This window comes from Microchirus variegatus (assembly GCF_963457635.1).
Source record: "Microchirus variegatus genome assembly, chromosome: 1".
Classification (NCBI taxonomy): Eukaryota; Metazoa; Chordata; class Actinopteri; order Pleuronectiformes; family Soleidae; genus Microchirus; species Microchirus variegatus.
This window is the reverse complement of record NC_139802.1, coordinates 22,771,587-22,879,181: the sequence shown is the minus strand read 5'-3', so window position 1 is coordinate 22,879,181 and position 107,595 is coordinate 22,771,587. Positions and strand designations below refer to the sequence as shown.

At 41.1% G+C, this 107,595-nt stretch overlaps 3 protein-coding genes across 3 annotated transcripts; all 3 read right to left on the bottom strand.

Annotated features, from left to right (window-relative positions):
• Positions 1–4,975: 4,975 nt before the first annotated feature.
• On the bottom strand, positions 4,976–11,365 carry nr1d2a (nuclear receptor subfamily 1, group D, member 2a). Its single transcript, XM_083894355.1, has 8 exons — positions 11,106–11,365; positions 8,769–9,005; positions 8,599–8,687; positions 8,357–8,501; positions 7,576–8,264; positions 7,294–7,479; positions 6,853–7,063; positions 4,976–6,754 (listed from the first exon to the last, which is right to left on the bottom strand). Exons 1-8 carry the CDS (start codon positions 11,134–11,136, stop codon positions 6,555–6,557), a joined length of 1,788 nt encoding a protein of 595 aa, XP_083750481.1. The 5' UTR covers positions 11,137–11,365; the 3' UTR covers positions 4,976–6,554.
• A 9,821-nt stretch (positions 11,366–21,186) lies between these two features.
• On the bottom strand, positions 21,187–41,438 carry LOC310926233 (ubiquitin-conjugating enzyme E2 E1-like). The gene is made up of 6 exons (XM_083888331.1): positions 41,327–41,438; positions 39,230–39,413; positions 38,608–38,658; positions 23,924–24,056; positions 22,177–22,324; positions 21,187–21,321 (listed from the first exon to the last, which is right to left on the bottom strand). The coding sequence occupies exons 2-6, from the start codon at positions 39,382–39,384 to the stop codon at positions 21,224–21,226; spliced, it is 585 nt and encodes a 194-aa protein (XP_083744457.1). The 5' UTR covers positions 39,385–39,413; positions 41,327–41,438; the 3' UTR covers positions 21,187–21,223.
• Positions 41,439–45,005: 3,567 nt separating this feature from the next.
• ube2e2 (ubiquitin-conjugating enzyme E2E 2) lies at positions 45,006–97,199 on the bottom strand. Its single transcript, XM_083888320.1, has 6 exons — positions 97,096–97,199; positions 90,144–90,327; positions 87,608–87,658; positions 58,207–58,339; positions 48,632–48,779; positions 45,006–46,556 (listed from the first exon to the last, which is right to left on the bottom strand). Exons 2-6 carry the CDS (start codon positions 90,317–90,319, stop codon positions 46,459–46,461), a joined length of 606 nt encoding a protein of 201 aa, XP_083744446.1. The 5' UTR covers positions 90,320–90,327; positions 97,096–97,199; the 3' UTR covers positions 45,006–46,458.
• Between the last annotated feature and the right edge of the window lie 10,396 nt (positions 97,200–107,595).

Sequence of the window (107,595 nt, the reverse complement as noted above, 5' to 3'; positions counted from 1 at the left end):
GGTGTGATTTGCCAAGGGGACAGTCCCGCTGTACTGGGGTTCCAGTCCAGGGCATGCGGGAACCATGTGGTGCACCACTTCCTTGTCTTATACTGGAGTTGACAGGGGCAGTGCTGGGTTTCGGTGGTTGTGGTGTACTGGTGGAGGTTTCCCGTTGGTATTTGGTGACCTTGCTGTCAGCGTCTTCGTCCCATTGATGTTTCCATTTTCCCATCAGATCTTCTTTGTCGTCTTGTAATGACGAAAGGAATCTCCATTTCTTTGTTCCATGTGGTTGGTAGTCTTTCCAGGTACTCACGGCGTTTCTGATTTTATCGAGTTTTTGGTCAAGTTTGGTACTTTGGTGCTCCTGCCGTGTTCGCGGTATTGTTTTGTTTTTACTGAGTGCCTCAGTCTTGTCAAAAATTGATTTAAACTCCGTAATGAAAGCGTCTATGTCAGGTTCTGCTTGCGTAAACCACAGTGTTTCTACTGTGGTGTGGTACTCTCGTATGGTGGTGTTTTTCTTTGCTAGGGCGTTGCCCTGTCGCCTCTTGAACTCATCCTCATCCATTGAGTCTTCCATCTCCTCTAGTGTTGCGGCATATTTAAGGCTTGTGCTAAGGAAGTTTTTGTAATCGATGAACAGTGTTTCTATACTTCTTTCGACCGGTTCACTCCCTGGTAAACTGGTCATGGCGATGAGAAGGTGCATGTTTGTTGTGAGGACGTTTCTCGCTCTGGACCACTCCTGTTCTTGGTCCTCCAATTCTAGTTCGTTGCCAGCCATCTTACTTTTCTCTTGGCTCTCGATCAGTTTAACTGAAAAGATCAAAGGCGGTTAGCAGTTGGGCCTCGGTAACAACGATAAACGATACAGCCGCCCTGCGACGTCGATTCTTTTGATGTCGTGGTAGCAGTGGCGTTGAGTCTCAGCAGTGTTGGCTAGTCTCCTTTGACGGCCAAGCGTTGGCTCTTTGGTGGTTTGTTCGGTAACTATTGGCTCCTTTACCAGTAGTTGACACAGCTCCACTTTACTTTGCTCAGTAACTATTGGCTCCTTTACCAGTAGTTGGCGCAGCTCCGCTTTACTTGCAGCTGCGGTACTTCTTTTGCCTTCAACGGCCCCGTTAGCTCGTCCTCGGCTGCTCCGTCGCGGTGGCTGCTTTAGCCCTTTGACGGCCCCGTTGGCTCTAAGCTTTTTGCCCGTTGTGGTGGCGTTTTTGGTGGTCCCGACGATGTTCTTCAACGACGGGCGTTCCCCGCTCGGCACCGTGTTCTTCGACAACGATCCCGACAACGGTTTACAACTGTCCAGATTTTTACCGGCTGCTTCTTACAGCTCAATAAACTACCCTCTGGAAAGGGCGACCAGAACAAGTATGGCGGACAACTCGAGTGTCTTTAAGAGGTTTTATTCTAAACACAACTCAATACACTACTTAATAGGTTGTAAACCGGCAAAGCATACAGGTTCTGATGATCAGTTACAGATGAAAACACACAAATAAGGGGTTGGTTATACATAAGAAGTGCCTTGGATGTTAAGGCTTTGATTGCGATTGCTTTGATGACGATCTCACTCTGATTCCGTACAGAATGCGCTGAATAACTGCTAGAAAGTTCTACAAGTATCTACCGCAACTACAGGAGCGCCAGAAGTGGACAAAGGTCGGAAGGAACTTCCTTCCGGGGACATTGTGCTAATAGTGGATGAATCTGCACCACGGAATTCCTGGATCATCGGAAAGGTCATCGAGGTGGTTGCAGACAGAAAAGGATTGGTGTGGCAGGTCCAGCACCCTCTGCAGACCTGTGACCAAGATCTGCCTTCTCCATGAGGCCGCATCGCCTTGAAGGCCGTTTTTTCTGACTCGTTTGACTCAGACTTGACATGAGTGATGATACACTTAGGACATGTGCTGGTAACCTCTGTCCTAGACATGACTTGACTTGACTTAAGAAGATTGGATCAAGATCTTCACCTGAATATAATGTACCAACAGTAAATGTAAAAAAAAAAAAATGGACGAATGTAATTGTCATGTGTTGTTGTTTTCTATACAGGTTATGTGTTTGTAATTATTACTGGGGTAAGTGTAATAATTATGGGGCCAGAATGTAGGCGTCAGGTAGTGGTATCGGTTGTGTGTCACATAGGGGGAGGAGCCAGCTGGGGTGTTAGTCAGCAGGGCAGTGAAATCAGCTGTTCTGTACCTGCATTGTGTGAGCTGAGAGGGTGAGAGGAGGAAGCTCCTACTTTGACGACCGCCTACACGTACCGCTTACACGCTGACAAGAACGTTTTAAATCCAGTATGTAAGAAACTCACTGCTGATTGACCTTTGCATAAATAAATAACCAAAAACTGCAATCATATGGAGTCCACAGTGTTTATTGCCAGAAGGAGCGCGTCCGGCAAGTAGCTTTCAAACTTCCTTCACTTAGCCTCTCGGCGACGCAATAGTTTATTGATAGTCGCCTAACACCTCCCATTACATTTGAATTTTTGTATTAGGTGGCTCTTACCGGGCTTTCTTCACTTTCCCGGTGCTACGTCACCAACCGTCCTCCTCCAGCCACACAGCTTTCATTTCCTGTACAATAAATGATAAAGAGGATTTCAGTAAATAAGCAGCAGCATTTGATGTTAGTACATCTACACGCAAATACACAGACCATATAAGATACACAGATAACACAGCTTTACAGCAGCAGTGGTTAACTTGTTAAACTCGAGCTTTAAAAGGGCTCGGGCACCGCGTTGCATTCTGGGACGTGGTGGCCATGTTGATGGCTTCGCGAATGTAAACAAACAGCAAGTGAACGAGGAGAAGAGTCATAGTTGGGAGAAAGAAAATAAAGAAAAAAGATGTGGAATTTACCAGGATACGTTAAATAGGGAAGCCAGCGACACAAAATGCCACACCACAGCTGTCAGTTATGGCTGTCAAATATCCTAACACTGTAACAGTCCCACAAGTACTATATATATTTATTTATAGTATTGAAAGAATTTATAAGATTGTGGGTAAGGATGTGTGGAGAGAGAGAGAAGCGGAGTGCAGACAGCGACAGAAACAGCTGTGTTAATTTGTTTTTGTTATTACCGACAATAAACAAACTATTTACGCAAACAACACTGATCTCCGTCCTTCCAGAACGAACTGTGAGTGGGAAGCACACATGCACTTCGGCTCATAACACTAGGGCTCATGTTTGTCAGAGCACAGCATACAGACACAATCTTATCAAGGAATGCCGTGTCTTCATCCTTGCATGGCAACAACATGTGGATCGGTACTTTATCTGACAAAATAGTGTACTTGTTGTGGACGATTTCAATCACCCTTTCCACATGAATTCGGAGGTGGGCAATTTTTCTTGTGCTCTCCACATCTCTTGCATTCAGCTGACAGCGTTCTTTTGTGAACACAGGGCTCTTTACCTCGGCACACATAAGTCCAACACTGTCCTGTATGTCAAAGCCGCGATCGGCCAACACCAAATCTCCAGGTAACAGTTTGTCCAGAATCCCACAGTTATCAATTACACACTGGCATCGACATCGGGATACTGTGGAAGGTTATGGTTGGTCGTCTTACAGCCGCGAACCAAGTGAGCTGACGACTCGGATACTTGGTCTCCGTGGTTGCGCCTCCAAGCAGGAAAGCGTTGAAAAGTTAATCCATTGCCGATCTTTCTCCCATTGCATTGTGTGTTGCACTGTTACACCCCATGACACAGCGACGGCTTACCATGGTTGAGATGGTAAATAACGCCAAATTAAGCAAACTAAGACACGCGACTGAGAAGAGTACGTCTACAGTGCGCAGTGGTCCAAGTAGTAGTAGTGAAGTACAGGAAGTAAAGGAAGCCTCCAACATGGCGGCCACGCCAAGTAATGACGCCACGTGCCTGAGCCCTAGGTGCTGCTAACACGTTTAACAGTCGAATCAGGGCTCTCAAGTTTGGAATTTAGTGTTTGAAGATAATCTAAAAAAAAGCACAAATTCCACTAAACAAAATGAATTAATTTATTTTTGCAGTGGAAACCTAAATCCACTGGTTTTGGAACGGTTGCATTGCGAGCTGATTCACATCCATTTTCGTCAATGTGTCAAAGGGCACTGGCTGCGAACATACAGAAATCAGCACGAGCGGGAGAGGAAGCAGGGTTTTTCAGAATAAAAGCTCCCTTGTTGACACCACATCGTATTTCACTTCACTACATCACAGAAAGAATCATTGGGCGATTAGCGTTTTCATCACTTCCAGCGTATTTTCATGCGAGAAGCACCATGAGAAACCGTCGTCATGTTGTCCAGTCGTGTGGAGGCGGCAGGAGACGCAAGCTATTTTCTGATTGGTTGACAGGTTTCTAATTCAAGAGCACTGCATGAATGAACGACCTTCGTGTCATCGAGTCATAGTTTACTAATGTATGTGCAGTGAGAAATGTTATGTGGTGTGCACAGTGCACCCGAGGCAAATCAACAGTGACGGTATTTTTTACAGTCTCATTGTTACGTAATCAGAACGTGACCAATCAGTGAGTGACTGAGAGGCAGCTCTGGATTCTGATTGGCTTGGTAAAAAAAACCTGAACTTGACTTGATTGGCTGTTTGTCAAGTTTATATATACACTATCCATTTAGTTGAGGAAGAATGTCCCACTGTCCAAATTTTTAACTGGTGATATACTTGTACCTACTATCACTGTACTGCTCTTTTACATTTATTTAAAAATCTGTCTATTTATATTGTTAAATTTTAATTTTTTTAATTTTAATGTAAAGCTCTCCTCGTGGAATTGTTGTTGTTGTTTTTTTAAAACGTCAGTCAGTGTCAAAGTATGCCTTCCTATTTTGTGTCAGGTTGATATAGGCCAATAGCTCCACCCTGTGGAGAAGCCTGGTTACTACTGCCCAGAGGAATTTGGAACATAAATAAAAACACAAACTAAAGAGTACTCTTCACTTGAATTTATTCATACTATATACCATTTTATAATCTATGTTCATCAGATATTTATATACATATATATATATATATATATATTTATGTAGATATTTACATGTTGCCAGTAGAAGAAACTCCAACAAAGCGAACAGACAAAAACAAGTGTCGAGTTCAGTGCTGTGCTGAAAGCAAACCACAAAACAAATCTCATTTTGAAAATGAAAAAGGCATCATAAAAACCATACATGACAGCAAAACACCTGGGGTGTCATTATATGTACAATAAAAAGCTTTACATGGTGCCGCCTCACACTCATCTTATTATTTGTGTTTCTGCTCCAGGACAGTGGACAAGCATGGACATGTCAAACAATTGGAACCAACACGATATGCTAAACGACAAAACTGACGCTGTCTCAGGCAAAGGGGGAGGAGCTTGCAAGTAAGACGCAAACCGCTCCGCGTTAAGTACAGCCATGCATTAGCAGTGATCATCACACATTCTTTGACTTTTTCTTTCCCGATAGCTTGCCTTTCTTGCTGCCTTGTTGTCAGTCAAAATGTTAACCACACCACGCTTTGGAATTAAACGCCAAATGCACACTACCGTTCAAAAGTTTGGGGTCACCTAGAAATGTCCTTATTTTTGAAGGAAAAGCACTTTTTTTCAATGAATATCACATTAAATGAATCAGAAATAAACTTTATACATTGTTAATGTGGTAAATTGTAGCTGCAAACGTCTGGTTTTTAATGGAATATGTACATAGGTGTATAGAGGCCCATATCCAGTGTTCTAATGGTACGTTGTGTTTGCTAATGGCGTTTGAAGTCTATTGGATGATGAGAAAACCCTTGTGCAATGATGTTAGCACAGTTTTATTTGGAATAAAAATCATTATTTCTAATCGTGTCAATGTCTTGACTATATTTTCTATTCATTTTGCAACTCTTTTGATGAATAAAAGTGTGACTTTAAATGAAAAACACACCAAAAAAATCATCCAGGTGACCCCAAACCTTTGAACGGTGATGCATAATCTCAAAATGATATTAACGAATTGCTCATTGTTAATTGGCCTAAAAAAGGTCCAGTGTGTGTCGAGTGTTGGCCGAGAGTGAATACACAACATGGTCATACGTTTGCGTTTGTGTATAATAGCTTTAGTTTCTACAGCAGCTCGGATGGAGGGGGGGGGGGGGGGACACAGCCATAGTGTGAGATTTGGAGTGGAAGCTTTCTACGCCACGGCAATGACATCCCTTGTGGTGCGCGAAGGCTACGTCGTTTCCCCGATGTGTTTGGGAAAGGGACGAGTGACGCGTTTACAATCTCGCCGCTAGCTACACACTGGATCTTTGAAAGCCAGTGAAGTCCTACTCTAGCCTTCTAGCACACGTACACTTGCGCGTGTTTAGTGTGTCTTCTATAAATACAGTAACGTCTTAAAAAAATAGAATAAAAAATGTACACATTCTGGAAATAAACACAGAACAAGGGTTGGTCAAGTCCAGAGGGCGAGGAGGTGGCGGTGCCGAGAGGCAGGTCCTGGTGGAGGATGTGGAGCTGTGTGAAGGAAGAGGGCGGGGTTTACCGCCCTCGAGGAAGCTTTTCAAGGGTGAACTTTGAAGGAGAGCAGTTCCTCTGAGTGCATATTGTTGAGCGAACGCAGCTCAGGAAGCTTGAGGAGCAGTTTGGTGAACGTGGTGGCCGCCTCGTCGCCGTGGTTCTGCATGACCAGGTCTCGCAGAGCCCGGATCAGATTATCCTGCAGGGCTTCCACTGAGTTCAGGTCCTGGATCCCGGAGCGATCTGTGGGGGGGGGGGGGGGGGGGGATGTTTTGCATAAATGCTATGGCTGTAGCTGTAGTAGTAATTCTTTACAACGTCAACCGTAAACCAGTTCTTACCGGCTGAGACGAGCACCACGGCGGTGAAGAGGCTCATTTCGTGGGCATCGAGCCGCATCGCTGCCAACTTCTCGCTGAACTCACACATGGAGTTGAGCAGCTCACCGGCGCCCAGCGAGCGCATCGTGTCCAGGCTGTAGCACTTGCCACTCAGGAAGGTCACCGTCCGCTCGACCACGTTGAACAGCGAGGCGAATCGGACCATGAGCACCTGAAAGTCAAGAGAAGGAGGATTTTAACGTTAAATGGCTTGAGGTTGCTACGTCGACGACGTTATTTGTGTCACTGGAAATAAGTCGCACACATAATGCCATGAAGGCTTCTTCATTAGCATATCATATTAGCTAGCTACGAACCTGACTGCACAGTAAAATAAAAAAAAGCCCCTGATGTTTTGTTTAACTTCAACGTGAGTAGTCAGTGTTCATCCCGCTCTCTCACCTCGAAGGTTCCGGCCTTCAGGAGGCTGACTTGGTCGTGCTCGGGGAGGTTGCGGAAGCCGGGGATTTTCTTGGCGAACTCGACCACCTCCCGCACAGCAGGGGTGAAGCTCATGGAGAACTCCTCCCAGATCTCCTGGCTTGGTTTGTGGGGGTCCACGTAAGGTGAGGTGTTCATTGGGCAGACCTGAACAAAAGAACGACAGAAGGTCAATGTGAGTTCAAACGCTTGTCTGGCATTTCAAACGGTGTGGGAGGACAAAAGGTACAAAAGATGACTCACCAAGTGTGTTCTGCTTGATCCATTATAAACATCGGAGGCAATCTGTGTGTTCGATCTGTGCTGTCTTTGGCTGTCTTCTGAGAGCTCACAGCTGGGGGCACTGTTGAGCCGCTGCTGAGGCAGCTGCTGGTTAACTCCCCTCTCGTCTCTGTAAGCAGCGTTGGTGACGTGTTGGCTGTTGCTGTACGAACTGTGCCGATAACCGCCGTTGCTGTTCCACAAGCTCCAGCTCCCTGGCTGCTCCTCCCCGCGGTTTCCACACCGCGTCTCCAAGGCGGCAGCGACGGCGGACGGCGAGACCTGGCCTTGCCTCTGGGACCGCTGCTGGCTGAACGCTAAGGTGTGCTGGTGCTGCTGCCTGGTCGTGACCACCGCCTCGTCCTCGCCACTGTCTGACGCGCAGGAGGAGGCGGAGCTTGAGGTGGTGTCCATGGACAGCACCGACTCAGAGTCCTGGGGGCACTGCGGCGAGGACGGGCTGGAGCACGACGGAGAAGCGGAAGCGGAGGACGAGGAAGGTGAGGCGCTGGCGTCGCTGGTCATGGCCTCCATGGGCAGCGACGGGCTCTGGTGGCCGTGCAGCATACTGTGCAGCTGGCTGTTGTTGCTCATCATGTTGTTCATGGCGTTCTGCATCTCCAGGAGCATCCTCTGCTTTTCCCTCTTTGGGATGCGGCCGAATCGGACAGCTGTTGGGGGGAAAATGGCATCCATTAGATGACACGCTGAAAAGTATGGTGGCCCTCAGTGAACACGAGAAAACACAAAACCGAGCGCTCACCATCTCTGGACATGCCAACAGCCAGACACTTCTTGAAGCGACACTGCTGACAGCGGTTCCTGTTGATCCTCATGATGGTGCAGTTCTCCATCTTAAGACACTTCTTGTACTGAATGTTCTGCTGGATGCTTCTCCTGAAGAAGCCCTGCGGAAAACCAAGAATTGGCAAAAATGAGTATAAAGATTCAACATGAAACTGACAAGCAGAGAGACGGAGCTTCACTCCAGGAACTTCTTCTCACCTTGCAGCCCTCACAGGCGTGGACGCCGTAGTGGAAGCCAGAGGCGACATCACCACACACCTTGCACAACAACACCATGCCGTTGATTTCTACAGAAACAGAGACCAGTGAGTCACGCGCATCACATTTGATTGTTCTTTCACTCCTCGATGAGATGATGTTGTGCTTACTGGTAATGCTGCTCTTCGCAGACGTGGAGGAGCGCCCGGCCTTGTCCAGGCCCTGGCCGCGCTGGAGCCCGCTCTTGGCCGGCGGAGCGATGTCCACCAACATGCCCACGGCGCGGCTGGGCAGCGAGGGGCGGGGCAGAGTTGGCGATGTGGACAGGAAGCCGCTGCTGGGGCTGGTGCTCATGAAGGAGTCAGGGCTGGGGGCGGAGCCGGAGGAAATGTAGGCAATCACGCCTCCTGTGGAGAGAGGGTGACATGGTCATTCATCAGTCTGGCACAAACATACTCCAACCCAGCGGACATAGGGTGAAAGGTCAATTTAATTGAGCAGGGTCTTTATGCTCATTAGTGCTGGGCATGTTAATGCGTTAACAGCGGTTATGGCGCGTTTCCTTGACGACTGACCGGAAAAAGACGCGCGTGACGTCACGTTTACATGACTCCCGATTGTTAAAATGAGTCTCTAAAGTAACGCTGAACTTTAAAAATAGAGGCACACATACGCAGTACACAGGTACGCTGGTTATTTGTAGCGCTGCTCTTTTCGTTTAATAAACAGACCGCTCCAGTTCCACTGTAGGCGTGCTAACGGAGCAAACTGGTAAACGGTGCATGGACTCCAGTGCACGTAAACATGATGTCACGTGCGTCTTTTTCTGGTCAGTCGTCATGAAAACGCGACATGCGTTATTGTGTGTTAATGTTGAAGCTGCTAACGTGCCCAGCACTAGTTAACAGTGGTTTCCAGTCAGTTTCAAATAATAATACGCATTAAACTCTGCTCAAGTTCATGTGAGACCGAGACAACTGCAGGACAGAGTAAACAAACTCAGTGAGAACAGTGAAGCGCTAAGTCGTAGAGCAAACGACTGACCATTTAAAAAAAACAAAAAAACATTTTAATTTTAAAAATAGTAAATAATTGTGAACTTTTAGTGAAAGCAGTTATTTGATTGAGAATTTACATCTGAAAGAAAAAATGTTTTTGGTGTGGGTTTTAAAAGGTCACATTGAGGCTTTTAAAAAACGTGTTTTATTTGTATTTTAATGCCAAAAAACCCGACTAAAATGAAGCATTTATTGTTGTTTTTTTCAGTGTGAACTCAAAAGACCAAGACGATTACCTAACCACAACCATGACTGTTCTCTTTCACGGCCCGCCCACACGTGGACCTGTCATTTATTTCTGTGAAAGCAGCAGCAGAAGAACACGGTTGAAAAAAAACAAAAGAAAGAACTAGGTCAGCCGAGGCTCTTTCCCTCCACTCTCACGTGGACCCTGCAGCTCAGCACACACGCCGCATTATGCAACGTGCTGCGTCACGGGCACGCGCAGCGGCCAATCAGCGACGAGAGTGGCGGCGCATGCGCACACTGGCGCCTGCACTTGAGCCAATCAGAGGCGTGTTCCAGCGCAGCGTGTACACACGGGCACATGGCTAGGTCACGCTGTCCATGTGAGCGCGAGCGCGGAAGTGGAACAGTGTTGTTGTGTCAATGCGCGAGCACATTCCAAAAAAAACACACAAAAAAACACACACCGTAACCGCCCTTTAACCACTGTCATTACAACACATACAAAAAACTTTACGTGTATGTTCAAAATAAACGCATCATCTATGATTACTGAGCACACACACACATTCACTGTATTTACTGTACTTTTTAAAACTCATTTCTATGTATTTAAGCTTTAATTGGACACTATTGTCTATTTTTTTTCCGCCTCTTCTTATTCAATAATTGGATTTTTTTGTTGTTGATTTTAGCAGAATGTTAAATATATCGACCTAAAAGAGATTAAATACACATTATTGATGCTAAACCCAGATTATATTCTATGTACAAAATTGATAAAGCCCAGTGAAGTTCATTCAAACTCTGATTTATTATTAATAATAATAATAATAATAATAATAATAATAATTTAAGTGTAAAACAAGTGATGTCTTTTATTTTATTTTATGTTTGTTAGCCATTTTGTTTGTGTACATGTATGTGACTGTTAGTGGGACATTTCACACATTCCCATTCAGAAAATGATCGACAAGACGAAAACACTCCAGTGCCTAAATCTACTCCACGACACATTTATATGTATGCGTGTGTGTGTATACACATATATTCTAATTGATAGTATTCTAATTATGCATCAAGTGTGTTTTACAGTCCTAACTGCACCACAGTTAAAGGTTTGAATGGCATTTATATTACACTTTAACACATTAGTTCAAAATAATGATAAATAAATAAATACAAACAACAACAGCTGCATTTTTAAACCGCTTTCATGCAGATAAATACGAGCCAAAGTCAAAGTCAAAGTGTTCTTCTTACCGGGCTTGGCTGTCCCGACGTCCTCAGGCATTCTTGACTGACACACGCAGCTCTGTTGTGGGTTTGGAAAAGAGTGGATTCACCGGTGTCACCACGTCACGGAGCGCGAGGACGGACGGTAGGTGAGGATTAAAGTGATGAAGGTGATAATGAAGAAGAAGAAGATGTGGAGATCATAGCAGAGAGACGTGTGCAAATAATCATCTGCAGGTCCACGGACTGTTGTGGCTTCTTCTGAGAGACACTGAGACACTGAGACACAGTGAGTGAGTCTTCCAGGAGTCAAACACAGGAAGGAAACTCCCCCCCTTTACTGTCTGTGTGTGCGCGTGTGCGTGACTCAAAGGAACTGAATGTTCTCAGTAGTTCAGGCCACGCCCCTCTGGCAGGCAGATCTGGCCACTTTAACCCAGTGACACACTTTCAGGACCACGAGGGGGAGGAGCCTAGCGTCCCCGTCGACGTAACCCGTGGAGCGGTCTCGCGGGCGGTCACGTTGCACTGCACAACGTGCGGCTGGGTAAAGCCTTGAAGGCGGCGCGAGGAACAGCAGCGGCACACAGCCGTGCAGCGTGCGACACGTTTCTTTCCATCTCTCTATTTATATGATTCTATATACCTATCTATCTATTTCTATCCATCTTTCTATATATACGATTCTATCCATCTATCTCTTTATATCTGGTCTACCCATCTTTCTATATATATATGATTCTATCTATCTATCTATCTATCTATCTATCTATCTATCTATCTATCTATCTATCTATCTATTTCTACCCATCTTTCTATATATATGATTCTATCTTCCTATCTAATTGTATCTCTATATCTCTTTTTGTTTTTATCTATCTATCCATTTCTATCTGTTTCTATCCATCTTTCTATATATATGATTCGATCTATCTATCTGATTCTATCTATTTCTATCCGTTTCTACCCATCTTTCCATATACATATGATTCTATCTATCTATCTATCTATCTATCTATCTATCTATCTATCTATCTATCTTTCTATATATATGATTCTATCCATCCATCTATCTATCTATCTATCTATCTATCTATCTATCTATCTATCTATCTATCTATCTATCTATCCATCCATCCATCCATCCATCCATCCATCCATCCATCCATCTATCTATCTATCTATCTATCTATCTATCTATCTATCTATCTATCTATCTGTTTCTTTCCATCTCTCTATTTATATGATTCTATATATCTATCTATTTCTATCCATCTTTCTATATATACGATTCTATCTATCTATCTCTTTCTATCTGGTCTACCCATCTTTCTATATACATATGATTCTATCTATCTATCTATCTATCTATCTATCTATCTATCTATCTATCTATCTACCTATCTATCTATCTATCTATCTATCTATCTATCTATCTATCTATCTATCTATCTATCTATCTATCTATCTATCTATATGATTCTATCCATCTATCTATCTATCTATCTATCTATCTATCTATCTATCTATCTATCTATCTATCTATCTATCTATCTATCTATCTATCCATCCATCTATCTATCTATCTATCTATCTATCTATCTATCTATCTATCTATCTATCTATCTATCTATCTATCTGTTTCTTTCCATCTCTCTATTTATATGATTCTATCTATCTATCTATTTCTATCCATCTTTCTATATATACGATTCTATCTATCTATCTCTTTCTATCTGGTCTACCCATCTTTCTATATACATATGATTCTATCTATCTATCTATCTATCTATCTATCTATCTATCTATCTATCTATCTATCTATCTATCTATCTATCTATCTATCTATCTGTTTCTACCCATCTTTCTATATATATGATTCTATCTACCTATCTAATTGTATCTATATATCTCTATTTGTTTTTATCTATCTATCCATTTCTATCTATCAGTTTCTATCCATCTTTCTATATATATGATTCGAACTATCTATCTGATTCTATCTGTTTCTATCTATTTCTATCCGTTTCTACCCATCTTTCTATATACATATGATTCTATCTATCTGATTCTATCTATCTATCTATCTATCTATCTATCTATCTATCTATCTATCTATCTATCTATCTATCTATCTATCTATCTATCTATCTATCTATCTATCTATCAGTTTCTATCTATCTATCTGTTTCTTTCCATCTTTCTATATATATGATTCTATCCATCTATCCATCTATCTATATATGATTCTATCTATCTATCTATCTATCTATCTATCTATCTATCTATCTATCTATCTATCTATCTATCTATCTATCTATCTATCTATCTGTTTCTTTCGTCTCTCTATTTATATGATTCTATCTATCTATCTATCTATCTATCTATCTATCTATTTCTATCCATCTTTCTATATATACGATTCTATCTATCTATCTATCTATCTATCTATCTATCTATCTATCTATCTATCTATCTATCTATCTATCTATCTATCTATCTCTTTCTATCTGGTCTACCATCTTTCTATATACATATGATTCTATCTATCTATCTATCTATCTATCTATCTATCTATCTATCTATCTATCTATCTATCTATCTATCTATCTATCTATCTGTTTCTACCCATCTTTCTATATATATGATTCTATCTACCTATCTAATTGTATCTATATATCTCTATTTGTTTTTATCTATCTATCCATTTTTATCTATCTGTTTCTATCCATCTTTCTATATATATGATTCGATCTATCTATCAATTTCTATCTATTTCTATCCGTTTCTACACATCTTTCCATATATATATGATTTTATCTATCTATCTGATTCTATCTATCTCTTTCTACCTATTCTATCTGTTTCTATCTATCTATCTATCTATCTATCTATCTATCTATCTATCTATCTATCTATCTATCTATCTATCTATCTATCTATCTATCTATCAGTTTCTACCCATCTTTCTATATGATTTTATCTATCTATCTACCTGTTTCTATCTTCCTTTCTGTCTATCTATTTCTATCTATCTATTTATGCTTCTATCTATCTGATTCTATCCATTTGTCTGTCTTCCTTTCTTCCCTCTGTCAGTCTGTCCGTCCATCTATCACTCCATACAGCCCTCTCACACAGTTGTATTGTTTTTCCACATGTGCGTACAAACCTGTTTCATATCCTAAAGTCTGCGTCAGTCTATCATCTCACACACATACAAACTTAAATTCTCATTTTCCTTCACAGTCGCAGCGATTTATCGCCCTCTTCTGTGTTTCCTTGTATTCTCTGAGCATCTAGTCGTACATGTGAACACGCACAGCTACATCATGTTTCCTCCAATGTTTGACGACAGTTGTGGTTGCCGTAAAACGAAAGAGGAAACCCCAACATGTACTTACTTTTATAAGAATAACTAGTAAAAACAAAGTGTAACATTATTTTTTATGTGAAAGTCCCAGAACCTCTTGGGCAGGAAGTAGCCTGTTTCTGCAGGAAGTAGCTGCACATACGTAGAACAAATTGGGTTTTCGGTCCGACATGGGTACTTTCACAAGCAAGTTCCCATGGTTACCGCAGTCTTTGGTATCTCGTTTGATCAAAACAAGAGTGCGCCACCAAATGGACAAGAAAATGTTGCGCTACAGGGAGCATGTGCAGACAAATCCCTCTGTTTGGGGATAAGTCACATTACATGGCCCCTAATGGACCACGTGGTTATACTGTCACATGATGGGCTGAACTCTGTTTGCTAAACAAAACGTAATTAAACTTGATTGATTTATGAGTTTAGGTGAGAGTTCCCATGGTTACATTCTTTGGTATCTCTTTAGACACAAGAGTGCACCACCAACTGGACTACAAAGTGTTGCGCTACAGGGATCATGTGCGGACGAATCCGTCCACTCCTTCAGTTTGAGTGGCCCAACACGGATTTGGGTGAATGACAAAAGTCGCGTTACGTGGACCCCAATGGACCACTTACGTATCACCCCGACCTTTTACTCTCACACGATGGGCTGAGCTAGCTATTTAAACAAATTCATTAAATCTATGAGTTCTGATGCAAGAGAAACATAATAAGGAACAAGGGACACCATTTTTTTATTGTTTGGCCAAACCTGCCCTGTTTCCCACACCTTGTGTGCTAATCTGAATAACATCTCTGACCTATTTTAAATAGAACTGGCAGCTCATACTGTTCATGACTAGAGAACATTCTGTACTTGTACTGATAATAATTACATGTAGTTCTGTGACATTCAATACGCTTACTGTATCAAACGGGCGGGGCTGGCGAGTTGCCCGAAATCACGTTCAGGTGGTTGAATTCGAGAGTACATTTCCGAGTTCACTGAACGTTACAGTGTTACAGAGAAATGCAGAGCGTTTACTTGTTTCTTTCTTTCCTGAAATAAAAATGACTGAAATGGCAAGAAACATTTTTTGTTTTTGTTTGTGATTAAATATGTGAGAAAAAGTTAATTAAATTAATTGATTAAACCTATGTTTGTCTTTTAATGTGGCCTCTGCTGCTCTTTGTTTATTAGCTCTTGTTGTAACAGTAAGCAGTGTTTTGTATCCCTGCATGATGACGGTGAAATAATTGCGATATTACACAATAAAAATATGCTTTAATATAGTTTTTGCTAGCTTCTTGAGCAGAAACAGGCAGACTTAGGTCCACATTTGACTCTGTCAAGGCTGCCCTTTATCATCGATCCTGTTCATATGGACAGGATTGGTCAACGCAGCAGGGTGGTGGAGGGTTTGGTCAGGTTTGGGAACCACAAGATTGGATGACGTGGTCAGACTGGCTTCACCGCACAGTGACCTGCATCTTGCACTAGGACGGTTTGCAGCGGTCGGGAAGAGGACACCTCTTCATCTGAGGCCATGGTGGATTTTCCACTTTAGGTCAGCGGGGGAGTCAGTTCCCCAAGTTGAGGTGTTTCAGGATCTCGGGGTGAGGGTAGAGTGGAGCGATCTGGGTCAAAAGGCAAAGCTTTCAGTTTACCGGTCAATCTACGTTTAAACCCTCACCCAAGGTCATGAACTATGGGTAATGACCAAAAGAATGAGATCACAATTCAAATGAGTTTTCACCACAGGTTTTCCGGTCTCTGGGGGTGGCCCGGCTTCTAGTCAGGTTGCCTCCTGGACGCCTCCCTATGCAGGTGTTTGGGGCATACCCGACCAGGATGAGGCCTAGGGGAAGACCTCGGACACACTGGAGAGATTATATGGCTTGACTGGCCTGGGGATTATATTTCAAACAATCTCATCCATAGAACATTAACCAAGAAGTTGGTCTAGAATAACACCATTCTCAGACATTACAAGGATCAGATATATTCAGTCCGTCAGGATTTGCGATAGATCTCTTGATCTCCATGGATTTAGTGCACAGTGAACTCTCACAGGTTAAATCCAGCACCCGTCCCTCATTCATTGTTGCTGTGTCTTCGGCTGCCAACATTCATAGAGGCCGAGTCATGTGACGTCCAGAGCTCTGTACTTTGGTGGTTCTTCTTGGCCTCATCCATGCGTCCAGAACACTCTGCTCCAGAGCTTTTGCGGCGGCTCCTCTCTTCACTTCCTGTTTCAATGTGGTCTTTGGATTTTTCTGCTCATGCCTGGTTCGCATGTTGTGGTACGGCCATCTATATTTCTGCTTTCAGTTTGCTTCACATTTAAGACCTGTGTTGTGTTCTCACAGTATTCCAGTCACAGGCTGCCACTGATCTATTTCTTTGTCCGTTTCTCAGTATTCTAGCATTTTACTTGGTCTTTTTCAGGACATTAAGTTGTTGTATTAGCTTAACCTGGTCTTTGTGCAGCAATGTTCTGTACTTCCTTTGCTTTCAAACGAGGCTCCAGTTCTCTCCCATTGACGTCACAGGTGAAACTAAAGGCGGACACAGAACAAGATGCAGACATTCGGTGCCACGTGCCCTGTCCTCAGGTGTTTATCGCATGTCAGCACCGGGACTCTGAACTCTGGTTTTATTCCTCTTATTATGTAAAGTGATTTTAACCAAAGAGCAGGGTTTCTTGTGATAAATCCGGAGTGTCCTTCAGCTGCACAAATATCTGCCTAATATGTACTAAAACTAGCATATTATACATTTAAATAATAATTTCTTTCATTACACATGACTCTAGCTATGTGCTCTATAGATAGTCCCTAAAATATCAGGCGTCCTGCACCTCCTAAATGTGTTAAAATGTGAACTGCTAAACTTTGAACTTGGCTAAATACTTGATCGCAGTCATTAGAGCCTGAGTTTGTTTTGATAACTTTCAACGTGAGCACATCACCGGGCTTCCCCATACCGAGCGCAAAGAACACTGTGTTCTTCCTCGTCATTAATTGCAATAAGTTTCCGCTGTTCTCTGTCTGCAAACTCGGACAGGACGAACGACATACCGTACCATCGGAGTGAAATGTGTGGTTCAAATTCACACACCTGCAAACCACAGGAATGCCTTTAATCCAGTTGGACGATTTGTTGATGCATGTGTACAACCAACACGAGGCTTACTTTTCAATACGGGTTAGGGTGTGACTGCTTTGTTTTCCTAAAACAGTAAGAAGATTGCTAAAGAAGGAAAGAAAGTCTGTGTCCCATGTGTTCAGCTAACATTTGTACGGAGTGAGAACATATTTATTTCCCAGACTCAGCTGGCGTGGCCACAGTTCAAGCCTGGCAGGAATGGTTTGCTCTTGGCAGAACACAAGATCATCACATCCACGGCAGCCAAGTGAAGTATTTTAAGAGCTGAACACTGAAGCGCACATTCAGAGAACTGTTCAAACAGTTTGTTATTAAAAACAAACTCCCTTCTGGGGATTAAACCCATGGATTATTATAATGGGAGTTCTGTTTTGCTTAAATGTATTTTGTTTTTCTTTTTTTTATTTTGTGACACATTATTTTTATGCTTGTTAAATGTCTTTATGTTGCCCCTCTAGGTGTGGTTTCTCTTTTAGTGTGTTGCTCAAGGGCTCTATAGCGCCCCCTAAGGTGAAAACAGAGGCAAAATTGAGTTCCACCGAATTTCCCCGAAACTTGGTGAGAAGATGTTATCGACCAAGATGAACAAAGAAGTTGACCGTAACCATGGCCTCAACTCAACAGGAAGTCTGCAATGTTGGCAATTTGCACCCTACATAATTGAGCGAACGATAGCCAATTTGTACTGGACACCTCAAAGATGAAAAGTTATTGACAGGTTTTCGCAGATTCAAAACAAAATAAAAATACGACAGGGACAATGTTGGAGGAAGCTACATTAAAGGGACACTGTGTAGTATTTATGGGTTTATATAACCCAAAATCCACTTTTTTATTTATACATATTATGTGCTCCTGCATTGTCTAGTCGCTGTATAATAGTTTTTGTTTAATTTTCGTAGTGTTTCAAAAAGTCATGTAAAATAACACGGTCACGGGCCGCTGTTGCATAGCCACTGTTAGCAGCGAGACGCCATGTTTCTACTGGAGCCTGTAAGGACAAACCGGAGAGAACAAATCAAGCGTCTCTTTACTTCGCGGAAGTCTCGTCTACACTCTCTCCGCTTCGTCTGCTACGGCCGCAGTAGCTTGCCCTCTCCCTCGCCGGCTTCTGACAGCTCTACCGCGGCCACGAAGAGCTGTCCCTCGTCCTCGTCCTCGTCCTCTCCCCCTCCCTCTTATTGTCTGAATAAATACTAGAACCTCATCTGCTGACACGGAGAAAGACGACAAGGATGACATTTGACCGGCTGAGGATACCGTAGTACTCAGGGAAGGGAGGGGGTGAGCAGAGGAGCAGTTCTTTGTTGTAAATTTCAGCCTCTCCTCTCGATGTCACTATAAACTACTTACTTCACCTTTAAAGCAGACCTAGACCGGAAGTTCCAATTAACGTAATGTTTTTTAGTGTGTATCTGCTTCATTACCTTGTTTATGAAGCCCTGAAGGTTCTAAACAAACAGTTCAGCCACTGCTGAGAACGCTGTGTTTATTGTAATCTCGGGCTCAGCGAGATCTCTGAAAATCCCGTAATAGTTACGTAAACAGCGGTTCTCCTGAACAGCCTATCGTCCTGCTCCGGGCACTAGTCCGGGCACATCCGGTTGCGTACATTGAACCGCAGAAGAAGAATAACGTCCGTTGTGGAGGTGTTTCACGAGCGACAGTGTCTAATGACTCTGGGTCTGACTCCGGGTCAAAGTCATAAAAGGGACTGCGGTGGGGAGTCGTGAAGAAGCTATTTTTAAACTTTGTTAAAACAATGCTTTGATAATGAGGAGCAGTGCATCCACCGTTCCAGAGGGGGGAAGCTACGCTTCTGAGAGCTGGTGTGCTGAATAGTACTGGCCAATCACAAGACTCTGTCTTGTTCACTCTGAAACATCGCAGCTGACGAACAGCGTCAGAGAAGAGGAATTCAATCGGCTCGTTTACAGCAACTAGGAGGTTTTTGACCATAAAAACAAGTTAATATATGTAAGTAGACCTCCATAACTAACAAGTATGTGCAACAGGACCACTCTATGTGACCTTTAAGTTATGCTGAGGGGGCGTTCCATGCACCGTTTACAGTTAACTCACATTCCGTCTTTTATTTTACCGTCAACGCGTATGAAATCGTATGAAGTTTGCCAAAGAGTTGTAGTTTTTGTTACGTTCTTCACCTTAGGCAAATTAACCTCTTTTTCGCGGTTCTGATTGATCATTACAGAGCGACATTAGATCGTTCTGATTAGAGAAGGGCGAATGTCCGCACAAATGCGTCATATGCATTTATGTCCTTTTAACTCGCTAATGAAGTGATTCACACGCATTTGGAGATCGGGATCTGATTCTACCGGTTTAGAGGTTTAAAACGAGCAGAAAATCACATTAATTGACCAAGGTAAGCCAGAGCTATGGTGCTGCGTAACTGAAGACGCTGCAGAGTCACAGAGTTGCTATTACGCACCGCACAGGAAGCATCGATTAACAGTGAGTTATCATACTTTGTGGTTCTTTTCAGACCAATAGTGACATATGAATAAAATTAAATGGGTTTTTTAACAATTTGGTACCTAAGAAATCTCAAATGGCACAGATGGTGCCAAACTGTGCCGAAAGAGAGAACGCCTAGACATCTCTTTAGTAAAACCTCTGTAATTTCACTCTGCTTCATATCAGCAGCATCAGACTTTGCACAGCTCATGTCCACATGTTACATGACCTCCATGTGTTTAAGCTCCTACTGCATATTTTAAAGGTGATATTTGCTTTAAAATGCAATATTTTTTAGGCGAGAGAAAAAAATCCTTCAGTTATTCTGTGTTCCATGTACATTTACTCTGACACAGTGGCATCTACAGTGAAACTTTCACCTCTGGTGGAATCTCACAAGTGTTATCTGTAGTTTTATACCAAGATAATTCACATAGAGCTTGTAATTGCAGAGGTTTACTCTATTTAGTTTGGACATGCCATTTTCAAGCAGGTACTCCAAAAAGAGGGTCATGGAAGAAGTGGTTAAGTGTCTCCATTAAAACCAAAATTAACGAATATTTGCATCCCATGTAATTATACTTTCATTCTGACATCCGGGTCTGAAATTATTACTGTTTATCATTATTTTGTTTGGTAAAGAAGTAATTTTCCTGGTAATCCAGCAGGTAGAGAGGAGCTGTAGAACAAATGAAGCCAAGTCAGAAAATACTGAAAAATAACAAACTCAGCAAATGTAAGGAAAATGATATGATGGGACATTTTTGGCACTTAAGGTGCTGAGAGGGAGTAAGGTTCACTACACAAAAATTAAGAGACATCATCCCAGGCTGTAAATCCAATAATCATCTCGTATATTTTGTGTTTTAATTTAATCCAGCAGAAACCAACACTGTAAAAACAACACTAAAGAAAGTGCAGACAAGAATTCCTCTCCATTGAGTAACTTTATTACCATATTTGCAGAGATAACTTAATCAGGAAGCAAAAAATATACCAGACAATAAAGTACTAAAAATCTGAGATAAAAATAAGCCCCACCCCCACCCTGACCAACACAGAACAACCCCCCTCCCACTGCCACGCCCCCTCCTCCTCCACCTCCCACCACCAACGTCACTGCCGCCGCAGCCGCCCGCTGTGGCTTTATGTGGCGTATCGCTTTGTCCACTGTTTGGCTGTTCGGTCATGTTCCGCTCTGTTAGTCGTGTACTGGGTGGCGATGCTTCCCACCAGGGGATCCGCTGCACAAAACAATAAATACATCAATAAAGAAATAATTTCAGTAAAACCGAGTTAAAGAAGAAGGAAAACCCTCACAGGCTCAAACACGAGTCACGTGTATTTACATTTTCCTTGTGTCTTAAGCACACGTGAAATTCTATATTATTCACAACTTTATTTAACAGCAGAGGGCTTCGAAATTGGAGATTAAATAAACAAGAAAAAACCAGAACATTTTGATCTCATAATCATATTTTGATCTCATAATTTCAACTTTTTTAAATCTCTTAATTATGTCTTTTTATGTCATAATTATGCCTTTTTATCTGATAATTTACTTTTAACTTCTCATTTCAACTTTATACCTCATAATTGACTTTTTTTTTAAATTCATAATTTCAAATTTATTTCATAATTACTTATTATTGACTGTTTATGTCATAATTTCGACTATCATAATTATGTCTTTTGACACCTTTTTCACCTTCAGAAACAGCTTCCATAGAAACATAGGGGAAAATCATCTTAATTTTTTTGCTCTCAGAGACACAGGACGAGGTGCTGGTCTATAGCGGCCTCGTGTGGTCAGTTTGCGTCACTGAAGCGAATCTGAACAAAAGCCTCTCAGTGAAAACATGGACAGCTGAAATTGTGGACACAGGACCGGGGAACTATAAAAACATGAGTCTTCTTTAGTCTAGGACTTCTTTCGAATATGTTTCACAGCCATTTCTTCTTCTTTACGCAACCATTAGTGTGTGGAAAATTGGTGAGTGTGTGAACAACTCACTCTCCCATACCAAAGACCAGAGAGAAATAAACTTGATTCTCCCGTGGAAATAAAGCAGTGGATGTGTGTGTGATGAGCATCTCACCTGGGTTACAGTCTGTGAGCAGGGAGCAGATGGACAGCAGGACCTTGGAGATGGTGAGGGCAGGGCTCCAGTTGTCCTTCAGGATGTCCAGACAGATCACGCCCTGACTGTTGATGTTGCAGTGATAGATCCTCGTACGGAACGTTACCTGCAAGGACACAGAGACGTTCCTTATGCTCGTCGTGGCCAAATTTCGGTACTTGAAATGTCTGCGAGAGTGTGCGAGAACGCGAGAGCTACACGTTGCAAGACTACGATAGCCAGCAGCAATAATGGTCGAAAGTTAGACGCAGACATCGCTCAATGTAATATATGCCACACGAAATGCATGGCGGGCCGGGAAGCAGTGCTACTTCTAGCACGGTTCGCGTTGGTAGCTGCTACCAACATTTCCGCATATTTTTTTGTTGCCACGTGGAGAGAGCCGTGACATCATGTCACGTTCTCGTCGAACGGGGTCAGCCTCTGACTTGCGACTCCTCAAAAAGTCTTTACTTGTCGTTAGCCTGCCGACTGTGCCTAACGTTAGCCACGTGGCAAACTTTCGGGCGGTTATTAAAATTATGAGACAAAAGGTGGGAATTACGAGATAAGAAGTCGAAATTATGAAATAAGAAGTCGAAATTATGTTACTAGCACTGCTAGTGTTGGTAGTTGATGCTAACAACATTTTCACAAAAGAAGAAGAAAAAGAGCGAGTTCTTGCTGTTGATCTGGTCCTAAATGTTCTAGATTTATTTATTTACTGTTCTTAAATCTTCTTAATAAAAAAACTGAGAAACATTTTAAAAGTACCCAAATAAGGTACCGTTTCGGTTCAGTTATAAACAGTACCTAACCCTCGTGCCCATATACTCGTCATTACCGTAGAACCTCAGGACTTCCACGGAAGGAGCGTCCAATCACAGACGTTTGTGACGTCGATTTCTCGGCACCGTAATTCCGAAAACATTTGAATAATAACGGAAAAGTGAACGACATCTTGGATAAAAAGGAAGCAGAAGAACAATTCTACAGCCATAAAATCCAAATAGACCCAGGCAGAACTGATTAAAGTCCCTTATAAAGTAATTCACTTTATTTAATAAGAAATATTTAATAATGTTTATAAAAACATGAATGCGTCTATGAAGTGGTTTACTGAGGCAGAAACAATGAATCTGGACCAGGAACTACAAATCATCTTCCTCTGTGGGAGGCCAGCACCCTCTGGTGGCTGAACAGAGGATCTGCAACCTGGACTGTAACCTATGATGAAAGAAATATAGCTCCACAGCTGCTGTTGCTTTACAACATAAAAGAAATGGGTGTCTTCTCGTTTAATTTTTTTTTTTGCTGTAGTTTCAGTGCAACAAGTGCTAGGTAATCTATCCATTGTGTAGAGCATCTTGACTTTTCACATTTTTCACAGACTGAAGTTTGTGTCACTGCTTCCGCTCCTGCACCAAACACCAATTTAACATCCTAGCTGACAGGAGTCTGTGACCCACTGCTGCCTCCATCTGTAACTTCACATGTGCTATTTCATCACATCTGTATTTGAAATCCTTTGTTCAGGTTAGTTTAAATGACCCTCACTGTCCAAAGAGGCAGCAGTAGACGAGCAGCTCTCCTGTGTTCCCCATGAGCGAGAATTGCTGATTTTCTCAATAAGTTTTGGTGTGGGATTGTACTTTTATTCAGTGGCTTCAAGTCTATCTTAACTCTCACTTAGACGAAGGATTTAAAAACACACAGTGGTCAGTACCTTGGGGGGTTTGAAGGGATAATCTGGGGTGAAGGCGATGTCCAGGAAGAAGACGCCTCCCTCGTACACGGAGCCCGGTGGTCCCAGGATGGTCGACCTCCACTCATAGATGTTGTCTCCTTTGGGGCCAGCACTGCAGACAGGGACACAGGGACACTGTGAAGCAACTCCAAAACACACAAACAACCTTTGTAATTTTTAACAAAGACAAACGTATGGAAGCCTATTTCTGCCAGAGAGAAAAAAAGGTATACAAATTTGAAATTCTGAGACAAAAGTCATAATTATCAGATAATTTGAAATTCTGAGATAGTCATAATTATCAGATAAAAAGTCGAAATTATGAGATAAGAAGGCTAAATTATGACAAAAAAGTCATAATTATGATATAGGTCATAATTCGGAGATAAAATGTTGTCATAAATATGAGACAAAAAGTTGAAATGATCAGATAAGTTGAAATTCTGAGATGAGTCATAATTATGAGATAAAGTCACAATTATGAGACAAAATTCTGAGATAAAAGTAGAAATTCTAGATAAAAAGTAGAAATTTTGAGATAAAAAGTCATAATTATGCGATAAAAAGACAATTATGGGATCATTTGAAATTATGAGATAAAAAGTCATAATTATGATATAAAAAGTTGAAATTATGAGGAAAAAGTCATAGTTATGAGACAAAAAGTCATAATTATGAGATAAAGTCATAATTCTGAGATTATTTAAAATTCTGAGATAAAAAAGTCGAAATTCTGACATAAAAAGACAATTATGAGATTAAAAGTCACAATTATGACATAAACTGAAATTATGAGGTAAAATGTCATAATTATGAGCTACAGAATATTATATATCTTCTACAGAAATACACACACAACATGAACAGAGCAGATATTAATGATGCAATGACATCACCAAATGTCTCTCGTTTTGTTTTGAATGATTTCCTTGTCACAGAGCAAAGAAAGCAGAACATATTCACATTTAAGAAGCTTTAAAAAGGCAGAAAAAAATCAAAGAAACAGGATTTAGGATTCATTTAGAGATGGAATAAAAAACAAGACACATATTTCATATTTTCCAACCATCTGTGTTTGTTGTCGTCTCTGTTGGTTAAACGGATTAGCATAGTAAATCACACGATCCCATCAATAACGCCAGGGAAAGACGACAACAAACGCAGAGGAAATCTAGTCAACAAACAGGAAAAGAGAGAATCTTTACACCAACCAACGCGTTTAATAATTAATGCAGTAGGAGTCAGTGCAGATGATACTTGCGTGCATTTAAAATTCAATCAATTTCTCCAACAATAAAATAAAAAATGTAAATAAATTGTGTCCACTTTTGTCCACGAAAGCTGAAAACTCAAAGTAGAGCTGCAATGATCGATTATTTTAATCTCGAGCTGAAACAATTCATCGATCAATTAACCGACTAATAACTTGAAAAGGCGAAAATAGGTTTATGTTAATTTTGCTGCATATTAAACTTCATAAGCCAGTATTTTAGAGGCTCCTTCTCCGTTGCGCATCATTCAGATGATGCTCCAGTTCAAAGCAAATCCCCAGTGTCTATGTGTCATGATGTGTAATCTGCATTGATCCCCCCCCCCCCAATATCTCATATGAGGAACATGTGGTCTAGAGCCCCTCGGGCCTCATGAGTACAAGATAGAACCGTATTGATCCTGATCTAAAGGGGGCAAATAGATGTTGATCACAGTGCACGAGTCTCAATCAATCCAGACTCAGTTTGGCTTTAATTTGACGTTTTGACAGGTGAAAACTTATGAACTGACGAATTAATGTTTGATATTTCAAGGAATTCATGTTACAAATGCTCTTTCTTTTTTTACATTCCTTGAAGAGATTGGCGAATAATCTGAACAAAGACAGAGATTGAGATTAAAGGCTTTAACGATGAAAAAAAAAAAAGACAAAAAGGGGAATTCTAGGGCTGTAATCAACCAAAGAAACTCTTGATGCTTTGCGAGTGCGGCTATTTTAATTTGAAAAGAGCCACACCCACAAAGCACCAGTACGGCTGCAGCTCTTAATTTGAAAAGACCCGCAGCCGCGGCTGCAGTTCAACAGTCTGACAGCGTTTTGCATTACTTTCATCTGCGCAATACTATAGCGCGTGATATCAGAAAATAATGTACTACTGTCAACTAGTAATATCAGCACAATAACTGTTGAGGAATACAGAGCGAGGCTGAACATAGGAGCACAGCTTTGCGGCTGAGACACAAATGGACCACAGGATGCTGCCGCTGTTACGACCAGGTGCGCCTGCAGTTATAAAACCAATCAACGATTATTAGACTAAAACATTGAAATATACTATGGAGTGGTTAAAATCTTATCTCTATGGCAGCACCCAGTTTATCCAGTTGAAAACCTTCACATCCCAACCATCTCCCCTCTCCTCTGGTGTTCCCCAAGGCTCTGTACTTGGCCCCATCCTGTTCACTATCTATCTCCTCCCCCTTGGTCAGATCTTCCGCAAATTCAATATCCACTTCCACTGTTATGCGGACAACACCCAGCTCTACCTTTCTTCCAAACCCACCTCCACCTTCCCACCCTCCTCCCTCTGTAACTGTCTACAAGAAATCAAAACCTGGTTCTCTTCCAATTTCCTGAAACTCAACAGTGATAAAACCGAGGTTCTCCTCATAGTTTCCAAATCCACTCTCGCCAACACTCAAAGTTTCACCATCCCCATCGATATCTCCTCTGTTTGCCCCTCCCTACAGGTTAAGAGTTTGGGTGTCGTCCTTAACGGCACTCTCTCATTCCAGACCCACATCAATAACACCACTCGGTCAGCCTATTACCATCTACGCAGCATCAACCGTCTCCGCCCATCCCTTACTCCCAACTCTACTGCTATCCTGGTCCACTCCCTGGTCATATCCCGCCTTGACTATTGTAACTCCCTTCTTTTTTTGAACATTTATTAGAACAAGTTCCTTGACAGAGTCTCACACATTAATAAGCATCAATAGTCATTGGTATCAAACTGACAAAATACAAAATACAAAATACAAGGACATTCAAGTAGCAAAGAGGTGAAAGAGTATTCTTTGTAGGTCTAATTAGTAATAATAATAGTGAGAAATATCTAAAAAAAAAATAAAAAATAAAAAAAATAAAACAACAGACTGTATTCTCACCTTTCCAAATACATTATAACAGGTGACCATTTTTCAAGATATGAATCTGTCTGGAGTCAAAGGTTTGCCGTTATGTGTTCCATGCAATTAACATCCTTAAGCCTTTGAGACCACTGGTCCAGTGTGGGTGGATGAGGCTTAAGCCAATTTACTGTGATCATTTTATGCGCAATCAATAAAAGAACCCTGAGCATATACACCCTTTTTTTCCCTAAATCGGTGAACGATACAGTACCTAAAATGAGTTGCTGTGGTTCGATTTGTCTATCTAAATTCAAAATCTCACATATTTGTCGCTTCACATTCTCCCAGAATTTTTGCAATTTAGGGCAATCCCAGAAGATGTGGGAAAAGTCCCCTGTTATACCGCAACCCCTCCAACACAGGGGGGAACAGTTATTGTCATAACTAGCTATTACCAAAGGAGTCTTGAAAAATCTTGCTCTCAACTTCCAGCTGAATTCCCTCCAAATTGGGCTACTTAAACATATCTGCCAGGGCACCCAAGAACTCTCCCACTCCTCATCAGCAATCATGGTATTAGCTTCCAACTCCCATTTAGCTTTCACGTCAAGTGTATCCACTGATGTATCCATACGGATCCTGTCATATATACATGATATTATCTTTTTAGTGTTCATCTTATTCTCAGCTATCCCAATCCAATATTGTTCAAAATTAGATGGAACTTCTTTAATTTTGTCCCACTCCTTGTGTGTCATCAGGAAATGTCGAATTTGAAAATATCTAAATAAATCCTTAGAATCAATACCATACTGCTTGAAGTTGTGAGAAAGCCCTGAGAGTCGTTCCTTCAAATAGTTGATTTATTGTAATGAGGCCCTTCCCCGCCCATCTATTGAAGCCACTGTCCATTTTTGCTAGTAGAACATCATAGGCAGTAGTTATCTTTTCTGCCCTTAATAGAGATAAAGGTAAATTCAACAATCGTCTTGTCTTCTCCCAAACCTTTAATGTATAATTAACATATTCGTTTTGTATCCTAAGTTTACGCCTTAATTTTGAATTTAGAAAGAGAAGGGTTGAGAGCGATATACTTTTTACTGAACCTTGCTCTATATGTACCCATTTTGTGTCCATATCTAATCTCATCCATGAAACCAATTTTCCCAGTTGTGCTGCCCACTAGTAACTTCTGAAATGTGGCAAGGCTAATCCACCCTTATCCTTGCGTGCACAGAGGACTTTGAGTCTCACCCTAGGCCTTTTGTTCTGCCATATGAATTTGGAAACAAGCCTATCCAAAAATGTAAAGGTAGATACAGGAACAGTGATAGGTAACGCATTAAAGAGACATAACAATCTTGGCAGGACATTCATCCTGATAGTTTCTACCCTCCCAACCAAGGACAATGGAAGCATCTCCCATCTTTCCAAGTCATTTTTGATTTGCGAAATAAGTTTATCATAATTAGCTTTATATAACTGATTTGAGGTATGGGTCAGAATGACTCCCAGATACCTAAAGCCCTCTCTTGACCACCTGAATTTCACCCGTCTGTCCAAGCACGTAGGCCAGCATCCTGTTATCATCATTGCTTCCGATTTCCCCTCATTAACCTTGTGCCCTGAAACCTCCCCATAGTCCCCCAGGCATTGCATAAGAGCTGGTATAGATGACTGTGGATTTCTTATAAACAAAAGAATATCATCCGCGAACAGTGAAATTTTATGCATCTCACCTCCCTCATCCACTATTCCCTCAATTTGATCATTTCCCCTTATTAACTCAGCAAGCGGTTCGATACACAGTGCAAACAAAACAGGAGAGACCGGGTTTCCCTGCCTAACACCTTTTTTAAGATCAAAAAATTTGGAGCAGTACCCATTAACCCTAACCCTTGATATTGGGTCTTTATTCAGGGTATTAATCCATCGTATAAATGTCAGATTGAAGCCCATTTGTTCCATAGTATAATTTAAATATGACCAGTCCACTCTGTCAAAAGCCTTCTCAGCATCAAGACTGAGAAGCTTCGACGGGTGGGCCGATTGCCTTGCTACTAATTGTACATTTAAAGCTCTTCTTATATTGTTTGCTCCCTGTCGACCCGGTATAAAACCAGTCTGGTCAGGGTTAATCAATTTGCCTAAGTACTTCTGCATCCACCACAGTCTAGTTGGTCTTTCCCCTCCTTATGTAAAACTGTTATTATGGCCTCTGACCAGCTCTTTGGTGGGTCATTTTCCTGGAAAGCGTAATTAAAGACCTGACAAAGTTTTGGCACAAGCTCCTCCATAAAGGCCTTGTAAAATTCACCTGGTAGACCGTCTGTGCCAGGGGATTTGTAATTCTTTAATGACTTGATAACGTCTTGTATCTCACTTTCTCGTATAGGAGCTACCAATTCATCTGCCCGCGACACAGAAAGTTTCGCTAAAGTAAGACCTTGAACATAGCTTCCAATTTCCTTTTGTTTTGTGTTTCTTCAGGTGTATCATAAAGCTTTTTATAAATGAAATGCCTCAGCTACTTCTTCCGAGCGTGAAACCTCAGTCAAAGAAGTTGGATGTTTTATCTTAGGAACAATGCGGCTTGACTGCTCTTTTCTCAGTTGAAAGGCATGTAGGCGGCTCGCTCGATACTCGTTACTTTATGTTCATGTCCTAGTCTTTTTATATCGCTTTCCAACTGTTTTTCTCTTTCCATTCTCTGTTTGTTTAATTTGACAGCAATCTCAATACACTTCCCTCTCAGGACCGCCTTCGCCCCATCCCAAAGTGTTGAGGGGGATACTGATCCATTATCATTAATTGCGAAGTATTCATTTATAGTTTGTTTTATTTGTTCTTTTATACTTGGATCTGTTAACAATGAAATATTCAGTCTCCAGTATTTGAAGTGCCACCCAAAGCCTAAATTTAATCTAATTTTTACAGGACCATGATCAGATAGAGTACTCGGTTCAATTACACACTCTCTAACTTTATGCAAACTCTGCTTTGAAATGCAAATCAGATCAATTCTAGAATATGACCCATGAACCATAGACAGAAAGGTGAAATCTTTTGTTGTTGGATTCTTAGCTCTCCAAACATCCACAAGCCCTAATTCTTCCAGCATGTGTTTTGCTGCTTTGGATTTCCTGTTAGGGGGTCCATAATCAGAAGGCAATTTATCCATTTTCATATTTAAAACACAATTAAAGTCCCCCCCTAAAATGATGATGCCTCTGGCTTCCCTTGCCATCACAGATGCCACCTCTTTAAAGAAGGTAGGATCATCTTCGTTAGGAGCGTAGATATTCATGATGGTTAGCTCTACGCCACCCACTGTTCCTATAATAAGTATGTATCTACCCTCTTTATCTTTAACTTCTTTCTGAAATGCAAAACTAATGGACTGACTAATCAAAATTGCCACTCCTCTCTTTCTGCTATTTGGACAACAAGCATAGAATATCTGTGTGACCCAGTCTCTTCTCAATTTCTTGTGTTCTACATCATTTAAGTGCGTTTCCTGTAACAACCCTATTGAACAATTAAGTTTTTTCAACTGAGTTAAAATCTTCTTTCTTTTTATAGGATTATTTATTCCTTTCACATTATAACTGACAACCCCTAAATTGGACATAAATTGACATTCCTTGTTATTATTTTACTTCCCCCAGATTCACCTTTGCCTAAAGTAATTGACCTTGCTCTGATAGTTACAAAATACACTTGTGAGAACTTAACCAACATGTCAATGATATAGGAACTCTTAACACACAGAACAGAACAAATACAGTAAACACATGTGACTTCCAAAAGTCCAGCTGAGTCCAGAAATGTGTCCAGCCCCTGTTGTAATGCAGGCAGAGGGTTGTGACTTTTAATTCCCTCTGGGCAACATGCACTAAGTGCTGATCCAACCACAAACCAAAGAAACAGATTAAATCCTTGGTGAGGTGGTAATCCCATTTTGGGTCTCATCAAAACAATACGAACGGAGTTAACTCCCCTAATTTCTTACTAACACTCCTAAAAGTTTCACTTTTCTTCAGCAGGTTCAGCTGTTTCAGCTGTAGACAGTGATACACATAACACATTACTCTTGTCGGTGATAATGTGACAATGAGTCACAATGTAACAGGGCAGCCGCATCAAAATATGTTACCTGAGCACAGCACTCATCATTTTAATCCCGCAAAAAGGTCCCCAGGTCCGCCGCAGACAGTGAAGTGTCCTTTCTTTCTCTCCTCCCGCCGTCCTGTCGTCGCCATGTCTCCCTTGAGAGCTCCCATTCCAGCCTCTCTCTCTCGCTGACCTGCACCGCGATGCCCAGCTCCGTCAATGTTGGCGCAGCCTCCACCAGCGTAGAGAAAGTTTTCACTCCCGACTCCAAGTTGACTCTGAGCTGCGCCGGAAAGCGACATTTGGCCTGGATCCCCTTCTCCTTCAGTTGCTTAATCACTCCACGGACCCGCGCTCTCTTCCTCTGCACTTCTGGAGAGTAATCATGGTCGAAGTAAATCACTTCTCCTTGAAACTTAACTTGTCTTTGGGTCCATGCTTGCCGCAACACCGCCTCCTTTACTGTGTAGTCCAAAAACCTCACGATAATGGAACGTGGAGGTGCTGACCCGCGGGTTTCAGTCCCAGCGATCGATGCGCCCTCTCAATCTTTATATTTACCTCGGGCGGGAGTTGTAGCGCAGTCTCAATTAAATTCTTCACAAAACCAGCCGTGTCATTTTTCTCACTTTCTTCTGGAACTTGATAAATTCTCAAATTGTTGCGGCGCATTCGGTTCTGCAAATCATCGCACATATTCGTCAGAGCCGTCTCGCGTTTCAACAGGTGCCGCAGCATCCTCTTATGACGCTGGCCGGTGTCCTCCGCCACGCCGACTCTCGTCTCCACCTCCTCGGTTCTCTGTTCTAATTTCTCCATCCTCTGATTCAAATCCGTGACCGACACTTCCAGTCTGGATAACGAGGCCTTAGTGTCGGCAAACGACTCCTTATTTTCTTTCCTCAACTCTCTTAACTCCCGGAGAATGTGCTCCATGTTCATTTCGCCCGCCTTTCCACTCGTCTCGCTAGGGGAAGATGGCGTCCCTTTTTTTCCTTTCGCTTCTTCTTGCGGTTTTTGCTGTCTCCCTGCGTTCCGTGTGTCTCTACCCGTGTTCATGTTAGTCTACAGTAATTTGGGTTCAGCCCCCTTTCAATTAAAATGAATTATAATTCTACAAACAGCAAAACACCACCGATTTACAGGGGAGCCCACACTCCGTGCGTGCGTCTCAGAACATGGCGTCACCAGAAGTCGTAACTCCCTTCTTATTGGTCTTCCCCACAAGTCCATTCATAAACTCCAATTGGTTCAGAACTCTGCTGCCCGGATCATCACCAGGATCCCTTCTATCAATCACATCACTCCTGTTCTGCAACAGCTTCACTGGCTTCCAGTTAAATTCCGCATTGATTTCAAAATTCTGCTTCTCACCTTCAAGGCCATCCATAACCTCTCTCCCCCATACCTCTCTGACCTCCTTCACATCACAACACCCCTTCCCGGACACTAAGATCTGGCTCATCTATCAGCCTCATTGTGCCTCCTGCCCGTCTGACCACCATGTGGGCCAGAGCGTTCAGCCGATCTGCCCCCCGCCTCTGGAACTCCCTCCCCCCTCGGCATCAGGAACATTGTTTCATTTGCCATCTTCAAATCCCACCTGAAAACCCACCTTTTTAAACAGGCCTACTCCCTCTGACTCTCTAACTCTCTACCCGTTGCTCTTACCTTTTGTTATTTTTATTTTGTTGTTGTACGGCGACCTTGAGTGTCTTGAAAGGCGCCTTAAATATAATGCATTATTATTCATTATTATTAATAATTCTGATATGTTCATACTCGAAACGGACGGAGCAACCTGAGCTTATCGTTTTTAAATGATATGCCAAGTTTGTAGTAGAGCTGTGAAAAGCAAGCTGTTGCTTGCAAAGTTTGCATTCCACTTTTTTACTGTCATCTACTTTTGAAAAATGCTGCCACACTGATGATCTCTTTGACATGGATGCGACAGGAGGACTGACTGTAGCCTCAAATGAAAAGTTCAAAATTCATGTCTAATTAATGCCAACGCTAATCTGTCTGTCGCTCATCAGCCACAGAGCAACAACAACAACCCACTGGGCTGGACCAAACCAAAATAGTGGAAAACAAGGGGGGTGTTCTCTGAAGACAGGCTGTTACCTGCGAAACACGGCTGCTATAAAACACCGCTATTAGACTTGCTACTTTCCTCCTAATGGAATTATTGAAAGTCCATGGAGCAAAGCATGGAACTAATTAATATTTTAGTAATCGATTAACCTCTTCTTCACGGTTGCCCCCGGGACCGAGCGACAAAAGCGTCATAAAACCATATTTAACTTTGATAAACACAGACATGCTGCATACTCACAGAAAGGTCAGAAACTCAGCTAAAAGCTGATGAAAAATGTTTGTATGTCCACCAAACACAGTTAAAACAGCGATTGATCAAAACAGTAGGAGCGGAAAACACCGTTACAGTGCACTCATTGAAAAGCGGCACCGGAGCGTCAGCGTGATTATGTAAACCAAGCTGACAGCTGAGACTCCACACTTTCCAACGGTACAATTTTTATCACTCTACGACCAAGATTCACGGATGCAGCCCCAAAATAAGAGCAAAACAACAACTGACTTTCAAGAAATATAAGCAGAAATGTCGTCTTATCTTTGCTGTTTATCAAAACAAGTTATTTCCACTGGAACAAAACCATTTCTAATGAAGAACTACACTTTCCAGCATGTTTTCAGGACTATTGTCGGCCTGATTGGTCATTCCAGAGCGACATTAGTATGTCTGGATTGGAGAAAGGCGAATGTCCGTCAATTTGTGTCATAAGCATTTGTGTCCCTTTTACTCGCTAATGAAGTAACTCACACGCACGAGACCGTGGCCCGATTCTATTGGTTTAGAGGATTAAAACAAGCTGTCAATCACCCAACTTGATCTACGTAAACCAGAGCTATGGCGCTGAGTAACCGGAATATGCAGCGGAGTTGATGAGTGGTCATTGCGCACATCGAGCATCGGCAATCAACGGTTTTTCGCTTTCTTTGTCCACCTTTGAAAAAAAGGCAAGCAGAAAACTCTCTGACAGTGCTGTGGAAGTGTTGGATATGCTTGTGAGTGACAGCGGGGCAGATGTAATCCCTGAGGACTCGTCTTCAGATGAAGAAGATCTCATCCAGCCAGAGCTTCACAGTGGCAGTGACCCTGACTACCACATATCATCACAGGAAAGGTATGTAATTTCACGAAGGAATACTTTTTAATCGATTCATTGTTACATTACATTACCCACGTGATAAATACAGTAAACGCTGACAGTGAAAGTGCGTCTAACGGAGGTAATTTGAAAAACATTTTTTCTTTTTTTTTCTCTAAATTAATGTATTATACCCCAGTTCAGCTGTTGGCCAAATAATAAATATTTATATTTTTTTTTTCAACAGTGATAATGACGATGATTCTGAGCTTCCAAGGTCCTCAGCCTGTGCTCAACCCCGTCAGTCACGAGATGATCGTCTCGTTGCGCCTCTGCTCCCCCTCCCTCCAGACCATCAAGGAAGGCTATGGCTAAGCGTCGTAGAAGTGCTCCTGCAGCTGTAACGGTTGAAAAGGAAGGAGTAAAGCCCAATTTATACTCTTGCGTAAAGTGCTCTACGTAGGTTACGCAGAGTCCTCTGCGTCGACGCAGAACCTGTTGTAGAGTCTCTGCGTCGTCTCCGGCTGCACGGAATATTTTTTAAGTGTCCGTCACTCCGTCAAGGGACAACAGAGATGGCAAGAGCTGCGATTGGTCCTCAGGACAGGCCGAGATAACACTGCTCTGTGCCGGCTCACAGTGAGCACCGAGCGTCCACAGAGGGCGGAGCTGAACACCGCCGACTTCGTCGCTGCCAAACTATAAATACGTCATATCTTAACACACACAGCACATGTTTAGACTCTAAATGACCAATTTCTCGCCTCAAATTATCTTAAAACTGCGTTCCGGGACACAGAAAAGTGACAAACGGCCACTATTTCAACAACAACAGTCTTTCTCCCTCGGACGCCATTGCTCACTGTTGCCAAAAGCACAACAACCTTGCGCAGCGACCCCTACTGATCGGGCGGGAAATTGCAGCGCCTATCCGTCACCACGACGCAGAAGTATAAAGGCTCGAGTGGTCTACGTGGTGACGCAGACGGATAACGCATTACGCAGTCGGAGAAGTATAATGTAGCCTTAAGGTGGCACAACAGGGAGGAGAAGGACCAAAAACCAGCCCCCCTCAATTTCACACCAGCCCAGATCCCTGGCCCCACGTTTGACAGGACAGCAGCATGGCCTCCTCTCTCACTTTTTCAGTTGTTTTTTAGCACTTCTGTTGTCATTGCACCTCAGCAACCCGAAAGATGATGACAACGATTGGGGAAATATGTGAAGGTAAAACAAAACAAGTTTTTTTAGACCAACAGTGACATGTAAATAAAATGAAATGGGTTTTAATAATCTGGTACCTAAGAAATCTTAAATGGTACAGATGGTGCCAAAATGTGCCGAACAAGGGAACGCCTAGACATGTCTTTACTAAAACCGCTGTAATTTTACTCTGGTTCACTTCAGCAGCATCAGACTTTGCACAGCTCATGGCCACATGTTGTTACATGACCTCCATGTGTTTTTAAGCTCCTACTGCATATTTTAGAGGTGATATTTACTTCAAAAGGCTTTCTTTTTAGGCGAGGGAAAAAAAATCCTTCACTTATGCTGTGTTCCATCTGCATTTACTCTGACACAGTGGCATCTACAGTGAAACTTATACCTCTGGTGGAATCTCACAATTGTTATCTTTATTTAGATACCAAGATAATATCTATTTAGTTTGGACATGTCATTTTCGAGCAGGGACTCCAAAAAGAGGGTCAGGGAAGAAGAGGTTAATCTGTCGATTATTTTCTCAATTAATCGATGAATAGTTTGTCAAACCGGGATGTTCTCCAAACGTCTTGTTTTTGTCCACAAACCAAAATGGTTCAGTTTTAATTCCTTGATAATTTAATTCATTCAAATTCTGTGACCCAGACTCCCCCGTGAGCTTAAATCGCGTATAATCTCAACGGAATTTGGTTTACGTTTTTTTAAGAAAAGGTGAAAAAGGCTGTTTAACAGCAAGTTAACGCTGCATAAACACAATAAAAGATTATATCAAGTGCACTTATGTTAAGTGATTAAGGTGTTATCACCCATCAGAAAACTCAACAATCACTTCCAGCAGCCGTGATTTGTGACCCAGACCTCCCCGGGAGCTAAAATCGTATTTAATTTCAACGGAATTTGGTTTGTGTTTATTTTAGAAAAGGTGAAAAAGGCTATGATCGCTTCCGTCTACCCGTCATCCATCCTTCAAGTGAGTCAAACACAAGCAGGCCTCACTTAACAATAACACAATCACTGGAAACACTAGAAATCATTGTGTGGAGCTGAAACAGAATCCTGGCAGCTCTTCCACCTGACATTTTTATGCTAACTTCTCTCCGCTTCATCGGCATTTGCCTCTCCGGGTTTGTCACGGACACTTTAATCCACGATGTAAGTCCTCAATATGACCAGAGAACATGATCATTTTCCAATTAAAAATGACATTTGACTCAACTAATAACAGGCCTCGCACACCGGGATTCATTTCACTCTGCATTGTGCGACCTCTGAGCAAAAGAAAAGAAACAGAGTCTTAAAGTGACTGCTGAAAACACATTTCAGGAACGTTTAAGTGCTGCATGGTAAACCAGGTGTTTTCCCCACAGCCAACTCACAGCTTGATCTTATAAAAAGACCAAGTTTCAAATAAAAGGCTGGTTTGCCTGTGGGGGCGCTGGGTCGAGACAACAAAACCAAAAATTCAACAGCTCCTGCTGCTATTTCTGCCACCCAGAACCAGCGTGAGCAGTGGAAAACGCACCATTTTAAAGTAGTGCTAGGCACGCTAACACACATTAACGCAAGATGCGTTTCCATGACGACTGACCGGAAAAGACGCGCCTGATGTCAGGTTTACGTGACTCCAAAACGGTTAAAATGAGTCTCTAAAGTAATGCTAAACTTTAAAAACAGAGGCACACATAGGCAGTACACAGGTAAGTTAACGTTGTAGCGCTGCTCCTCTCCTTTAATAAAGATACCGCTCCAGTTCGACTATAGGCGCGTTAACGCCGCTAAAGGAGCTAACGCAGCTAAATGGGAAATGGTGTTTGGACTCCCGTGCCGCGGCACTTAAACATGACGCGGTTAAAGCATGTTAGCGCACGTTAACGCCATTAATGTTAACCCAAGTTAACGCAAGACAACTGACTGGAAAAAGACGTGCGTGACATCATGTTTAGGTGACTCCCGATTGTTAACATGAGTCTCTAAAGTAACGCTAAACTTTAAAAACAGAGGCACACATGCAGTACACAGGTATGCTGCTCTTTTCCTTTAATAAACAGTCGATGAATGGACTGTAGGCGCGCTAAAGGAGCTAACGCCGTTAACTGGTAAACGGTGCCTGGACTCCAGTGCCACGGCACGTAAAACATGATGTCACGCATTACGCAGCTATAAAGAAAATATTCACATTCAAGAAGCTGTCAATCTTGTTTTAATTGCGAAAAAAAGCTTCAAACTGATGAATCGGCGATCAAAATAGTTGCCGATTCATTTAGTAATCGATTAATTGTTTCAGCTCTCAGTGAGCAGTTTAAAAAACAGTTAAAGCAGTGACTGTATGGTTGTCTGATTTTTAATAAATGTCTAATTTGCGATGATTTGTACTTCCATTTCAGAAGGGTGTGCATTTCGATTTAGCAATTGGATTTCATTTCAGTAACGTATAAAAAAAACACATAAAAAAACCCTGAAATATCCCTTTAGGAAGTGAATAAACACGGAATTCTTTGTTATCGTTTGAGCAGCAAACGTCGAGATGACGTTCATGGTTGTAGATGTCTGTGGCCAGAGGTGGTTTGTTTGTTCTGCAGAGAAGGCCCTTTCTTCTTTTTTCTTTTTTTTGGGGGGTGGGGTGTCAAAGGTCAGACTCGGCTGCAGACAGAACTGCAGCACTGAGCAGCGAGAGAGGGAGCTTCTGTGATTTGCCTCGGGCTGCTGCAGGAGGGGAGGAGGAAGAGGGAGGGGAGGCATGCAGTAACGGCAGCAGCTCCAGTCTGGACCTTCCAGTTTTTTTTAAAGATAGTCATCGTAATCACAACATCTCCACAGCTGCACAAAGGTTAGCCACAGCTCGCACTGCACTTCCTTGTCCACACAAATGTTCACACAACGTTGATTTTTTATGACAACTAATGGATTCACCGGTGCAATGATTAATCGTGACAATAAAAAAAACTTGATGAGAGCATGGTGTCGGGTGGGATTTTGGATTCGCCGCGACATCAGTGAGAGGAGAAAACAGTAAGATTATTCCCTGAAACTGACCTGCAGTTTGGTGGAGGGTCCAGTGTGATGTCAGCCAGCTCTTTCTGAATCCTGCACACAGAGAGGAAACAAAAACATAAACTATCTACTGTTCAGGATCTGTATTACATGGTTTTAAAATACGCTTTTTTAATAATTACCTTTCATTTCAGAAACAAAGAAAAATCCCTATAAATATGGTCAAATTCTGCTACAACACAAATAACTGCACCCAAAATTAAAGAAGTGTGACAAATAATGAGCGGTTCTTTACATCCACCAAGAAATCATCTGCCAAATAACGAAGCTTTACGTTCATCAACCAAACAGACTGACTGCCAAATAATGAGCTGTTAAGTACATCTACCAAACAGACTGACTGCCAAATAACAAGCTGTTAGGTACATCTGACTGCAAAAAAATAATAACTTTATCAGGTGATCAGCTAAATATACGGACCTAAAAATAAAATTGGCATTAATTAGAAAAACCATCTATGTTGTGTCTGTATGTGTTGTCTTTTTGTTTTCTCTAGAAAATCCCACATTAACACCAGATTCCAGACAAACACTGTGCGAGAGAAAAACAACAACATAATTATCAAATCATTGCGATAAAACTTTTTACAAATGTCATTTGTCACCTTTTGGCGCTGGTGGAAAGCAGCTTGGAGGTCTTGCTCATGCTGACTTTGCTTTCCCGTTTCTTCTTGCAAGTCGTGTCCCTCTGTCTAGTTTGGCTGGATGAAGGTGGTGATGAGGAAGAGCTGGTGCTGGCACGGGAATCCTCATCCGACATACCGGTTTGGATTAATGAAGAGCCGGAACCTGAGGCAGAGGAGAACACGGGGGAAAAAAAAAAATCAGCCAAGACTTCGCAATAGCATCGCTGCAAAAGATGTAGTCGTTTCTGAGTGATTTATAAACACAGCAGAAGCTAAATAACCCAAAATATGAATAGCGTTATTTTTATGAAACCGTTCTCAAATGTCTTGTTTTGTCAAAAGAGCAAAAGAAACCAGAAAATCTTCACATTTAAGAAGCTGAAAAATCAATAAATTCAATAGATAAAGACGGAACTCATTGAGTTTTAATCATATTCCAAAAGCCTCAGCTTGTGTTAACCGACCATTATTTTAAGTGAAAACAGAGTTCTGTTGTTGTACCTACTTATATTGTAGCATATAATTTACACTCTCTGATGAAAGAGTGTAATGGGGGCCCTAACGTAGCCGTGATAACATTAGCTAGCATTTCTAATAAGAAAACACCTAGCTAAGAGCATAGTTTGCTATCCATAAAAAGTGTAAATAAGTGGTTAGTACCACTTTTATTCAAGAGCAAAAATGTACCTTTAATTAGCTGATATTTGAGTGAAAATTAGCTGTACTTATTTCACAAAGAATTAGCATGACAACACCTCTGATCATATTGCCCTGAAGTTATTTTAAAAGAAACCAAGCTATTATTTGCATGGCTTCACTAAGGTAACTACTTCTATGCTAGTTAGCATGTAATTTCCCATCTCTGGCAGATGAGGGCACTAAGAAAGCTACTTTTCCATGGTGTTAAACGAAACGCCATTAGCCGACAAGTTAGCTAGGAGACACAATTTCACATCTAAAACAGGGTCATTCAGAACCCCAGATAAGTGGCTTGTACACATTTCATTTAAGAGCAAATTAGCTGATATTTGAGCGATAAATAGCGGTACTTATTTGAGAAAGAATTAGCATGACAACACTTCTGATCATATTGCCTGGCAGCTACTTTAATAGAAATCAAGTTATTATTATCTAAATGGTTTCACTAAGGTGCCGACGTACATGCATGTTTTCAAGATAATAGTTGAACATTTTGTGTATAAAATAGAGACCGACATATTAAGTTAGACGCTGTATTGTCATAGTTTGTTGTTCTCTGTCAGTAAATGGCATTCAAGCCCTAAATAAGTGGTTTGTACCACTTTTATTTAAGAGCAATTTAGCTGATATTTGAGTGATAATTAGCTGTACTTATTTGAGAAAGAATTAGCATGACAACACTTCTGATCATATTGCCTGGCAGCTATTAATATAAACCAAGTTAATATTAATAAGGTGCCGACTTATATGCTAGCTAGCATGTAGTTTCCCGTCTCTGACGGATGAGGGCGCTAACAAAGCTGCTTCTCCGTGACGAACGAAACGCCGTTAGCCGACGAGGTAGCTAGGAAACACAGTTTCACGTCTAAAACAGGGTCTGACGCGTGTTTTTAAACGACGTGTGAATAAATGTCGGCGGTTCGTTACAGTTAGCTTCATCATGGCGGTGAAAACCTCCACACACACACACACACACAAAGCTGCTGCTGCGTGTTCACCCTCACCACCGCCTCCCTCCCACCCCCGACACTGAGGCCCAACCACTTCACTGATGACACCAGTTACATTTAAACCTCCGGTGTTTTCTCACGCTGCCTAATAAACGACAAACTGAACGTAAACAGGGGGACTAAACACGGCAAAGAAGCGTTTCTCGAACCCCCCCCCCCTTCCCCCGTCAAACATCGTCCAGGAAACACTCCGCTGCTGCTGCTCCAGCTCCGCACACGCTCCTGTTTGTTTTCTCTGCGCCTTGAGAAGCGACAAAACCACCGCCGAAAACACACACACACGGGCTCCGAACCGAGCCGTTACCGACACCGCGCCGCGAATCGTCGGCCCGAACGCGCACATTCGCGCTCGCTTTCACAAACTTACCCCCGTCTATTGTGTCTGGAGCTCCGCCACAGTCTCGGCTGCCTGCTGCTGCTGCCTGTCGCCCTCTGCGGAACGGAAGTATCCTCCCGCGGCTGCAGTGAGCTCAACGGCGCCGGTGCTGCTCTGGAAACTAGAGCTCAGCGTTATGAGCTGCGTAAATGTCTTAAACTTATGTATTTATTTATTTATTTATGTCAACAGACGTGCGTGCAAACATATACACTCATTTAAGTGGATCAATTAAAGGTCTAAGGTGTCATTTTTAAAGGGTTAATTCAGCTTTTTTTAAGTGTCCTACCACGAATGCTGTTTTGATGAGACATATGGATATAGTATGAAAAGTGTGCATTTTTAAAAGCAGAATTGGTTAATTAGGGTATTATTATTATAATTTTTCCGCCAAATGAATTGCATGCTTGAGGCCTTTACGATGCCGCAAAACTCACATATTTTCGGGACCGCATCAGGCCTGGTGTAAATTGACATCTGAAAAAGTTTCGGGGAATATACGTCGAAAATTGGATGTGGGAGGGTCCAATAAGCGTGGCGCCCCCTGTTCAAATTCACCCTGAACACCACGATTATAGCGAAAATCGGTACATGTGTGGAGAAGGTCAGTGTGAAGAAAAAATGACATTATGACCATGATCCAAACGCAACAGGAAGGCCGATATCTTAAATTGATCGGCCATTTTTTAGGTTTATTTTCAGTGGATTAATATGGGAGACCGACACACAATCGACACTGTATTGTACACAATTGTGATTTTTTAAAGTTTGTTTTTAGGGGGGAAAAAAATCCAGTATTGCAAGAAAAAAGTCAAAATTAATCTCACAATTCTGATTTTTTTGGTCAGAATTTTGAGAAAACAGAGTTGAAGTGAGAATTGTCATATATATATATATATATATATCTTTTTTTTTACTTTAGAAGTGAAAGCTGGAATTGAAAAAAAAAGTCAAATTGTTAGTAAAAATTCTGACTTTAATCTCAAAATACAGATGATTATTTTTGTTTAAGTTTCTTGACTTAGCTACCTAACAAAGGACACTTAAATTGAAATATAATATTATATTATGTTAATAACTTCCTCTCCTGCACCAAACTCCATAGAAAAAATTTGCGTTTTTACTCGTGTGGCCGTGAGCCGTTATATACATTAATGTCACTTAATAAATCCAAACAACAGGATTTCAAACTCCAAAGTCGAAGATAAATCTTATTTGAACTCACTGATCGAGGCAACAGTGGAGGCAACATCCACTCCTCTGTGCCTTGGTGAAAAATGGCTGATTTTCCCAGTGGAGTTTGGTGCAGAAGAGTGACAGAGGTTTTACGGCCTGTGCCTTCAAGCCTCGACGGCGATGATGATGATGATGATGAGTCACCACAGCAGAGACAAAACAACCTGAAATATCACTTTATTCTCATTCAGCTGCTTCAGCGATGACTAAGTTGCTGCATCCATGGCTGTCAGTTGAAACTGAAAACCCACACAAAGTGACCACATACCTGTGGTTAGACACGAGAATTACTCATGACTAACACGGTGTTATTGTAATGTCACCACACGGCTAAATATACATGTTGATTGTAGCAGCTTGAGAAGCTCACATCTTCTGTGTTGGTATTAAAGGGCAATGCTCGCTCTGCGCGTCCTAACCCTAAACCTAACCCACGGGGGAAAGAAATCATTTAAAAAAAAAACCGTCCAATCTGGACGCCATCTAATAGATGACACATTTAGAGACCTGTAAAGTGGGAATGACGCTTCGCGGCAGTTAAATGGCGCATGAAGAGCATTACGTGCTGTGACCTGCTGCTGCTGCTGGACACATGAGTTGTAAAGGTTTAATAGGGTAATCTCATAAGACTGTGAACGCCGCTGTGCCAATGTTTTCACAGCAACAAGTGCTCAGTACAAACATCACCACCACCACATTTAAATATGAACATCTCACCCAGCTTCTTATGTCTTAGAGCAGGGGTCTCAAACTCAAATGACCTGGGGGCCAATGCTCATCTATTGTGGTCAAGAGGGGGCCGGCCTAGAGAATAAAAGGTGGGAAAAAAAACAACTATTCACAATATTGCATCTTGATATTACATAATAATACTATTTATGATGGAAAATTAATGTATTAATATCAAAAACAGACATTTATTTTAAATTACATAAATAAAAGTGTGGACCACTGTAATTAAAACTTGTACCAGCAGCCGCTTCAGCCACTGTCATTCGTGGCTCGGGCCCTAACAAGTGTATTTATATGTAACTGAATGTTGTGTACCATATATTTAATTAATGGGATAATTATGACCAAATGTCTTATTATTACTGATACAAAAACATTGCTAGCAAACATATATTATATTCTATCACCTCGCTGGCAGCTGTGCCTCAGCTCCACACTGTGTTTAAAAGACGGTGAGGTCGTGGGCCATGTTTTCATTATAACATGATATTAAGTGAGGGGCCGCATGTAATCAATTGGGGGGCCGCATGTGATCCAGTTTGAGATCCCTGTCTTAGAGATTTAAAGAACTTTCTCAAGCACAGGTGTTTCATCATGGAAAATATTCCATATCCAGACGTCTTTATCTTTGGTACAGAACCCAGGTGTTATGGTTCAGATGGTTTGACCAAAACAGGGGAAGGTCCAAGATCCAGAGATCTGAGACCAGTTCTGGAGACATCTACAATGATTAGAGTGCTGATGAGAGAAGGACCTGAAAAGTCTTGAGCAACCTATGCAGATATTTGTCTTCACACATAAAGCACAGAGCGTCTGGACTATTTCGGGAAACATATTTGGATTTCAGCGCCGGTCTGAGAGCAGTTTCCAGGACTGTATCAGTTCTGGAAAGTGTTCTCCTCTTTTCACATACAATGAACGTGGTAGAACATTCGGACAACTGATCAGGGAGCTTACAAGAAAAGTTCCAGAAAGTCCAATTCCTCTGGGCCATTGCCGGAAAATATCTAGATTTTTAGTGTGGACTTGAAAGTGTAATATGGTTAAGAACAGAGTTATTTTCAAGGGTTAAAGGTGTTATATAAACTAGCTATAAACTAGAATTTTTGCAGGAGAATGACCAAGACATTTGACCGATCTTTTTTTTTTCAAAACAATTTTGTATTTAATCTCATCAGTAAATCTCCGTCATATCTACACAAACTTACCACACGAGGCAGCGGTGGACCAGCAGCTCCTGAGTCTCCGTGAGCTAAAAATGTTCCGTGGATTTACAAACGTTAAGTTTCCAAAACAAAAAAGGCAGAAAAGAATGCAAAATCAGCAAAATATCTTCTTAAAATGACAGCATTACTTCACGTATGAATGAATACATGTCCCGTGTTTTCAGTGTAACATTTTTTCAGATTCTGTCACAATTGTGAGATTAAAGTTTCTTGACTTTTTCTCCTAACAATTCTGTTAAAGTAAAAATTTTGATTTTGCAAGTGAAAACTAGAAGTCAAAAAAGTCTTGGTTTGTTCTGCTTCCTGTTTCTGTAGCTCATATTTACAGCCTGTGAGCTGCTGCTCAGTATCATGATTTCCTTTTAACAGTAAAATCCAATTCTTAAAAACATTTTGAGACGGCAATCACGTAAAGACGTAAATAATCCAGGAAACATTCAAAAAAACAACACACAAGCCTTTTTTTGAACTCACAAGCCAACCACAGTCTGTTTTATTGGGTGCTTCAGTAATACAAGTGCACAACAAACCACTCTGCATTGACAGAGGTGGCGCTATAGCCAGTAAATAAACAAGTCCTGCCTCTTTCACAGGCAGACCCTATACATCTGCGGTCTGCCTCGAAAGCCTTTGAAAAAATACATACAGTACAAACAAAATCAGAGGAAGGTTTGAAAAAGCATGAAAACAAAAACAAGCTTCCTGTTCCATACAGATCATCAACCACAAACATCATCAATGACAAACACAGAGGAATCAAAAAAAGCATTTAGTGTATATTCTGCATGTTTGTTCCACGTGCCTCGAAGAAAACAACCAGAATATTGGATTTACAACGCGTACGCACGCAAGAAGAAGATGAAGGAGAAGGGCCGCGTGTGATGGGACAGGGTTTAAAAAAATCCCCAAAAACTATGTTTAAAAATCAGAATTCTGACTTAATCTGAAAAAAAAATGGTTCTCGGAATTCTGATTAGAGTAAGAATTCTGACTCTAATCTCAGATTACAGACCAATTTATCACAATTCTGAGATTAGAGAAAAAAGTCCGAATTTAATACTTTAAACTAAAGTACTAGAATTGATGTCCTCCAAATGTCCTCCAAATTCTGGTATTAATCTGGATTTTAAGAGAAAAGTCACAATTCTGATAAATTCAAATTTATTTTTCAGAATTTTGAAAAATTTAAGAACATAAATCTCTAAATTCTGGGATTTAAGTTAGAAATTCTGACAAAATCAGACTTAAATCTCAAAGTTTTTGACGAATTCTGGGAATAGAGTCAGAATTCAAGAAAGTCAGTCAAGAAAGTCAAGAAAAAAGAAAAAATTCTGATAATTTAAAATGTACTTTTCAGAATTTCAAGAACATTTGCATTTGAAATAGAAAATCTCTGAATTCTGAGATTAGAGCAGGAATTCTAAGACCTGTTTTTTTTTTTTTTTTAGAATTTTGAGAACATTTCTACGAAAAAAAAACAACTTAAAAATCCAAACTTTTATATCAGAATTCTGACTTTTTGTGATTTTTAAATCTCATTTCCAGAACAACTGTTCAAAAGCGACCCTCGTCCTCTTCCGTACACGTGATAATTAGAATATTATGTTGATTTTTTTTTTTACTTCCAACATTCAGATATTGTAAAATAAAAATCCCCCAAATCTATTCTTCGTATAAAAAAGAAGCTTTCAAGTCAACAAGGAACAAGAGGACTTTTGTTTTTTTGTTGTCATTTGATTTTCTTTCTTTCTTTTTTTGTTTTACACAGAAAAGGTCGAGAACATGTCTGAGAGGAGGAGCAGGAAGAGGAGGAGGAGACACTTCTGCACTGAGTGAGTGTGCGTCCACAGACTGAAGGGGTGAGAGAGAGGTAGAGAGAGGTACAGCGAAGGGCGAGGGAAAGGGGGGGCGGGGGTAAGAGCAGCGATTCTATGTGGCGTATCTCTTCGTCCATTGTTTGGCTATTCTGTCATGCTCTGTTCTGTTGGTCAGGTACTGTGTGGCGATGCTTCCCACCAGAGGGTCGGCTGGAGAGAGAGAGAGAGGAAGACGACGTGACGACGTTTTCAAACCAAAACCATTTCATTTTCAGTCACGAAAACAAACAGGAATAAATACAACAACAGAGACCTTTAGATTTGTTCTTTTGAGGTTTTTAAATGTACAGTATGTAAGCTGAATGTCCAACAATAAACAATTACTTGATGACTAAATTCATCGTCAAACTATTTTGACAATCGATGGGTGTTTTTTAAGGAATTCAAACAAGTTTTCCAATCTCTCAGCCTAAGTGTTTTTGTCTTGACTTCCTGTCAAGTCGAGGCCATGGTTACGGTCTTTTGATTTATTAAAGTCAGAATTATCAGAAAAAAGTCAGAATTTTGACTTTTCACAGTAAGAATTGTCAGAAAAAAGTCAAAAAGTCAGAATTTTGACTTTTCACAGTAAGAATTGTCAGAAAAAAGTCAAAAAGTCAGAATTTTGACTTTTATTTCTAATGATTCCGAAAAAACGATAATTGTTAAGAGTGTAAAAGAGTGTATTTTACTTCCTGTCTTCTTATATTATATTATTTACCTGCATAATTAACATTTCTGAATTCATATTAAAGCAGTTTTTGTACGGACGTAAGAATCAAATTCCAACCGATTATCGGTTCCTCGCCCGTTTTTCTGGTCACCGTAAAAAGCCGTGGAGCAGATTCCGCTGCGTCTGAAGCGTATTTGCCCTCGGGGGCAGATGTAACTTTGGCTTTTATTACCGTGACCTTCAGCAGACTGGATTACACGCTGACAAATTCAGAAGAATCAATGAGCAGTTTATCACATCAGAGACAAAGGAATCCAGGAAGAGACGGAGGTGAAGCAGCGTGGAAAATGACTGCAGGTTAACACTCTGGACTTGGCCGACCTCCATTATGCTCATGTACATTATATTGAACATAAAATAAGTCGCTCGGCGACAAAATGGCTGTTATGCAGTTTTAAAAGGCGGATCACTGACCCGACGAGGTTGCTTCTTCCTGGACTGAACTAACTGTACTGATGATGGAGGACAGTGCTTTAACAGTGTGTGATAGTGATAGTTTGTATTGTTTTCTAAAGCTCCATCTATGTCGAGAAAGCAGCTTTAGAAACTCGCTCTCACTGAAAACACAACATAAATTAAATTTGAACCACTTTAACGGGTGTTGATTTTTCCTTTTAGGAGAGCCTTTTGTTAAAGCTCTATCTTGGGAATTAAGTTTATCTCTTTATCTCACCTTAAAACTCTCTTTTTTCAACTGGAAACTGAAGTTTGAAAAAAATATTTGCTTTCCACACCAAAGTCCATAGAGAAAATCAGTGTTTTTAGCTCACAGGGACACAGTCGCTCACAGTAGATGGTGGCGTATTTCTGCCTTGTTTGTCAACGTTGTGTTGCTTGCCACAGTTTGACGAGATTAAAATGACAATTGTAATGGTAAATTCAATTTCTCTGTCTACAACTGCCCATGTATAGGGTATACCTGCCCCACCCCGAATACCAGGTCCTTTTGTGTATTGTGTATTGTATATTTGTATTGTGTCTAGCCTGAACTGACACCTTCCTACAACATCTGCAGGGAGTCGGCTCCCCGATATCTACAGTAGACAATGAGGTGTGAAAACACAGCCTGGAAAGGGAAACTCTTTGTCCATTGGAGGAATGCTAAGGGGAGTTGCTCAGGTATAAATGTGGAGGGCTCACGATGCTCTGGGTCTTTTCTCCAGCTAGGATCGCTCCTGTGAAGATTGACCTTTTGCTTTCAACGAAAATAAAAACTTGTCGGCCGGCAGAAGTTGATATTAGTTTCTCCTTCCACACTCGCTGTAGGTCACCTGCTCTTCTCGGCGGAGGAATTGTGGTTTGATTATTTATAACTTTGAGCCCTTGACTGTCAACGTTAAACAGCCTTGGTCGTGGTTTAATTTAATTGAATTCATCTTTTCAAAAAGTGGAAACCTTAATTTTGACGGCCTTGAGAACCACCGCGCTTGCTCGTAAAATCATACGCGCGAGCAAATATCTTTTAAATGAATACATGAATAAATACTTGCTACAGAACAAACACAGATCTCACCTGGGTTACAGTCTGTGAGCAGGGAGCAGATGGACAGTAGGACCTTGGAGATGGTAAGGGCGGGGCTCCAGTTGTCCTTCAGGATGTCGAGACAGATCACGCCCTGACTGTTGATGTTGCAGTGATAGATCCTCGTACGGAACGTCACCTGCGATGACACGGGAAATGAACAATATCTTAAATATTCAATATCAGTAATTCGCCCCCAACTCTAGAAAGTATGGACTTCTAAGAGATGTGACAAGAGGATATATAGCGCTTTTCCACAATATAGTTCCAATATAGTTCCAGCAAGGCTTGACGCGACACAGCTTGGTATGGTTTTTTCTAGTGGCCATTAACGCATGCCGCATTTCCATGACGAATGACCGGAAAAAGACGTGTGTGACGTCATGTTTACGTGACTCCCGATTGTTAAAATGAGTCTCTAAGGTAACACTAAACTTTAAAAACATAGGGACACATACGCAGTACACAGGTACGCTGGTTATTTGTAGCGCTGCTCTTTTCTGTTAATAAACAGACCGCTCCAGTTCGACTTCAAAGTGCTTTACATAAAACATTAAAAAGCATAGAAAAGAGACATTTATAAAATCAAATATAAAATAAAAACAAGCAGGTAAAATGTATATGGAAAACATTAAGTAGAAGATTAAAAAATAAAATAGATAAAAATAAAAGAAAAAGATAAAATCAAGAGTATCAAAGGAATAGAGGTTAAAGTGCATTATTGGGAAATTACTGAAATGCAGCAGCAAACAGAAAAGTCTTCACTCTTGATTTAAAAGAGGTGAGAGTTTCAGCAGATCTACAGTTTTCTGGGAGTTTGTTCCAGATATGTGGTGCATAGAAACTGAACGCTGCTTCTCCATGTTTAGTTCTGACTCTGTGGACACAGAGCAGACCTGTCCCAGATGATCTGAGAGATCTGGATGGTTCGTAGCTAAGCAGAAGATCAGAGATGCATTTTGGCCTAAACCATTCAGCGCTTTGTAGACCAACAATAGTATTTTGAAGTCAATTCTTTGATACACAGGAAGCCAGTGTAAAGACTTCAGAACTGGACTGATATGATCTACTTTTTTGGTCTTAGTGAGGACTCTAGCAGCAGCATTCTGAATTAACTGCAGCTGTCTGATGGACTTTTTGGGGAGACCTGTGGTTTACACTGTTACAGTAGTCCAGCCTGCTGAAGATCAATGCATGGACGGACATGGATAGATGGAAGTTTTTCCAAATCCTGCTGAGACATAAGTCCTTTAATCCTTGATATATTCTTCATGTGGTAGTTGGCTGACTTTGTCACTGTCTTAATGTGACTGTTGAAGTTTAGGTAAGTTTTAGTAAGTTTCTGGCTTGGTTTGTGGTTTTTAAAACAAAGGACTAAACGCTAAAGGAGCTAACGCAGCCAATGGAGCTCTGGTAAACGGTGCCTGGACTCCGGTGCCGCGGCAAGTAAACATTACGTCACACGCGTCTTTTCTAGTCAGTTGTCATGGAAATGCATCATGCCTTAATGTGTATTAATGCTGACGCCGTTAACCGCCGTTAATGCGTGGCACCAGCGACTTCGGTGATTTTTGAATTTGAAACGCAAGATGCTAGCATGTTGGTAGAAATGCGACAAATCTAACAAACATGGAAAGATTAATGCATGGTCCCAGGGGTCTTGGTTGACATCAAATTCAAGGACTTTTGCAGGGACAATTCCCCCAAATTCAAGGACTGATCATGCTAACAAAGCCTAAGATGGGAGGGCAACAATTGCTGCATCTGCTGGAGTTCAGCATATTCAAATTATTATTATATTAATATTAATATTAAATATTCAAATGAATATTATAAATGTACATAAACGCAGACAGCGATGGGACAGGTATTTAACTTTTCTGATGAAACGGAGACAAAAACAGCTCCAGACAGAAGACGCCGATTAGTTTTGTCAATTAAAGCAACATTATGCAAATATTTTATCTGTATTTCATGGTGCAGTAATTCATAATTATAAGGATTAGTTTTTTTTCCCATTCTCACTCTGTGGCCCAAACACCTGCTGGGGGCGCTGAGATGAATGTGTGATCTAAAAATGTCAAAATAAAGTGAAAAAATGATTCCCATCTATTAAAAAAAGAGAATCAAAATGGCTGCTGATTAAACTGAGCCCGGAAAATCAGAGCTGCAGCAATAAGTCACCCACAGATTAAAGGGAAAGTTCCATTTTTCCAGAGGGGGTTCACAGTGTGTCGAGCATATGCTGCGTTTCCATCATGGTACGGTTCAGTTAAAGTACGGTGAGGTGTGGAACTGTAAAGACCTGGTTCAGGCTTACGTTTCTTATTCGGCGACGACAACGAACAAAGGCCGTTCGTCTCAATGAGACTTTGTTTCGAGAATAGACTGCGGCGATTTTCTGTCGTCCAATCAGCTGACCGTACCGTATTTTACATTTTACTGCGGTAGCCCACGGGAAGGGTGCCAAAAAATTGAACTGTTACTAATGGGGCTGGTTATTATTTTGGTACTATTAGTAGATTTTGGAACTTTAAGTAGATTTTGGGATTCTGAGTAAATTGTGAAAGTTTAAGTGGATTTGTAACCATCAGTAGAATTTGGGATTATAAATAGATTTTTTCATTATAAATAGATTTTGGGATTATAAATAGAATTTGGAAGTATAAGTGGATTTGTAATTATCAGTAGATTTTGGGATTATAAGTAAGATTTGGGATTCTAAATAGATTTTGGGATTATAATTAGATTTTGGGATTCAAAGTAGATTTTGGAATTATAAGTGGATTTGGAATTATAAATAGAATTTGGGATTATAAAAATATTTTTTTTAAATAGACAATAAATGGATTTTGGATTTCTAAATAGATTTTGGGAATATCAGAAGATTTTAGAATTATACATAGATTTTGAGTAGAATTTCGAATTATAAGTAGATTCTCAGTAGATTTTGGGATTATTTTATTTGGGAGTTGTATTACATTGAACATTAAATTACATAAACTTGTTTGGAATTTTATGACAGTTATAGAACATTATTATTGACTTAATTTTAGATTTATTTCTGTGTGGTTTTGATATGAACAGATTTATTTTGCATCATATGTGTTGTTTTTGTAACATATACATCATTCCATACCAAAACAAACACTTTTACTTTGAAATCATGCATATCTTATTTGGGGAAAATAATTCTAATCTCATGTTGCTCGACCATTTCATTCGGTCATCGTCAATAAACGTATTTCCAGGTCATCTATTGCCACATCGACCACAGCGGCTTCCTCTTTTGTTTGGTCATTTGATGACTGGATTAACATAATATTCACAGCACAGCTCCCATAATAACTGACACCATTGAGTTTAACGGTGAGAATCAGCGCAGGAGTCGATTCCATTTGTACGAACACAAAAAAAGGAGAAAACAAAAGGAGACAGGGTTTTTATAAACGACCGCACAGATAAGAAAGAGCACGTTAACAATGGATGAGGTTAAAAAAAGAAAAGAAAAAGACAATGGACAGGATAAAGTGTGTCTCGGGATGAGCTGTAAACCTTTAAAAGGTAAGACTTGTTAGAAGAGGGAGTGATAATAGACGAGAGTCTCCTTTATTCACATTAACAGTGATGTGTCAGCGTCACTGTGAGGACAAAGGGTGTGCTTGATTGCTCCATAGAGGGACGTTTAACACCATTTGACCCAAATACGTGGTTCTTTTATTACACGGTGAATTAAAACGCCTGGTTTTTTTTTACTTGATGTTATTATTTGATGGATTTCAAGCAGCATTTAATTCTTTTTTTTTTTTTTAAATATACGATTCAGATATTCAGACTTCACAAATTCAAGTCGATTTTCAAGCAGGACCAGATTATGGACGTTGGGAATAATGAGAGGGACGTGTAGTATAACATAATTTGAAGATCCCTGCGCTGAACATTCCGCGCGAGATAGGATTTAAATTAGGGCTGTAATCAACCAAAGAAACTCTTGGTCGACTAAAAATCGACTAATCGGGGTGCTTTATAGGTGCGGCTCTTTTCAAATTAAAAGAGGCTCTTATTTTGAAAAGACCCGAGCCGCGGCTGGAGTTCAACAGAGTCTGAGGCTCTGACAGCATTACGTGCAGCTGCGCAATACCATAGCCCGTGATATCCGAAAATAAGTAGTAATATCAGCATAACTGTTGAGTAATATTTAGATTATTTGGCTCTGTGCATGTCCTCGTGCAGAGCGAGACTGAACATAGGAGCGCAGCTGAGACACAAACAGACCGCGGGACGCTGTTGCGGGCAGGTGCGTCTGCAGTTATAAAACCAATCAACAACTATTAGACTAAAACACTGAAATATGCCAATATGTTCATACTCAAAACAGAAGGAGCAACCTTAAATGATATGTCATGTTTGTAGTTGAGCTGTGAAAAGCAAACTGTTTCAGCAAAGCAAAGTTTGCGTTTGACTTTTTTTTTCTAGTGTGGTCATCTACTTTTGAAAAATGGTGGAGGACTGACTGTAGCCTCAAAATTCACGTCTAATTACTGGCAGCGCTAATCTGTCTGTCGCTCATGGACCACGGAACAACCCACTGGGCTGGACTAAACCAAAATAGTGGAAAACAAGGGGGGTGTTCTCTGAAGACACGCTTTTACATGTGAAACACGGTGCTCTAAAACACCCCTATTAGAATTGGTACTTTTCTTCTAATGAAATTCACCATAAAACAATATATAATATGAAATAAAAAAATGAGTAGACCAATCACAATTTTGGTCGAGCCACAACGTGTTGACCAATTAGTCGACCAGTCGACTTTGACTTTACAGCCCTAATTTAAATGAATACTCGTTGCAGCCCAAATCAGCACTATTTAGTGATTTAAACACATCAGTATTTGTCTGACCACCCAGCCTCTGAAGGCTGTAAAAACACCCCAACGAGTCATGGACATGCGAACACTGGGGGTGTTTATGTGGTCCTGCCCTGGCCTGGATTTGAGCTTGACATCTGTTTGGTCCTGACACTTGACCTCCGCCTGTGTTTACCCTGCTGCTCCAATCATCAACATCTGGCCCCGCTGACCCTGATCCTGCAGAGGAAATCTCTAATGAGCCTCAGCATTACCCCCCCCCCCCCCACACACACACACCCCAATAATGGGCAGGAAGTTATAAATAAGTGGGCTCCTTCACCCAGAGAAATCATCCACCTGGTGAATGTGTCAAAGCAAGTGAGGGAGCTTTTGTTTCTGGGTCCGAAATTCACAAGTGCTTTCTCTGAGGAAACTGTGTGTGTGTTCTTGTACTTGCGGCATACTGAGGACCAGTGAGGGTTTTTAACCACCCTCACTTTGTTTTCATTGAAATCACTTCCTTAGGCTGTAAACATGCTGTACTCTGTTGTTAACAGAGGTCCTCAATTTGGTACAAAAACCCGTTTTACAGCCCTGGGGCCTCATGTATAAACCGTGCGTACGCACAAAAAGACGTACGTTGGCTTTCACGCACACGATGGCATTTATAAAAATGATCTTGCCGTGGAATCTTGCGGACTGCAGCGCAAACTCTCGAGCTGCCGTGAGAGTTTGCGGAGCGCTCTGCAAACTCTTGTCAGGTGGAGACAATATTAAGCTCTGAAACTTATCAGAGTGTTTCAAAATAATATTATTAATGTGTCTATAGTGACAAACATGAATTATTCTGTGACAAACAACAATGATACACCACGTACCTTTGAACATGTGTGGATAAGATCAGAGAGGACACTGAAGACGAAACTGATCCCGCACGCGTATGAGTGAGTCACACTTTTCTTTAAGTCTTACTTACTTACTGAAATTTATTTAACACAAATGAATCTTTTCTTTACAAACTAAGTTTTTGTAAGAAAAAGGGACTTGAATGTTGAGTAGAACATTTCCTTATCCCATTTTAATCCATACGATAACAAAATAACTGCCAAAAAGTTACTCCACCACCGCTGCGTCTTTCATCAGAAGAGACAGCTGATGCAGGTGCACGCTCGTCAGCCGCTGGAGACTCCGACACACCTGAGACATCGGCACACTGCCATCTTCTTCCCCCCTCTCCCTCCCTCCCCAGCGTCCAAAACACAATCAGTGACAGTAATGAATCATTATACAATAAGTCAATGAGCTCTATCTGCTTATTCTGTGCGTAATGCGTGTGTGCGTAACTGGATGATGACGCGTGGAACTGACATATTTATAGATTGTTGAAATGATCTGTAAATTCAGCTCACATGGATAAGTCATGTCTCAACTAACATGTTACATCAGAAAAACAACACCTACATGATCAACTATCAATACACGGCCAGTTTTTTTTAAACATTAATATGAGACCAGCCGCGGTGACCCTCACATTTAGTTCCTTTGCGTTTATCTCTAATTCCAAATAAACAAACAAACAAAAAATATTAATATATTTTTTTCAAATGTATACATCATAAATTGATGCGTTGATCGCACACTTTCCATCTTTTTCTTTTATTTCTCTCCTTCTTTGCTGCCGCATTTGTCATTGTTCTTCAGGAAGGAGGCGTCAGAGAGTGCGTTTTAGAGTCATTTGTATATTAATGTGTGGGTGGAACGAGGGCGTGGTGTGTTACTCATTCACCTCCGCTCAGTTTCACGTTTGATGGGATGTATAAAGAGGAGGTGCGCAGGACGTACGCATGGTTTTTTAATCTGAGAATTTCTTTGCGTACGTACTTTTCAAATTTTGTGTTTCACACACGTTTTGCTCTGGGGCTCCACCTGCAGACATTTTATGGTACTGCACCCAGTAGTTCTTTATAGATGTAATTCATGAAGTAGATATTTGTAATTGTCTTGATTTATAAAGTGGAAATGCTGGTCCTCAGTATGCAGCAAGTATAAAGAATGTGTGTGTGTGTGTGTGTGTGGGTGTGTGTGTGTGCTTGGCTTGGCTGCAGATCACAGTGTGTCAGACGGGCAGGAGGTATTGAAGAGGGGCGGAAACACTCGAGGCCCTCTGGCTACAGAGAGCCCGGGCCAGGGCCTGTGGATTTGTTTGAGTCTGCTGTCAAACACAGAGCTGGTGGTTACACAGCACAAAGAGAAGGGGGGAGAGGAGAGGAGGAGAGGAGGGAAATCCAGAGCCGGGAGGGGTGGCATAACACAGAGAGAGAGAGAGAGAGAGAGAGAGAGAGAGAGAGAGAGAGAGAGAGAGAGAGAGAGAGAGAGAGAAATGAAGGCCAAGTGAAAGGGTAATTGGGTGCAGTGCAAACTTAAAAAAGGAGACTGGCGTGCCTGACATGCTTGTGTGCTCAATAATGACATCCTCACTCTCAACGTCTGCAGACATTAAACGACCCGCTTCACAACACGGTAACGTAGCATAGAAGACGAGTGGGGAAAAAAGGGCAGCAACTGTCTGAAAAGATTCTCAGTTTGTACATCAACATGCGTACAAATTCACAATAAGGCACAATAATTAGCGTTGGTATCCGTCCAACAGTTGTCAAACTTAGTGGTATTTTGATCATTGATTCGGTCAATTATGTCGTCGAGGTTTAACAAAAATATTCTATTTGAATGATTTCTTTGTCGTGTGGAGCAAATCAATAACCCCTGATTATATAATACATTTGAGAAGATAAAAAACTTGTTTTAATATTTGAAATAATTCAATTTGTTAGAAAACAAAAAAAAAGTTGTCATGGCGACGTGCGTTAACATTGACGTGTTAACGTTTGACAGCACTAGTTCTATCATGATAACTGAACCACAATTGTTTTTTTTAACACTTTAACGGCGTTTCCACAACGACTGAGCGGAAAACGCGTGACTTCATGTTTACGTGACTCCCGATTGTTAAAATGAGTCTCTAAAGTTACGCTAAAGTTTAAAAACAGAGGCACACATACGCAGTACACAGTACTGTAATGCCGCTAACTGAGCTAACTGGTAAACATCTTTTTCCGGTCAGTCGGCATGGAAACGGATCGTGCGTTAACAATTTTTTTAATACAAATTTGTCTTAACTATCAAAATAGTTTCCAATTGATCAAGTAAATGATAAAAAATGATCATAATATAATAATGTGCGGGAAAAATGGCCAAAAATGGCGTTCTTTAGGTGAGACAATGTTTTGCTTGTTCATCGACTGAAATATGTCAAATCTTTCAGTTAAGATATAAAAATGATCAGTTTTATTATGATAACGTATCACAATCACAGCGACAGCTCCAACACAAAACCCACTAAGTTGTAAATGTAACATAAAAGTATTTTAAAACAGTGTCGAACGCAAATTTGTGCATTTTTTTGTAAATCAGTAAAACATCATTTGAAAAAAACAGATGTCAACTCATTAGTTAAAACACAGAGATGTAAATCTTAAATAAAAGGTTGGGAAATTTGAGCAAAATGTGTTTGGGGACCAAAAAACAATCTCCTGTAACCTATGTGGGACCCCGAACCAACCTTTGCAAACCCCTGGTTTGAAAGACTCACATTGAATGAAGTCAAGGTTGTGATATAATGCATCATCAACACTTTCTGTCATAAAATAAATAAATCCATTCATCTCTGCAGCACAGTTTAGTCTCTTTGGTTATTCCTGACCTGCAGGTTCGTTCTTTTCAGCTTCATCTCATCACAATCATGTGTTTGGCTGAAGCTACGCGTTTATTTTCAGTGTAAGGAAAAGAAAAGCCCAAGGGCCACATATTACTTTCTGGTGAAAAAAAGAGTTAAAGAGAAAAAATATTGGCCTCATAATTCATCGGGTGATGAGAAATGTGACCTGAGAATGAACGTAGCTCCTGGTAAAGACATCGACAAGGACAAACGCAGCTGCACGGAGTTAAACAAGTACAGAAAATGTGTGGTTGTATCATTGTAAGGTTGTTACAAATTACCTCATTAAGCACAATGCAAATGTGTCTAATGTTTTTTTGAAGAAAGTCAGCTCACTGTCAAAGTGCATCAGAGTAAATGGATCATTTCCTGAACTTCAAAAATTTATTAAAGCTATTCATTAAGAGTTTTGCAAATATTTTCAACGCATCCTTGTTCATGGCGATGCCGACTATTATGATGGTAAATTTCAAGTCATTCCAAGATACTTTTTGTTTTCTTGAAGAAAGTCAGCTCACTGTCAAAGTGCATCAGGGCAAATGGATAATTTCCTGAATTTCAAAAATGTATTTAAATTATTCCTCAAGAGGTTTGCAAATATTTTCAAAGGATCCTTGTTCAGGGCGATGTCAACTATTATGATGTATAATTTCAAGTCATTCCGAGATACTTTTTTTGCTGATGAGACGCGGCTTGTTTGGTGTAGCATGATAAATCAGTGAAAATTAAAATTCCTCCAAAAAAATTGAAAATCAAGGATGCACCTCTGTAGTTTACAGAGAATGAACTTGACCTTGTTGATGCCAGAGGTCAGAGGAGAAGGAGCCAGATGTCTTTAAAACCCATAAATAACCACTTACAAAGGACAGGTGTCCCTGTATCTAAATAACACGGCATCAGATTTGTAATCAGTCACATATACTCTCTGCTGCTGCTGACCTTGGGGGGTTTGAAGGGATAATCTGGCGTGAAGGCGATGTCCAGGAAGAAGACGCCTCCCTCGTACACAGAGCCCGGTGGTCCCAGGATGGTCGACCTCCACTCATAGATGTTGTCTCCTTTGGGGCCAGCACTGAACCAACAGAGAAGAAATAACATCAGTGTGTTTTCTGTGTTGTATTCATTTTGGTAAACCGTGGCTTTATGGTCAGGTCGTAGGAATCGGACCAGAAACATACACATAAATCTGGACCCTAAAAAAAATCTCCCTTGATCCATCTTTGGGTCTCGACCCATTCTGTGAGAATCACTGGTTTAAAGTAGAAACCAGTGAAATGAAAACTGAATAAAAACCAAAAACCAGAGGCTTAACAAGAAACAATTTAGTAAAAAAATGGCTTCATATTGGACTTAGTGTTGTGTTTTTATTTTCATGAGATGAGTATTTATGCCGAGTGGAGGCTGAAGGTCACATCTGCTGTTTAGGTCCAGTAATTAATGCCATTTCCATATTAACGATTACCCCCTCCCTCCCCCTCCTTTGCAACCGCTGTGTTTGTAAGACCTTGATTTTGGCCCGGAGCCAAGAAGAGACGAGGACAATGACCAGATCACAAAGCCGGAGACAAAGAACAATCCCTGTGATTTGGTGTAATTATACCAGGGATTGTGTTCCAACACGGATGTGGACAGCGCAGCCACACAGACTTCTCTCTCTCTCTGTCAACGACGTGATATCACGGCTCAACACTCGGAATCCGTACACAGATTTCTGCACAGTAGTACAATGTGTGCACAATAAGAAATGCATTAATTCAAAGTTTTTTCATTTGTTTCTGCTGTTCTCTGTCCACATTTATACCAAAAATAATGCATGCATTTGTATGGTGAACACTGTCACTTCAAAATAACCCCAGTTACTTCATGTTTGGTCCCTAAATTGTCAGAAATGTCGCAAAAACGTTGATCATTTTTTCTAAAACTTGAACATTTTGAAAGGTTTTCTCCACAAACCAAAATTATTCAAGTAAAGCGACGCTTGATTTGTTCTCTTGCGTGTCTATACAGGCTCCAGTAGAAACATGGCATCGTGGCAATGCAGTAGCGGCCCGCGACCATGTTATTTTACATGACTTTTTGAAACAATACGAAAATGAAACAAAGTATATTATACAGCGACTAGACAATGCAGGAGCACATAATATGTATAAAAAAGTGGATTTTGGGTTATATAAACCCATAAATACTACACAGTGTCCCTTTAAGTAAATTAGAATGAAGGTTTTTAAACAGAGAAGCCACATAATGACATTTAAACGTACTGATGGAGGCAGCAGTGGATTAACTCCACTTTGCTGTGATGTAAAATTGATGATTTTCTCAATGGACTTTGGTGCGTGGTTTGCAACGCAACACAAACTTAGGTTTTCAGTCTCACGCCAAGATAAATTCCACTTTAACAAGCGATACATTTCATAAAATGAGCCATTTTATTTCTTCAGTGACTAAAATCCTGTCTTTCTCCCATGTCCTCCGCAGAAGCCATGTTCTCATTAAAAGTGAGTGTCCGTGTTCCTGGTCGGTTCCCAGCGCCACAGGGTCACTGAGTGTGTGTCTGCGCCTCGTACACACACACGCTGGCACGCACGCACACTGAACTGTGCTCTTTACATTTCCAACATAATAGGCAACATTTTATCTAATCCAGTTATTCTGAAGATGAAGTGATCATTATTAGTGAATTAAAGGAGACCTAAGTGACAGACACTCTGAAAGAGTAGTGGACATTTGCATGTGTTGACGCCACTGTTCATCTAAATATTAGTGGTGGGCAACGATGGAAACGCATGACCCGTTTCCGTGACGACTGACCAGAAAAAGACGTGCATGTCGTCATGTTTTGTTCCCGATTTGTTAAAATGAGTCTCTAAAGTATGCTAAACTTTAAAAACAGAGGCACACATACGCAGTACACAGGTACGCTGGTTATTTGTAGCGCTGCTCTTTTCCTTTAATAAACAGACTGCTCCAGTTCCACTGTAGGTGCAGCAAACGGAGCTAACTGGTATACAGTGCTTGGATTCCAGTGTTGCGGCACGTAAACATGAAGTCACACGCGTCTTTTCCCGGTCAGTCGTCATGGAAACGCATCATGCGTTTACCTAGTGCCCAGCACTAGTACTAATAAAGTAACTGATGATTAACATTGACTGTAAGATTATGCTGTGTTCATCTTATTGCCGTATTAGTGTTGTATTGTTTTGGCAGGCAGGAGGTCACAAGTGTGCACAGAGACAGATGATGACATATGATAAGTGGCTGGCAGCTCGCGCACCAAGTGCCTGTCAAAACAGAATAAAGTTGGTGACACGCCACGACTTTTATGGACTGCTGGTCACATCCAGCTGTTCCCACATCGCAGAAGTCCTGTCGCGTTATTAAACACAAGTTAAATGAGAGACACAGGGCTCCAGCGTGGCCCATGATGGCTTTATTGAAAGTGGATGTGTTTCTGGCACACGGCGTCCAAGCTCTGCCCGACCGACCAATGACCTAAAAATTGAACATCTGTCACTGGCTAGAAGAAACGTGCCCGCAGGCACAAAGTCTATATTTTTCCCAACTGCAACTTCATCATTTATTGTCATTATTACAACTCTGTTAAGGTAAGACGAAATATTTTTGACATTGGTGGAAATCTGGTTGGTTGTTATGTTATGTCTGTGCCGGGAGACTATGACTATCAGAGGGAGAGGTTTGTTCCATGTACATGATGTTTTAATCCAAAAAATTATGCTCTAAATGTAGAAAAATGTGTCAAAAAGCTTGGATGTAGGACTGCAGCAAACAAATATACTCATGGTAGTTATTTGGTCCATAAAATGGAAGAAAATAGTTATTTTTGTCCACAAAATCAAAATTATATCTATACTTGCTCATAGCTGGAAAATAGCTGGAAAATCAGAGAACTTAACTTTGATTATTAAAAAACTCAATTATCAATATTGATTTTTGGGACATCCGTCACAAACAAAGAAGTCCCACGACTAGTGTCAGAATTTCAAGGTTTTGGGAAACAGATGAACATTTTTTCTAGGGCTGTAAAGTCAAAGTCGACTGGTCGACTAATCGGTCGACACACTCTGGCTTGACCAAAATCGTGATTGGTCAACTATTTTTTTTAAAAATTATTATTATTTTTTGAATGGTGAATTTCATTAGGAGGAAAGTACCAAGTCTAACAGGGGTGTTTTAGAGCACCTGTGTTTTGCAGGTAACAGCCTGTCTTCAGAGAACACCCCCCTTGTTTTCCACTATTTTGGTTTAGTCCAGCCCAGTGGGTTGTTGTCGCTCCGTGGCTTATGAGCGACAGACAGATTAGTGTTGCCATTAATTAGACGTGAATTTTGAGCTTTTCATTTGAGGCTACAGTCAGTCCTGCTGTCACATCCATGTCAAAGACATCATCAGTGTGGCAGCATTTTTCAAAAGTAGGTGATGGTATAAAAGTGGAATGCAAACTTTGCAAGCAACAGATTGCTTTTCACAGCTCTACTACAAACATGGCATATCATTTAAAAACGATAAGCTCAGGTTGCTCCGTCCGTTTTGAGTATGAACATATCAGAATTATAAGCATATTTCAATGTTTTAGTCTAATAATCGTTGATTGGTTTTATTGGTTGATTACAGCCCTACATTTTTCAACATTTTCTTACATTTTATGGACCAGACAACTAAGTGGGGGACAGCCTGGACAGACCACCAACAACTATTCATGATCACATGTAGAGTGTCCAACTAATCGAATACCCATTTTTTTTAATAGCACATGCACTCACACGGGGAGATGACGCAAAATCTCCCCACAAAAAGACCCTCGGTCAATCATGAAAGTGACTGTTAGATGCAGCACTACATTTCAATCACATCAAGGCTCCGGTATGAGTCAGTCGGACTGTTAATAGACTGTTACCGAGAGAAGAAAAGCAGCAGTGAAACCTATAACTGAGTGAAATGTGTCTCCGGGGAACCACAGCGCTGAAGTGAACACTTTTATCCGTGTATTTACATAACCATCGCTCTTCTTTGACAGCAGGCTTTTCCTCCCTCCGTCTTTGAACGAGCCCGTAAACACTCGGCCGTCACAGACAACACTCGATGCTACTCACGACGCCGTGAGGCTCGGCCCATTTTGGCTTGTAATTTGGCGGCGTGAGAATGACTGACTGTTATATTGCTAGAACACTCTCTTAACTCTATGCTATTAATCCCTGCGCCTGACACAACCATAATCTGTAGAGGTTGACCAGCGTGGATTTTTTTTGGTCTATAATTACAATTCAATTCATTTTATTTGTATAGCGCCAAATCATAACATACATTATCTCAAGGCACTGTACACACTGTGGAGAGAAAAAACTCCCTTTTAACTAGGGATGCACCGATTCACCTTTTTCACTTCTGATCCGATCCTGATATCTGACTTTAGATAGCTGCCGATACTCCGATACTATTCCGATATGGATGCTCTGTTTGCTTTAATTTCATCATTTTGATTATAAGACATTAATAAACTCGTTTATACAGCCAAATGTGATATGTACGACTTTTACAACATTTACAGCGACTTTACAGACCCCTGGCGACACACACACACACACACACACACACACACACACACACACACACACACACACACACACACACACACACACACACACACACACACACACACACACACACACACACACACACACACACACACACACACACACACACACACACACACACACACACACACACACACACAGTCACAGACACACACGAACAGACGAGCCGTGAATGTTCAATCTCCAAACACAACGCGATGCAGACGTTTTAAATAAATAAATAGCGTCTCCGTGTTAATCATTGATTTCACCCGACATTTTGGCCGGCGATATTTTTTTTCGCCAGCTAAATTCACGTGATAACAGCCATAAACGGCATATATACCGGCTAACGTGAACCCTGGTTTGGAAGAGTGTGATTTTCATTGCTTTTATGCCGCTGTCAGTACTGTTCTCCTCAGCGAGCAGGCGTTTAAAACGGTGACGGCTGGGATTACGTCGGCTCGGCTGCAGGTTGCGGAGCTGAACTCCTGGTCAATCATGCTTGCCTGCTAGCTGGCTGTAAACTATGGAATGGATTTCCTGAACGGAGTCGTGCATCATTACTCCGCGTCTCATCGAGACACGCCTCAGTTCAGGAAACCCATTCCACTTTTTGCAGCCAGCTAACAGAGCATTCAGGGAATCACTTGTGTGGAGACATTTCAGCAGACACACACTCACAGACGGATCGGTAATTTCCGATCCAACTGTACAGATTTCCGATCCGTCAATTACGTCTGTATCGGAACCCGATACCAATACTGGATCGGATCGGCCCCATCCCTACTTTTAACATAAGAAGAAATCTCTGACAGAACCAGACTCAAAGATGTGCAGCCACCTGCCTAGACAGGTTGGGGTGAAAGATGAGGTACAGACAGCCGCTAAGTTCTATAATTTATCACAAAACACTCTCCGTTACCGACTGTAAAACGTCTAGCTGCATCCTTGCCTGTAACAGTTTAATGAAAATAGTCAGACTCTGGCGAGGTTCCAAGCGAGCTGAGGCGAAACTATGCGTGACGTCGCCAGACTGCCGGCCGATGATTGGTCAAGGAGCACGAGCAAGGCGTCCGACACAAGAATCAAGCCGTGGATCAGTTAAAAAGACTTAACAATGCTAAAAACTTGGGTTAACCTCCAACAGTTAGTAGGGAAAATGTCTAAAACCTCAATATTTAACATAGGCGTGTTATTGGGCCAAATTTCCACAAAATGTAGCCAATCACAGAAAACAGCAAAGCTACACCTCGCAGCTTTTGTAAATATCCAACATAGCGGCGGCCACGAAAAGCAGCCGTGTTTCGATTTGGCGGTAGCTTCCATTGTAAGCGACTTGCCATCGCTGCTACACAACGAGCGCGTTCGTCTGCATATTTTCCGTCGCTCTGCATACGTCATCCTGATCATCGGTCTGATTGGTTGTCCGTTGATCAAATCCCGCACAGAAGCATTTTCATCTACGTCGGCTGGACCCTTTCCAGACTAGTCATAATAAATCACCTCAACTAATACTGGGATGAATACTGGGATGATACCCAGATACTCCGACCTCTCGACAGCTCATTTCCCTCGCTCAAGGCAATCTCCGCTCTGTGAAACTTTTACATTTCGCACCTGAAGGAAACACCTCCCGTTATCGCTCGGATGATTCAAAAAAGCTTTCCTGACACCAGGCAGAAGGAGGGAGACGGCATTTCCATTTTAGTCCCCTCCCACCCAACATTCCTTTGACGCCGATGAGTTTGTAGCAGCGATAAAAGCTTGCGGCATGAGGGAGCGATAGAGGTGAGCAGGCATTGCGGAGGTCGTCGCTCAGCTGCCACACTGCTCTAGAGGATCCGACAACCTGCACAACCCGACTCCCAATGAAGGCTAAGTCAATTGCTGAATGTGCATGCCACCACTGGCTGTTGCCTGGAGACCTCCTCCTCCCCCACTGGCTTGGGCGTTCCTGCGGTGCTTTGTTGCGGCTGGTTGAGGGCCAGCTCATTCAGGAGCCCACAGTCGCTCACTCGAAAGAGCTCGAGCCGAGCCACAGTGAACGCTTGCATCGGGCTTTAATTAACGTCAGCGGGTAATGGCTCACGATTCCTCGACCTTGGTTGGTTAATAACTTTGAGTTTAATTCATTAGTGATTACTAGGGGGGGAATAAAGCTAATTTCTCCCTCATAATGAGGTACTTAAAGAATGTTTTCAAACAACACTTTTTAAAGATGCCAACACTTTAGGAAAAATATTGTTTTTTTATTTGTTTGAAATTACACTTTTTGTTCACAAGGACCGGAATTTGGTTTGCTTCGACTCTTTTGCGTTTACCCTCCCTCACTTTTCCCCCACGTGATTTTGATCGTGGGTGGGGTCTTAGGAAGCTGCCTGCTGAAAATGTGTGTGAATCCAAGCCAAAGAATCGACCCCACTTGAGAGGTAAAGACGACACTGTGTCACTGTGTGTTAGTGTTGTGTCGGTCATGAATGATTCGTTCGAAAGAACTTGAATTTGAGTGAACGAACTGACTGGGATCACTTCATGAACTGATTCGTTCCCTTCTTAGTTCAGTTGAGCTCAGCAGTGATCGTGGCGGCCGGGAGTGGAACTGCCGCATTCTGTGAATCATTCGTGAAGTCGTTCGCCGGCGCCGTCACTCACTCGTGAATCTTCGGCAAACAACGCCTGACAACGTGCACCGAGCGGGGAGGGAGTGACTAGTAAGAAGAACTTTGTCTGTCGGGCTGATTCGTCAGTCTCTGACTCACTCATGATTCGCGAACGAGCTGAGACACAGAGAACTGGAGAACTGTGGCTGAGGACATGAATCTTGTTCGCGCTGTCACTCACTCACTGACCCGCGCACATACTGCCACACACTGAACTGTGGTTGTGGACGTGAATCTTGTTCGCATCGCGAACGAACTGACACACAGAGAACTGGAGAACTGTGGCTGAGGACATGAAACTTGTTCACACTGTCACTCACTCAATGACCCGCAGTGCGAACGTACTGCACTAAGGGAGGACGTGAGTCATGTAGCAGGGCACTGGGCTCCTGCTAAGTACTGAATGATTCGGTGAATTAATCTTTTGAACAAATCATTTTAATGAGCGGATTCTAGTGATTCAGTACACTCAAATGAACTGCTGATGCCATCACTACTGTGTGTTTAGAGACACAAACACATGACATCAGCTGGTGCAACAGTGCTCATTATGGGCTTTCGTTGTAAGCGACAATAATGACAACCTAGCTACCGAGTTACGCTACACCTGCCCTGCTTGATTTACTGAGTATTTGGGTCATTTCTTTGAGAAGTCTGGCTCACAGAATCTCACCACTGACATGTCGACCGACATTACGCTCACGCAAGAGTCCACTTTGACAGCCAGGGTCTTCTTCTTTCATAATAAACAGAGACTTTTCAGGTTTCCTTCTCATTGTCAACCATTTTTTTTAACCATTTTGAGCAGGCAGAAGTGGCAGATTTAAGCCATAGCTCCTGCATTTATTATCCAAACAGCTTTTCTAGTCGTGGCGACTAACCACTCCCACATTCATACAGAGAATCACATTTTTCGTATCCATTCACATGCTAGTGCCACAACCGCCTTGCCCAGGAACACATTGGCATGTAGACGAGCGGAGCCAGGAACCAAACCCTCAACTTTCCGTTTTTTTTGTACATTTCTCGTAATTGATGTTTGTGTATTTTTGAGATATCGATATATCTGTTGCTTTTCCACCGATATCTCTTGCATTTCTTATCCAAACAATGCCAACGTTTGGCATAGTTTGAAGCCTCTGAAGCAAACTGTTGGGACATTAATGTGATTAACAGGCAGACAGCAGTTGCATGTATCGCACACAATTAAAATAGCATAGCAATAGCAAATTCATCCTATTTTAGTCTACGTGTCACTAAAAGAATGTGAAATTACCACGTCACCAAAATCTGAACCAAGCCTGACAATCATTTCTGGATTTTATGTCCGAGCTTGTCAGGTTCCGACATTCAGGTATCGCGCTGTTCTATAAAACACACAGATCTGCACTGCTCTCCTCTCTTTCTGGAGTTTGTTTTTCCTTTCGTTGCAATAACAGCTGTCCGACAGCTTGTAACGTCAGCATGATCCGGTCATAAAGTCGTGTTTTCGGTACCTGCGAGGGAGCCGGGTAATTGCATCTCACGCTGACCTTGTTTCTCCTCTTCATCACTGCACACAAGGCTGAGAAAGACGTGATGCTCTGAAACCCAGAGACTCCACTGAGACACTTTTCACAGGAGGAGGATTAAGGAAACACTTTAACACACTGTACCACAGACCTTTTCCATCATCTTTTTTTTTTACCTTTCATTCTCAGGCCCCTGAAAACTATCCAAGCTGTGCCTCGTAATCACAGACAGCAGTAATGATTTCCATATATATTGAATGACCTTCTCTTCCCATGATACAGTGCAGTAGGAGAGACCGGGGCATCCTTTGCCCATTTAATCTCCCAGTTCTTAGACAAGGCAATCTGCAGATTGGTGCCAATGCCAAAAGATAACCGTTATCTTTGCAGCACGACAGCTGAGCTAATCTCCACAAAATCTCTAATCTATCTCGTGGGTTATTGTCGCCCCGAGCCAATTTCCACAGACGTCAGGCATCAGGTTAAGTTGATGAAAGAAATGTCGCGAGATAAACCTGTGCCTCTGCAATATCTTTGGAATAAGATTGCTACTTTTTCTCACCATTAAACAGCTTTTCTTGGACTGCAAAGCTTTGCTTTGGAAACTGTTCCTTCTCCTGCACCAAAGTCCAGAGAGAAAATCAGTGATTTTATCTCATTGACACAGCAGCTGCTGGTCTACTGCTGCCTTGTTTGGTAAGTTTGTGTCCTTGAGGTGAACGTGAAAGTAAGAATTCTAACAAACAAAAGTCACAAAATAATACGTTTGAACTAACTGACGGAGGGATTCAGAATCAATATTTTTATGAAGAGTAGTGCTAAGCATGTTAATGGTGTTAACAGCGGTTAATGCACATTAACACATGACGTGGTTCCATGACGACTGACCGGAAAAAGACGTGGCTGGCGCCATGTTCACCTGGAGTCCAGGCACCGTTTACCAGTTAGCTGCGTAAGCGTATACTGGAGCGGGAGTCACGTAAACATGATGTCACACACGTCTTTTTCCAGTTAGTCATCATGGAAACACGTCATGCTTTAACGTGCGTTAGCGTTTATGCAAGTTAATGCTGTTAACGCCGCTAACGTGCCAGCACTATAATAAAGAGGCACTTTAATTTGTGTTACTTGCAATGTGATATTGCTTTTATGCAACAATTCCATCTTAGCGTGGATAAATGTCTAACACTTAAAGAGCCCATATTATACCCTATTACCCCAAGTTAAACTAGTTCCTGATGCCCTAATGAACATGTCTGTGTCATGCTTTAGTCAAAATATCATAAGGATGAAGCACAATAGCAGTTCAATAACTCTGCCAAAACAGCCCTTTTCAGAATGCTCGGTTTTGTGCCTGGTCATTTACATGTGAATAAGACCCAGGTAAACACACATCCACTGCTTCCAGGGGAGTGTTGATCTAACTTAATATCCACAGCCATACTGTCACCACTTATCACCGATTGTCATGCAGCGTCGTAACAACCCCCGCTCCATATACCCCATAGTAATGCCCGTTTACCCGTTGTTACTGCGTTTCACCATAATGCATGGAGTGACCACCATTTTGGCTTCTTGCGATCATAAAAACATTAGAATCGAAGAAAAACGATTAATGCGCCGCGCGGCGTGTATGTAAATTCCTATGCTAGAAAAAGACCTTGAATGCACCAGTGTTACTGCGTCTGAAAGTGACGTGTGTGGATCAATAATAATATGTTTGATCCACACACGTCACTTTCTGTCGTGTTTCCACGTTCTCTCCTCATATTATGAGGAGAGAACGTGGAAACACGACAGAAAGGCAGCCTTCGGTTGAGAAGAAATGTAGGACAACATCTACATCTTTCTGCAGTGCTTTCAAATGCGTTCTCTTCATATTATTGATCCACACATGTCACTCGCTAACTGCAGGCACGTAACTGGTGCGTTCAAGGTGTTTTTCTAGCATAGGAATTTACATACACGATCAACAACAAAGGGCTTGTGAAGCTTGTGAACATTTTTTTCATAAATAAAATATATCCACTGGACACAAAAATCCTCTGAGGCTGGAAGTTTGTGTAAAACACTGTGCTCCGCTGTGCAGCCACTCTCCCTCCCACGCCTGCACTCTCGTATTTCACAGGGACAAGGGGGAGCTACGGTGGAGCTGTGAAGTACTCTGCCTGGCGGGGTGCCAACATTCACGGTGAAATGCTTGCTATGTCGTCATTCTGAGGGAGGTTTAAACATCGCATGTTTTATCGCCTATACTTACACTAAGTGGAACCACTTGACACACATGACTGAGTCTTGTTTTTTCACATTTTGGGGACTGGTATGGCCCCCTGAGTCCCAAATATCAGTACTAAAATGATTAAAAAGTTGATTTTGCACAATATGGGCCCTTTAATAAATATGAAAAAGACACTTTAATGTCTCCACTTGTCATTTTGTCTTGCACAGCAGACTGGAGTCAATCATCCTTTGCACACCAAATGAAATAGTTTTGAATCGATTTTGGGTCGAATCGTAGCCCCAGAAATTGGAATCGAATCTTGAGATTGTAAAAGATTCCCACCCCTAGAGAAGTGGATCAGCTCCTGTGTGCAGTAAATGGAAAAAAACAGAGAGGCAACAGAACAGGTTTTCATAGTCTGAGATAAAAAAGAATCTGTAGACGATAGTCCTGTAGTCTCCCTCACTTACATCTTACATCACACGTCGCCACCATGGCTTTCACCGCTACGCTGATGATGTGCCGCTTAGGGATGCAAACAATTAATCGATTAACGATTTCAGTGCCATTGATCATTGATTCCCTTATAACCTTTCAGCTTAATGTAAATCAAGTGATCAGAGAGAGAGCGAGACCTCCGCAGCGACTCTGGACTCTTGGCGTGTTCCATTTGTAGTCTGAACTTGGAATTTCAAAGGGTTCGGGCTACTATTACTTGATTCAACTCGTTTGACAATAGATTAATCGGTCGAGTGGGAAGGAAATTAAAACACGTTTTCTGATTTTTCTGCTTCTTGAATGTGAATATTTTCTGGTTTCTTTGCTCCAAAGAAATAATTAAAACAGAATAGTTTTTGGACAAAAACAAAGACCTTTGAGAACCTCATTCATCACTGATCAAGGTTTTCTGACCTTTTTATTAGGGATGGGACTTTTTTTTCGACAAATGAACGAGGTTAAAGAAGCTGTGCATGAAAAGGTGAGCCTGCTGTCCAGGCTCCCTGCGCTCGCAGATGACGGTGTGCGCATTGAGGAGGATGAGTCACCGGCCCGTTTTTGTGAATGGAATAGGTGAGGGCGGGTCGGTAAGGTAACTATGGAGCTTCGGCCGCTGTCTGTGGTGCACAAAGGCTGGTTTGTAGGATGAGTGTGGCCAGTCACCTGTAACGTTAGCCTACATGGTGACAACAGCAGTTCTCTCCAGCGTGTCCAAGCGTGTGTGTGTGTGCAGTGCGAACAAGCTTGCGCTAACGTTTAGGACGGGGTGGGGGACACAACAATAAGCCATCTACACGAATGAAGACGGCATCTCACCCAGTCAAGATCCTGCACTCTGGTGGACACAACAAGCGCAGGTTCAAAAACCTGAGCCGTCTGGCGACGTACCTGTACCAGTACCTGTACCTTATTATCGCTGCTTTGGTCAATAATGGACATTACAGCCATGTTTTTGAGCCTAAAACGACGTAGTACACTGTAGAATAGTTTCGAGCCCTGCATTGCTGCTGTTGTTGCTGCTTTAAAAAAAAAAAAAAAAAAAAGGTCAATGAGGACCTCGACAAACGTCTTGTTTTTGTCCACAAACCAAAACGATTCAGGTCCAATTTAAATTATTTTGTTGTACGGGGATGAAGCGGTAGATAATGGATGGATGGGGCAAACAAACGAGAAAACATTCCACATTTAAGCAGCTGAACAATCTGAGATCTTTATTTAATGATTGAAGAAAACTTTCAAACTGTAGTAATGTTGATGTTAGTGATACAGTTGGTGCTTACCAAAACCAAAATGATTGTTTTTAAAAAAATCTAATAATTTATTTTAACTAGAGTAAAAACCAATTAATCAATTAAAAAATTAGTTGACGATTCATTTAGGAAGCAATCCATAATCCTATAATCAGTGACTTCAGATGTTTGGGCCATAAAAGGTTGAAAAATGGCGCTTCCATAAATTAAAAAATATGCTGTCCTTTCTTTTATAAATGGAGCAAACCAACAAACTATTATAAAATATTCACATTTAAGAAGCATAAATCAATTATAAAAAGGCGTTCAAACTGATAAATCAAGTGCAAAATTAGCTTAATTTATTAATTTTGTGAATCCTTTGGTCCAGAACATGTCAGAAAAGGTTGAATTAAATCATAATTGTTCATTTTTAATGATTTATTTTGTTCCACAGAGCAAACAAACTAAACTAAATTAAATGTTTAGCCTTTATTTCATTTTTTAGAACAGAAAATAGTCGGTTTAATGGTCACTAAACACAAAATGCAGCCCGTCACATAGTCAGCACGACTAAAACAGGAAGGTAGAGCAATAAATGAAGGTTTGTTTTGGAACGTGTAAAAAGCCACAGAACACAAATAAAGCCATTATCTGCATTATTCCACTTCATTCCCCACAGGTGCTCCTTTTTTTCTCCACCGTGCCGCCAGCCAGTCAGTTAGGATCCTCTTTTCTACCAGCCTGGCTTCTGCGGTTATCGGAAGAGGAACTTTAATGAAGCAATCTTCTTTTCCCCTGACCGTGAAAGAGCTCCGGCGCCAATTACTGTGCAGCTCAACAGGCGAGGGGTGACACCTCCTTCCTCTGTTCCTCGCGTCTCTATTATCTCAAATGACATGTTTTTTTTTTTTATCAAGCCTTTTATTGTTCACGCGCACAATGAATACTCTGCGATTACTGACCGGACGGTATACGCGAGCGACGAGGAGGGAAAAAACCCCAAAACAATCAAGTAGGTGATTTGCACGCTTTCCGAAAGTCGGAGGGAATCGTGTAATTCTATTCTCGGAGAAGTGCTGAGCTCAATCAGTGTGAAGAAAAGGAGGTGAGGAAGAATTCTTAGAGATTTCGAGTCACTGGAGGTTCAAAGTTCAATGTTAACCCATTAAGGCCTGAAACGCCTGGACAAAATGTCTGTCAAACCTATGGGTGATTTCAGAAAGGACCTCTAAAACCTGAGGTTCAATGCCTACTAAATGACTGATTTCTCAGCACTATCAGCACTATTTTCAATTAAAAACCAGTAAGAAAATAAAGCAATATCAATGTGTGTCAGTGACTGGATTTAGTCCTGATGGACTGTGAAGAACAAGTCATGACTGTAACAGTAGCAGGTAAATCCACTTTCACCCCTGGTGGTCATCAGCGATGATGTCATCAAAGCCGAGAAACTCCTCAAAATCCCTGCACTCAGAAATCTCTTCGCTAAAATTTCAAAAACAATGTCATGAGGAAGCCTTATACCCCCCCGAAAATCTACGTATCTGCGCTCCCAGCGTCAATGGTTGAAATGCGGCAATGCTTTCCTGGCGTCAATGGGTTAACAGAGCTGTAACTAAAGCATGAGGTCCATTTTTATCATCCTTCCTTTTTGTCAGATTCTTCTCAAGTGCAGGCACAAGAGATGTATTTTGTGTTGCAGTAAGCATTTCTGCTTTCGCCTCCATATCAGCAGCAGCAGCAGACGAGCGAGTGTGATGCAGTGCAAATGTTGGCCCGTGGCTAAAAATGAATAATGCAGAGCATATATCATTACCATAATAACACGGGCACCACATAAAAGGGAAACGGCAAAATATCACGGACTCATAAAAATATCACTTAGTCGACAAAAACGCTCGCTGTTGTGTAGCCTCGGTGAAGGATGACGATGCTCACAACTGAGAGTAACAATTTAATAAAAGAAGGCCAATGTCATTTAAAAGGTTTGAAATATTGGTTTGTGTCAAGATAAAAAGTGTTGTGTGTGTACATGTCCAGCTAATGATTTACATGCAAAATATCACAGTTCCTTTGTATCGTAAAAAACTGATTTGCCGCCTTTCCACCAGAAGCTGATAGAGCTCCAGACGCCACGTGACTCGGCGACTATGAACAGCCATGTTGGCAGTCTAAAGGCTCATTTACCCCAAACATTATCTCCGCCACTACCTCCATGAGTTGGATACTTCTACCTCTAGAGCCAGGCTATTCAACTTAAGGCCCGGGGGCCAGAACCAGCTCTTCACGCATTTTGGACCGGCCCTTGGCCAATTAACCCATAAATAATGAAAGTATTATTAAAAGGCCAATCAAACCGTAGTTTTTGACCATTTCTGGAAATTTGCAACACTTTGTCTTTATATTGTTACCTCTACTTTTGTAAGAGCCAATTGTGACTGTTATAACCAAATGTGGTTGGTGGTGCTGCAACTGTAACCTTTTCGCACTATACGCAAAATGTATTGTACCTGAATGTTGGGGGTTTTGTTACTTACCTTTTTTGCACAAAACTGGCAGCCATTACAATAAATAAGTGCTAAATAATTTAACATTTTGTATCTATTTGTATCCGTTTACTGTACATACAACACAAAACGGTAGTACAGGGGTTGACCGGCCCACTGGCTGGACAGCCTTCCGAAAAGCTGGCCCTTTTAGTTGTCATTTTAGTTGAATAGCTCTGCTCTAGAGGGCAGTGCCGAGTACCAGGGTGCAGGCAGCAACAAACATGGTGACCATTGAAGAAGTAATTATATCTTTCTTGATCAAAAATAGACTGAAACACAAGCAGATTTTGTTTGACACTGAATACAATTCTTCCCATTAGAGGGGGAATAATTATTCTTGGGTGTTGCCAATGAAGATCGCTTTTTCAATATTTCCAGCTCTTTGTTGTTTTCCTGACTGATTGTTTTCCTGACTGATTGGTTGTAAAAAATACCATCCCTTCACAATGGTATTTCCGGTTGGTATCGCACCATTTCATCCGCCATTATGAGCTCCCCTCTGAAGTGCACAATGACCGACAAAATTTAAATTGCGAAACTTGACAAGAGTGAATATGTCTGAGATTAGAATGCCCCGCGGCTTTGGAAAACAGCGGCTGATTTGCAGTATCCTGACATCTTCAACTTCGTGTCACTGAAAGGGCCTGGAGGGAAACAAATGGATACAATCTGGCTTTGTGACAGACAAACATTCAACTCTGAAGGCTCCCGAATAGCGTCGTTGTTGTTGTCACTGGAAGAGTAAGTAACATTACTTTAGCGTCATCATCGGGTAGTGCCAAGTAAATAACTGTGGTGCAAACTAGGTCTTGGTAAAGCCAGTCTGAGTCCATGATTTACCACCATGTTAACCACTGTGTTTTGGTTGTGCGAGTATATCACAATATAAGAATTTGGCAAATAATCAGGATTTCGCGATATTGTGACAATATCGAACAGCGGTGTCTAAAGTGGGGATTTTTTAGTTAGGAAAGTTTTTAGTATATTTATACTCAATTATTTTAACTTGTATCAAAAATTAAATAATGCTAACACTTAAGATTAGGGAACAAATATTCACCACTAACTAGGTGCTTACTAACATGCATATAAGTCACATACTAGCCCTTTATTAGTAAATATTAAGCATGTATTAACACGGTATGAAGGAAAAATCTTAATTCATGTCGTAATAGAGGTAGATTAAGGTGTTAATATGTGCTTAATGATGACTAATATAGGGCTAGTATGCTACTTATATCGATAGCCTAATAGTATAATTGCCTAAGTAATTTTTTTGGTAATTGTGATATCTTGCCTAAATTTACCAATGTGCTTGTTCTGAAAATGTTCAAATAGGACTTAGGCAACTATGCTATTAGGCTAACGATGTTAGTAAGCACCAAATTAATGGTGAATATGTGTTCCCTAATCGAAAGTGTAAATTAAATAATCAAAAAATCCTCCATTTTTAATCGAATGGATTCACAGGGCAATCAGTTGTAAAATTATAATAAAAGGATTAAGCGTTAAATCACAGTGGATTTGGTAATGAAGTCGCGTTATGTCATTTACATTTACTGAGGAAAAAGCCAGGAGAGTGTGTGTTTCTGTGTGCGTGTGTGTCGAGGAGTAATTATAAACATTTGTTTGAATTTGTGCTGACATGTAAATTAGCTGTTCTGGCTCTGGGTTAGGGTTAGGGTTCGCTTCCGGAGAGGAAACGGGAGCGAGAGAAAACTGCAGCCTGTTGCAGTTTATGAACTAAATGAGTCGAGAGCATGATGTTAATATTTTTTAATTTCACAGCTCTGCAACAAATGTGTTTTTCAGCCATAATTGGAGGGAGACAGCGAGGCTGCTCCTTCTACACCGAGCAGCCGTTTGGCCGAGGGATCGGTCTTATTACCGAGCTGCCAGGTTCGGCTGTGAAGCCTCACGCTGTATTCCCACGACGCCGCATTAGCTGTGTGGTTTGCAGGTACAGAGTTTCAAGAAGAGGGGGATGGGCTATTCGCCAGTTACAATTCATTTCAACACTTAGAAGAACCGGAGTGTTAACATTTCATTCCGTCCCGACCGCAAATATGTTATTAAACCACTTTAAATCTTCTTGGCAGGAATAACAGAGTGATTTGTGGCTGCGCGAGGGAAATCCATGAAGGCTTTAATATCAAAGTCACGAGGGTAATGGGATCTCAGAGCCATTGTTTACCTTTGAGATAGTGATATTTGTTAGCTTGCCAAGCAAAAGATTCTCGTCATTATCATTCAGTGGTTCCGTCGCCGCGTCTGTGAAGTAGGGGTGTGCCAAAAAAATTCAGAATCGATATAAAACGACACAGAATCTTTTTTTTTAAAAGAGTAGTGTAGTTAACATGCGTCAACGTTAACATGCGTTAGCGCATGACACGTTTCCATGACGACTGACCAGAAAAGACGCGCATGACGTCATGTTTACGTGACTCCCAATTGTTAGTAGAAAAAAAAGCTACAGACTGCTGCTGATTCAAAACAGCACACACACACACACACACACACACACACACACACACACACACACACACACACACACACACACACACACACACACACACACACACACACACACACACACACACACACACACACACACACACACACACACACACACACACACACACACACACACACACACACACACACACACACACACACACACACACACACACACAATATGTGATTCTGTCTTCACTTAAAAGTGCATCCTCAGCGGCTGCACTGGCCGTCACACCCGCAGGTGCCAGGGAGAAGACATCAGTCAACACTCACTGCAACCAGGATATAACCGCAGTGTTCAACAGAGTCAATGGTCCGTTAGTAGGAAGTTCGAGGATACGACTGTGACTGTGGGATTGCTGTAATGTGACGAAGACAGGAGCCAAGCGCAGGACGCCCTAAAGACGCCCTATTTTTCCTCCCGTTTCCCCCGGTAACCACCGAAACGATGTTGCGATGACGCACGCAAAAACTGTGGCCAGCACACGCCCGTCTATACCAGCTTATAGTCTGTCCAAGATCAGTTTGGAACACCAATCAATCCATTCCAACAAGATGTGAGTACACGGTGGAACAGCACCTAATAAATGCTGGAAAGTCTCTTTGTGCGAAACTTGGCTGCAGTGCAGCGCCGATTATGAACTCCTCGCGACAGAACTCTCTTCTCTCTCTTTGAGCAGTTAACTAAAGAGATCAGCTCATTTGATGCATCTGTTATTCCTTAATTACAGCGCTAAAGCGTCTTCTCGATTGAGACCGGAGTGAAAACAATGAAAAGTGCGCTCTTGAGAATCTGTCAACACGCACAATGCAGGAGAGAGAGGAGCAGAGTCAGCAGGGGCAGTGCGGATAAAAAAAGGGGCACCCTCTAGAATTGCAATGCCTTGACTTTAGTGATGCAAGTACACACAGTCCCAGTCATAACAACAAAATTAGATTAAAATACAATGTTATAATAATGTTACAATGTTGTATAATAATTGTTTTTTTTTCCCATTTACTTCATGAGTCACCATAATGGTCTTTCAAAAAGCCTCAGAATGCTCCATTTTAACCTCAAATTTTCAATGCATGCCCCGCAATTTAAATTATAATTTTTTTTGGGGGGGGGGGTGCGGCCCAGCTTTACCAAGACTCTAACTCATGTGGCCCCCAGGCAAATTGAGTTTGAGACCCCTGCTCTAAAGTAACGCAAACGGAGTCGAGGCACCGTTTACCGGTTTGATCTGTTAACGGCATGTTAACACACAACGCACTTCTATGATGACTGACCAGAAAAAGACACTCATGCACCAGAGTCCAGGCAGTTTACCAGTTAGCTGCGTTAGCTCCCTTGGCGCACCTACAGTCGAGCAGTCGGTTTATTAAACGAAAAAAGCAGCACTGCTAATAACCGACTTACACAGGAATGTGTGCCTGTTTTTAAAGTTTAGCATTAGAGACTAATTTTAACGCTAACATTGACGCCGTTACGTGCCCAGCACTAATAAAGAGGCACTTTTATTTGTGTTACTTGTGCAATATGTGATATTGTTTTTATGCAACAGTTACAACAATTCCATCTAAGCATGGATAAATGTTTAAAACTTAATAAATCTGAAACTGAATAGATTTTGGCTCAAACCATATCCCCAAAAATCGGAATCGAATCGTGAGATAGTAAAAGATTCCCACCCCTACTGTGAAGAAGGTGCAGGTTTTGCGGCAGACAAAATGTCCGCATGCGCTTTTGCTTCGCGCTCGGCTTAATAAACAGCCGTGGACAAATGTTTGCCAGCCAGAGAAAACCAGCTCCCAAACGAGGACGCTGAGAATTCACATGAATCAAGGTGCGCTTGTGTTTTGCTGTCAAACAAGTGCCACAGAGGAAAAACATTAAGGATAAATTGAACTCAGGCCGGGGTGTCGGGGAGCAAAGCATATGCTGCTCTCGTTCTCTGGGAGCAACTTTATTCCCCTTTTTCCACTCCAAACTTTGTGAGTGGAGGAAAAATAATGAGGGCAGACTTGGTGTGCTTCAGGAGGGAAAATGATTTCCAGCAGATGTTTCATAGGTGCACTATAGGAGAATGGTGGCCATAACTAATCAGCAAAAGCCAGTCTGGCACCATCCATCTGTACGCTGTAACATCCTTCTGCTCCGCCGCCAGAGCCAGACATCTTTATATATCTTCAGAGTTTTTCCAGACAGGCATATTTCTCCACCTCTTTTTCTTTACCTACATTGTACATTTGCAGGTCGTGTTGGCCAATAAACAACTGACACACAGTCTGAACTTGGCCCCTGAGCCAGGAAGCAGCGGTGAAAACATGGCTGCCAGCGAGGGCATGCAAAGAAAAACTGATTTTACTCAAACACAACAAGCAGTTCAATCACTCTGCCAAAACAGCCCCGTTCAGAACACTGGCTTTTGAGTGCCTGTCTCTTTAAATACAAATGAGACACAGGAAACTACGTCAGTGTCACTGAGGCTCCAGCAGCTTACAGCAGTTAGCATTTGGAAAAGCCATCATTTGCCGACTCCAGCCATCATTATTGCCGTCATATAAAATGTAAATCCTCTGAGGCTGGAAGTTTGTGTAGAACTCTGTGCTGCACTGTGCAGCCAAGAATAGAACACTTTGCAGACTTCCGGATACTATTGCCCTCGCCTGCATTCTCGTGTTTTTTAGGGACAAAGCGGAGCTCCACGAGACAACAATTCCAGGAATGTCTCATTGTGACATATCAATGACTTTTGACTGTTTCAAAAAGAAAAGTCTGACTGTGTTTCACTCGTTAAACGGCATCAATGTAAAAAGGTGTGAAACTGAAATTTTGAGTCTGTATTTGCAGCAACTACGGACTTTGAACTGACTCTAAACCTAAAACATTTAGAAGTCCACTCTTTTATCTTAGATCCAATTCCAATTCTCACAGTCATCACACCTGCTGATGTGTCACATGAGGACGTTTTAGACTTCTTTTTAGACTTTTTGCTATTTTTGGAGTCTTTATGTATTTTCTAGCAACTGCGAACGTTGTCACCTGGCATCAAGTTGATATTTTTGACGGGAAAACAATCATTTTGAAGACAGACTGCATGTCGTGTAAAGTCAGCATCACCCCTGTGATTGAAGAAAAAACCCTGATCTTACATTTCTGTTTTCAGCAGAAAATAACTGGCAGATATTATATTACTAATGAAATGTCTTTAGTTCACATTTGCTTCCCGGTTCTTCATCTCAAAACCATTCCATTAACCTTACTAAAGGCCAACATTGCTTGATACACTGCCTCATTAGTCTCTGACCCTGCCCTGAGCCTTTGTTTGATTTGCTTCAGCACAAAGCACCACCACTCGCCGTGACATTGTGAAGGTTCTCAAGAAAGACAGAGGAGAGGAGGAGGAGGACCTTCTCTGAGAAGGTCAGGGTCAAACAAATCCGTCGATGTTTATAAAAGGTAGCAGTTATTGGGGAGGGGGGGGGACTCGATTGATTGGAGATGATTCGTCCAAGGTCAAACGTTGTGATTAAACACCGTGGGTGATACAGTGATTGATTCAAACAGCCCAGAGGGAGGTACCGGTGAAGCTAATCCTCCTCCTTTCCTCCAGCTTCTTCCTCCCGCCTCCCTCATGAATATTCAACACCCTTCTTGTTGTGCTTAATGGTAACGCTGTGAAAAATGACACTGGGTGTGTCACTCGTATAAAAACCCAACCCCCCCACCATCACAGACGATGAAGAGAGATTTAGAGACGACAATGAGAAGATGATGGAGATACATATTCATGTCAACAAATATCCATTAGTCATTCTTTTCTCTCACCCTAAAAATGCAGAACTATTAAATTATATTGAAATCACAATACGACATACACTCTTAGAAATAAAGATTCCAAAAGGGTTCTTCTACAAGGGCTGAGGTTCCACCTGGATCCAGTTGCTTCTGAAAAAGGGTTTTTCAAGGGTTCTTGGCAACACTAATGGTAACACTAATGGTTCCAGTAAGCACCATTTTGATTCATAGAGCCCTTAAAAAACCCTTTCCTAAATAAAGGGTTTTAAAAGGGTTCTTGGTGGAACTTTAATAAAAAGGTTCTACCTGGAGCCAAAAAGGGTTCTCCTATGAGGACAAGCCGAGAGAACCTTATATGGTTCTACTTAGTGCTTTTATTTCTAAGAGTGTACAGCAATTTTCAAATGTGTGATTCATTATTGTCTCCATCTATACACATCTTCCTCTGCGGACTGAAGAGAACACATTTATTTCTTACAGATCTGCACAAATCAGACGATAATCCTTTTGGTAAGACTTTAGATTAGGGAAAACATATTCACCATCAACTAGGTGCTAGTATGCTAGCCCTTTATTAGTAAATATTAAGCACATATTAACACCGTATGTAGAAAAAGTCTTAATGTCTTAATAGAACCGTCTCGTTAACAATTACTTGAGCATTATCCTCGGGAAGTGTCAAGTACATAATTGTGGTGCAGACTAGGTCCTCGTAAAGCTAGTCTTAATCCGTGATTTACCACCGTTAACCGCCATCGGAAAGTTTTTGGTATATTTGTACTTGTTTATTACAACTTGTAAATTATTAAAACTTGTAAATTAAATAATGGTAACACTTAAGATTAGGGAACACATATTCACCATCAACTAGGTGCTTACTAACATGCATATCAGTAGCATAATAGCCCTTTATTAGTAAATATTAAGCACATATTAACACCTTGTGTGTGGTGCAGACTAGTTCCTGGTAAAACTAATCTTAGTCCGTGATTTACCACCATGTGGGTTGGTTATGGTTGTAAATGTTCGCCCAGGCCGAATTTGAGGTGTGCAAAGGACAAAATATTTGTATTTCTAAGTGAAAAAAACCAACAAATTTCTGCTTCCTGGCAAAGTCCTTTGACTGTGTTTTCTTCAACACGTACATTTGCTGTGGTGTTTAATCACCTGCTGCTTCCAGGCTGTGGAAAATATCTTGGTTTGAAAATGTGACTCTACAGAGTTTGTAATACTGAACAGAACCTGCTGTAGCCTTTAGAAACATCTTCATAATGTTGTACTTTGTGGTCGTATACTAAGACTGTTTTATATGGTCGTTAAAAACAACAGATCTCTTTGGTGACCTTGGACGTTTGCACGGTGCTGTTTTTATTCATTTTCTTCCTCCTTATCCTCTCTTCAACCATTATGAGTCTTCAGGAGTTTGGATGTCGGCAACTGGACTTGCTTTTTAAAGTCTGTGTTGCCTTTATCTAAACTCCGGCAAGAAGGGAAATCAATAATTGGATATTTAAAAACCAAACATCTCAGCTCTCTCCGTCTGTTTGCCTCTGGCTCACTGGAGCCGACGCCATGAAATAATAAATACACATTAATTACAGGACTTAGAAAAACAACACAGAGCCAGCAGAGCGGTAAATATTGTTGAAAATTATTAATGATTTTCCAGCAAAAAAATCAGCTGGAGGAAAACGGCTTGCTGCAGTGAATCCTTCTCTTTCCTGTTTCAGTATGTGGTTCTATATACATGTATGTATATGTATATATATATATATATACACACATATATATATATATATATATATATATATATATATATATATATATATATATACACACATGTATACATACACATATATATATATATATATATATATATATATATATATATATACACACATGTATACATATATATATATATATACACACATGTATACATATATATATATATATATATATATATATATATATATATTATCGTGATTTTCAACTTTTTTGGATTCTATTTTACTGCTTTTATCGTTTTTATTCAGCTCTGATTACACGGTCCGTTTGTACACTTTTTTAACGCTGTATATTCTGATTGATCTTAAAAGTTAAAATGCATCTTAATTATTTATTCGGTTCTGCTTCGTCCTCTGCCTGGTGTCAATCCCCACCGTGTTACGACAGCGGCGCAGAGCCTTGGGAGCCGGCGGTATTCACGGAAGATCGCGCAATAATCTCGAACGGACGCGCATTCGCGAGATCCAGCGATAGACTGTGTGTATAAAGGAAACAACAACAACACAGCTTCTTTTCATTCTCTGGTGTGGAAGAACTGTTGATCTGGTGTCATAAATGATTTTATGTTTCTCCACTTCAACAATCAGTCTCTCGTCGTACATTATGACTCTCTGATTAATTGCCTGTTTACCTGGTAGCACTGGTCACGATGTAATGTTGATGTGAAGTTGTTACAGGCTATATTACCTGCGTATTGCGTTTTATTTTGAAAGGGGGGCGGAAATGTTTTACTTTGATTCTGTGTCGCTTTTCCTGTCTGGTGCGAACTGCTTCGATGAAATTAACGAGGTTCAGCAACGGCAACGTAAAAAATAGAACTGATTCCTATCGATAGCGCTGCGGCGCGACGAGCCGCTTCTGAGACGCGCCACAGCGTATTCTCCAAAACTCACTCAACCGCTTAAATTTGCAATAAATGGTGCTATTCAAGGTTGTTTTCCTGTGTTTTTTTTGTTCACATTTACATTAATAAAAGACAAAAACTTGTAAATATTCCAGATGATGTAATAACAGCAGGGTCCAAAGTCCACTTCTGACGCATCAAGATGCTTCTATAGTTATTATAATAACTATAATAATCCAATCGATGCTCTCTTAATCCCAACTGGATAAAATCAGAAATTCCAACCTCTAACGTCACCTCTTAAAGAACAAAATGAGCATGTGATGGAACGACCAGCTGTGTGGATGATATCATCAGGGAGTGATGGTTCCATTTTGTGTACCGTGGATGAATTCCATCACACTGGGAAAAGCTCAGGCACCTGAGTGAGTGGAAAGAACAGTGGTTCCAAAGGGCAGCCGTGTTACTACACAGCCTGTAATGAAGAGGATTGACGTTTGACAGAGGGCTAATGTGCTAATCAAGTGACAATTCACCGAGGACACGAGTGAAGACGTTTCAACACAACAGTAAAAGATGGCTGCCGAGTTTGCCGGGTTTCTTCTGAAGACATTGACGTTCTATTAAACCAAACCCCATAGAGAAAATCATCATTTTTAGCTCCCTGTGGACACAGGAGCTACTGGTCTACGTACATAGTGCTGCCCCTTTTGGCATGTCTGGGTCGCTCAGGTAAATCCAAAAAAGTAGGATTTCAAACACAGAGACAGAAGTCACAGAATAACACATTTGAAGTCACTGACAGAGGCAGCAAGAGGATCAACAGCTCCTGTGTGCTGCGATGCTAAAACGGTGGGCAAGGGGGGGACACACAAAATCCTAGCCAAAAGCCTTCTCCACCGCTATCATGCCCTGTGCTAATAAATATATATATTACTACTCTCTGATTTCAATGGAAAAGCGTCCATTAATCTCGCTAATAGTCACCGCTCTACGAGTATGTTCTTTCGTGAGTAATCCGACTTTGAAACGGTCGCCCATCGCTTACCCGTTTTCTTTATTCAAGCTTTGTGTTCTTTTCACCCCAATCGGTCGAGGCAGATGGCTGAACATCTTGAGTGTTTGCTCATTGTGTGAATTGTTGGGTTTCTCTGCTCTGCATGATGTTGTCTATGTACAGTGCCTTGAGATAATGTATGTTATGATTTGCCGCAATACAAATAAAATTTAATTTAATTAAATTGAATTGTTCCGACATGTACACAGTTTAACCTCGACCTTGGACGCGGGTTTGCTGTACGATATTCCCAAGATGAAGGTTTCTTGTGCTGCATCAAACCTCCCACAGCTTCATCCACATCCAGTTCACTCAGCAGCGTCTTACATTTCCCAGAATGACTTTTGACAGCCTGACAGAGGAGAAAAGAGTGAACCTATTACTCAAACTGCACCGTGGGTTGTGGCTGCGTTGCATCTTAACTATTTGAGCTGCCTCCGGGGGACGAGGGAGGGGGGAGAAAATGGTATCTCTGCCTCTCTTCTGCAGTAAATAACTGCTGAACATCAGCCAACAATAGCAGCTTTGGAGAGGGAAAAGAAATAACCTCTTCTCTCTGGTTTCAGATGCACTGACACCGAGTGCTGACATTTATTATTATTATGGTTTCGTCAGCTGAACAGTGTTCTCGCTCTTTTGTGCGAGTGATTTTTGTTTGTCCGTCGGTGAGGAGAAGAGAAAAGCATGACGTGCAGCCACTAGGCAGCGTCAAGGTGTCTTTGTTTGTTGTGGATTTCGGCTCGAGACGTCGGTGTGGATCGATCGGTGGCACAAAGGAAGGGAATGTTAGTGACGGTCACGGTGCTGCGGCAACAAACGCAGTTGAAACAGTTTTGATTGAGCATCAGCAGCAGTGGGGGAATAAAACGAGTAATAAGAGAGGAACAGAGAGGCCGAGGAGTGTTTCTACCACAGGGGAGTTATCAGAGCAAGAGAGAAGTCAGAATGATTAGATTCAGAAAATCACTCGCTTGTTCTACTGTATACGACAAACACAAACAAACGGCTTAATTTGGTTTAATTTCACAAACTTGTGAGAAGCAGTATCTTTTTCCACAACCGTTAAAAAATGATTTAATCCGATTTCACTTTGATCAACAATCATGAAATCGACTTGACTGAAAAATGAACCAGCAGATTAATCAACAGCGACAACAAGCAACAAAAGGAGAGCTCTGGATGATTCCAGTCATTTTCCCGACCAAATACAACAGCACAGCATTCAGATCTCAAGGTGGAGGTGAAGCGGAGGTTTCTGCTCACCGCCGGAGCGAAGTGACCGCAACAGGTCATACAATTAGCTGAACACAATACACATCACTCGTGCGTAAAGTTGGCAGGATATTAAACACTTTGACTCGTGTTTTATTTTTTTCCTCACAATTAATGAATGCAGTGTGCCATGGCTGACATTTCCAACTTTACGCCCGCTTTTACTGACATGAATACTGAACACAGGGAGACGATCAGGGGCTTGTTAGAAAGCTCTGTAGCTCTAATTTCACCAGCAGTTCCCAAAATACTCGCACACGATGGATTGCACCATTTGCAACGTGTTAATTGTTCATAAATGTGTCTCTGATGTGCACATCACTCTGATGACTACTTGTTTTCACATTATTAACAGTTTCCCAGCATCACCACTAAGTGTCGCCACTAAGTGTCGCCAAAGGAACAATAGCTGTAGAAACATGCGTACACCAGCCATGAAGTTGGCGTGGGCACCGCACATTTCCACGGTCATTTCACGTTTCATACATCTGAACGTGAGCGTGGAAAAGGATGTACACCACATTTTTGGGCGTACGCAACCTTTGTACATGAGGCCCCTGGTCCCTGGTCCCATCGTCAAAAGAAACCTGAGGAGACGTCGACAATTACAGGGTTTTTCTATGTCCAATTTTCAAAACAACAAATCTGCTACTGCTTTATCCTCCACATGAGGGTCGCAGGGGAACTGGTGCTAATCCCAGCTGACATAGGGGGCGAAAGGCGGAGTCACACCCTGGACAGGTCACCAGTCCATAACGGGGGGACACTCTCACACCTATGGTCAATCTAGAGCGTCCAATTTTCGATAATCCCCTAAATCTGCATGTTTTCAGAGTGTGCGAGGAACCTGGAGAAAACCACAACAACTATACAGACACAACGCAGGGGCTTTTCAAAATCGATTAATCCAGCAATGGTTTGGTCCAGAAAAATGTTGTTGATGATGTTCTCAAACGTCTCGTTTTGTCCAAAAAAAAAAGTTATTCACTTTTAATGATTTCATTGTTTTCTGGAGCAAAGAAAATATTCACATTTATCCTTACAGATTAATCCCCTAGTATCATGCTAACCCTAATTTCATGTTACAGCAGCATAGTAGAGCATTGCTTTGTGATCAGATTACTGTATTGGTTTATTGTATTGACGGCAGGGAACTTGGATGTTATGTTTTTGACGACCAAAGATGCTAGACCAGATTAGCACTTTTGCGGATGTTATCCAGTGAATTGATGTCTCTCGGCAGGATTGTACGCTGACAAACGCAAAGTAGCAGCATCCCTTTTTTTTCACACAGACAAATGCAGCAGCAGGAACACACACAGCCAGGAAGAGACTGTAGGTTAGACGAAGGAGACTGCAGATTTTAACGACCCGACGAGGAAGACAAATTCTGGGGCTCTGCCTCTCCTGACCCTCGCAGCTTCTGTCGCGTTTGTTGATCGTTAACAGAGTGGATCTCTGAAACACAAGTGTGTGTCTTTGTGTTTGTGTGTGTAAGGGCCTGCGACTGCATTTGTCGGCAGGAATGAAATGAATAACCTTTCAGCCAGCTAACCTGGCCCGAGAGCAGGGCATACAAATGACGTTTGTGTGTGTCTGTCTTTGTGTGTGTGTGTGTGTGTGTGTGTGTGTGTGTGTGTGTGCGTGCGTGTGTGCGTGCGTGTGTTTGGCCCACTCATGTGTGAATGTAAAAGCCGCGGTGGGTTTTTGACGTTGAGTGCATCTGAACCTTATCCCCCCATTCCCTCCATCTCTTTTACCGCTTCATTGTTAGCAGACAGCTAATCTGTTTGGGTGCATTGTAAAAGAAAGACGTTTAATAGATTTTGATATCATTTTAGAGCATAAAAAAATAACACACAGAGCTGGAGAAAAGGGGAGCGGGGGGCAGATTATCCTGGAGAAGCTTAATTGTTTCCCAGGCAACTAGTTCCCCCCCACTAAGAAGATGACTGGGAAATTTCCGCTAGCAATTATTTTACTTTCAAATGACTTGCCCTTGTCCTCTGGCTAAATCCTTCACTGAGCTCAACCTAGATTTTTTTTTTGGGGGGGGGGGGGGGTGAAATAGATTATAGAGTCCTGGAGGAGAACAACATCTCTTTCAGCCTCTAGTACAATAACAAATAGTGGGGCTGCGAGGCGGAATGAAAAGGTTAGCGAGCATGTTTACGGCTAATGACGGCGGGCTTCTGATGAGACCCAGCAGGGGTGATTAATTCATGCAGTAAACAACGCTGTTGAGGGGGCAGTGATTCCAAAAAAATCACCAGATGACTCGTACAAAGCTCCCCTCAATTATTTTAAGCAGGTGCTCATGAAAGGATAAACACAAAAACACACAGTCCCGAAAACATTTTCTTTTCTTTTCTTGACGTGCTGATTCAGACGCCGTAATAAACACAGTCATCGCCCACGACTGACTTCTCGCCTTTTTTGTCACGTCAAAGGAGACTGATGCTCCTGTGGTCATAAGCAGCAGCAGCAGCACAATAACCATTGTCTGTGGTAAATCCCCAGCAGAGCGAGGAGGGGGGGGGGTGCATTTTCTTCCTTTTCAGCGCAGCCGTGATACCGTGTGATCTAAAAAAGGTTGTTGCTTAATGTTCGCTCTAATTCACCCGAGATCACCATCTTCAACAGCAGCAGCAGCATTATTATTTTTATTATGGGATGAGAGCCAAAAAAAATCACAGCCCTTCCTTTGTACAAACAGACAACAGAGCTCACACTTCTGCTGCCAGCGTCCATTACAAGCGTGGAAATCTGTGCAGCACGGATTAGGACTTATTTGGGAAATGGGAGCAAATCCTTACCTGCAGTTTGGAGGCGGGTCTAGTGTTATTTCTGCCAGCTCTTTCTGAATCCTGGAGGAGAGGCAGAGACAGAGAGATATGATCGTTACAATATGCGTTGAGATGTTTCCACAGTGTGAGGAGCCACAGGCATTTATCTTCACCCGTATGTGCCGTGAAAACACGATAACACAAAGACAGGATTTAACCGCCGTATGAGAAGCATACATGAGATAGGGATGAGAGGATGAGACTGAGGAGATGAGAGTGAGGAGATTGAGGAGATGAGAGGGTGAGAGTGAGGAGATGAGAGGGTGAGAGTGAGTAGCTCTCATCTCATCACTCTCACCCTCTCATGAGAAGGTCAGACTGAGAGGATGAGAGTGAGGAGATTGAGGAGATGAGAGGGTGAGACAGGATTTAACCGTCGTATGAGAAGCATACATGACATAAAGATGAGAGGGTGAGACTGAGGAGATGAGAGGATGAGAAGAGGACGAGACCAAGTTGATGAATGTGAAGGACTGGGAAGTGTCGGAGTTTTGGAAGAAAGCAACATGAATCTCAGCGCCACAGTGGTCTGTGTTTTGTTTCCTTTACTTCGGGAACCTCTTTCCTCTTTTTTTTTTTTAAAATCACTGGATCTTTCAATTCTTCACCCAAACAATGGAATTAAAAATATTTGTAACTGACAAACATTCAAGGCTCTCTGCGTGATAGTGGACAGAAGACGATGAATGTGCGTCACAACGTCGAGCAGGAAATAACCCACACTGCCAAAAATGAAGACGATGAAGAAGACATTGACATTAGACGGTTCAGTTCACCCACATCTCGTATTTCCCACCTCTGCTAATCAGCACTGCAGAGTCATTTAATCCGAGTGAATGCAGATTAAGTACAATCCCACTCCTCAATTTATGATGTGCTTATTTATTTATTTTTTAAAGATATTTTCAGGCTTTATTTAACCTAGCATTAATCATAGCAGGGGGAGGAAAAATGACCTACCAATTAAGCTACACCGTGCCCTCGCAACCCCATTAAAACCTGGGTTTGAGTGGTTTTTCCTTTTCTTTTGAAAAAGAAAAGTGTGTGTGAGATTAGTGTCACGCTGAATACTGTGGATGTTTGAAATGACAACGTCAGAGTAGGACTGCACTCCTTTTACATAACTTCACACCCCGCAGGCACAAAGAGCGCGAGAGAGAGAGGCCTTTATATTTAAACAAACAAAAACCCTGTGTAAACACCTCCTTCTCTCTCTCTACAGACAGACTCTGGCCACAGCCACGCTCACACATTTTCATCTTTCATCAAAAACAGTCAGCGTCGATTGCTGTCGTTGGTGTCAGCAAAAGAATAGTTCAAAAAAAGGCCTATCAAACATCATTTAACTTCCCCTAACATCAACCTCATGGACCAACTTCTCTTTTACATGGTTCAAAAGACATGTTATTGTTGTTATTATTATTGTCAATAATGCTGTGATTTGTCCATCATTTGTGTTATAGACAAACTACTGGTCCATTGTTTTGATGCAGGAGCTCACAGGCTCCTACATATACACATATACACACACACACATATATATACACATATGTATATATATGTATATATATATATATATATATATATATATATATACATATATATATATATATATATATATACATACATATATACATAATGTATATATAAGAACCTGTGAGCTCCTACATCATTTTAGGGTGGTTCCATAAGTAAGAAGACATTTATTGGGGAAACAATGCTGCGTTTACGGCCTTGGGTGCCCAACCATCAGTCGATCGTGACACTTCAGGTCTGGACTGACCGTGCTAAAACCTACCAACCCTAACCCTCGCAGCGTTTGTAAAATCCACTCGCTCTCGTCTCTGGCTTTCTCTAAATATTGGTTACACTATTGGTTATAACGGCCCACGAATTAAAAAAAATATCGGGTATATATCGGGCTTAGGTGGTCAGATGACCCCCTTGTGGCCGCCCTGAGAATTGCAACCAGCTTCTGCTGCCCTGACGACAAGAAACTAGGTTCTTCTTCCCAGTGCCAGAGCACCAAGGTAGATAGAAGAGCTACAATAAGAGCTACAATTATTTTCGCAATCTATTAATCTGTCGATCATTTTCTCAATAAAATCCATAAAATGTCTTAAAATGTTAGAAAACGTTGATCAGTGTCAAACCTGGAAATAAAAATGTTCTTGAATGTCTTTGTTTTGTCCACAAACCAAAATGATTCATTTAAGAAGCTAAAACAATCAGAAATCTTGTTTTAATTATGAAAAATCTTAACCGATTTATCGATTATCAACAGAGTTGACGATTAATGTAGTACTCGGTCAACAATGAATTGTTTCAAATCTAGATAGAAAAATGCATAAATTGCGTTGCGACAACTACGTGAACGAGATCTTGATTTAAAAACTATTAGCCATGCACCTTTAAATGAAAACACTGCAGCGTGGATGAAGCCTTTAGCTTAACCGACAGCCCTTGTGTAAACACTTCTCCAGATTCCATCCCGTGTTTTCTTTACCTCTTGGCACTGGTTGAAAGTTTCGCCGCAGTTTTACTGGAGATCTTGGTCTCCTTCTTTTTGGGCTGCGCTTGCTCTCGCTCCTGCTCGGGGGGCGCGGACTCCCTTTGTTCGATGTCCGAGCTTCCCCCGCTGGTGCTGGGGCTGTCGTCCGGTCTCTGCACTTCGCTGGACATCGTGGGCCCTGCGAGAGCCAGAGAGAGAGAGAGAAAAGACATAAAAGTTGGCGTGAAAGTGCTTGTCCGTCTGCCATCACCGAAGGGGAGATTTGAGGTGAGCCACCGACTGCAACACGAAGGTTTAATTTAATTTAATGAACGGAGCTGATGTGTGCGTTTGTCAGAGCCTGATTTTGACATGTGACAAATCTGTGAATCACACACATACGTGCGGCAGGACCCTCGTTTACAGCAGAAGTGTTGAGGCTGGCTTTACTACGAGTGGCCTTAATGGCCTTGATTTATTGTATACAGTATACAGTGTTTCTGCCTCTGTGAGAAAATGATTTATTTTGCCCTTTATTTCAATGTAAACGAGGGAGTTCATATGGACTGTGGGTCTTATGTGAAATAATCATTAGACTTAGACAGAAAAGTCAATAAGTGAGATTCTTTGTTGTTGTATTTTGAGTGGCTTTGATGAGTCTTGATTTATCGCAAATGTTTTTGCGATATGGAAAAGTGAAAATTGTCGATGTCAATGACTCTTAAGAGTATTTAAAAAAAAAATAATAATAAATATATAATTATACAAGTATATTCTTGATTTATTAAATCCACTGAACACCATGTTTCTGCCTCGAGTCATGATTGATTCCCCCCTTTATGTTAACGGTAAAAGGGGGAAAGAGTCAACGTTAAGACCAGTAAGTGAGATTGTATGTTGTATTTTGATCATCATAGATTCGAGATAATAAGGCAAACAATCATTGAATAAACTTCCAGGTGTTGAATAGTATTGGTTGACTTTATACGAGTATATTCTTGATTTATTAAATCCACTGAACACCATGTTTCTGCCTTGAGTCATGATTGATTTCCCCCTTTATGTTAATGGTAAAAGGGGGGAATGGGTCAAGGTTAAGATCCAGTAAATTCACACAATGACTCTTAAAGACTCTTAAAAACACATGTACAATAATCATGACAACGGGTTAAATAAAAGTCAACATTTAAGAGGGTAAGTCATTGACATGGAGGTAGTAAGTCAAAAACAATCATTGAAATGAACCTCTCGGCGTTGACTCGTTCGTGTTGACACTTAAACAAGTGTCCTTAATGGCCTCGATTTATTATATACAGCGCACACCATACTTCAGCCTCGTGTAGTGATTGATTTTCCCTTTTATTTTAATGGAAAAGGAGAATTAATATGAGTCTGGGGGTCAATGTTACGTCTGAGTAAATTTCCAACAATGATCATAAATAAATCCACTCACACGATAATCAATTACAGATCAGGACGACACCGTGGAAATAAAGAGGAGATCAATGGCACATGGATTTTATTTTTTCAAAAAATGACAAAGTAGAATCTAGATCCTTCATTTACCTCTGTAAATATGAGCAGACATCTCTCTGTCTCCAGGATTAAGACCTAAGATAATGAAGATGAATTGTAAAAACAATCAAACCACAGAAGTCTCAGCTACTGAGTGTGTCTGTGAAAAGATTCAAAGCCACTATTGTGAGATTGTCCAACTGTTTTAACTGCATGTCTGAATGTTAAAGTTTCTGCGAGTCATTATTTGAGGTTGTAATCAGAGTTTTGATGTTGGTTGAACAACATTTTGTGAGATGGTGAGTCTTTGTTTTGCTATAGTCAACGTTTTGCGATAGCACGTACGAATTTAGACAGCTAACCTTAAGGTAGTGGGGCTGAATCCTACGATAATGAGTTAAATTCATTGTTTTGTGATTGTCAGTGTTCTCCAGTAGTAGGTTACTATATTGAGAAAGGAGGTGATTACTTCGAGATCTTTAGATGGTAGGTCATAATTTTGAGTCTGTAAGTCATTATTTGAGGTAGTAATCAGAATTTTTTTGTTGGTTTATGAACGTTTTTGATATTTTGAGATAAGTCCCAAATTTGAGATAGCAAGTCAAAATTTGGACATTGGTAAATCGGAATTTTGAGTCTGTATTTTGCAATAGTCAAAAGTTTAAGATAGCGAGTCTCGGTTTGTGCGATCGTATGTCTGAATTTTAAAAGTTCACCTTTAGGCAGTATGTCAGAATTTAGAATTTAGTACTATATCAAGACAGAGGTTCAATATTTTGACATCTTTAGAAAGTAAGTCACTATATTTGAAATCATCAACATTTGAGATAGTAAAGCTAAAATTTAATAACTTCTTCCCTGACCCTCTTTTGCAGTCCCTGCTCGAAAATGACATGCCCAAACTAAATAGAGTAAATCTCGGCAGTTACAAGCTCTATGTGGATTATCTTGGTATCAAAATACAGATAACACTTGTGAGATTCCACCAGATGTGTACGTTTCACTGTAGATGCCACTGTGTCAGAGTAAATGTACATTGAACACAAAAAAAATCCTTCAGTTTTTTTTCGCCTAAAAAAAATATTGCATTTTCAAGGAAATATCACCTTTAAAATATGCAGTAGGAGCTTAAAAACACATGGAGGTCACATACCAACACGTGGACATGAGCTGTGCAAAGTCTGGTGATGCTGAAATGAAGCAGAGTGAAATTACAGAGGTTTTAGTAAAGAGATATCTAGGCGTTCTCTCTTTTGGCACAGCTTGGCACAATCTGTGCCATTTGAGATTTCTTAGGTACCAATTATTAAAAACCCATTTAATTTTATTTATATGTCACTACAGGTCTAGAAAGAACTTGTTCTGAAAAAAAAAAAAAAAGTATGATAACTCGCTGTAAATCGATGCTCCCGGTGCGGTGCGTATTAACAACTCTGTGACTCTGCAGCATCTTCAGTTACGCAGTGCCATAGCTCTGGCTTACCTTGGTCCATTAGGTTGATTGACAGCTCGTTTTAAACCTCTAAACCGGTAGAATCAGAACCCGGTCTCCAAATGTGTGTGAATCACTTCATTAGCGAGTCAAAAGGACATAAATGCATATGACGCATTTGTGCGGACATTCGCCCTTCTCTAATCAGAACGATATAATGTCGCTCTGTAATGATCAATCAGACCAGGATTTGTTCCCAAAGCATGTGGTTGTTGTTGTTTTGATAAACAGCAAAGGCAGACATTTCTGCTTGTATTTCTTGAAAGTAAGTTGTTGTTTTGATCTTATTTTGGGGCTGGATCAGTGAATCTTGGTCGTAGAGTGATAAGAATGGTACCGCTGGAATCTGTAGATTCCCCGCTGTCCAGTCGACAAGGGGGTCATCTTTTTTTGTTTACATAATCATGCTGATGCTCCGGTGCCTCTTTTCAATGTGTGCGCTGTAACGCTCCTGCTGGTTTGATCCGTCGGTGTTTTAACTGTGTTTCGTAAACATAAGAATGGTTTATATAAACTTCTGGCTGGGTTTCTGAGCTTTCTGTGGGTATGCAGCATGTCTGTGTTTGTTAAAGTTAGACATGGTTTTATGACGCTTTTGTTGCTGCGTCTGACGCCCCCGAGTCTCAGCTGTCGAGCAACCACGGGTTGTCAGTTACGTCAAAAAACGAAACCTAAAAGACCTCGATATTTTAAATTTGAATGTAGTAACCGTTTTTGGCCACATTCTTACATATGGCACCTTTAAGTCAGTGGATTATGCAGAGTTTTAGGAGTGTGAGTCATTATTTTGAAATGACAATACCGCTGCCTTTTTTTATTTTTATGAACTGCAATGTATTTGTACAAGTTATAAATACTTATTAATTACTTATAATGTTGTTTGGTGCATGATACATTTAATACTGGTGAAGTAAGAATTAGATTGAATGGTTTTAGTTCAACATAACATAAATAATCAACTTAGGATAACAAATCCACTGTCTTTTTTTTTTTTTTTTTAATCTATTTGACAATAATGCTTCTTCTTCAACAATAAACCATAGAGGACAAAATAAACAGGAACTGATTCCCTGTGTAAACCTTATGTTTTATGCATTTTCTATGTGCTTTATACTTTGACATCCTTTAACTCTTCATTCTTCTGGCTATACATGGAGCCTATAGTCTAATATTAGCCAATGAGAAAGTAAACAGGGCTTACTAACCTGGTATTTGACATATAAATCTGGGTGAGACGCTGTAGGTGTTTTATGAGGTTGGAGGTTTTCCCTCCTTTGGCTCCTATAGCTTGGTGGCAGCGCCTGCACAGTGGACGGCCGTCGTCTATTTCTTTGCCGTCTGTGCCTTGTTTAAAGCCAAAAAAGTTCCAAATGTGAATTTTGGAGTTTGTTTTTTGAGCAAAGTTAGCGGAGCCACTGACGGCGACGACGCGGCAGACTCGCCGCTCAGGCCCGGTGCTTCTGCCATGGATGGTGAGTGTGTTGTCTCGTGTTTGTGACTGTAAACCGTGCGCGTCTGGCCGAGACAGAACTTTGGCTTGTTGTTTGAAGCTAATTTCTATCGAAGCGGAGCTGTCTTCATGTTCGTTCTTGCTGGCAGAAACCATGGATGTATAATATGAACTGGATAGAGCACCGCCCCTTGCTTCTGTTCATTCCTATGAAGCTGCTCACCCAGCGCATTATGCCAAAAAAGTGTTTGACTTCCGCATTTATTTCCGGGTTATGGGGCCCATAGAGCATGCGCAGTAGTGTCACTACCATATAAAGATCTATAAAAGCCCGTGTCCATGTCTCGAGGTGTCCTCTGGACACTTTTACAGGCGTCTATTTTACTATTGCGGTCAATGGGAAAATTGCTTTTGGGCTCCATGGGGTTTTCTGTTGCAGTACCCACAGTGGCCACCATGTAAAAATTGTCTTCAAGGTAGAGGGGGCGGTGCTCTATCCAGTTCATATTATATATCCATGGCAGAAACACATGAACAGCCAATCAGCTAACAGACCCAGCGTGCGGAAACAGCCTATCATATCCCCGGACGTCACCAGTAACATTCAGCAGCTGTGTGGTTCGGTTGCAGTAGCTGCAATGTGGGTTTGTTTATAAGGTGAGTAGCAGTAAGAAGAGTAGTCGCGGCTGCTATGTAGCGGAAACTGTATAAACGGTATATCGGAATATCGAAATCCACAGTATTACCGTCGCATAGAATTTCTAGTATCGTAGGAACCGTTACGATTTGGCACCGTGGTGTACCGTGGGTATCGTGCAACTCTAATGCATAGCTTCAAAAACACACCCTCAGAAAAAGACTTTGAAGCACGGGTGATTTCTTCAGCCACAATAACGCGAGCTTTCACTGCCACACCGTTTTTGGTTGTGGCTTTTGTAAACATATTCTGCTGCGATCACATTCTCAATCTCAATTTCACTCGTCGCACAACGATACACTGCAATCTAGTGACGGGATGCTGTCACTTTGCAGGTAACGCAATGGGAAATTTAGTTTATGGTCAACGCACGCCTTAAAGCAGCATAGACCTATTTCAACACAGATTTTTAAGACCAATTAATCACATAAAATAATGTGGCGGGCCACATCTGGCCCCCGGGCCTTGAGTTTGACACGTGTGGTTTAGATTATCTGGAGATTATGAAATAGTAAGTAGTTGCTTTGCAGTAAATCCGAATTTAGAAATGGCAAGTAACACTGAGATAGAGGCTCATTATTCTGAGAAGCTATGTCACATATTTCAAATAACACGTCACTAATTTGAGATATAGTACATTTTGACATGAGTGAAAATAAGTGAGAAAAAAGTGAGTCAATGTTTTTGAGATCATCAAAGTCTGGGAAAATCATACTGTGTTTAGATTATGAAACAGTAAGTAGTTGATAAGTGAGATAAGATATTGACAAGTCATATCGAGATAGAGGCTCTTTATTCTGAGATGATCAGTCACACACGTTTCAGATAACACATGATTATTATTTTGAGGTGACATTTGAGATCATTTTTATTCAGTGGTTCATTGTTTGCCAGTAAAACTATTCATTTGATTGAATCCACATCTCCATCTGCAGATGAACACAGTCCTGGTTATAATTAGGATGTACTTGAGATGACATGGTGATAATGATAATGATGTATAGCAGTATATAAACAGCTGTGTGTGTGTGTGTGTGTGTGTGTGTGTTGGTGTGTGCGTGTGTGTGTGGACTGATCACTGATCACTGGTGATATGTTGATCATGTACAGACAGAATGAAGCGGTTGTGGACCCCTTTTCTCCCCGGGGCGTTTCACGGCGGTGATGGAGGGGGGGAAATGTACCCGGTTCAAAATCCACTGAAGATGATCGTTTTCATGGTGTTTATGTCGGAACAAAACATCGCTTTAGTCACCGTTTGTGGGCAGAAAAACACAACACAATGGGGGTCGCGTGGAAGCTAACGTCCTACAAAAGCGGCCGTGGCGACCGTTGTGGGGAGCTAGCTAGCGTTGCGAGGCCGGGGGGGGCGGGAAGTCGGGTCGTTACATGACTGCTGCGGGGTTTGGTTGTTTTTAAAGCGGGGTAAAATAGAAGAGAAGGGGGTGGGGTGGCAGGGTAGAGGAGCCCCCTGTGTTTTGAACTCGGGAGAAAATACGCAGAGGAGAAGGCGTTTCTGCCTTTCGTCCCATCCAGCCCACCTCGGCGGGGCTGATGGAGGACGGTGACCGGCGGAGGCAGCAGTGTCGGCCGGGAAAATGTGCGTGTCCTCGGTGTGAGTGAGTGGAAGAGTATAGTGACCCTGCCTGGGCACAAAGAGAGGTTCGTCCCACACACGTCAACCCACCGCCCCCCCTCCCGTCTTTCCTCCTCCTCCTCCTTCTTCACGGGGGAAAAACGACACTTTTCACGGGACATTTACTTACTTTTCGCGGATCCGCGACGCGCGGCGGACTGCGTGTGTTGCTCTTACCTGGCGGCTGGCCGTCGATGCTGCAATCCCCGCGTCGTAAATCCCACGGCAGCGGAAAAAAAGTATATCCTCTCACACACACACACACACGGCCGCCTGCTCGCTCCCGTGTCCTTGCTATTTAACTGGAGGTAGCAGCGGCAGAAACAGCGATTACAGAAAACTGAGGCAGAGCCGGACCGCCTCCGCGCGCGCCCCCGACACACTGACGGGGCGCACGACTGGGCGCGTGCACGCGAGAAACATGAAATACAAAAAAATAGTGACTTAATGAATTTATAAATAAGTTCTCGTGAAAACTTTCTATAAACAGTCTGAGTCAAGTGAAAGAGAAAGTCAGTCATAGTTTTATGAAGCCAAGCGTAAGTCAGAATATTCAGCATTTTGGGATAATTATTTAAAACATATTCACAATAACACCACATTTTGGCATAATTTTTCAATATTTTGAGATTAGAAATTAAAAAAATGTTAAGTAAGACTAAATCCTGGCATAATCATTTCGTATTTTGAGATAAGAGATCAAAGAGTTTGATCACGTGAGACCCCAATCTGATGATATATTATATTTTTATATAAGTCAAAAGGTTTCACAGTAAGACCAAACTTGTGTTACTGTTTTGAGATAATGAGTTAAAAAAAATGACAGTAAGACCAAATTCTGGGATAATAATTCAGTATTTTGAGATGAGAGATGAAACTGTTTGATAGTGGGACCCACTTTTGTTACACTTATTAAAACCTTTTGACAACTTTTCAACTTTGAAGTGTCTAATACAAATTGGCGTGTGTTTTTTTTTAAACGTTGGTATGACAAAACGCGCTCGGACGTGTTTGCTCATTTACGTAGAGGTGCAGATCGCCAAAATTCCAAATGGCCGACTTCCTGTTGACTTGAGGCCATGGTTACGGTCGACTTTTTTTTCGTCTTAGCTGATAACATCTTCTCACCAAGTTTCAGGAAATTTGGTGGAACTCAATTTCGTTTTCACCCTAGGGGGCGCTATAGAGCCCTTGAGCAACGCACGCGTCTGAGAACTATGCCAATATTACATTTTCACCAAACCTGACCTTCATGGCAAGTTTCAAGTGTTTTTATGCAGGTCAACCTACTCAGAAATGATGGATATTATAATAATCTGAAGGATTATAATAGGTCAATGCACAAATTGGTGCCAGGAGCTGCCTAATTAGAAAAAATACATCTGGTGAACCCCCCCCTCCCCTCGCAGTGTAGGACCCCTGGCCTTAGCCCGTGCTCTGCCGTCTCCGTTACAGCGGCCCTGGTTGCCAGGGCGTGTGTATAATTACACCGTCTGCTGTCTTAATCTCAGTCCAAACACACACTCATTGTTGTGATGAAATGAAATGACAGCTTTGCGGCGTTAACCTGTTCACTGTTAACAGCCATGTGTGGCTTAACCGCCTCATATTGTGCAGGAAAAACAAGTTTGTTTTACAACCTCAGTGCTGTTTTAGTCATTTTAAATAATAAATCACACACGCTGGTTAACTCGCCTCCGCCTCTGTTTGTCTCTATAAAACATGTACAAGTTGCTTGTTTGTATAAATAATTTGAAATGCTATACGTTTAATAAATATCTTAGTAGGCTTATGTGATGCTGTCTTTATAATTATCTCTTTTTATAATTTTATCTCATTGCTCTTTCTTTGTAAGCACCGTAAATCGATTGATATTTGTTTTTTTATATACTGTTTATATGTATGTAGGTATTGTATGTAAAAGCACTGTTGTTTTTAAAGGTGCTATACAAATAAAGGTATTATTATTATTATTATTCCCTCTTTATGTTGTTTACATGTTTACTTGTTCCACCTTGCACTGATTTACATGTAATTGTCACATGTGTACGGTGGCCCTGAGGTGCAAATTACAATCCCAAAACAAAAAGCAAAACGCAAATCACAAACGCAAAACAAAAAACACAAATGCAAAACACAAACGCAAAGCACAAACACAAAACACAAAACAAAAAACACAAACGCAAAACACAAACGCAAATCACAAAACACAAACACAAAACAAAAAACATAAAAAAAAACACAACACAAACGCAAATCACAAAACACAAAAGCAAAAAACATAAACTCAGTTTGTGTGATTTGCGTTTTCTGCTATTATGCTTAATACAAAACAGCTAAAAACACGGTAAGCGCAACCACATGACTGCCAGCTGGGATTAAATCCAGCATACAGCAGTGCACTGTGTTCTGTGGCAGGGGCGATGACGGAGCTCAGGTTACAGCTGAAAAAAAAGAAGGGCGATTATGGACCTTTAATGACAGCCAAATATTCAAGAATATGAAATAAGTAACTTTGTGCGTTTCCATCTTGTTTTATATGCTTTATTGATACGTTTTTTTTTTTTTAATAAGATCAGGGCATGAACTACAGACAAACATGACATGAACATGAACAAAATAGTTTAATTTCCTTCTCATTGATCATTAATGTAAGTGGCCTTGCCTTTAATGGAGTATTTTATTTAATATAATTTCAGAAAAAGCTACTTTTATGTTAATATACAAAAGTATTAGCATTAAAATAGATGCAAAGCACCAAATGTAAAGGCCGTCAATGAGCAGAATGTCTCTTTACGCACTGTGTTTTACTCTGTGTAAATATGACTTACACATCATGTAATCTGACTTATATTTTATGCGTTTTCAAATGATCATACGAAAAATAGGAAAGGTAAAAAAAGAACGTACTCCAATCCAATCGCTCATCACGTTAAAATATTCCCCTCGGTTTTCAAAAGCTCTGCTGTATAATGGCTGTAACTCTGCCTGTGGAGCTAAAAGCCCACACTGTAAATGTAAAACATAATATTCCTGAGAGCTGAAGCCTTTATAGTCTGGATTAATAACCACATACTCAGAGGTAATGGCTCACAGGAAGCACGGCGCTTATCTTCTCCTTTTCTCCCGAGCTAATCCTCCGAGATCTGTTGGAACGCCGAAGGGGAAGCTCGGTCGTAAAAAGTACGGGGGGGGATAAATTATTCAATAACTAGCTCCAAACGACGTGAACACAGTGAAATGTCAGTTCAAAAAATAATTTATTCAAATAGAAATAAATACAGAAAAGTCATTTATTACGCCGTACACGGTCCCCGAGGGAAAGATCCTTCAGAGATCAATAAAACACATAAAACACATAAAACACATAAAACACATAACGGCCTGGGATTTAAAGCACGTTAGTCAGGTTTTGTTTATGCAGAGATTTATTTTAAAGTGACGCGATGTTTATTCTGCGAAATTTACGATCCTGAGGATTAACTGAACTGAGGCTGGAGGACAGAGAGAGAGAGATAGATAGATAGATAGATAGATAGATAGATAGATAGATAGATAGATAGATAGATAGATAGATAGATAGATAGATAGATAGATAGATAGATAGATAATTGATGAATGGATGGAGAAAGATGGATGATATAGATGGATGGATGGATGGATGGCAATAGATAGATGGGTGGATGGATGTAGAGATGGATGGATGAGAGATGAAGATAGATAGATAGATAGATAGATAGATAGATAGATAGATAGATAGATAGATAGATAGATAGATAGATAGATAGATAGATAGATAGATAGATAGATAGATAGATAATGGATGAATGGATGGAGATAGGTGATGTATGGAGATGGATGGATGGCTGGATGATGGATGGAGAGATTGTAGATGGATGATGCAGACAGAGATGGATGGTTGGGTGGATGGATGGAGAAATGTGTGGCTGGATGGATGGGTGGATGGATGGAGACAGAGATGGATTGATGGATGGATGGTTGGATGAATGATGGATGGATGATGGAGATAGATGGATGGATGGATAGTTGGATGAATGATGGAGATAGATGGATGGATGAGAGATGGATGGATGGAGATAGATGTATGATGGCGATAGATGGATGGAAATATTTCACGTCTTGTAAAATAATTCATGCTGTTCCTGCTGCTTCTCTGCTGTGTGTGCGTGTGTGTGTGTTTGTTAAATGACTGTTCTTATCTCAGGAGGTGACAACTAAATTCCCCACTGTGAGATCAACATGAACTGATAAATAACTCACAAAGAAAAAAAGGCTTTCTGCTTCTTCTTCTGTTGCTTTTTAAGCTCACACACACACACACACACACACACACACACACACACACACACACACACACACACACACACACACACACACACACACACACACACACACACACACACACACACACACCTCCACAGTCATTAGATCAGCATAATAAAAGGAGGAAGGGAAGGTGGGGCGAGGGTCGAGCACTTGGCGTGATCGACACCAACTTATTAGTGCTTCACGTGAATCGTGAATGGACTGGGGGGGGGGGGGGGGTCTGCGAGGTGCTTGAGTGAATTCACTTCCTCAGTTTTTTTCTCCCTCAGGCCCCAAGGTCACGTCTGCTCACTGCTGAGGAGGCTTTTGTGATGGAAATCCTGTGGGTAAAGTTTAACCCCTGGAACAATCCAAAACCCGGTCCTCCATGTTCTCCTCCACACAGACCGTGAGTCCCGTGGCAGATCGCTGTTCTTAAAGATTGGATGGATAAGTCGTCTGTGTTGTTGAGTGAGCATGACACTGGTGCTGACAGCTTTTCAACGGATCCTTGTTCAGGCTGATGCCGACTATTATTATCTAAAATTTCAAATCATTCCACGATACTTGTGTTTTTTGAAGAAAGTCAGCTCACTGTCAAAGTGCATCAGGGCAAATGGATCATTTACTGAATTTCAAGAATGCATTAAAGGAAGGAAGGAAAGAAGGAAGGAAGGAAAGAAGAAAGGAAGGAAATCATGTGCATGAACAGTTGCTTCACAAATCCACTTTATACTAAAATTAAACCATAAAATGTGATATTTTTCCATCTGCAATCCAATCTGGTCATCTCAACTTTAAAGGGCTTTTTTGAGGATAGGGTTCTGCTTAAGGTCAAACATTTATTTGTGATGACCAAGTGTTGGGTTTGGGGTTGAGGACTACATGTCTCTGAGTGTCCTCATTGATAATATAAACCATAGAAAGAGTGGACAGTTATCTTCAAAGGCCTGTTTATGGGTTAAGACCTGGTCAGAATTAGGTTTATATCAGGATCAGGGTTAGGGTAAGGCCGGGGCTAGGACATGGTCCAATATTATGTTGATTGGTGTCCTCACTAAGGCAGCTGTACAAAAATGTGTGTGTGTCACACTTCCTGCCTTTGAACACAAGGTGGAGCTGTGAGACCTTTGCTAATCACCAGCTCCTGCTGTGTCTCATCTCCCCTGCTGCTGATGTCAGTAAACGGAACACGGGAGGACACTGATGCTGTCAGGAACCAGTAGTCCTCATGGAGACCAAAACCTGGTCCCAGACAAAGCAGAACCTCATATCTGAGGAGCTGGTTATGTTTCTGGGCTAAGATTTAAACTGTGGTTATAGGTTAAGATTTGGGTGAAGACATGAAGTGGTTATAGTTAAGGTTTAGGGATACTGCATTGTAAAAGAGGTCCAAATGTCCAAAACCTGTGTGTCCTGTCCTCCTGGAGTGTACGAGACACTGATGTGGACCGAACTGAGCGCCAAGGTCATTCAAGCTGATCTTTTTCCTCAAGGTAGAACGGTGCGTCGCGGTGGAAGGACGGGGCCGCCTCGATTCGTCGACGATCCTCAGCATGGAAACATGAGCGTTTGGTTCGATGCTCAATGATCCTTGAAGGCTTTAAATTGTTCTACCAGGTGCAAATGTCACATTTCCACTGCGAGTCCTTGGATATCAGCGACACGTTAGCGAGAAAGTGGATTTTAGGTTAACCTTAACCCCAGCAGCAGTCACGTGACGTTACACGACAAAAACAAATGTTAGCTTCGTAGGAGGCAATCGAGATATGTGAAGCCTGTTTTTCTTTGTTTAATCCTAGTGTGTATGTGTGTGTGTGTGTGTGTGTTTGTGTGGCCCAGAATGGACATAAATGTCGAAAAGCAAAGAAAACCGATCTGGTCCGAGTTGCACGAGGGAGCTCTTTATGGCCGCCTCGTTCTATTTCAGGGTCAATCATGTGAAACTGGCTCTCGGAGAGGTCGCTGGCCGCATGCCAATTCACTGTGAGTCAGAGCTAAAAAAAAAAGATTAAACGCTTCCATTATTGGAATTAAGGGGTTTGTGTTACCATAACTGAAACTGAGACATATGGTTTGTAACTTTTCTTTTTGTTCCCCCTGTAGCTCTATTAGCAGAATAAATGATGCCCTTTTTCTGCGTTTCTTCACCGTAATGTAATTAGGAAGCAGGTTTATGGAGCCTGCATGCTGATTTTCATTCTTATTTTTCTGAGCAGAAACCAGATTTTTATTCATGTACTGCAGCAAATTGCCAGTCACCAACCATATTTACATATTCAGATAATAGCCAGATCTCCTCGGAGAACCATGCTGTTTTTACTTTTCTGCAAATGTTTGGGAACATTTTTATTTTATTGTATTTTAATCACTGTTTTTTTTTATTTACCCACTCAATAAAAGGCTCAAACAATTCATTTTACATCTAAGGAATATGTTTCCATCCCTTTCTCACCCTTAGACAGCCTAGTTGTGTCACTTTGTAAGTCACACCAAACTCCATAGAGAAAATCAACGATTTTACATCAATTTCACATCATGCCACACAGGAGTTTTTCATCCACTGCTGCCTCGCTTACTGAGCTCCAGTGACATAATTTGAAATTTCTGTTCAAAATTCTTTGTTTTAATCAACCTGAGTGCCACAAAGTGACCACATGAGGCAGCGGTCGACCAGCAGCTCCTGTGTCCCTGTGAGGTAAAAGTGATAATTTTCTTATTGGGGTTTGGTGTGAGTGTTCAAACTTCAGTTTCCAGCCAGAAAAGGCTGAAAAACTTTGAGAGGTGTCGAGTATTTATTGGTTAAGTGGCTAAAACCTGTTTTCACACTTTTACAGATTATCGGTGTAAATGGAGTTGAAGTCTATGCTAAAGCAGCTGGGCACTGGGATTTGAACCCGTGACCTCATCCCTCCATGTGCCGCTATACAGTAAAAACAAACAGCTGCGTCACATCACAGCGATTCAGTCTCATGTTCAACCTCCAATTAAGTTAAATTACCAAGGAATATATATATATATATATAAAATAATTGCTAACACACAAATCAATAAAGTAAATTCAAATTAAAGTTATTAAATTAAGTGGTTTGAATTATACAAAAATTGGTAACACAATCAACAAATCAATTTTTATCAAATAAAACGGTCTATAGGAGTCAGCTGATGTTCCTCCGAGTACCACCAGAGGATGCTCACGTATCCCTGGAAGTACACGCACCACAGTTTGAGAACGGTGTGTGTAATATAATAACACAACGATAAGTAATGCTAACAGCTAACAGCGTTTAACATTTGTCGCAATAAATAGTCAAGCACTGGTTACTCTGAGGTGGGAGATCAGGGTCCTGGATTGGATTATACTCTATTATTATATTTCCCCACAGTAAATTATTAATAAACAGTTGTGTTTGCAGTTGTGTTGTTTGTGTTTTAAAAAAAAAAAGCTAAACACACTGTGTTCACTGATCATTTGCCTCAGAGAGAGAGAGAGAGAGAGTTTAGGGGTCGTCCTCTCTGCTCCACACAGCGAGATTAACGGTTTGTTTGTAATCCCGCCGTGCTCTTCTTCATCGCAAATGTCCCGAGCAACACTTGGCTGAATACATACAGGACATAGAAAGTGTCCCGGGAGGAAGTGGGATCATCTTTATGTCGAGTTAATGTCGCACTTTGTTTTCTTTATGCGCGTTTAGCCTGTGACCTGACGACAAAAAGAAAAACAAGACATGACATCGCGGAATGGACTGCAGTGTAGATGCCAATTAAAGGGCCGGTCTGTGGCCCTTTAGCCCGCGATAACATTTGAAATTTTAACCCCAAAATCCATAAAATGTTTGAAAAACATTAGGAAGTTTTGGAACATTGTCAATTTTCTTGTTGAATTCTTGAGTGTTTTGAAAGGTTCTTACAAATCAAATGTATTATTATTATTATTATTATTATTATTATTATTATTATTATCATACTACTAATAATAACATTATTAACTCCTATATAATGCCTTTTCTTCGTCGTCTCAATCAAATTTACGATTCATTTAAAGAAATTAGTGATAATTGTTCAGAAAATACAGTGAGTTTTAGCTTTGAGGAGGAAAAACCTGGAGAATGAATGCTTAATTATCAGTAAGTGACTGAATCTCAATGTTGTTGATGATAAAAACACGTTTAACTTCAGCGCCCTGACAAAAAACACACGTTTACTTCATATAAAATAGAACTTTAGAGGTTTTTTCTTACGCAGACGACACAGTTGTGTTTTAATAAGACAAAAATTGAAATGGTAATGTTTTGTTTTACTCTTAAACTTTAACATCCACAAGTCAAAATATGCGTCTGTTCTTCAGCCTGACAATAAAACTAACGATGGAGTAAAACTGATCATCTTATTCATGTGTTTTGATGCTGGAATAACTATTTCCTTCTCAGATGACGACTTGTGAATTTCAGATTTGCATGAATTCAGCCTCTCACGCGTTTATTCCGCAGCCTGTTGTTTCATTTTCGCCGATAACACAAATTATTGACGAGCAAAGCCGAGTTCCAGACAATCTTTTGTTCCACGTCTCCTTTTTAATAAATAACTGACACATGATTATATTGAGAGTTGATGATAATGATGTTTTTGAACTTCAAAAGGCTGACGTCAGTCTGTCCCGTAGGGGAGTTATGCGCTCACATCGCGACGAATAAACAAAACTTTGACTCTCTTGTTTGTCTGTTAAGTAACATGAATGTTTCAAAGATAAAAGAAGGGGAAATTATTTGCAAAGATTGCAGATTTAATTGGAAACAGCATCATTACAAGTTTGTGTATGACATAAACAGAAAATGATGGTATCCAAATTGTGGTCTAACATCCTAAAAGGTATTTAGAATCAACGATTAACACTAAAGTTAAATATACTGTATTTAAAAATAAATACTTTAACATACCACTCCTACCACATTTTGTATAAAATTCCTCAAAGTGTTACACAAATTTAAGGATTTCTATATTGATCATATTTTGACCCTTAAGGTTAATTTTTTCGCTTTAATCCCAACTTTTCATACACATTTCATAAAGTAGTTCATTAAGTAACAAACATAACTCTCAGTAAGAATGGTTTATGTTGTAATAAAACAAAAATAAGAATGTCATTTGGAGAATTGGGGAATCAATTTTAAAAACATTTCAAATGAATCCTTAATTATTAAAACATTTCCAGTGTTCTGAAATATCAAATTTGAGGAACTGGAATAAAAAAAAAAAAACCTAAAGAATAAATGTTAAGGTCAAATCCATATAGTAATTTTGTACAGTGTAGTTAAGTGTTTTTTTTATTTTTTTAATTCAAGCACTTTAATGTGACCCTAAATCCCGCATTTTGGTAAATGTAATTGCTAAAATTCACTAATTAGATGAACTGACAAATATAACTCATAATGGTTTATGAGCAGTAACCCCAAACAAATTGGAGGAGTTGGAGAACTGTCAATTTAAAGATTTGAGACAACATTTCAAATAAATGCTATATCATTAAAAAAATATCTACTTCCCTTAAATCTTGAATTTTGAGGACTTTGATTAAAGCAAAAACGAAATCCCAAATGTTTATATAAAATCAATTTAGCGACTTAAATGTACAAATTCTTTACAGTTTACTGTGTTAATTGAATTCGTTTAATCCCAACAGTAGATGTATTAGATGGTGCGTGAGTTATAATCCCCCCAAAAATTGGAGGAATTGGAGAATTGTCCATTTCTCCGATTCAAAATTCAAATTCCCTGAAATGTAGAATTGTGAGGACTTTGATTAAAACACAACTAAATCCTTAATGTTTGTGTTTAAAATCCATTTATAACCCCTCAATGTTTCATAGCACCTTAAATGTTTATTGATAAACTAGAAGGTGAAACAACAGTATTTATGACTTTTAACATTTCACATATTCTCAATGTCTTTTACTTTCTCACACAATTTTCTACAAAATCTTCCAGTTTCTGTACGATTACTTGAATAAATTTTGCTTTCATGAGGAAATACCATGAAAAACACATTCATTATGTTGATGGAAAGGTGATAAATCTGTCGCGACGACATCTAATCAACATTTTTTCCGTGCTTTATCATCACAGAGATGGATTTGTGACCCTGGTACTCTGTCCTCTGCTGTTCATTTGTGTGGTTGTTGTTGTGTTGTTGTGTTGTTGTTGTTTTCCTGGAGGCCTCTGCAGACTTCAGGACGCTCATTAACAACCAGAAGAAGAGAAGCTGCTCATGAACGAGGCGCGTTTATGCAAACACAGCTCATAACACAGGAGAAGCTGTTTGCATGTATTTTTAATGATGTTGACGTTATTTCC

Coding starts and splice junctions, on each gene's coding strand:
- nr1d2a (XM_083894355.1), bottom strand. CDS start 11,136: ATGCCTGAGGACGTCGGGACAGCCAAGCCCG. Junction 8,502..8,598: donor ACGCCTGTGAGGGCTGCAAG/GTGAGAAGAAGT, acceptor GGTTTTCCGCAG/GGCTTCTTCAGGAGAAGCAT. Junction 6,755..6,852: donor CGTGGTGCTCGTCTCAGCCG/GTAAGAACTGGT, acceptor CCCCCCCCACAG/ATCGCTCCGGGATCCAGGAC.
- LOC310926233 (XM_083888331.1), bottom strand. CDS start 39,384: ATGTCGGATGAGGATTCCCGTGCCAGCACCAGCTCTTCCTCATCACCA. Junction 22,325..23,923: donor ATCCCTTCAAACCCCCCAAG/GTACTGACCACT, acceptor GTGTCCTTGCAG/GTAACGTTCCGTACGAGGAT. Junction 21,322..22,176: donor GCTCACAGACTGTAACCCAG/GTGAGATGCTCA, acceptor TGTTTTGTGCAG/CGGATCCCCTGGTGGGAAGC.
- ube2e2 (XM_083888320.1), bottom strand. CDS start 90,319: ATGTCCAGCGAAGTGCAGAGACCGGACGACAGCCCCAGCACCAGCGGG. Junction 58,340..87,607: donor GACCCGCCTCCAAACTGCAG/GTAAGGATTTGC, acceptor CTGTTGGTTCAG/TGCTGGCCCCAAAGGAGACA. Junction 48,780..58,206: donor ATCCCTTCAAACCCCCCAAG/GTCAGCAGCAGC, acceptor GTGTCATCGCAG/GTGACGTTCCGTACGAGGAT.